Source organism: Pithys albifrons, chromosome 9 (genome assembly GCF_047495875.1).
Source record: "Pithys albifrons albifrons isolate INPA30051 chromosome 9, PitAlb_v1, whole genome shotgun sequence".
NCBI classification, from domain to species: Eukaryota; Metazoa; Chordata; class Aves; order Passeriformes; family Thamnophilidae; genus Pithys; species Pithys albifrons.
In genome coordinates, this window is record NC_092466.1 from 4,903,908 (window position 1) to 5,024,641 (window position 120,734).

At 43.8% G+C, this 120,734-nt stretch overlaps 1 protein-coding gene across 1 annotated transcript; it reads right to left on the minus strand.

Moving 5' to 3' along the window:
- Positions 1–7,242: 7,242 nt before the first annotated feature.
- Positions 7,243–108,317, minus strand: DMBT1 (deleted in malignant brain tumors 1). The gene is made up of 48 exons (XM_071564067.1): positions 107,918–108,317; positions 107,527–107,556; positions 107,073–107,117; positions 106,198–106,351; positions 105,793–106,100; positions 104,346–104,430; positions 102,600–102,811; positions 102,153–102,325; positions 101,117–101,241; positions 100,172–100,380; positions 86,493–86,528; positions 85,946–86,257; positions 85,648–85,686; positions 84,661–85,002; positions 84,355–84,402; positions 83,377–83,727; positions 82,093–82,458; positions 69,707–70,036; positions 68,040–68,555; positions 67,723–67,905; positions 67,318–67,629; positions 66,880–66,921; positions 66,124–66,435; positions 64,834–65,145; positions 63,602–63,781; positions 62,882–63,193; positions 61,717–62,028; positions 60,453–60,764; positions 59,151–59,172; positions 58,791–59,095; positions 57,540–57,851; positions 57,470–57,481; positions 55,914–56,227; positions 54,324–54,514; positions 53,800–54,011; positions 53,392–53,564; positions 52,478–52,866; positions 51,594–51,853; positions 29,560–29,880; positions 22,542–22,688; positions 16,250–16,342; positions 15,715–16,035; positions 15,238–15,267; positions 14,352–14,459; positions 13,232–13,321; positions 12,144–12,233; positions 11,983–12,027; positions 7,243–7,586 (listed from the first exon to the last, which is right to left on the minus strand). The coding sequence occupies exons 1-48, from the start codon at positions 108,315–108,317 to the stop codon at positions 7,243–7,245; spliced, it is 10,137 nt and encodes a 3,378-aa protein (XP_071420168.1).
- Positions 108,318–120,734: the final 12,417 nt, after the last annotated feature.

Consider the following 120,734-nt stretch of genomic DNA (forward strand, 5'->3'; position numbering starts at 1 on the left):
TATCTATCTCTGTGAGCTCAGAAAGCAGAACTGGCACATGTTAATCTTCCTTAAATGCCCAATATTTGAATTATTTGGTACAACGGGGAAAACCAGGAGAACTTTGAGAGGGAAAAAAAATCATGATGAGAAAAAAACAACAGCCGACCCAATTATTCTTTGAGAGTATTTACTGAAGCTTAGGGTTTTACAGATCTGCAATACAGATCCAGAAGATCTGAACTTAAGGAAGAGAAGGACAGTTATGATTAAATACCTGCAGATTTACACCCCCCACTATGTTGCAATTTTAGAAATCAGTAGCGGATCCTGCAGTGCAGTCATCACATAGAGAAGTGATCAGTGTGCTGTGGTCAGAAGGAGCACTATTGGGGATGTTGTTACTGGGGGACAATGACAACATCAACGCTGTCACTTGTGCTTCTTTTGCTTCTTGTCTGATAGACTAGGAAGCCTGGAGGGGGATGAGGGAATCCATTGCCTGGGAAAGGGTGGGGAGGGTAAGGAGGTCTGTTGCCTGGGAAGGGCCCGTGAGGGTAATGGGGTCTGTTGCCTGGGAAGGGCCTGGGGTGATGAGGGAACCCTGGTGGGTGATGGGGTCGACCAGTGTGTACGTTGCACCCTGACACTTTGCACCGCAGGCAAAATTCTGGGGACACAGGATCTCTGAAGTGGAACGGGATGCGCCTCTGGGCTGGTGAACTGCCACAGGTTGGGTCCCTCACGCACCTGAGAAAGGGAAAAAGAAAATACAAATTGTCATATAGAAGTTGTGGCGTGCTCACTAAGCCCGTGTGTTTGTTTGTTCACAATAAACATTCCTTCAAAACTTCTGCTTGTGATATTATTCACAGTTCACAGCACAGAACTCCTGACTGCAGGTGCAACTGTATGGAATTTAAATGCCTGTTGGTTTAATATGTACCACAGCATATAGAAATACCACACATGTAAATGTCTAAATGTAAAGCACCTGATGGAATTTTAAATAGGTAAGAAAGTATTACTGTATAGGCCTGTTTTCTTTCCAAAGTTATTCTTTCTTTTAACCTCAGAATTTCTGAAGAGCTATGCAGAAACAATTCCATATCCCAAATCCACCAAAACTCCTTTAATCAGATGCTTCATTTTTCTCTACATTTTTATATAAATACCTTCTGAGAATTTATATCCATTCTTCTTCCCTAGCAGAACATTATGGTGAATTAAACATAAAAAGCCAATGAAAGAACCATAATAGCTGGTTCATTTAAAATCCTGCTGCTTCTTGCATGTGTTGTGTTTCAGGGCTGTGTGTCTTTGGTGTATATACTTGTTGTCTATGTACCTTTTCATAGATAGTTGTGATAACATCTTAGCATGTGACAATTTCAAACCCATGTGTTCTTAAGAGCCTTCTTGTGGCACAGTCTTTGTACGACATGTGAAACATGGCACAGGAATCAATCCCAGGCCTGCACTGAGGATTACTCAGCTGTCTGTCCCTGTACAGGAGCCTCTGGCACTGGTGAAGGGTCTTCTGGTGGTCTCTGTTATGCAAATTCCCTTCCCAACTCTTATCCCAATCAATCCTCAGAGGGTGAAAGCTTATCAACTTCTTTAATATATTTTAGTTCACTTTATAAACTGTGACATAACAAGGTAATGGTGTTTTACTGGACACTCTGCTACTGTTCATGCTTAATTAAAACAAATTAGACAGGCCAGCCCTGGAAAGGACTTTGCTTTGTGGAAGCTTAGAGCAGTCCATGAGGGATTCCTCTGGACAGCCAAGATAAGCAGCATCCCAGGCACTCTAACATGCCTTTGAAATCCTGACAGCATCATCTGGTCGTAGATCAGCAAGTACAGCAAAACTGTCTCCAGGGTTATCTGGATTAACAAACAAGCAGCAAGAAGGCTGCAGGAATAGTGTTGTTTTTAGTATAATCAGCAAGGGGTAGTGTGGGTATGACTGACTAGTCAAATTGAGTTGTATCTGAATGTTTGAAGTGTATAAAATCATGGTGTAAAACTGCATTTGAGGTACCAGAGCTTGGCTGGGACATCTCATGTGCATGAATAAATATTTACCCTTCCAGTTTTATGCTTGGCATCCCAGGTCTCCTTGGCTGGCACACACTGCTCAAGTATCTCAATAAATACACCTTCATGTAGTTGGGCAGGGGAATGAGTTTTGCTGGAAAGGAAGAAATGTAAAGTTAATGTTAGTAAATCACATGTAAGCATAGAGCAGAGTGCAGCATGTATGAAACACTGGCATGGCTTAAAAATGTAAATGTGAGCCTTGCTGCTATGCCTGGAAACAGCAGCTGAGTGGAGAGGAAATGGATTTCTCTCTCTTTGATGATGCACCATTAAAAGCTCGTTACTTCCTTCTACAACTATCCCCAAGGTTACTCATTAGTGTTGTTCTCTCCTGGGAGCAGGATGAGCTATTTCTTTGCCTGTGAGCCCTCCAGAACACATGGGCACTGGCAGGGCAGCAGCCTGGCAGCGTGTGGGGGGCATATTTCAAATGTGTTTTATCCATGAGTGGTGCAGACATCGGCCAGATCACCCCCTTGGCATGTGCCACCCAGGATGGTTGGCTGCCAGCCCTTGTATCAGCAGTCCCTGGATAAGCCATGGCATCCCAAGCTCCCTGCCTTCCCAATTTCCCTGCACTCAGGCTCCCTCTGCCATTAAACCTCCAGCCTTTCCCAGCTGACACTTCTTATCCAGTATATCCAGCCCTTAGGAAAAGAAGTAATTAAAAAGAAGAATCAAAATACCCTACCTGAGCTTGTGGTTTGTGCATTTGTGTTTGCATGGGCTTTTAATAAAAAGAAAAGACAATAAGTGAGCTGATTGAGAAAAATATTTGTTTTATGCAATCACAATTGCTATACATTATAATCATCTGAATGCATTAGTAGCAGGAAATGTTGTTAGCAACAGTTCTGAGGAACAGAGTTGTCATGGACAAAGGGCTCATATTAAGGAAAGTGTAGGGGCTTTAGTACTAGAGATGACACATTAATAGCATTAATAGGAAGATTTAATGCAGATTATTCCTCTGTGTAGGGAGATAGCCCCATGCTCAAATGTATGCCTTGCATCTGAAGTTGATATTGTTTCCTTGATATTGTCAATTACAAGAAAACCTTAGTCTGCTCTCTAAGCATCCGAAGCAGAATGTTACCAATTATTGAGAGGAATTTGCAAATCAAGTTTTTTTTTTCAAAACGTAAGGCCCATTGTAGAAAATGAAGGTTCAACCCAAATACTACTGAGTATATCAGAATGATTTCCACTGACTCAACTTTGATGCAACTTTGCAGGGAGGATGACTTTGTAGGAGTGAGATGATCTAGAGCAAATCTCAATTTATATTGGTGTAGTGTGTCTGCCCCAGAGAATTCCACTTCCTCAGTACTGATGTTACTCCCATATCATTACCAACAGCATTTTTGATCCCTTGATTTGTATGGAAACCAAAAGAATTACTCCCAAAATTAATTATTAAATCCATGAGTTATGCAGAGTGGAGACAGGGAGCCATGCCAGGACACCATCAGATCACAATCTTGACAGAGAACTAGGGATGTAAATCAGAGTAAATATGCATTACTTACTGGTGGCAATGGCTGTTGTTGGTTCAAGAGCAGGAGAGACTGACGGAGCAGCTGAGCTTGTTACTGTGAGAAATAAAAATAGGAAGTTAAACATTGTCCATGATCTAAATACATTGATGACTCACATGAAAAATAGTAAACTGCTCAGCACAGTTGAAGAAGTGACAGAAATAAATACCTGGTTTTTCAGCTGTTGTGGCCTTAGTTGTGACTGTCAAAGAGAAAACAAAAACCACACTCAGTAACTGCCCCACTGTCGTGTGGGCAAAGCAAGGACTGTCAGTGGGCAGGGAAGCAGGAGTTTACTCCCAGGATTGTGATTGATCCTGCAATTCTGACCAATATACTAGAGTCAGACATACCTGCTGCTCCAGGTGTCGTGTTTTCTGCAGGGGCTGGTTAGAAACGTGAGAGAAAACAAAACTGAAGGTTAAAAACTCTTTTCCCAGCACTGGAAAGGTGAGAGAGATCCAAACCACAGGACTCCTGCTGGTCTCACTCAAGTGGCTGGATAATGGTGCTGCTGCCCATGGCAAGAATTAGCAAAGTGCCTGGAGCAAGAGCAGCCTCAGAGGGAGGAAAACATATCCCATGGAGGCTGCCTCTGCCATGGCCTCTGCCAGGGTCTGACATGCCACGTGAAAGGCCCTGGAAACCTGGGCATGTTTGCTAACCAGCAGTTTGGGGGTTAATGAGATGGTTTGTAACCTACAGTGCCCCAGAAGTGCCAGGCGATGGCGAGGTCTGTGCTGACACCTGCCCGTTCCCATGGGAAGCAGATCCCGGTTTGTGCAGAGATGGGGATGCAGCTCTGGAAAGTGCACCAAGGCTGTCTTGGAGTGGGACGATCAAGTGCAAATCTGAGTTTATATTGGTGTAGCGTGTCTGCCCTGGTGGTTTCCCCTTTCCTAACACTTCCATCAGTTCCAGTATTTCTCCTTTTCCTTTCCCTCCTTTATTGTGTATGGAAGCCAAGAGAGAGACAATTGAGATTATCTCTGATTCTAACAGTTAAACCCATGAGATTATACACAGGGAGCCTGTCAATATGTGATCAGAGAATGGGTAGACAACTAAATATGTAAGCCAAAGTAACACTGAATTACTTACAAGTGGTAGTGTCTGCTGGTGCAGCAGTAGGAGACACTGCTACTGGGAGAAAGAAAAGATGAAATTATACAGTCTGCATATTGAATGTATATTTTCCTTCCAACACCCACAGCATGTAAGCCATAGTAATGCAATATTACTTACCAGGGGTAGTGTCTGCTGGTCCAGCAGTAGGAGACACTGCTACTGGGAGAAAGAAAAGATGAAATTATACAGTCTGCATATTGAATGTATATTTTCCTTCCAACACCCACAGCATGTAAGCCATAGTAATGCAATATTACTTACCAGGGGTAGTGTCTGCTGGTCCAGCAGTAGGAGACACTGTTGCTGTGAAAAAGAAAAGATGAAATTAAATGTTTTTTACAAAAAAAAAAAGCATTTTTTCCACCAAGACCCATACTATATAAGCCAGAGTAATGTTGTTTTAGTTAAAACAGAATGAAAAGGTGTATTCAAATTTTGGCTGCATTTATAATGTGTATTTTTGATCTGAGGCTTGTAGTGAGCAAGCCAGAGAAACATGATATTACTTACAAGCAGTGGTAGTGTCTGCTGGTGCAGTGGTGGGAGAGACTGTTGCTGTGAGAAGCAAAAGATGAAATTAAATATTGTATGCATTTTAAATGTATATTTTTCTTCACCAAGACCAGAGTATATATAAGCCAGAGTTATATTTTATTACTTAATAGAGGAAGAAAAGGTGAAATTAAATCTTGTCTGCATTTTTAATATATACTTTTGGTCTGAGACCTGTAGCACATAAACCAGAGAAACACTGTATTACTTACAAGCAGTGGTAGTGTCTGCTGGTGCAGTACTAGGAGAGACTGTTGCTGTGAGAAAATAAAAAGGTGGAATTAAATTTTATGTTCATATTAAATGTATTTTTTCCCGAGACTCACAGCATGTAAGCCACAGTAATGTTATTTTACTTACAAGTGGTAGTGTCTGCTGGTACAGCAGTAGTAGAGACTATTGCTGTGGGAAAGAAAAGATGACATTAAATATTGTCTGCATTTTAAGTGTCTATTTTTAGCCTGAGATGTTTAGCATGTAAAAGAGAATAGTACTGCAGTACTTACCGGCAGTGATGTCTGCTGGTGCAGCACTAGGAGAGACTGTTGCTGTGAGAAAGAAAAAGTGAAATTCAATATTTGAATGCATGTGCCCAGTCCCCTGTGAGAGCACTGCTCCAGGAAGGACTCATCTCCTCTCACACCACACTGACCTGTGCTTAAGTTATTTTATAAAATATATCAGCTGTGAAAGCTTTGCCAGACCCATACAAGAAGAACTCACCAGCTGGAGTAGGTTTTGTTGTGGCCAGAGGAGGAGGAACTGGGTCGAGGAAAGGAAAGAGAAAAGTTAATTTCTAGTATTACTACAGTGGATGTTTAGGAGCAACTTTCAGTTACTATGTGAAAGCCAAGAAAGCAGCAGGTATAAAGAGCCACCCATTCATCTCTGGAAGCATCATCACCAAAAAGGAGAAGGCTACAAACCCTGTTTCAAATGTCAGGTGTTTATGGTTGCAGTTACCTTGCAGGTGTGATCATTAATCGGTTTAGGAGTGGGATATACTCACCAAGGAGACGTCTCCTCAGGTCATCTGTTTGACTTCACTTGAGGCCTTTACTAGGAAACTTAACTCTATTCTAAAAAATTGCTTTGCTTTTTGCCCAGGATAAGCTGCAAAGCAGCATTTTTTGGGCCACTTCTCATCCACAACCTGTTTCAGCCAGTTGTGTTACACCTTGGTCATCCCAGGCTCAGAGAGTGCCCTCCACATGGATGAGCTTAGTCCATGGACCATCACTTGCCTTGACTGACCACACACAGGCTCTGGTGACTCAGATTCTCCAACTGCATGTGAGTTTCCAGTCAACAGAATTGCTGGAAAACTGGGAATTGAATCAGAAAAATCCTAAAGGAAGTCACTAAACCCAATTTCCACTAACTACAAGAAAAGGGAATTTGGTTGACTACTCACAGTTTATAATTTATGGGAAACTAGAGGGAGGAGGACTGAGATATAACAGCGATGATGTAAAATTATGAATCAAATAGCAATGCAGAAAGCAGCCAGGTAACAGAGTAGGATTTACAACTATATTCCAGGTAGCCAAAGAATTGAAGAATTAAAATAAAAAATTAAAACACAATGCTGTGTGAATAAACTGCATCAGTCAACAAAACTCCCAGCAATTCTCACAGGTCTTGGTTTCATACCTGAAGTGATTCCACTGATGGAAACAAGCTGTGCATAAAAATCTTAGCAGTAAGCACACTTGAATTGCTTAGTGGGTAAAAGCTTATGAGAGATCATAGAATACTCTGAGTTGAAAAGAACCCACAAGGATCACTGACATCCTACTCCTGGCACTGCAGGCACCCCAACAATCCCACCCTGTCCCTGAGAGCTTTGTCCAAAATCTTCTTGAACTCTGCCTACTGCCCCGGGAAGCCTGTTCAGTGCCCATCACCCTCTGGGGGAAGAACTTTTTCCCAGTATCTAACGTAGAAGTGCCAGTGTACCTGAACAGATGACACCAGCATCCTCTTTGTGCTGGCATTTATGGACACCGATGCCCGGGTGGGAGCACCCCAACAGGTTCTCCTCATGCCCTTTGCACTGCACATCATCGAGGAGGATGCTCCCAGAGCCTGAGCCAAACAGAGCTTCAGGCACAGCCAGCAGGGCTTCTCCACACCCCAGGCTCCTGCACACCACCTGGGCATCTTCCAGGTCCCAGGAATCATCGCAGACGGTCCCCCAGCTTCCGTTGTAGTAGAGTTCCACACGGCCGGCGCACTGGTCACCACCAGCCAGTCGTGTGGGCAGAGCAGTGGGGGGTGCTGTGAAGAAAGAGGCCGTGCCACGTGTCAGTGGTGTGTGCCCAAGGTGCTGGTACAGCTGGTCTCATCTCAGGCCAAGGGTCACCCCAGTGGAGTCAGGAGCAGCCCACACTGTGGTTCGTCCCTGGAATTGCAGTGCTACTCTAGGACAGTTATTATCAATTCTCAAACCCAGCTTTATACACGTAATCCCCCATGGGCACAGACGTGGTCCTCTCCCAGCATGCTGATCTCTGGGGAAAATGCTCCTCTCCTGTGCAGCCAGTGGCCTTTCCCCCTGTGTGTGTCAAAGAAAAGCTTTCCTACCTCTTCATTACCATCATCTGTACCACAGTGCTACACAAAGGACTAACACAAACACCCAGAGCCGACCTTTTCCTGGGATACTGTGCAATCCAAAGAATATGGTTTGGGTTTGGTTTTTTCCATGCTTTAAATAATTCCTAGTTCAGCCTCTTTCCCCATCCTTGCTGACCCACTGGCATAACAGATGGTTGGCACAGCACCATTTCCCCAGAACACTGGCAGAGCTATTTCCTCAGGCCAGGCTCATTGCTGAGAGCTGGGTACTTAGCGAATATTTTTCTTTCAGAGAAAGAAATCAGAGACACCACCAACAGCATAATTGAGTTGCTCCTAGTTCGTAGCCACCATAAACTGCACCAAGTACACACACCTGTCTTAGTCCTTGGTGGGTCAGTAATTACAAGGTTTTCATTTGGGGATGTTTTTCTGTCACCTGGCAGCCATTTGTAACCAATTAATGCACATCCATTCTGGATGAGGGTCATGTTTCCTGGGGCTCTTTGTCCTTAATTCCTTTTTGCTGGCCATGATCAAAGCTCCTTCCATCTCAGTACCATGCAAAGCATTTACTTCTGTAAAAGTTGACTGTGGAGCAGTGCCAGCAGCAACGTGCCTGACTCACTTCCCAAGATCTAGGTCCAAACTTCCACAAGAGTGCCAAATACAAATTCAGGGAGAAAAATAGATAATTGAAACAAATGCTAATTAACCTCTTGATCCAGGCACTGAGTATGTGCCAAAGATGGTGAAAGGTGTTAGATACAAAGTTAAGACTACTTTAAGACTAAATTAACTATCTAAATTCAGGTGGGAATATGGAGGAAGAGGCAGATCCAAATTTCCCAGTTCAGATCCAGACCTGGATTTATAGGCAGAAATGAATTTATTGTTTTTCACTTGCTATTTAAAATGGCTTTATGGGCATGAGGCACATTTTCTGCTAAATTTTATAAATAAATATTTCATTAATATGAAATATGATCATCAGTCTGAAATTTTCGTGGGCACTTTTTCAGAAAATAAAGGACTGATTAAGTAGCAGTCTTAAGAATCTTTGATGTATGTGATGTCTACAGACAGCTGAATAGCACTTTTCAATTTCAGTAAATACGTAAAGGAAAATGATTGATATTTGTATTTTTCAAAGTCAATTCTTTGTGCTTAGTTAAGAGTAGAACTTAATTGAAGGAATCAATGACCACTTGATTTTTGTGAGACTTTACAACAGTTTACCTGCAATGTGTACAAGGGAAAGTAATGACTTTATTAATTAGAGCTAGAGGGGAACCTTTTTCCCTTTAGCCATTGAACAGCAACCCTGTTACACACAGGATGCAGAAGTGAGATTAAACTGTCTGCTCAAATACTTGGTTAAGTAGATGTAGGCAAAAAATAGTTACAAGCACATAGTTCCATAGTAATTCTTATGAAACCACATATACACTGTGCATTATGTTCCTCAAGCCTCAATAATGGTCAGCAGATCACTCCTTTTAGAAATGCACTTTTCACTTTTGAAAACCAAGCAAATAAAAGTAAATCTTGAGGGACCACATTCATTCCTCAGTTTCACTTGTGTGTGCAAAGAATTGCAAACTTCTTTCATGCAGCTGAAGTAAACTCCAGTCTGAATAAGTAAGTCAAGTCAAGCAGCAAAATCTGATCAATGCCTGGTAAAATAGTCTTTGAGTAGGAAAGTTTTTGTTTCTATCCTTTTGAAAGGGAAATGACTGGCAGGAAAAAGGTAATAAAAAGTGACTGGTACTTCTTCACTGAGCTGAAGATTTGCCTGTTAATTAGTAAGATAATATTTGCAGAAATTAGGGTGGGTAGATCCTACATCTTGGACATGAAAATATTGTTTGGCAAAAGGGTAATGGATGGAACAGTAATTAAATCTGTATCATACTTTCTAATTACTGGCACTGAGTCTCAGCTCGGAACTTCAGACAGCAGAGGTAAGGCTGCAGAAGAAAAAGTGTTAAAAAAAGGGTTTAACAAGAAAAACTATCAGTTGCCTTAGTAATTGTTTATTATGTTATGCAGCACCTTGGACTAGCAGATGGTTTGGGTGTCAAACAGGAGGTCACAGCTCCCAGACTGTAAGGAACTACTCAGCCCGTGCCACTGAAACTGGAAAAGTACAGAGAGTGGCAGAAGGAAAAGTGAGATCTGTGCACTCTCTGGAGGACAAGATGAGAATTCCAAGTGACCTTCATAAACTGAATAAATGTCAAAAATTAGCAAGATAGAAGTCAATAAAGACAGGTGGAACAGGCAGCTGTTTGGAAGGAGAAAACTGATGCACAATGGCAGAGTCACCCTTTCAGCTGGCACAGAAGGGCCATGGAAAAGCTGGAAGTCGGGAATGTTACTTTACAGTCAGCCAGTGCAGTCTCAGTCTTGCTCTCAGAGGGATACATGGACCTGCTTGTTGTCCTTGCTGCTAAAGAGACTTCAGCTGCTCTATCAGGGATTGTGTGTTTAAGAAAGATAGAGATGATGGGGACAGCTTGGATGAATGATTCAAAAATATATAAGACTTGGGGGGAAAAGGGAAGTTTTAAAGAGCTGAATTTAGTTTATGTGGAAAGTGTCTGTCACTGTTCTCTGAAGGGCAAGGCCACCAGTTTCTTGGCTTTCTAGAGAGCCAAAAGAGCAAGTGTAGGCACTGCAGAAAATGTCCATCAATAAAAGAATATTGAATATAATGTACAATGCAAATTTTTGTGTGTGTTTTAAAAGTACCTGTCAAGTTCAGAGGCACAGTACAGTCACCTCCCCAGGAGAGGTTTGCAGAGTGGTTTACTAGTGCTATCATCAGAACAGTATGTGGTGCATAGGAAGGTCACAGCTCATCTAATGGATGATGCAAAATGGCCCTGTCTGGTCAAAATTCTGGTTTGAAGATTTTTTAATACCGAAGAAATGATTTCACAAATTTGTTATAGCAGCTCATTCCTTAAAAACTTGCAAAGTGTATTACAAAACAGATGTCAGAGTAAGAGTTTCCCCAGTGAAGAGAATGGGGAAAGGTGGGACATTGCAGCACCATGAGCACTGAGGAAGGGCTGGGTCCAAGCTCTGAGTTTTCCCAACGCAAGTTGATTTTACCCCCATTGGGGACCACTAAGAGGTGCTGAAGAGGAGTATGTGGATGGAATAACCATGCAAGGTATGCCCAGGATTGTGTCTTTGGCACCTGTTGGCAGGTCAGGGACATTCTGAGCCCCAGGTGGTGCCTTGCACAGTGATGCAGGACAGGGATATTTTTGCCCCTGAAGAACACAGGTTGGGCCTGGCTGTTTCCTACCTTCTGTCACTGTAGTTGGTGGTGCTGGAGTTGTTGGTGGCTCAGTAGTGGCCCGAGCTCGGGCAGCTGCAATCAAATCCTGTATCCCTGTGACAGAATAACCTCTTGAAATTTTGAAGCAAAAAACCAGTAGGAACAATGTAAAACAATGAGCAGCACAGATATGAACACAGATTAGTTTGATTATAGTACCTGGATTTGTCATTTTACTAGACAAAAGTGGGAAGTCTCTGTGAACACACCACCACAATAAGTAAATATTTGAAAGTTGGATATTAAAGCTTCTTATCTACTGGATAATAAAGCTTACTTTGGTTCGAAGCAGCTCTTGCAACTCTAGTTCTGCCTCCAGAAGTTGTGCTTGGGACTCCTGGTGTAGATGCTGCCTCAGTCTCTTCAACTACTGCAGTGGAGCCTGTGAAAGTATTGAGGAAATACATTACTGAGAAAACCATCAATCAGTGATAGAAAGTGGAGCTGAAGATTGCTGATATGACTCTGATGATATCCTTGAAGGAAAAGTGACTCAGATTGTAGCCTCTAAAATCTGGTCATTTGAGCTAAAACCTCTGGTAAATATTTACTCAGGTGAGGAGATGTTTCATTAATATTGAATATAAGTTCAGTTTTTCTTCACTGAGAAAATGAATTAGACAGATCTTAAGCTGACAGATCTTAAGCTTTATACAGTTATTTTAATCCTACCAATGTAACATATTTTGAACAAACTCAGGCACTATTTTTATTAGATTTTATGGCATAGTGTCTGTATCTTACCGTGAGCAACTGTGGTTGGGATTTCTGGAGCTGAGGTACTGCCACCTGTAAGGGGAGAAAGTGAAAAGCTTGATTCTAGAGTATTTTCAGAAGTCCCCTCCTAACCAAAACTTATAACCACATTTTTCTAACATGTTGCATGTTGCACAAATGCCCTTTACCTGTCTGCAGTGTAGTTGGGATTTCTGATGTCTTGCTTTTCTCTGTGATGGCAGTGGAAGGGAGGGAGGCAGCTGTGCTGGCAGGGAAGGCTGGAAGGGTGAGAAAGGAGTAGCAATTAAAAGCATAAGAGTGATTTGAAGAGCTTGGGACTTGTTTTAGTTCTCAGACCTGATAAAAAACCTGCTCTAGTGGGTGGTATCCCTGTCCATGGCTGAGGGTTGGAACTAAATGATCTTTAAGGTCCATTCCAACCCAAACCATTCCATGATTATCAGTCTGCCAAATAACTCATCTCCCAGCTGAGGGACATGAAAGCAAATGCCTGCCTGTGCAACTTAATATTTCTGAAGTTTACATGAATCTTGGGCACACAAAATGACAATTTTTTTGCAAATTTCTAATTGTATTATATATAGCTTCAATCTCAAGGGTATTATTTAATAAGTGCATATATTCCTGTTATGTCCTGACAGGCTGGTATTTTTCAAGTGTAGACATTGCAAGTTGTTCCTTCACAAAGATATTTTATTTGTAATTGTCTGCTATGAAGATTTACAGATTTATGTGGTTACATCTTAGTTCAACTGAAAAACCCAAATTAAGAGAATATTTGTTTTAAATGGCACTTGTAAAATGGCTGTTCTTACCTTCAGCAACTGTAGCTGGCATTTCTGGAGCTGTGGTGCTGCCATCTGTAAGGAGGGAAGATGAATAGTTCAATTCTGGAATATTTTCAGAAGTTGTGAGAAAAAGGAGGAGATATGGAAACAAGAGGGATAGAGCATTTAGGTTGGGCTGAATGAGTGAAATCAGCTCTTGAGGAATTTAATTGCCTTCAGGCTTTCTGGACACGGGAGCCTGTGTATTGGTTGTCTTCCACATCCACTGACATGGCTCAGAAATGGATGTTCATGTTAAGCTTTGCAATACAAGCATAAAAAATATTTCAGACTTCTTTTACTGAGAGTGAGGAAAGCAAAAAGAAAGTCAGAAGCAAAAATAGAAATTAATGTTTTAACTTAGTGATAACACTGGTATATGGTATGCCAGCACTGCTAATGGGGCATGTTGCACAAATGCCCTTTACCTGTCTGCAGTGTAGTTGGGATTTCTGATGTCTTGCTTTCCTCTATGATGGCAGTGGAAGGGAGGGAGGCAGCTGTGCTGGCAGGGGAGGCTGGAAGGGTGAGAAAGGAGTAGCAATTAAAAGCATAAGAGTGATTTGAAGAGCTTGGGACTTGCTTTAGTTCTCAGACCTGATAAAAAACCTGCTCTAGTGGGTGGTATCCCTGTCCATGGCTGAGGGTTGGAACTAAATGATCTTTAAGGTCCATTCCAACCCAAACCATTCCATGATTATCAGTCTGCCAAATAACTCATCTCCCAGCTGAGGGACATGAAAGCAAATGCCTGCCTGTGTAACTTAATATTTCTGAAGTTTATATGAATCTTGGGCACACAAAATGACAGATTTTTGCCAATTTATAAATATATTATTTATGGCGACAATCTCAAGGGTATTATTTAATAAGTGCATATATTCCTGTTATGTCCTGACAGGCTGGTATTTTTCAAGTGAAGATGTTTCAAGGGAGTTGTTCCTTCACAAAGATATTTTATTTGTAATTGTCTGCTATGAATATTTATAGATTTACTTGGTCACACCTTAGTTCAACTGAAAAACCCAAATTAAGAGAATATTTGTTTTAAATGGCACTTGTAAAGTGGCTGTGGTTGGGATTTTGGGGAACTGATATTGCAGTTTCCTCTGTGACAGCAGTGGGTGCAGAAGACACAGCTGAGGCAGGTTGAGGAAATATAAAGAGAAGAGATTGGCAGAAATGAGGAATGATCTTTTGAATGGAAGTCTTGAAAGTAACTAGATACAGGCTTTGCCAGACAGTGAGTCATTGCACAGGCTTTCTTTTTCATGGAAAAAAAGACTTTCACCTTCATTTAATATTTAATAATAAAGGTAGTCAATACCTGTGTTGTTTCTGACTGCATTGTTTCACTACTAGAGATGCAATACTCATTTGGAAAGATGCAAAGATGGTGTTGACCATTGGCTCTTCCAAGGCTAGTTACACACAGTGTTATTCAATATGTTTTCTGCATTCCCAGTGTTCCTCCTCTCTGCTCTAAACATTGCATATATTGCTCAAAATTCCCTTACAGGACATTTGCAGTTTGTCTTTTAACCTTACCTTTTTCTGTAGAAGTTGGGGCTTCTGTGGTGGATGTTACAACAGGGCTCTCTGTGGCAGGTGTTGACGTAGCTTTGGAAGTTTGGGCCTTCGTTGAGGATGCTGGAACTGAGAGGAAACATATTGTTAGAGAGCTAAAAGAATGGTCATGAGAATGGAGACATTGGTGAAATAATCTAAACAGCAGGTTTTGTGCAGCAGTGGGTTAATGCACCAGACCTTCCCTTCTGGCAAATTGAGATTTCTGTCAATTAATGGCAGTTCTAAATGAGTTTGAGATATTTGCCAGTGGTACCATCAGTGCAGAAAAAGCTGTGGAAAATATGCAGCAACAGCTCAGCATTACTACAATGGACTTTAGTGGGTTAAAGCCTTAAGGATAAAGGATTTTGGGAACCAGTATTTAATTTCTATGTTACATATAACATAATAAACCATATAATCATAATTCTATTATCCTATATGATAGAAAAATGCATTTTAACACCCGTTGCTCTGTGCCTGTGTATTATGAAGAGGATAATTAATACTTTAAAAAAACAGAAAACATGAGTAGAGTCTGCACTTTAAGATTTCCAGGGTGTTATGATTATTTCAGGAACAATAGGAAAAAAGGAGTCAGACTTGAAGTGTTAAGACTTGCCTTGTGTTTTCCCTAATTATTGGTAGATAACGGGCAAATACAACTTGTATTAACTAATGCAAAGAACAGAAATTATATCGCAGTAGATGAATAAATAGTAATTTGGAGCAATAATTACTAATGCAGAGAATATGCCTTTCTAGGAAACTGTCTGCTAAGGAGCTGTAATCACATGAATTTTTGAGTTAAAAATTAGTCTCTGTGAAGAGCTAATGGACTGATGTCTCAAAAGGCTTCCCTTACCTGAGGGTGCAGCTGTGGAGTGTATTGCACCTGTGAACACAAAAAAGAGCAAAAGTTTACTATATTGTGCAGGTATTTATAGTGCTTCAAAATAGGCTGCTTCTAATGATGCAATCTTTGATTTCCATTATGTTTATGACAATAGTTTTTATTTCCAATCAGACATGCCTGGTTCACACCTGAATGTGCCTCTACCTTCTCTTATCTGTTTGTCTTTCTTCTCTTGAGAACGAGATGTATTCAGATGTGGACTGAAGTGGTCCTGAACTAGCGGTTTTCCACAGTTTTCATACTCAGTGCTTGCTGCTCAAAGTATTTTGTCCAGGACACCCTTTTTTCCCCTCACTCACACAAGGAGGAGGAGCCTCCACACACACACATTCCAGTCTTGGTGTGAATTCCAAGCTCTGCTCTTGCATTTCTGGTCAACAAGAAAGTCCAAAGAGGTTTGTAAGAGCACATAACTTTTGTATTTACCTGAGCAGATGACACCAACATCCTCATTGTGTCCACAGTTGTGTCTGCCCCAGCCGGCGTGCCGGCAGTCCCACAGGTGGGATTCCGACCCTCTGCACCGCACGTCATCCAGCTGGATATCCTTCCCACTGGGGCCAAAGTAAGACAGTCCCAAGACAGAGACAGCCTGACCACACTTAAGTTGTCTGCACACAACATTGGCACTTCTCAAGTTGAAATAATCGTCACAGACTGTGCCCCATTTGCCGTCGTGGAAAACTTCCACTCTCCCGGCGCATCGGTGCCATCCGGATTCCAGTCGCAGCTGTGGTGGTTGTGGAACTGAAGAAAAAATTGACAGGTAAATCTCAATTTGCTCATTTATATCTGCTTATTCTTATGTCTAAAGTTGCACCCCCATGGCTCTGCTGAGTGCAGAGACTGATCTACCCCGCTGGGTTATCGATGGCTGTGCTGCTGAGGGAACCAGCTCACCCAGGTAACCCTACAGATCTGCCCAGCAGGTTCTCACTCAGAGCCCATCTCACCCTCTTACCTAGGGGTTTAAGTTTGTCTTTAATCCAGTCTGAAAATTTGTCCCATGGTGATTTGTGATCTGGAGGTGGTTGGTTCCACCACGTAGCGGTTGCTGTGGCAGAGGAGAAAACACATTAGCATGACAATTCTGGCTGTGTTTTATGTTTTGCTGTGAGAAGGTGCCTGTTATGCGTTGATATAGAGTTACAGACTTATTTAAAATGCAAAAGTTCTCCAAGATCACCAAGTCCAACCTTTCACTGATCACCACCTTGTCTACCAGATGAGAGCAGTAAGGGCCACATCCAGTTGTTCCTTGAACACCTTTAGGGATGGGGACTCCACCACCATTTTGGGCAGCCCCTTTCAGGGCTTAACAAACCTTTCTGTGAAGAAATTCCTCCTGTTCCATACAGTAAGTGTTGGCTTGTGGTGCTTTTGAAAGCAATCCTGTGGTTGAATGAGATACTTTGAGCTTGAGTAACATGAAAAAAGTGTTGTCAATCCCTTATGAAAAGAGGTGGGAGAGGGGAGATGAGGTTGTTCCCTCATCTTCTCTTGGCTCAGTGGAAGATGACTGCAGACAACGTTATTTCAGGGCAGGACAAAGAGCAAAGGGATGTGCCTCCAGAAATCCTCATGTATCTTTACCCCAGTGAAGGCAGGGCTTGTGGGAGCTGAACTCTGCCAAATTTCACTGGGGCAGCAGGAAAAGTTCCTCACCTTTGCCATATGTCTTTGGCAGAGCAGCAGTGGAGGCTGTGGACCCCTGTCTGTGCAGAATGTGACAGCTGTTTTGGCTGACAGAACATTATGGCTTAAATCTCTGCAAGTGCCTGCTCAGGTCTGCTTGTGAAACCCAGATTTGTCTAACCATGCAGGAATGAATATACTATATAATATAGTATATTATACAGCAAAGTGTTTGATCATGGTTCAGATATCAGGGGAAGAAATGATCTTCAGACCTGTGGCCTGATTGTGTCAAATTGATAATCTGTAGTTTTAGTCACATAAATACTTAAGAAAATCTACTAATATCCATGAAAGGAAACAGGATATAGGCTGCCAGGGCTCAGAGCAATGTTTTCAAATAGCAGCATTTCAAAGTAATGTACTGGTTCTTTCAGCATTGGCATGCTCTGAAAATCAGGGGAAATTTCACCTGGGGATTTTCTAACTTCCTTTTCAAATTGCCATTTAGTCTTCAGACACTTTTACAGAATTTCATTTTCGTGATACCAAAGTCTTTGGTGTGCAAGACAGGATTCTAAGGGGTTTTTCCAGTCAAAATTAATCCAGTCTATGTTAGGTCAAATCAAGACAAAAGTGAACCCACGGAGTAAGGACCAAGATTATGTTCTGCTGAAGTGCTGGGATTTGATCACATTCTTGAAATGCAGTTTAGTACTCCCTGATGCTGAACTTCCCTCTGGGCTCTCTTTGCTCTTGTTTTTTATATAATTCAATATGGCCAATCCTTAATCTGCACTCTGTGAAATTACCTCTTTTGTAAAGGATTGGCAAAATTTTTTTCCTGATGCTCATGCTGATATTTAAAGCTCAAAGTATCTCATTTAAACTGGGAAGTTTATAAGTAAGGTTTGGGTTTGCTGTCTGAAGTTTGAAGGAAGGTGTCACTGCAGTAGAGTATGTTTTCACCTGAGTCTGGCAGATTGCTCTGTGTTTCTTTTTCTCTCTTTCTCTACATTTGAAAATGTACAGTATAGAAGAATTTTAATTAAGACTGCAATATTAGAAGATGAATGATTAAGGAATAGTTTCCACATACTATTCTCATCACAGAAGAGAAACAAAGAAATATTATGCATCCTTCTTCAGTCCATAACATTCATAGGTTATATCTATTTTGATATATAATATCTTCATATAATACATATAATATATATAATATTTGTAATATACATATAATATTCTGCAATTTGGAATACACATATTTTGAAATGCAACCTATGGATTTGAACTGAATTTTTTAATTAGATGTCAAACTAAACCATCACATCAATGGATCGAAACTCATCAGCAATATTTTAGGACAACCTTTGCCACACTTTGCAGCAAGGCAGTCTGTTAGTAACCAATTCTATCTGTAACATTCCCCTGCAAGCATGAAAAAGTTGTGGAGGCAGTACCTGGTTCAGAGAGGAGAGTGGTGCTTAGCAGGAGCAGCCAGGTGAGACGCACCTGCAGGTCCATTGTCCTCGTGGTGGTGTGCTCTAACCCAGCACAGCCTCAGAATTTATATTAAATGGGGTCTGCTCTGCATCAAAGGTATGTGTTGTGCAACTTGATCTTCCTTCCTGAACTTCCAGATCAATGCCAAGGAAGTGATTTACTGAGTATTTTCATTTCACAGGGTACATCCAGACACCCGGATGAGGGGATCCACATCATGGAGCTGTTCCAGACTGCCTGCTGAGATCTTCCCAAACACTCCCCAGGCACCTCTGGGGCCCTGTGTTGAAGATGTGGTTGTTCCAGGAAGCTGTGATTTACTTTTGGAGATTAGGCTGTTTGGTAAGGACTCTCATGCTACCCATTAAGACAGTTTCCAATTTACAACCATCCTAAACCAGATTAAATTGGTGTAAGAGTTGTGCCAAAAGATTAACATCCTAAAAACGCCAGGAAAGTCTCAAACAAATTCTCTTTGTCCTCCACAAATTACTGCTGTACGAAGCAGTTTTTATGTTTTTTCTTACTTTTCTGAATTCTCTTTATGCTGGAGTGGATCCCTCCAGGCTATTTCAGATCTGTAGTTCTCTCTCTCTCTCACTTGCAGCCCCAAAATCAATAAATCAGCTGTAAGACATATTGGCCAAGGTCAGATTGGGTAAGAAAAACTACAGCACCAAGGAAATGGAGAAAAATAGGGCCAGAAGGTGCTACCAACATATTTGTAAACTGAAGGGTAGGAACAAGTAACAGAATATTATGCTACTCTCAAGGGACATGTGATCAAAGGATGAGAGGCAGAAGATACTGTAGTGCCATTATAAATACTAATTAATAATGGACTAGGAGAATACATGAAATAAAGTCATCAGGGAGAGGAAATACACAAGTCACGTTGGATATACTTTGCCACCTGTTTGCATGGTATTTTTTCAGATTAGGTGATTTGCATGGAAAAAGGGAATCCCAGCTAGAAAGGGCCTCCAATTTAGCTGGATAAGATTGGCCTCTGTCAAAGCCCTGGATCCAGCCACACAATCTTCTCCTTGGCATGAGGTGATGGCATCAACACCACCATGGCCCCTGATACCAGAGAAAATGCCTCCAGTTCTGCTCCCTTTGTCAGGGAGAAGATGGGACTCAGCTGCAAAGAGTAAAAAACCAAAGCTAAGTTTTCTTAGCTGAATTAAAAGTGAACATAAATTCTTTCTTTTCACAAATGCTTTTCTATTTTCAGAGCACACTGTGATATGTCATACCTATCTAGATAGCCATGTTCTTACCTTCACATGACACTGAGCAAACCCAGTCATGCCAAGAATCTAAACTCTCAGTTCTCTGTGTGTTTTACTTGAATTCAGCATCGTCTCCTGAAGTGACTCAGTGACTCTATGGTAGATCTTTATCAATATATTTCTCTCCATGTGGGAACAGTGTGGTGGGTACTAATTTTCTTTCAATAATGTTCTCTCTAGGAAGTGTAGACTCCTGTGGAATAGCTGTGTCTCTCTGGTGACTCAGCCAACCAGTGTGCTCAGCAGTGAAGTTACTTGTCCAAGAAATCCCATGCAATAGGATCAGGGGTGTTAATGGAAAGTGAGGACATAATTCACATTGTCTATTTGTAGGCAACCAACCTATTAATAAACTAAGCTCTTAATTAGTGACATTTCGGTGCAGCTCTAGTTGAAGCCTTAATATAGGAAGAGAAGGTATGGGGAACAGGGCTAAATGCAAGTATCTTCAGTATGAATGTGCATCAAGACTTGATTTTTCAGCATTGCTCATTCTCTTTTGTGAAACAGGTCCCAAAGAAGTTATTGTGCCAGGGAACATGCAGAAGGCTGAGGACTCCACCACCCAGCTCTTGTGTGATGTGGCTGCATCTCCCCTCAGGCTGTTTTCCACCCTATTAAGCAGTAATGGTGGCAGGCGCTGGTGGTGGCTCAAGGTCTGTCCAACAAATCTATAGGGACAGGTGTCACAGGATGACCTCTCTCCAGCATCAAAAGCAGCGTGGTCAGTTGAGGAAGGTGATTCTCCCCAGTCTCTCTGCTCTGGTGAGACCTCACCTGCAGCACTGCATCCAGCTCTGGGTCCTCCAATATTAGAAGGATGTGGAGCTTCTTGAGAGAGTCCAGAGGAGATGTCCAGAAGGCTGGAGCACCTCTGCCCTGGAGGCAGGCTGGGAGAGCTGGGGTTGGTCAGCTTGGAGAAGAGAAAGCTCCTAGGAGACCTTGGAGCCCTTTCCTGTGACTGAAGGGGCTCCAAGAGAGCTGGAGAGGGACTTTGGATAAGGACCTGGAATGACAGGGCAAGAGGGAATGGCTTCATGGTGAGAGAGGGAAGGATTAAATGGGATTTTGGGGAGAAATTGTTGCCTGTAAGTGTGGTGAGGCCGTGGCACAGGTTGCCTAGAGAAGCTGTGGCTGCCCCATCCCTGGAAGAGTTCAAATCTACTTTGGATGGAGCTCTAAGAAACCTGGTCTAGTGGAAGGTGTCCCCACCCATGGCAGGGGATTGGAACTACAGGAGCTTCATGAATGCTTTCAAACCCAAACCCTTCTATAATTCTGTGATTAGAAAGGAAGTGATAAGATTTCAGGCCAAAGCTGAGCAAGCAGACTAATCCTGTGTGGCAGGAACCAACAGTGATGACAGTAAGGGTGACCTTTGTGGTCTTGAAAGAGCAAAGCTGTTTCCCAGAACATCTTCTTACAGGAATCTATCAAAATCTGCTCATCGAGAACAAGCAGCATTTGTCTGACATGAAATGGCTTTATAGTGGATCTGGAGTATTAACCTGTCTTTGTGGAATGAAGTTTTGCTGCACTGGCAACATAAAACTACCCCTCCCTGGAAATATGGGGTTTTTTCAGCTTTTTCTGACTGTGTGTGAATTCCAGTGTGTATTTTGTATTGTGAAATCCAACATCTGACCATCAGGGAAATAGCATGGATATAGTGTGGAATATATGTGTGCACAGACAGACAGAGGTACATGGGACATGTTCTTCATGGGACACCTCCTGCTAAGGAGCCAGTTCTCTACAAAGTCATCCTGCTCTGCAGCTCTGATAAGGAAACTCCTCCAACATTTGCAAACAAAAGTGAGGTCACCAAAGGCATCTAAAAGTCTGATTTTCATAGAAAATCAGTGTTAAAATTTCCACAGGGACCTGGGTCTAAAGGGACTAAAACCAAAGGGAAAATGCGACTGTTCTGGAGGCTGCTGCCACTGGAGGGCAGCGAGACACTGTCCTTGGGAAGTGTGCACGGATCTGGAAAAGATGCTCCAACACCACCGTGCAATTGTGGAGCCTGTAAAGAGGCCTGTAAAGTAAGCAGAGATGAAAATAAACGTATGCAAGAGACAGCTACAAACAGCAGTACAGTTGTTTCCATTCCTTATCTCTCCTGTCAAGGTCAGAGGATGTGTCTCTGTTCAGGTGGAGATTGGGATAAATTCTGACTCATCTGAGATATCCACCTGTTTCATCTTCCCTTGCAGCTCTTCCCTCATTATCCCTTACAGGGACTATAAACCTTGACACCTGGTAGCTACCACATCTAATATTTGTAAGAAACTTCACTGAAGTAGTTTTGAAGGAATATATCTTATGAAGTAAATCCTGATTTTTCTTAAAGCCATTACATGTCCTGCAGTTTGGTGCTGGCCAGTGCCCTGCCACAGTGGAGATTTTCACAGTGCCACACAGAAGCAGCCCCAGCAGCTCTCAGCCAGTGGGACTGAGGGACCTGTGTGCCAAAACCTGGATCTCCACACAAGTGAGCTCAGCTGTAGAGAGCAAGGAGGTCCCTCCTGAGCCCACTTTTCTCCAGATTAAACCCCCCACCCCTGCTCCCTCAGCTGCTTTCCTCAGCTCCTTCACTGGACATGCTCCAGACCCTCAATAGCTATTCATGAGAGACACAAAAACCGACCTCAGGATATGAGGTGCAGCCTCAGCAGTGCCCAGCACAGGAGGATGGTCCCTGCCCTGGTCCTGCTGCCACACTATTGCTGATCCAAGCCATGTTCTGTCTCTGCCAGCCATTCTACTAAATCCAAATCCAGTAAGTTCTGAAGTGAAAGGCATTTTTGCATGCTGAACCATCATCATCATCATCATCATCATCATCATCATCATCATCATCATCATCATCATCATCATCATCGTCATGATGGCTAAGCTTTGTGAACGACAATTTGGGAAGGGCATTACCCACACTTGCTGCAAGTTTGCTGCTGGCTAAAAAGGCTGGTGCGGGATATAGGGGATAATGATTAGAGAAAAGGGCAAATCACATCTGTGATAACACAACCTGCAAACAGGCTGCCCATATTTATAGTGAATTTACTGCTAAAGTGGGAACTTTCCATGTGAAGCCACCTTCTTTGGACAAAACTGAGTACTGAGTGTTGGGTCTGGCTTCCCAGTCCCAGAGGAGAGTTGCCTCGGGATCAGGATGTGACCATCCAACCTCTGGAATCCCCTGTGAGGGAAAATCTTTGTCAGAGGTGAAAGCTGTGCCAAAGTTGATGGGTATTGGTGACCTTGGCTCCACACTTGGTAGGACAGGTCATTTCATCCTGTTACCCAGCTAAGCTTTGTGTCAACACACTGCTTACCTTGGCATGTGCTGCATTCTTGCAGCTTTTCCTGCTTTCACTTCCATGTGGACAATGGTCTTAATGAAGAGATTTTCTCAGCTTCTTGCAAATCCTTTTGACCTCAGCAGGCTCCATGGGTAGAGGTCACAAAGAGTACCACCAGCACTCATGACATTCTCCAGCACCTTTTAAACATTTGTCATTACAAACCTGTTATTGACCTTTTAGTGCATTGAGGGTCCCAGGGATTGAGGTGTCACTAATACTGCCTTTAAATTTAAGTAGTTTTTGATAGTAAAATCAATGCAATAGGACACGTAGACTGAAGTGCACAGTTTAACATGCCCCTCACATTAAAATTAGTAGAGGCAGAATCAAGATTCAACTCAGCAAGACAAAGATGGCCAAGAAATGAGGTTAATCAAGTCAAGGTGACACAGTGTGGCCATGACTTTCTTACAACTAAATTTGCTTTCCTGCTTGCATTTCAATATCATTTAAGGGCCTTTGAATTTCACTAGGAAATGAAAAAAAATTATTTTTTCTCTGTGTGAGATAACTCCATCCAACAGATAAAATTAAAATGGTGCTTAATGCAGCTCCTTTTTTAAAGACATGGGACTTTTTAGCAACCTGATCTGGTTATGAAATTTTTCACAGACAAGAAGTCCCATCCTTTCCATACTGTGGCAAACCAAATATACATTTCAGTTTCATTTCTTAATTCTCCTTAAAGTTTAAAAGTCTGTGGTTAACCTCATGAAAACTCTTCAAATCAGTATTACTGCCTTCATTCTGATCAAAGGAAACCATATTTTAAGAGGGTTTTCTTATGCCTAAACTACCAAAGAAATTCAAGAGGTAAATCGGTAATAACTCAATGAGGAAGTTGCTTTTGCTAGAGGAAATTATTTCAAGGTAGAAATGTCTGAATAATTATGAAATTGAAATTTTCAGGCATTTCAGTTCCCATAGAAGCTGCGAGAGGAGGAAATAGAGAAAATACACATCTTAGCAATCGCAGTTTCTGTAAAATTAATGATATTTTTAGAAGAGGTTCTTCAGTGAAAGGGTGTTTGGGCACTGGAACAGGCTCCCCAGGGAAGTGGTCACAGCACCAAGTCTGGCAGAGCTCAAGGAGCACCTGGACAATGTCCTTAGTCACAAGGTTTAGATGTAGGTAGTTCTGTGAGGAGCAGGCAGTTTGACTCAATCCCTGTGGTTCACTTCCAGCTCCAAATATTCCATGTTTCTATGATAATACTTCACCTTTCTTTACAAACCCTGTTTTGTTTCAGGGAATGCCCAACAACTGCATAATTAAGCTCTGTGCAATCCCTGCGTTCTGAAGGTGACGAGAATGAGGACACATGGAAGGATGAGCTGTCTTTCCTTGCTAACAACTTGAAAAATCAATGGAGAACAGGACAAGGCTTTGGAACTTTTCTGCCATCTGACAGACAATTAAAAGAAGTTGCCAGGGTTAAATTTGGGTAAGGACCCAGAATGGCCAGAAGATCATGGCATATCCCTCTTCAGAGGAATCTCACACAGTCCTGGTTCCTTCATGTTGCTTCCTGCCCCTGGGCTGCAAAAGAGTCATGACTCTAAACCTTTGGATTTGGTTTATCCTGATTATCTCACTCAAATAAATGATCTTCAGGCATTCAATAGGAACTTTGTCAAGGTGAGTTATGTGGAATTAGGGTCTTAAATTCATGAAGGGTCTCCTGTGTGAAAGCTTGTTGGTTCTGTAAGGGCAGAATGTGCCTCGGGACTGCTTTTGGGTGCTCCCCCCTAGTCTTGTTAGTAAGAAAACAGAATTGGCTTACAGAGATTAGAGGTGATTAAAAGATTGTGACAGTATTATAACAGTGTTGGAGGGACTCTGAGTGACACTGGCTAGAATGCTCTAAAGGGTTTTGAATCTTTGTTGGATGGAACTTTGCCATGTCAAATATTGATTAAACACAGAGAGGGAAATGCTCTGTGTAGGACAGAGGTTTGGCAACAATATGGCTCTGAAGAGAGGTAAAATGCTGTTGAGAAATGCATTTTCTAGTTCAGGGAAGCATTTTTCAATTTGACAAAATTACAAATTCATTCTTGGTCAAGTAAAGATATTGAGGTGTACACGAGCCAATGGCACTGGAGTCATGGGGGTTGTCACAATTCTCTCTGTATCACCCCATGTGAGAACACTCACACAGACAGATCTCCTTCTCCTTTCACTACACATCATCCATGACAGTATTTCTTGGGATGTGAGTAAAGTTGACATCTCCTGGAGATAATGCAAAATATCCACAAAGCTCCTGTTTGCAGACAACTTCTGTATCATTATATCCCAGAAATTATCACAACTCATCCCCCAGGTTCCTTTGTGACATCTTCCAAGAAGCCTTTCACGCTGGTTCCATCCATTCACCAGCCTCACTGGCATTTATTTGAAGGAAAACAGAGAAGTTCCCTGAATCTGGACACTTCATGGAAAGACAGAATCAGAGATTGATACAGGTGGGAAGGGACTCCCACAGGTTTCTGGGATTGCCCCTGCTTGAAGCAGGTTCAGAATGGGTTGTTCTGGGTCACGTCTACAAGAGCATTGAGTTCCTCCAAGAATGGAGGTTCCATAGCTTCCTGGGGTCCCTCTGTCAGGGCTTGACTGCCTCACAGTAAAAAAAAATTATTTTTCTTTATATTTAGGTCCTGCCTTGTGTCTTTTGCCTCTTGACCAGTTGCTGTGCACCTCTGGGAAGAAACTGGCTCCATCTTCTCCGTACCCTCCAAATGGGTGACTGTAGAAGTTCCCTTCATGCCCTTGAGACTGCCCAAGCCCAAGCCTACCAACATCTCCTTGTACACCTTGGACTCCAGCCCTCTGAGTGTCTTGATGGCCCTTTGCTGGTGTTGCTCCAGGATGATCTTAACTCTCCTGTGCAGGGAACTCACACTCTTGTGTTGGACATGGTGCTGCAGATCTGCAGTGCTGAGCAGAGGGGAAGGGTCACCTCTTTTGACCTTCCAGCAACACTCAAAGGGCACCTAGCTGGCTTTTGGCAAACATGTTGTCCACCAGGAACCCCAGATATCAGGTATCAGGTGATGCTGAAATTATTAACAGCCCACTTGGAATTTCATCTCCCACCTCAAAAGAAAATGGCCATCAAGTTCTCATGAAAGTCATTAAGGTGAGAAGGAAATGAGTGTAGGGAAGGTTGTTTATAACAGCAGCTCCTCAGAAGAAATTAGGGTGCATTTTAGTTCAAAGGAACAAACAATCATCTGTTGTGACACTTGGAGGCACTTTTACTCACTGCCTGCACCCAGGAATGCAACAGCAGGGAAAATGTGACTTTAAATCATTATGTGTGAGAAGCAGAGCAGCAGGGCTAGGAGTGTGATGGAGTTTTGTGTGATTAGGAAACACTCTGGCTCAGGACAAGCATCCTGCAGGATGAGGACTTTGGCTAGGAACCTGCTCAGCTGATGCCAAGGCTCAACCACCAGGTAAGGTAGAGCTGGAGCTTTCACAGGAGACCTATGGGATTGGGTATTTGAGAACTGGCCAAGTTATTAATGGAGAAGGCGAGTTTCAGAATTACTCTAGTCCCTTTATTGAAGGGATGAAGCATAAAAAGAAAAGATGCTTTAAAAAGTGAACTTTCTTTCTCTTTTATGGCACAGCCTCTGGACTCCAGGCACACTTATTCAGCACACGGCAGCTCATGATATTCCTCTTATGGTCACAGAGCACTGGCCTTAAATATGCTTTTCACAGTCAGGCCAAATTCACCAGATTATCAAAATTTAACCCATCTCTTTCCCTGGGATGACTGTTGTGCTCCCTGACAATTCTGCAATCAACAAGGTATTTTTCCCTATTAGGAACTGAAAATCATCGATTTTCACTTCCCCCCCCCCCCCCCCCCCCCATCAAATCATTCCAATTAGGACAATTTAACATTAAAGTGAAGAAACACTTTCTTGTCTCAAAGTGATGTAATCTGAATACATGTCAAAAGGATGAAGCCAATGCTTATAATGAAGGGAATTGATGTACAATTTTTTTTAGTTCTAGCCTTCACTAATAAAATCTGACCTGTGGAAAGTTTATAATAGCTTATATGTGTTGCAGAGATTATACCTCAGTACATGTACAATATTTTTGCCAAATATTTTCAAGTTCCTGTTTTAGGGAAGTGCTCAGGCATTACTGGTTACAAGTGTTGCTTATCCTTTGGTTTATCTATCTCTGTGAGCTCAGAAAGCAGAACTGGCACATGTTAATCTTCCTTAAATGCCCAATATTTGAATTATTTGGTACAACGGGGAAAACCAGGAGAACTTTGAGAGGGAAACAAAATCATGATGAGAAAAAACAACAGCTGACCCAATTATTCTTTGAGAGGATTTACTGAAGCTTAGAGTTTTACAGATCTGCAATACAGATCCAGAAGATCTGAAATTAAGGAAGAGAAGGACAGTTATGATTAAATACCTGCAGATTTACACCCCCCACTATGTTGTAATTTTAGAAATCAGTAGCGGATCCTGCAGTGCAGTCATCACATAGAGAAGTGATCAGTGTGCTGTGGTCAGAAGGAGCACTATTGGGGATGTTGTTACTGGGGGACAATGACAACATCAACGCTGTCACTTGTGCTTCTTTTGCTTCTTGTCTGATAGACTAGGAAGCCTGGAGGGGGATGAGGGAATCCATTGCCTGGGAAAGGGCGGGGAGGGTAAGGAGGTCTGTTGCCTGGGAAGGGCCCGGGAGGGTAAGGGGGTCGGTTGCCTGGGAAGGGCCTGGGAGGGTAAGGGGGTCTGTTGCCTGGGAAGGGCCAGGGGGGATGAGGGAACCCTGGTGGGTGATGGGGTCGACCAGTGTGTACGTTGCACTCTGACACTTTGCACTGCAGGAAAATTCCTGGGGACACAAGATCTCTGAAGTGGAACTGGACGGGCCTCTGGGCTGGTGAACTGCCACAGGTTGGGTCCCTCAGTCACCTGAGAAAGGGAAAAAGAAAATACAAATTGTCATATAGAAGTTGTGGTGTGTTTGTTTGTTCACAATAAACATTCCTTCAAAACTTCTTCTGCTTGTGATATTATTCACAGTTCACAGCACAGAACTCCTGACTGCAGGTGCAACTGTATGGAATTTAAATGTCTGTTGGTTTAATATGTACCACAGCATATAGAAATACCACACATGTAAATGTCTAAATGTAAAGCACCTGATGGAATTTTAAATAGGCAAGAAAGTATTACTGTATAGGCCTGTTTTCTTTCCAAAGTTATTCTTTCTTTTAACCTCAGAATTTCTGAAGAGCTATGCAGAAACAATTCCATATCCCATATCCACCAAAACTCCTTTAATCAGATGCTTCATTTTTCTCTACATTTTTATATAAATACCTTCTGAGAATTTATATCCATTCTTCTTCCCTAGCAGAACATTATGGTGAATTAAACATAAAAAGCCAATGAAAGAACCATAATAGCTGGTTCATTTAAAATCCTGCTGCTTCTTGCATGTGTTGTGTTTCAGGGCTGTGTGTCTTTGGTGTATATACTTGTTGTCTATGTACCTTTTCATAGATAGTTGTGATAACATCTTAGCATGTGACAATTTCAAACCCATGTGTTCTTAAGAGCCTTCTTGTGGCACAGTCTTTGTACGACATGTGAAACATGGCACAGGAATCAATCCCAGGCCTGCACTGAGGATTACTCAGCTGTCTGTCCCTGTACAGGAGCCTCTGGCACTGGTGAAGGGTCTTCTGGTGGTCTCTGTTATGCAAATTCCCTTCCCAACTCTTATCCCAATCAATCCTCAGAGGGTGAAAGCGTATTAACTTTTCTAATATATTTTAGTTCACTTTATAAACTGTAACATAACAAGGTAATGGTGTTTTACTGGACACTCTGCTACTGTTCATGCTTAATTAAAACAAATTAGACAGGCCAGCCCTGAAAGGACTTTGCTTTGTGGAAGCTTAGAGCAGTCCATGAGGGATTCCTCTGGACAGCCAAGATAAGCAGCATCCCAGGCACTCTAACATGCCTTTGAAATCCTGACAGCATCATCTGGTCGTAGATCAGCAAGTACAGCAAAACTGTCTCCAGGGTTATCTGGATTAACAAACAAGCAGCAAGAATGCTGCAGGAATAGTGTTGTTTTTAGTATAATCAGCAATGGGTAGTGTGGGTATGACTGCTGTGCATAAAAATCTTAGCAGTAAGTACACTTGCATTGCTTAGTGGGTAAAAGCTTATGAGAGATCATAGAATATTCTGAGTTGGAAAGGACCCACAAGGATCATTGACATTCTACTCCTGCCTCTGCAGACACCCCAACAATCCCACCCTGTCCCTGAGAGCTTTGCCCAAAATCTTCTTGAGCTCTGTCAGCCTTGGGGCCATGCCCACTGCCCCGGGGAGCCTGTTCAGTGCCCATCACCCTCTGGGGGAAGAACTTTTTCCCAATATCTAACTTAGACGTGCCAGTGTACCTTCACAGATGACAGCAGCATCCTCGTGGGGCTGGCAATTAAGGACACTGATGCCCTGGTGGGAGCACGCCAACAGGTTTTCCTCATCCCCTTTGCACTGCACATCATCGAGGAAGATTCTCCCAGAGGCTGTGCCAAGCACAGGTTCAGACACAGCCAGCAGGGCTTCTCCACACCCCACGCTCCTGCACACCACCTGGGCATCGTCCAGGTCCCAGGAATTGTCGCAGACAGCCCTCCAGCTCCCGTTGTAGTAGAGTTCCACACGGCCGGCACACAGGTCACCACCAGCCAGTCGTGTGGGCAGAGCAGTGGGGGGTGCTGTGAAGAAAGAGGCCGTGCCACATGTCAGTGGTGTGTGCCCAAGGTGCTGGTACAGCTGGTCTCATCTCAGGCCAAGCATCACCTCAGTGGAGGCAGGAGCAGCCCTTGCCATGGTTCCTCGCCAGAATTGCAGTGCTACTCTAAGACAGTTATTATCAATTCCTTGGACCAAGGGTTGGACTTGATGCTCTCGGAGGTCTTTTCTAACCCAGTTGATTCTATGATTCTATGAATTCTCAAACCCAGCTTTATACACGTAAATCCCCGTGGGCACGGACGTGGTCCTCTCCCAGCATGCTGATCTCTGGGGAAAATGCTCCTCTCCTGTGCAGCCAGTGGCCTTTCCCCCTGTGTGTGTCAAAGAAAATGTTTCCTACCTCTTCATTACTATCATCTGTACCACAGTGCTGCCCAAAGGACTAACACAAACACCCAGAGCCGACCTTTTCCTGGGATACTGTGCAATCCAAGGAATATGGTTTGGGTTTGTTTTTGCCATGTTTAAATAATTCCTGGTTCAGCCTCTTTCCCCGTCCTTGCTGACCCACTGGCATAACAGATTGTTGGCACAGCACCATTTCCCCAGAACACTGGCAGAGCTATTTCCTCAGGCCAGGCTCATTGCTGAGAGCTGGGTACTTAGCGAATACTCCACACATTTATCTCCCTTTCAGAGGGAAAGGCTTTTAGAAATCTGAAGTTCCAAATTAGTTTTATGGTCCTGGAGTGTATTTTTCTTTCAGAGAAAGAAATCAGAGACACCGCCAACAGCACAATTGAGCTCCTCCTAGTTTGTGGCCACCATAAACTGCACCAAGTACACACACCTGTCTTAGTCCTTGGTGGGTCAGTAATTATGAGGTTTTCAGTTGGGGATGTTTTTCTGTCACCTGGCAGTCATTTGTAACCAATTAATGCACATCAATTCTGGATGAGGGTCATGTTTCCTGGGACTTTTTGTCCTTAATTCCTTTTTGCTGGCCATGATCAAAGCTCCTTCCATCTCAGTACCATGCAAAGCATTTACTTCTGTAAAAGTTGACTGTGGAGCAGTGCCAGCAGCAACGTGCCTGACTCACTTCCCAAGATCTAGGTCCAAACTTCCACAAGAGTGCCAAATACAAATTCAGGGAGAAAAATAGATAATTGAAACAAATGCTAATTAACCTCTTGATCCAGGCACTGAGCATGTGCCAAAGATGGTGAAAGGTGTTAGATACAAAGTTAAGACTACTTTAAGACTAAATTAACTATCTAAATTCAGGTGGGAATATGGAGGAAGAGGCAGATCCAAATTTCCCAGTTCAGATCCAGACCTGGATTTATAGGCAGAAATGAATTTATTGTTTTTCACTTGCTATTTAAAATGGCTTTATGGGCATGAGGCACATTTTCTGCTAAATTTTATAAATAAATATTTCATTAATATGAAATATGATCATCAGTCTGAAATTTTCATGGGCACTTTTTCAGAAAATAAAGGACTGATTAAGTAGCAGTCTTAAGAATCTTTGATGTATGTGATGTCTACAGACAGCTGAACAACACTTTTCAATTTCAGTAAATAAATAAAAGAAAATGATTGATATCTGTATTTTTCAAAGTCAATTCTTTGTGCTTAGTTAAGAGTAGAACTTAATTGAAGGAATCAGTGACCACTTGATTTTTGTGAGACTTTACAACAGTTTACCTGCAATGTGTACAAGGGAAAGTAATGAGTTTATTAATTAGAGCTAGAGAGGAACCTTTTTCCCTTTAGCCATTGAACAGCAACCCTGTTACACACAGGATGCAGAAGTGAGATTAAACTGTCTGCTCAAATACTTGGTTAAGTAGATGTAGGCAAAAAATAGTTACAAGCACATAGTTCCATAGTAATTCTTATGAAACCACATATACACTGTGCATTATGTTCCTCAAGCCTCAATAATGGTCAGCAGATCACTCCTTTTAGAAATGCACTTTTCACTTTTGAAAACCAAGCAAATAAAAGTAAATCTTGAGGGACCACATTCATTCCTCAGTTTCACTTGTGTGTGCAAAGAATTGCAAACTTCTTTCATGCAGCTGAAGTAAACTCCAGTCTGAATAAGCAAGTCAAGTCAAGCAGCAAAATCTGATCAATGCCTGGTAAAATAGTCTTTGAGTAGGAAAGTTTTTGTTTCTATCCTTTTGAAAGGGAAATGACTGGCAGGAAAAAGGTAATAAAAAGTGACTGGTACTTCTTCACTGAGCTGAAGATTTGCCTGTTAATTAGTAAGATAATATTTGCAGAAATTAGGGTGGGTAGATCCTACATCTTGGACATGAAAATATTATTTGGCAAAAGGGTAATGGATGGAACAGTAATTAAATCTGTATCATACTTTCTAATTACTGGCACTGAGTCTCAGCTCGGAACTTCAGACAGCAGAGGTAAGGCTGCAGAAGAAAAAGTGTTAAAAAAAGGGTTTAACAAGAAAAACTCTCAGTTGCCTTAGTAATTATTTATTATGTTATGCAGCACCTTGGACTAGCAGATGGTTTGGGTGTCAAACAGGAGGTCACAGCTCCCAGACTGTAAGGAACTACTCAGCCCGTGCCACTGAAACTGGAAAAGTACAGAGAGTGGCAGAAGGAAAAGTGAGATCTGTGCACTCTCTGGAGGACAAGATGAGAATTCCAAGTGACCTTCATAAACTGAATAAATGTCAAAAATTAGCAAGATAGAAGTCAATAAAGACAGGTGGAACAGGCAGCTCTTTGGAAGGAGAAAACTGATGCACAATGGCAGAGTCACCCTTTCAGCTGGCACAGAAGGGCCATGGAAAAGCTGGAAGTCGGGAATGTTACTTTACAGTCAGCCAGTGCAGTCTCAGTCTTGCTCTCAGAGGGATACATGGACCTGCTTGTTGTCCTTGCTGCTAAAGAGACCTCAGCTGCTCTATCAGGGATTGTGTGTTTAAGAAAGATAGAGATGATGGGGACAGCTTGGATGAATGATTCAAAAATATATAAGACTTGGGGGGAAAAGGGAAGTTTTAAAGAGCTGAATTTAGTTTATGTGGAAAGTGTCTGTCACTGTTCTCTGAAGGGCAAGGCCACCAGTTTCTTGGCTTTCTAGAGAGCCAAAAGAGCAAGTGTAGGCACTGCAGAAAATGTCCATCAATAAAAGAATATTGAATATAATGTACAATGCAAATTTTTGTGTGTGTTTTAAAAGTACCTGTCAAGTTCAGAGGCACAGTACAGTCACCTCCCCAGGAGAGGTTTGCAGAGTGGTTTACTAGTGCTATCATCAGAACAGTATGTGGTGCATAGGAAGGTCACAGCTCATCTAATGGATGATGCAAAATGGCCCTGTCTGGTCAAAATTCTGGTTTGAAGATTTTTTAATACCGAAGAAATGATTTCACAAATTTGTTATAGCAGCTCATTCCTTAAAAACTTGCAAAGTGTATTACAAAACAGATGTCAGAGTAAGAGTTTCCCCAGTGAAGAGAATGGGGAAAGGTGGGACATTGCAGCACCATGAGCACTGAGGAAGGGCTGGGTCCAAGCTCTGAGTTTTCCCAACGCAAGTTGATTTTACCCCCATTGGGGACCACTAAGAGGTGCTGAAGAGGAGTATGTGGATGGAATAACCATGCAAGGTATGCCCAGGATTGTGTCTTTGGCACCTGTTGGCAGGTCAGGGACATTCTGAGCCCCAGGTGGTGCCTTGCACAGTGATGCAGGACAGGGACATTTTTGCCCCTGAAGAACACAGGTTGGGCCTGGCTGTTTCCAACCTTCTGTCACTGTAGTTGGTGGTGCTGGAGTTGTTGGTGGCTCAGTAGTGGCCCGAGCTCGGGCAGCTGCAATCAAATCCTGTATCCCTGTGACAGAATAACCTCTTGAAATTTTGAAGGAAAAAACCAGTGGGAACAATGTAAAATAATGAGCAGCACAGATATGAACACGGATTAGTTTGATTATAGTACCTGGATTTGTCATTTTACTAGACAAAAGTGGGAAGTCTCTGTGAACACACCACCACAAGAAGTAAATATTTGAAAGTTGGATATTAAAGCTTCTTATCTACTGGATAATAAAGCTTACTTTGGTTCGAAGCAGCTCTTGCAACTCTAGTTCTGCCTCCAGAAGTTGTGCTTGGGACTCCTGGTGTAGATGCTGCCTCAGTCTCTTCAACTACTGCAGTGGAGCCTGTGAAAGTATTGAGGAAATACATTACTGGAGAAAACCATCAATCAGTGATAGAAAGTGGAGCTGAAGATTGCTGATATGACTCTGATGATATCCTTGAAGGAAAAGTGACTCAGATTGTAGCCTCTAAAATCTGGTCATTTGAGCCAAAACCTCTGGTAAATATTTACTCAGGTGAGGTGATGTTTCATTAATATTGAATATAAGCTGAATTTTTCTTCACTGAGAAAATGAATTAGAGAGATCTTAATCTTTATACAGTTATTTTAATCTTACCAATGTAATATATTTTGAACAAACTCAGGCACTATTGTTATTAGATTTTATGGCATAGTGTGTATCTTACCTTCAGCAACTGTGGTTGTGATTTCAGGGGCTGATGTTGCAGTTTCCTCTGTGACAGCAGTGGGTGCAGAAGACACAGTTGAGGCAGGTGGAGGAAATATAAAGAGAAGAGATTGGCAGAAATGAGGAATGATCTTTTGAATGGAAGTCTTGAAAGTAACTAGATACAGGCTTTGCCAGACAGTGAGTCATTGCACAGGCTCACCCAGGTAACCCTACAGATCTGCCCAGCAGGTTCTCACTCAGAGCCCATCTCACCCTCTTACCTGGGGGTTTAAGTTTGTCTTTAATCCAGTCTGAAAATTTGTCCCATGGTGATTTGTGATCTGGAGGTGGTTGGTTCCACCACGTAGCGGTTGCTGTGGCAGAGGAGAAAACACATTAGCATGACAATTCTGGCTGTGTTTTATGTTTTGCTGTGAGAAGGTGCCTGTTATGCGTTGATATAGAGTTACAGACTTATTTAAAATACAAAAGTTCTCCAAGATCACCAAGTCCAACCTTTCACTGATCACCACCTTGTCTACCGGATGAGAGCAGTAAGGGCCACATCCAGTTGTTCCTTGAACACCTTTAGGGATGGGGACTCCACCACCATTTTGGGCAGCCCCTTTCAGGGCTTAACAAATCTTTCTGTGAAGAAATTCCTCCTGCTCCATACAGTAAGTGTTGGCTTGTGGTGTTTTTTGAAAGCAATCCTGTGGTTGAATGAGATACTTTGAGCTTGAGTAACATGAAAAAAGTGTTGTCAATCCCTTATGAAAAGAGGTGGGAGAGGGGAGATGAGGTTGTTCCCTCATCTTCTCTTGGCTCAGTGGAAGATGACTGCAGACAACGTTATTTCAGGGCAGGACAAAGAGCAAAGGGATGTGCCTCCAGAAATCCTCATGTATCTTTACCCCAGTGAAGGCAGGGCTTGTGGGAGCTGAACTCTGCCAAATTTCACTGGGGCAGCAGGAAAAGTTCCTCACCTTTGCCATATGTCTTTGGCAGAGCAGCAGTGGAGGCTGTGGACCCCTGTCTGTGCAGAATGTGACAGCTGTTTTGGCTGACAGAACATTATGGCTTAAATCTCTGCAAGTGCCTGCTCAGGTCTGCTTGTGAAACCCAGATTTGTCTAACCATGCAGGGAAGAATATACTATATAATATAGTATATTATACAGCAAAGTGTTTGATCATGGTTCAGATATCAGGGAAAGAAATGATCTTCAGACCTGTGGCCTGATTGTGTCAAATTGATAATCTGTAGTTTTAGTCACATAAATACTTAAGAAAATCTACTAATATCCATGAAAGGAAACAGGATTTAGGCTGCCAGGGCTCAGAGCAATGTTTTCAAATAGCAGCATTTCAAAGTAATGTACTGGTTCTTTCAGCATTGGCATGCTCTGAAAATCAGGGGAAATTTCACCTGGGGATTTTTTAACCTTCTTTTCAAATTGCCATTTAGTCTTCAGACACTTTTACAGAATTTCATTTTCGTGATACCAAAGTCTTTGGTGTGCAAGACAGGATTCTAAGGGGTTTTTCCAGTCAAAATTAATCCAGTCTATGTTAGGTCAAATCAAGACAAAAGTGAACCCACGGAGTAAGGACCAAGATTATGTTCTGCTGAAGTGCTGGGATTTGATCACATTCTTGAAATGCAGTTTAGTACTCCCTGATGCTGAACTTCCCTCTGGGCTCTCTTTGCTCTTGTTTTTTATATGATTCAATATGGCCAATCCTTAATCTGCACTCTGTGAAATTACCTCTTTTTGTAAAGCATTGGCAATTTTTTTTCCTGATGCTTATGCTGATATTTAAAGCTCAAAGTATCTCATTTAAACTGGGAAGTTTATAAGTAAGATTTGGGTTTGCTGTCTGAAGTTTGAAGGAAGGTGTCACTGCAGTAGAGTATGTTTTCACCTGAGTCTGGCAGATTGCTCTGTGTTTCTTTTTCTCTCTTTCTCTACATTTGAAAATGTACAGTATAGAAGAATTTTAATTAAGACTGCAATATTAGAAGATGAATGATTAAGGAATAGTTTCCACATACTATTCTCATCACAGAAGAGAAACAAAGAAATATTATGCATCCTTCTTCAGTCCATAACATTCATAGGTTATATCTATTTTGATATATAATATCTTCATATAATACATATAATATATATAATATTTGTAATATACATATAATATTCTGCAATTTGGAATACACATATTTTGAAATGCAACCTATGGATTTGAACTGAATTTTTTAATTAGATGTCAAACTAAACCATCACATCAATGGATCGAAACTCATCAGCAATATTTTAGGACAACCTTTGCCACACTTCGCAGCAAGGCAGTCTGTTAGTAACCAATTCTATCTGTAACATTCCCCTGCAAGCATGAAAAAGTTGTGGAGGCAGTACCTGGTTCAGAGAGGAGAGTGGTGCTTAGCAGGAGCAGCCAGGTGAGACGCACCTGCAGGTCCATTGTCCTCGTGGTGGTGTGCTCTAACCCAGCACAGCCTCAGAATTTATACTAAATGGGCTCTGCTCTGCATCAAAGGTATGTGTTGTGCAACTTGATCTTCCTTCCTGAACTTCCAGATCAATGCCAAGGAAGTGATTTACTGAGTATTTTCATTTCACAGGGTACATCCAGACACCCGGATGAGGGGATCCACATCATGGAGCTGTTCCAGACTGCCTGCTGAGATCTTCCCAAACACTCCCCAGGCACCTCTGGGGCCCTGTGTTGAAGATGTGGTTGTTCCAGGAAGCTGTGATTTACTTTTGGAGATTAGGCTGTTTGGTAAGGACTCTCATGCTACCCATTAAGACAGTTTCCAATTTACAACCATCCTAAACCAGATTAAATTGGTGTAAGAGTTGTGCCAAAAGATTAACATCCTAAAAACGCCAGGAAAGTCTCAAACAAATTCTCTTTGTCCTCCACAAATTACTGCTGTAAGAAGCAGTTTTTATGTTTTTTCTTACTTTTCTGAATTCTCTTTATGTTGGAGTGGATCCCTCCAGGCTATTTCAGATCTGTAGTTCTCTCCCTCTCACTTGCAGCCCCAAAATCAATAAATCAGCTGTAAGATGTATTGGCCAAGGTCATATTGGGTAAGAAAAACTACAGCACCAAGGAAATGGAGAAAAATAGGGCCAGAAGGTGCTACCAACATATTTGTAAACTGAAGGGTAGGAACAAGTAACAGAATATTATGCTACTCTCAAGGGACATGTGATCAAAGGATGAGAGGCAGAAGATACTGTAGTGCCATTATAAATACTAATTAATAATGGACTAGGAGAATACATGAAATAAAGTCATCAGGGAGAGGAAATACACAAGTCACGTTGGATATACTTTGCCACCTGTTTGCATGGTATTTTTTCAGATTAGGTGATTTGCATGGAAAAAGGGAATCCCAGCTAGAAAGGGCCTCCAATTTAGCTGGATAAGATTGGCCTCTGTCAAAGCCCTGGATCCAGCCACACAATCTTCTCCTTGGCATGAGGTGATGGCATCAACACCACCATGGCCCCTGATACCAGAGAAAATGCCTCCAGTTCTGCTCCCTTTGTCAGGGAGAAGATGGGACTCAGCTGCAAAGAGCTAAGTTTTCTTAGCTGAATTAAAAGTGAACATAAATTCTTTCTTTTCACAAATGCTTTTCTATTTTCAGAGCACACTGTGATATGTCATACCTATCTAGATAGCCATGTTCTTACCTTCACATGACACTGAGCAAACCCAGTCATGCCAAGAATCTAAACTCTCAGTTCTCTGTGTGTTTTACTTGAATTCAGCATCGTCTCCTGAAGTGACTCAGTGACTCTATGGTAGATCTTTATCAATATATTTATCTCCATGTGGGAACAGTGTGGTGGGTACTAATTTTCTTACAATAATGTTCTCTCTAGGAAGTGTAGACTCCTGTGGAATAGCTGTGTCTCTCTGGTGACTCAGCCAACCAGTGTGCTCAGCAGTGAAGTTACTTGTCCAAGAAATCCCATGCAATAGGAGCAGGGGTGTTAATGGAAAGTGAGGACATAATTCACATTGTCTATTTGTAGGCAACCAACCTATTAATAAACTAAGCTTTTAATTAGTGACATTTCGGTGCAGCTCTATTTGAAGCCTTAATATAGGAAAAGAAGGTATGGGGAACAGGGCTAAATGCAAGTATCTTCAATATGAATGTGCATCAAGATTTGATTTTTCAGCATTGCTCATTCTCTTTTGTGAAACAGGTCCCAAAGAAGTTATTGTGCCAGGGAACATGCAGAAGGCTGAGGACTCCACCACCCAGCTCTTGTGTGATGTGGCTGCATCTCCCCTCAGGCTGTTTTCCACCCTATTAAGCAGTAATGGTGGCAGGCGCTGGTGGTGGCTCAAGGTCTGTCTAACAAATCTATAGGGACAGGTGTCACAGGATGACCTCTCTCCAGCATCAAAAGCAGCGTGGTCAGTTGAGGAAGGTGATTCTCCCCATTCTCTCTGCTCTGGTGAGACCTCACCTGCAGCACTGCATCCAGCTCTGGGCCCTCCAATATTAGAAGGGTGTGGGGCTTCTTGAGGGAGTCCAGAGGAGATGTCCAGGAGGCTGGAGCACCTCTGCCCTGGAGGCAGGCTGGGAGAGCTGGGGTTGGTCAGCTTGGAGAAGAGAAAGCTCCTAGGAGACCTTGGAGCCCTTTCCTGTGACTGAAGGGGCTCCAAGAGAGCTGGAGAGGGACTTTGGATAAGGACCTGGAATGACAGGGCAAGAGGGAATGGCTTCATGGTGAGAGAGGGAAGGATTAGATGGGATTTTGGGGAGAAATTGTTGCCTGTAAGTGTGGTGAGGCCGTGGCACAGGTTGCCTAGAGAAGCTGTGGCTGCCCCATCCCTGGAAGAGTTCAAATCTACTTTGGATGGAGCTCTAAGAAACCTGGTCTAGTGGAAGGTGTCCCCACCCATGGCAGGGGATTGGAACTACAGGAGCTTCATGAATGCTTTCAAACCCAAACCCTTCTATAATTCTGTGATTAGAAAGGAAGTGATAAGATTTCAGGCCAAAGCTGAGCAAGCAGACTAATCCTGTGTGGCAGGAACCAATAGTGATGACAGTAAGGGTGACCTTTGTGGTCTTGAAAGAGCAAAGCTGTTTCCCAGAACATCTTCTTACAGGAATCTATCAAAATCTGCTCATCGAGAACAAGCAGCATTTGTCTGACATGAAATGGCTTTATAGTGGATCTGGAGTATTAACCTGTCTTTGTGGAATGAAGTTTTGCTGCACTGGCAACATAAAACTACCCCTCCCTGGAAATATGGGGTTTTTTCAGCTTTTTCTGACTGTGTGTGAATTCCAGTGTGTATTTTGTATTGTGAAATCCAACATCTGACCATCAGGGAAATAGCATGGATATAGTGTGGAATATATGTGTGCACAGACAGACAGAGGTACATGAGACATGTTCTTCATGGGACACCTCCTGCTAAGGAGCCAGTTCTCTACAAAGTCATCCTGCTCTGCAGCTCTGATAAGGAAACTCCTCCAGCATTTGCAAACAAAAGTGAGGTCACCAAAGGCATTTAAACGTCTGATTTTCATAGAAAATCAGTGTTAAAATTTCCACAAGGACCTGGGTCTAAAGGGACTAAAACGAAAGGGAAAATGCGACTGTTCTGGAGGCTGCTGCCACTGGAGGGCAGCGAGACACTGTCCTTGGGAAGTGTGCACGGATCTGGAAAAGATGCTCCAACACCACCGTGCAATTGTGGAGCCTGTAAAGAGGCCTGTAAAGTAAGCAGAGATGAAAATAAACGTATGCAAGAGACAGCTACAAACAGCAGGACAGTTGTTTCCATTCCTTATCTCTCCTGTCAAAGTCAGAGGATGTGTCTCTGTCCAGGTGGAGATTGGGATAAATTCTGACTCATCTGAGATATCCACCTGTTTCATCTTCCCTTGCAGCTCTTCCCTCATTATCCCTTACAGGGACTATAAACCTTGACACCTGGTAGCTACCACATCTAATATTTGTAAGAAACTTCACTGAAGTAGTTTTGAAGGAATATATCTTATGAAGTAAATCCTGTTTTTTCTTAAAGCCATTACATTTCCTGCAGTTTGGTGCTGGCCAGTGCCCTGCCACAGTGGAGATTTTCACAGTGCCACACAGAAGCAGCCCCAGCAGCTCTCAGCCAGTGGGACTGAGGGACCTGTGTGCCAAAACCTGGATCTCCACACAAGTGAGCTCAGCTGTAGAGAGCAAGGAGGTCCCTCCTGAGCCCACTTTTCTCCAGATTAAACCCCCCACCCCTGCTCCCTCAGCTGCTTTCCTCAGCTCCTTCACTGGACATGCTCCAGACCCTCAATACCTTGTCATGAGAGACACAAAACTGACCTCAGGATTTGAGGTGCAGCATCAGCAGTGCCCAGCACAGGAGGATGGTCCCTGCCCTGGTCCTGCTGCCACACTATTGCTGATCCAAGCCATGTTCTGTCTCTGCCAGCCATTCTACTAAATCCAAATCCAGTAAGTTCTGAAGTGAAAGGCATTTTTGCATGCTGAACCATCATCATCATCATCATCATCATCATAGCTAAGCTTTGTGAACGACAATTTGGGAAGGGCATTACCCACACTTGCTGCAAGTTTGCTGCTGGCTAAAAGGGCTGGTGCGGGATATAGGGGATAATGATTAGAGAAAAGGGCAAATCACATCTGTGATAACACAACCTGCAAACAGGCTCCCCATATTTATAGTGAATTTACTGCTAAAGTGGGAACTTTCCATGTGAAGCCACCTTCTTTGGACAAAACTGACTACTGAGTGTTGGGTCTGGCTTCCCAGTCCCAGAGGAGAGTTGCCTCGGGATCAGGATGTGACCATCCAACCTCTGGAATCCCCTGTGAGGGAAAATCTTTGTCAGAGGTGAAAGCTGTGCCAAAGTTGATGGGTATTGGTGACCTTGGCTCCACACTTGGTAGGACAGGTCATTTCATCCTGTTACCCAGCTAAGCTTTGTGTCAACACACTGCTTACCTTGGCATGTGCTGCATTCTTGCAGCTTTTCCTGCTTTCACTTCCATGTGGACAATGGTCTTAATGAAGAGGTTTTCTCAGCTTCTTGCAAATCCTTTTGACCTCAGCAGGCTCCATGGGTAGAGGTCACAAAGAGTACCACCAGCACTCATGACATTCTCCAGCACCTTTTAAACATTTGTCATTACAAACCTGTTATTGACCTTTTAGTGCATTGAGGGTCCCAGGGATTGAGGTGTCACTAATACTGCCTTTAAATTTAAGTAGTTTTTGATAGTAAAATCAATGCAATAGGACACGTAGACTGAAGTGCACAGTTTAACATGCCCCTCACATTAAAATTAGTAGAGGCAGAATCAAGATTCAACTCAGCATGACAAAGATGGCCAAGAAATGAGGTTAATCAAGTCAAGGTGACACAGTGTGGCCATGACTTTCTTACAACTAAATTTGCTTTCCTGCTTGCATTTCAATATCATTTAAGGGCCTTTGAATTTCACTAGGAAATGAAAAAAAATTATTTTTTTCTCTGTGTGAGATAACTCTATCCAACAGATAAAATTTAAAATGGTGCTTAATGCAGCTCCTTTTTTAAAGACATGGGACTTTTTAGCAACCTGATCTGGTTATGAAATTTTTCACAGACAAGAAGTCCCATCCTTTCCATACTGTGGCAAACCAAATATACATTTCAGTTTCATTTCTTAATTCTCCTTAAAGTTTAAAAGTCTGTGGTTAACCTCATGAAAACTCTTCAAATCAGTATTACTGCCTTCATTCTGATCAAAGGAAACCATATTTTAAGAGGGTTTTCTTATGCCTAAACTACCAAAGAAATTCAAGAGGTAAATCGGTAATAACTCAATGAGGAAGTTGCTTTTGCTAGAGGAAATTATTTCAAGGTAGAAATGTCTGAATAATTATGAAATTGAAATTTTCAGGCATTTCAGTTCCCATAGAAGCTGCGAGAGGAGGAAATAGAGAAAATACACATCTTAGCAATCGCAGTTTCTGTAAAATTAATGATATTTTTAGAAGAGGTTCTTCAGTGAAAGGGTGTTTGGGCACTGGAACAGGCTCCCCAGGGAAGTGGTCACAGCACCAAGCCTGGCAGAGCTCAAGGAGCACCTGGACAATGTCCTTAGTCACAAGGTTTAGATGTAGGTAGTTCTGTGAGGAGCAGGCAGTTTGACTCAATCCCTGTGGTTCACTTCCAGCTCCATATTCCATGATTCTATGATAATACTTCACCTTTCTTTACAAACCCTGTTTTGTTTCAGGGAATGCCCAACAACTGCATAATTAAGCTCTGTGCAATCCCTGTGTTCTGAAGGTGACGAGAATGAGGACACATGGAAGGATGAGCTGTCTTTCCTTGCTAACAACTTGAAAAATCAATGGAGAACAGGACAAGGCTTTGGAACTTTTCTGCCATCTGAGAGACAATTAAAAGATGTTGCCAGGGTTAAATTTGGGTAAGGACCCAGAATGGCCAGAAGATCATGGCATATCCCTCTTCAGAGGAATCTCACACGGTCCTGGTTCCTTCATGTTGCTTCCTGCCCCTGGGCTGCAAAAGAGTCATGACTCTAAACCTTTGGATTTGGTTTATCCTGATTATCTCACTCAAATAGATTATCTTCAGGCATTCAATAGGAGATTTGTCAAGGTGAGTTATGTGGAATTAGGGTCTTAAATTCATGAAGGGTCTCTTGTGTGAAAGCTTGTTGGTTCTGTAAGGGCAGAATGTGCCTTGGGACTGCTTTTGGGTGCTCCCCCCTAGTCTTGTTAGTAAGAAAATAGAATTGGCTTACAGAGATTAGAGGTGATTAAAAGATTGCGACAGTATTATAACAGTGTTGGAGGGACTCTGAGTGACACTGGCTAGAATGCTCTAAAGGGTTTTGAATCTTTGTTGGATGGAACTTTGCCATGTCAAATATTGATTAAACACAGAGAGGGAAATGCTCTGTGTAGGACAGAGGTTTGGCAACAATATGGCTCTGAAGAGAGGTAAAATGCTGTTGAGAAATGCATTTTCTAGTTCAGGGAAGCATTTTTCAATTTGACAAAATTACAAATTCATTCTTGGTCAAGCAAAGATATTGAGGTGTACACGAGCCAATGGCACTGCAGTCATGGGGGTTGTCACAATTCTCTCTGTATCACCCCATGTGAGAACACTCACACAGACAGATCTCCTTCTCCTTGCACTACACATCATCCATGACAGTATTTCTTGGGATGTGAGTAAAGTTGACATCTCCTGGAGATAATGCAAAATATCCACAAAGCTCCTGTTTGCAAACAACTTCTGTATCATTATATCCCAGAAATTATCACAACTCATCCCCCAGGTTCCTTTGTGACATCTTCCAAGAAGCCTTTCACGCTGGTTCCATCCATTCACCAGCCTCACTGGCATTTATTTGAAGGAAAACAGAGAAGTTCCCTGAATCTGGACACTTCATGGAAAGACAGAATCAGAGATTGATACAGGTGGGAAGGGACTCCCACAGGTTTCTGGGATTGCCCCTGCTTGAAGCAGGTTCAGAATGGGTTGTTCTGGGTCACGTCTACAAGAGCATTGTTCCTCCAAGAATGGAGGTTCCATAGCTTCCTGGGGTCCCTCTGTCAGGGCTTGACTGCCTCACAGTAAAAAAAAAAATATTTTGCTTTATATTTAGGTGGAATTTCCTGAGTTCTGCCTTGTGTCTTTTGCCTCTTGACCAGTTGCTGTGCACCTCTGGGAAGAAACTGGCTCCATCTTCTCCGTACCCTCCCAATGGGTGACTGTAGAAGTTCCCTTCATGCCCTTGAGACTGCCCAAGCCCAAGCCTACCAACATCTCCTTGTACACCTTGGACTCCAGCCCTCTGAGTGTCTTGATGGCCCTTTGCTGGTGTTGCTCCAGGATGATCTTGACTCTCCTGTGCGGGGAACTCACACTCTTGTATTGGACATGGTGCTGCAGATCTGCAGTGCTGAGCAGAGGGGAAGGGTCACCTCTTTTGACCTTCCAGCAACACTCAAAGGGCACTTTGTTTGCTCTTGGCAAGCTTGTTGTCCACCAAGAACCCCAGATGCTCTCCTGCAGGGCTATTGTTTGTCCAGCTGGCTCGCTGCCTGTGCTCCTGCACTCCATCCTCTTTGCCAAGACTTACTGCCAAAGGTATTTTTGCTAAGGAGAAAATGTGGTGATACAAAACAGGTTGGAAGAGAGACTTCTACACCATTCTCCTTTCACTAGTAATGTATGAATATGCATTTTCAACTTGTTTAAGTGCTCCTGCTTTTCAGGGTCCTTGGGGCAAGGACATGCTCCTAAAGCACCTGCCTACAGGGCAGGGATATTTCTGAATAATTCACTGTCTGCAGCACAGAACCAACAGTGCTGCTCTGAGTAAATGTCAGGTGTGAACTTTTGTGTGACTCTGTATGTACAAAGTCAAGCCTAATTTATCCTGACAACATTTAGATGGATGCAATTTGGGGTAGTTACAATCATAGAATGGTTTGGTTAAGAAGGGACCTTAAAGTTTATTTAGCTCTAAGCCCCTTCCATGGGCAGGGACACCTTCCACTAGCCCAGGTTTGCTCCAAGCCCCATCCAATCTGGCCTTGGACACTCCCAGGGATGAGGCAGACACAGCTTCTCTGGCCTCACCATTCACAAAAATTCTTGACTTTATTCTGTAAAGCACCAGCAGAATAACAAAGCTGGTCACCTGTCTGGTACCCAGGGAAGGCACATCCAATACAAAGACAGCAATGTCCAGACTTATTGGTTAAAATCTGTGTCTTTAACTGTACAAATCCAGTTCTAAAACATCAGAACACAAATGTGAGAAGTTTCTCTGTTGCTTCAGATCTCGTGTCAACTGTGAACATAAAGAAGTCAGTCATTTCTAGGTGAAGTTTACAGTCACTGGTAGATCAAGGAAATGGGGTGCTGCACTTCGTGCTGAAAATATTAAAACAGTAAGAAGCAGATCAATGCACCTTGTTTCAAGACTATTGCACATGTCTATGGCAGAAGTCAGACCAGTCTTGAAATACCTCAATTTCTGACTGTAAGGGAAAATGTGAAGTTTTAAGGTGTTAGTGATAAGAAAGTTGTATAAATGAGACAATATAGTCATTGCAATAAAGATCTAAGGTAAATCAAAATAAAATCAAGGGCTGTTTGATAACTACAGAGAAAATGTTACTGAAAGGCAAGAAACAAAAAGAGCAACAATGACCAATGTAATTTCATACAATGGAGATATTTTTAACTGCTAAAAGCATTCTAGTATTTTTTTTCTTGAGAGTTTGTTTCTAATACCTTTTTTTCCTAGCAATCATTGTTTGAAGCTCTTTCCATCTGTGGAACTGTTAAACTCTCCCCCTGGCATATCCAAAGGCAGCCACTGGCCCAGAGGCACCAGCCAGGGAGAAAACATTTCCAGGGCAATGGGCTGCCTTATCTACTGGGAAAAAAAATGCTGTTTTTTCAAAGTGCAATGCCAGAAACCTCTCAAGACTGTAAAAACTCTAGCCTGTATTTCCAAGAGTTAACTTTCAGCTTGATCTGTGAGTGTCACCCAGTTGTCAGACTTCACTGCCTTCGGGGAGTGTCTTGTGATGCCCAGATGAATCCTTGCAGTGTTGGCAGAGAGCACTCCACTTGTCTTCCTCAACAATGCATTCCTTGCCGAAATCCAGTGAACTTCTGAAACAAAGAAGGCTTGTGTCACACTGGCAAGGCTCACATCAAGTGTTTACTCTACATGCTGAGTGTACAGCTCTCAAATGAGTGCTGCCCTCGCTGCCTGAGAGCTCGAAAACAAACTGAAGCAACAGGTTTTGGCCTCCCTTCTGCCACTGGAACTACACAGGTGGCTCTCTGAGCCTGAGACTGGGGATGGCAGGATCCAGCATTTGGGAAAGAAGGCCTTGCTTTGCCACAGAGAAGAATTTAGGTTGGAAAACCTCTGTAAGACCATCGAGTCCAACTGTTAACACAGCACTGCCAAGACCACCACTAACCCATGTCCCCAAGTGCCACATCCACATATCTTTTAAACCCTTCCAGGAATGGGAACTCCACCACTGCTCTGGGCAGCCTATTCTAGATTGATCACCCTTTCTATGAATAAATATTTCCTAATATCCAACCTAAAACTCCCTTGGCACAACTTTAGGCTGCTTCCTCTTGTCCTGTTTCTTGATTCTTAAAAGAGATCAACCCCAACCTGGTTATACCTTCTTCCAAGTAGTCATATTAAGATTAAGTCATGCTCCCTGACACCTCTTTCCTGGGAGGATGGAGCCCTCACACAGACTTAATTCAATTTTCATTATATCTCATGTAACAGAGCCCTGTTTGAATCCAGATTTAGCAGTGGTAACTAATGCCAAATGCTTCAGAAACACCTCAACATCTGATCTCTAGAAGAGAAAACTCAGAAACTTTAGTTCCTCAGAACTGAGAAAAAAATTACAAGGAGGAAGATAACAGTTATTCAGACACGTCTCTCCAGAACAGCAGCAATACAATTAATTTCTACATTACACACCGTGACTAATCCACTTATTTCAGAAAGAAGTAAAAAATCTGCTTGGATGGGTACCAGGTGGTTCGGGGCAAAAGAGGTGATCCAAGTGTTATTCTAGGAAATGAAAACAAATCGCACTCCCAGTGACACAGTTGGGCACTGATGATTTCCTCAGCCAGGAGAGATGTCTTTAAAATAGACCATTTCTGCCATGGTGTTTGAGTCTGAGAGAGAAAATCTAAGGTACACAACTGCAATGAGAACTTTAATATCTCCTTAGTTTTTCCCATTTAGATAAAAACTGCCAAACAAATAAAAAAATAAACTTAAAACCCCCATGAAAATAAAATGCTAGAATGGTTTGGGTTGGAAGGGACTCTCAGGATCATCTCATTCCACCCCCTGCCATGGGCAGGGACACCTTCCACCAGCCCAGGTTGCTCCAAGCCCTGTCCAACCTGGCTCTGGACACTTCCAGGGCTGAAACATTCACAACTTCTCCAGGTAAAGTGTTCCAGGTTAATAAATAATAAATAAAACAATAATCATAAACAAAACCCCACAAATAAATAGTAACATAAATAAATACATGATACATAAAGCTACTAAAATAAAGAAAGGCAAATAACATAAGGAAAATATATTCTCCTTGTAACGTAAGACATCTAACAGAAAGTGTGAAAAAAAATGTGCTTGGCTTTGGGGATTTGTGGGAAAGGATGGGGGAAAGTAATGAAAGCAGGAAAAATTGTGCTTCTTACCCATACCCTGCAAACCCTAATTAGCTTTTTAAAATCTCAATATATTTGTTATTAACAACTGGAAGATTAATCTACTTGCCATCTATGAGATGCAGAAACAAAACCATGTTTATTTATACCCAATTATAAATATTTTTATAGTGGGTTCCTGGGAAGAAGGACTACAGAGTTGAATTATCTGCTTCATAATCCCAAATTAGAATAGAAAGATAAACAGGACAGCAAAGCACAGGAAATTCAGCAGACAAACAAGCAAACAAGAACTTTGTTTCTGAGCTTTGCTTCAACCCCATTGCTGGCCTGGTAACACTGGGAACAGCATAATATCAGGAACCTACAGACCCTGTGCAATTATTTGCTAAAAATATATATATGTATTTGAAATGAATTTGCTGTGGAGTCAGAGCCAGCACTGTACCAGCTACTAGGAATAAAATTAACTCTATCCCAGCCAAAACCAGGGCAGTGGTGTAATTCAGTCATTATTCTCTCCCAGGACATGTTGACACTTGCAAGGAATTTTCTCATGATGCTGTAGATGTGTTTAGTTGGTGCTGAGATGGTTAGTTGAGTAAACACTACTGAGTGAACAAGTACATACTACATGTTTCAGTCATGATAGGCACACTGGGAAGAAATCAAATAATGTAATGCCAAAATATCTCAAAGTAAAAAGCTGGCAAGTGACAACTGATTGTCTTCTCTAAGGGCAGAGGAGGTGCCAACATTGAGAATCCCCCAGAAACCTCACTAAAAAAGAGCAAAGGAAGTTTTCTCCATGTGCTCCTGGTTCTTGACATCCTTGTGTTTACAGACACAAGGCTTCACTATAAGGTTGGCATAACACTTATCCCCTGCAAAATAAGCAAAAAACCAAAGCAAAACGCCAAATAAACAATTTTAGTTTACATTTTGGCTTGAATTCTCTGTATTTTTAGCTAAGACATGAAAGGCAAAAATTCCAAGTCTTGCTTTTCATGTTTTCATGCACCAATGATAAATGTTTATGTTGGATTTGGTTGTTTGCATTTCCAGCATATTTCAGTCTGATTTATGAACACACACAAGACATTCTGAAAGGCTGGGTAAGTCCTGAGAAGCCAAACTCCTCACAACCACAAAGCATACAGCCATGGAGGGGATAAAATGAAAGAATTTCGTGATCAGCAACCAAAAGGAATAATAATTGAACTAAACCTTTTCCTTCTGGAAAATAGGTAGGAAATGTCTTTCAAATTTTAAAAGACATTTGGTGAGAGGTGAAATGTCTGCTGACTAAGAACTGATCTCTTGGATGAAATTTATGGTTTTAGCTGATTTAAGATGTGTGGGAAGATTTCCAACTGATTTGAAAGCCTTTAGATCACATTGTGTGATTCAGCCTTAAATATTGCAGAAAAAAGTGATCTTTAACAGCTCAGTGTCTTTTGAATTGGGATTTATTCTAATGTAGAGATGTGAAAACTTAATGGAAATATACTAATTTTCAACTAAAAAATAAACCCAAAGAGAAAGTAGAGAAAATTGAAAATTGCCCCCCATGTCCAGGAGGAACAGGACAAGAACTGATGGTCTTGGTCAACAACAGTGAAAATTGAGGACAGACATTGTGAAAAGCCTTTTATATTGTAATGCTGATTTCAATAGCGAGTCTTGTTAAGCACAAGAAGAGATTGCCTGGGCAGGGTGGGGATATGCCTGTTGGGAGGATGTTGGGCTGAGTGTGCAGAGGGAATATCCATCATTTTGTTTCCCTTGCTACCCTGGTGGAGCAGCAGCCCTTTGAGGGAGGAGGAGGAGGCACAGGGGTGGCTGGCATGAGGATGGAGGCAGCCGCAGGGGCTGAGCAGCTCAATAGGATGCAGGTGTGGGATTCATGGGAACAGGTGCTGCAGGGTGGAGCCAGAGGGAGGCCAAGGCTGTATCAGGGGTCTCAGGAACATGAGATGTGTGTCATGGGGAGATAACAGGAATGGCAGGAGAGAAAAGAGCAACAGTATTTAAACTAAAGTGTTTGGGGAGTTTTTTTCCAGGACCTTCAGGGCATGATGACTTCTGTGCTGTTGCTTCTTAGCTTTGCAAATGCTTCTGTCATCCCTGGGGAACCAGGGAGTATTTCAAGGCCTTCCCTGTGAAGTTTGGACATTTTTTTTTCTTTTTCTGATGAATGTTGGTTACTTTTTTTACCTACCCTTTACAGTTTAACGCCATTAAAATTCCTTGCTGTAGCCTCACACAGAGAGCTGTGTCAAACACTTAACACAGAGGCACCTCACACCTCTTCAAAATATCATGCAGAAGTGTTTCAAAACACAACTGATGGGCAGAAAGTCAAACACTTGACATTTTTAATCCAACAGACCACATCCTTCAATGCAAGAAAACATTTGTTTGTACTTTAAGCACAGAGACATTAATTTATAAGACAAAATAGATTTATTCATTTGTAAACCTTCCTTCCTTTGATTATATCCAGTGCTCACATAATAGATTGCTTTTAGCTGAGAAATCTCTGCATTTTATAAATAAGCACAGTCCCATTATTGTTTTGGCAAGAAATTTAGCATTAAAAGCAGTGCTCAAAATAATTAGAATATTGCATAGCCACATTTCCAGTTGCCACAGTAAGATCAAATTTTACATTTCCTTTCCAGACATGACTCATTCTTCCTAAATTAAATCTTTCTTCTTTTTAATAAACCCTGAAATATTTATCGGTACCTCATTCACATTTTCAGTCCAGCTCACTAAATTTTGAGGCATTAGATAGATGGTTTTAGATTGATGTGATAAGAAAACTAGAGAGGAGAAAAATGATAAAATGATTGTACTAAACAACATGTGGCATGAATATTGAAATTACTTCTTAATCCTTTAAGAGAAGTTAGGATTACAAAGCTATTTTAAAGCATTGTAGCAGTTTAGAATTTGTTGTAAAGATATGATGGCTTCCTTCAAATGGGACGTGTATGACTGTCATCAGTGAAGCATTTTGGCAGCTTGTGGTATGTGATGTTTGCCCTGTAATCATTTAGTGTGTGATGCTGACCTTTGATCTGACTTTATCTCATTTGAAAGTAGTTTCTTTGGTGCTGGTCTTGCAGTAAAACCATCAATAACAAAAAAACAAGCACCTGGACAGTGACAGCACCAAAGCCCAGTGTGAGGGAGTTGTCAGCAGCAGTGGAACCTCCTGGGGAGGAAGCACAGAAGAGTCCAGCTGGTAGCAGTGAAGGTTGGTGGGGTCTGATCTCAGTATATTAAAGATCAGGGCACAAATTGTTCCTGCATTGAAGGGATAGTTCCAAGATCAAAGTCAGAAATAAGGGAATTCTTTGCTTTCAACTATTCAGACAGGCTTTGTATTGGCAGGAATGACAACTCAGTAAACTTCACAAGCAGAAGGCAACTGAGGGAATGAAATGTTCTCAGGAAGGCTGGGAGGTTTATCCCAGCTGGTAATCATGGAATCATGGGATCATTAAGGTTAGAGAAGACCTTTAAGAACATTGAGTCCAAATGTTAAACTAGCACTGACACGTCCACCACCAAACCATGTCCCCAAGCGCCATCAGGTTACATAACAGCCTGGAGCTAATTAGGTCTATTCAAGGAGTTATAGCACTGAAATAGTTTACAGGCAATCTCTCCCTTTGGACAGCCAAAGCAGTGATACATTTTAAATATGCAGGTGATAAAAAGAGGCTTGCAAGGAGCTGATCCCTTCCTTTTTACGGCAAAGTTATCAAGAGCAGATTTCAGTGACAGATGTCAGAAACGCGGAGCTATGACTTTTCTTGAAGCCTGAAGTCACCTGAGAGCAAATATGAGAGAAATTTATTTGGCTGTAGTAACATTCCCACTCTGAGCAGGCCCTTCTCGGAGCTGAATTGGTCCGACAACCACGTCCACTCTTTCCTCGGCAGAGCTGGTGTCTCTCTTGGACCTGCTGGAGCAGCCACGGTAGCAGCGGGAGGAATAATCCCCGAGCCTGCAGACCACCAGCTCACACCTCAGGTACACTGAGGGGTGGCGGCTCATGAACTCAAAGGCATTGAATTTGAACCGAGCAAAGTAGTTGTAGGGGGAGTAGAACGTGGCATAGGAAGAATCTCTGGGGCATCTGGAAGGGAAGGGAAAACCTAATTAGTCCTCATGGATGCACACATGCACATACTTGCAAAATTATGATAGATTAAAGCTAAATTATATCATAGTCAGGTACTAAGAACAATGGGGAAAATACAACATTCATAGCATATAGACTTTAACAATAGAATTATTTAAGTTCTATGAAACAGTTAGAGCATGACAACTCTTTTTTTTTTCTCTTTTTTTTTTTTTTTTTTCCCAAGAGAAGGGCACTATGAGAAGAGAGAACAGACTCTCACTAATATCTGTGCTATACAGAGCATAAAAAAGTTAGTCTAATGCTTGGCCTGGCTTTACTAAAATAAACTCCTAGGATTACAGGTTCCTGCTACCAGTTTTCACTATGTCATTTATGTCACTCCCAATACTTTGAATTTTGCTTATAGCACAAATAGGACGTAATTGAAATGAAATCTTAGTAAGGTCTAAGTGCAATTTCTTATTTCCAGGTTCATACTGTTAAAATAAAAGGAAACCAAAGACCCCTTTTAACAGCCTGTTGATAATGAGTTCTAACCCAACTCAGACTGGTGCTATTCTTTTAAATAAATGCAGATCACAGATACAGTTCTAACAACTTGAAGGAAGCTCTTACCCATTCCTGACTATGTCATAGGCCAGCGTGTTAAAATCACGTGGATCAGGTGATGCCACACATGTGTCCACAAACACCTTCAGATTTGGGTCTGAGCTGTGGAGACAAGCTTGCAGGTACAGATTTTGGTTCAAGTCGATCAAGTAGGGAGAGCTGCGCACTTGCCGCGAGAACGCTGAGGAATCATAAAAGGTGATGTTCATGTCATATCTTCCAAACTGGTATTCATTCACATCTATGGTGTCCTCAGCAGCATACATTACTTGCTTCCATGTCTTCTGCAGCATTTTGCAACTGATATGTAAGTTGATATTCTTTTTCCTCTTGATTATGTACCCAGAAGATGTGATTTTGATTGTGTTGGAATAGTCAATTGTGTCATTGTTCTCCTGTTCAATGTGCAATTAAAACAAAGAATTGCATTTTTGTCACATTCCATGTAAGTTATAAGTTATGGTAATCTCAAATATGCATTTTAAAAATGTGGGTTCATCTTAAGCACTTTAAACCAAGGAGCTTGATGTTGACCTTTTCTGCTCATGCATTCTAAATTGTGTGCAATTAAACAGGATTCAGTGGAGAAAAACTCTGTTAAATCCAAGGCAGAGCCACCGCATTGAACATCTGTACAAACACCAGTTGCACAGTGCACAGGCATCTCAACCCTGCATGGCACTCACAGGGCATTCACAGGCATTCCTCTACTTTAAACCACAGAGAATTCATGAAGCTTTCTCTCACGCTTCCCCCCATGCCTTCCCCCCTAGAAGCTCTTTCCTGTTAATCACAGATATTCCCTAAGCCTTAGAAAGCTGAAACACAAAAACCCTCCAGGCCTCGTTAGCCACAATGGCCCTTGCATGACTCTTCTCCCAGTGGGTCCTGCAATTCAGAGCCCCCAGTAGTGAATGTACCTCTCGTATTGTCCCGCAGCCATCGTAGGGAATGTTGAACACAACCTCCTGTGATGTGACTGTTGGTCTACAGCGATTGTCATTCAGGGTGACCATCTGGGCTGAGTAGCCTTGAGACTGGAGGTAGTCTCTGCTCAACACTGCATGCATGTAGTCTGGCAAACACAGAAGGGCTGGCAGAAGAAGAAGAAATGACATATTAGTGACTGCAGGAATTTGATAAAGGTTACAATTGAGACAAATGTTGTTTTCTTAATTTAGGAGTCAGGCAGTTCACAACCCAACCCATTGTATTCCACACACATCATTCATTTTCCATAAATATCTTTAAGATTACACAAATACTTATTTTGCAAACAAAAGGAATAACTAAGTTTGCCTGTTCAGAAACACCAACTGAGGACTTACTGGTGTTGTGATCTGCTGGGATGGAGGAGTAGTGAGCCTGAAAGCCTCTGTAGGAGTATCTAGAATCACTATGAAAGCGAACAGTCATCATGTTTGAAGAAGACACGTATGTGGGAAAGGAACCAGAACAAAGTCTTCCAAGAAGTGGGGCAGAATGTCGAGGCCCATCATAGATTTCAATGTAGTCATGCTGGCACGTGCTGCTTTGCATCCTGGTGAACAAACATCAGCACCTTGTCAAATCCATTTCAGAAACTCTGACTTCACTGCCTAACGTGTGATAAAGTCTTTCAGCATTTGAAGTTTTCACAGCAGAGGTTTTATTTGGTTTGTATGTGGCTGTAGCAGAAAACTGTGAGCAAAAATTACCACAGTAATCCAGATTTTGATCTGGTCTTCCAACTGCCAGATGTTATTGAAAGTATCTTTAAAATTGGAAAGTTTGCCTGTTTCAGATAAGTTTTCAAACCTCTCAGGTAGGTTCTGACTTTGTTGTTTGCCCAGAGAATCAATGTTTTACTTACACAATATCTCTAAATGTGAGTGTAACACGGAAATTGCTCTCTACTTGTATTTGCCACTCGCAGTCAGCGTTGTTTGGATAACTTCCAGGGTAGTAGGGACTCTGCAGCATCCCAGAGGAATCTGAGATTGAGCCACCACAAAAATACGGTGCTGCAGAAAGAAATGGAAGAGAATTTACTGACAGTAACCTCTGCAAAAGTGCACTTGAGCTGTACATATCTCATCCACAGCTGTGGAAAAGCAGGTCCCCTGCTGACTGTAGGTGATGTTCTGTATGAGCCAAATCAAAACAAATATTTGTTTTTTACTTTAGCTTTACTTTCATGTTGAATTTGTAAATTCTTGACACATCTGTGGTGTCAGACTACCCCCTTCAGGCTGGGCTGGAAACACTTTAATGCTTTTTGCTCTGGTTTCTTCTCCTTTTTATAGCTGAGGTTTGATTCTGGGAGGTGTCATGACAGTCTAAATGGAACTACTTTCTTCAACAAGCACCCTCCCCATAACCACTCTGTTGCTTCTAAGGACTTTGGAGGGTAAATAACTTGCAAGTCTTCTCGGAAACTGCAATTTTATGGACTCAGACTGAAATAGGATGCCCAGGCTGTTGGGAAAATCTTAAATATAACTTATTTCTCCTACAAACACAGCTGCAAAAAGCTTCTGTGTTCCTGTCAGCATGAACAGCATAATTCTTGTTAAACATACAGATAATCCTTGAAGTTTTTCTGTAGGGAGATGAATACAAGCTCTGGACTTAAATCCTACAAGAAGTGACATGTAAAGCTCACAACCCATTTTATAGTCCTGAACAGGAACACCCACCAGCACAATCTATGCCTCCCTGCCTCAGGATTTTGGGATTCACAGGCTATTCCAAGCTTAGGATGATCAGCTGTACCCAGACACTGACTCTTCCTCTGATCAACTGGACAGGCTCTAGCAAAATTCACTTTCATACTATTTTCATCTGTGAATGGTCAAGTTCTAAATCTAAAATTTGCTTTCTAAGGCTAAAAGGTAAAATACCTAATTAACAGCTCTAGCAAACAGAAGTTCCTAAGATTACACATTGCCATACTTGAACACCATTCTCCCAATACTGATGAATGCAGATAGAAATTAGAGATTTAGACAATATTTCCTAGGCCTTGAAGGAGCTGAGGAACCCAGCAAGGAAATGGCTTGGCACAGCCAACCAGCATAACTTCAAACTAGGCATCACAAATGCAAGGGGACATCAAAGCCTGTCTAGGAATGATCACACAAGTTTAAAGTGATATCGTCAGAGAGACAAAAAGAAACTTTAAAGAAGTACAAAAGGGAGACAGCCCACAAATTAGGAAGGGGAGAAGAGCCACAAAAGAGCATTACCTGATGAAGATGTTATGGTGGCCGCAGGAGCTGTAGGTGTGTAGGAAAAAGAGACAAAAATAGAGGTGTTGAACACAGGAAAGGTATTGAAGCACAGACATGGCCCCACCCTGGGGCATAGGATATCAGGGAGGGGACCACAGGGAGGAGGGGATGGGGACACAGAGGGTCAGGCCATGAGCTCCACAAGAGACACAGTTGCCTTCACTGTTCACACCTGCACAGATGACACCGGCATCCTCCACATGTCTGCAGTTGTGCACACCCCAGCCATTGTGCCTGCACATCTGGAGGGAGGGCTCATCCCCATGGCACTGCACGTCGTCCAGGAAGATGTGCCCGGAGCCGACGCCAAAGCGAGCTGTGTCAGGGGCAGCCACGGCTTCTCCACAGCCCAGCTGCCGACACACCACCTGGGCATCTTGCAGGTCCCACCGGTCATCACACACCGTTCCCCACGTGCTGCCATCGTATAGCTCCACGCGGCCCTCGCAGCTGTTCCTCCCGCCCGACAGACGCAGGCTGGCACCTGGCACAGGGCACGAGGCAGAGGCTAAAAGTCACACCCCAGCCCAGCACCCCAATGTCCCCAGATGGGATCCTGCAACAGGCAGTCTGCCTGGTTGTTACAAGGCCAGGGATGGGTTTGGTGGGCAAGAATTACTCATGGAATATGGCCTGTCTGTGGTGAGGGATGGAGGTAGAGATAGAAGAAATTGGTGCCAATGAAAATGTCTCCAGGCAAGGTCAGCACATATCCTGCACCCAAATTATTCCCTTTCCAAGGAGCCCGTCGTATGACTTCTATGATATACTATGAACATCATTCATTCATCTGAAATGACCATTGTGACTTGGCTGTTTCACTCGTCCATCTCCTCCCTTGGCAGGAGTCCCAGGTCCATGGGGACCTATCCTGAATTTGATGAAGCAGCCTTCTTTTCTCCAGACACATCCTCAATCCCAGAGCATGTCCACAAAACAGTTCTGGTACTACTCATGCAGAAACCAAAGCAGAGAAGGCAAAATGATTCTTGAGAGCCATGTCACTGGTTGCACTGAGAGGAAATCTCTCTATAGACAGTTTCCTTCACCAGTTGGCTACCGACTTCCTGCCCTCAGTCCTAAGCCCCCCTATTTGCCAGATCTTCTCCATGTTTTGTTTGTATCCTCCCTATAACCTGGGGTGCCAGAAATACCCTAACTGGAGTGGCTCGTGGCTGGGTGACTCCCTGTGGTGCAATCAGGTCTGAGAAAGAATATCAAAGACTCTAAGGACACCAGTGAGTGACAGTGGCCAGTGTTACCTGGTGTGCTTTGCTCTGCTCTGGCAGCCGTTGCCACTGTGGAGGACACCTCTCCTGGGGTGAACACATCTGGTATGGCAGTGGATGGCACTGTGGTGGTGATCTCCAGTGGGGTTGCCGTCTCTGTGAGGGAAGTCATTATTGCAATGGCAATGGACATGGCAATGGACATGGCAAGCAGAGCAGGAGGACTAATGACACAAAAGAGTGTGGAGCTCTGTCCTGCTATCATTCTTTCCAGACATCAGCCTGACGTATCTCTAGTCTTGCCCCAACCTTCCAACACAAGGATCCCACAATCCTGCTCTTGGTCACACCACCAGGAAATATGGAGAGCCTACTGTCCATTTTGTCTGCTAAAATGGGGCTTTTGCATGACACGGGCTTCAATCCCAGGCAGCAGAAGACTCCAGCCTTGACTCTATGCCCTGGTTCTGCTGAGGTGGATCAGCATGGCTGCTCACCACCAGGCAGATCTGGAACCCACTGAGGATGACATGCATAAAAGTTGCTTCTCTCTGCTAGCCCACACACCTGCACAGATGACACCGGCATCCTCCACATGTCTGCAGTTGTGCACACCCCAGCCTCTGTGCCTGCACATCTGGAGGGAGGGCTCATCCCCACGGCACTGCACGTCGTCCAGGAAGATGCGCCCGGAGCCAGTTCCGAAGCGAGCTGTGCCAGGGGCAGCCACGGCTTCTCCACAGCCCAGCTGCCGACACAGCACCTGGGCATCCTGCAGGTCCCACTGGTCATCACACACCGTCCCCCACGTGCTGCCATCGTACAGCTCCACGCGGCCCTCGCAGCTGTTCCTCCCGCCCGACAGACGCAGGCTGGCACCTGGCACAGAGTACAAGGCATGGGTGAGGGTCACTCCACAGCCCACACCTTCCCAATATTTTGGAGATTTTGCTGTGGTGACTTGAGCTACACTGGTGCAGATCCAAAGGGACTAGGGGAGGACAGGGATGGAGCAAAGACCCTGGACATGCAGGAGGCAGATTTGTCCCATCCAGGGACATGTAGCTATGAGCCTATGGGATGTGATTGTGGGCCGAGGTCATCAAGGCATCAGGCGATTTGCAAAAAAAGCCCTTTGCAACCCTTCAATGTGATCCCCCTGAAGGGGACAACTCCTGCAGCCTGGAGATGGCATGGGCATAGGAGACAAGTAGTCACAAACTGAGCAGGATCAGACCAGCTGGTCACCTCTCTTCTCTTCTCATGCCAGGCTGGATCTTGTTGTGAAACTGGGCATAAATGGGGTGAGCAGGAATTACCTGTTGTGGATGGCCGTTGAGCAGGAGGGGTTGGACGGGCAGCTGTAAAAAACAAGAGGCAGTGAATAAAAGGGCAGCAAAGGAAGCAGGGTTGTGGGAAAGGATTGACATGGTCATGGTCATGGACATAGAAAGCTAGGCTGGAGGACAATGGAGGAATAGATTGTGGAGCTCTGTCCTGCATTTTCCTTATCTGAGAATCAACCTGACTTGTCCCCAGTCCTGTCCCATTGTCCCAGTGATCAATCCCTTATTCCTGCATTTCCATTGTCACAGAGCGCCTACACCAGGATGTGTGGAGAGCCTGCTGTGCCCTGTCTGTGCAAAAGTGGGGCTTTTGCATGACATGTGCTTTAGCACAAAGCAGCGCATGATGCCAACCCCACCTCTCTGCCCTGGCTCTCCCAATGAAGCTCAGCATGGCTGCTTTCGGTGGACAGATCTGAAACCCACTTGGAATGACCTGCATAAAAGCCAGTGGTCTCTGCTGCCCACACACCTGCACAGATGACACCGGCATCCTCCACATGTCTGCAGTTGTGCACACCCCAGCCCCTGTGCCTGCACATCTGGAGGGAGGGCTCATTCCCACGGCACTGCACGTCGTCCAGGAAGATGCGCCCGGATCCGGCGCCAAAGCGAGCTGTGCCAGGGGCAGCCACGGCTTCCCCACAGCCCAGCTGCCGACACACCACCTGAGCATCCCGCAGGTCCCACCGGTCATCACACACCGTTCCCCACGTGCTGCCATCGTATAGCTCCACGCGGCCCTCGCAGCTGTTCCTCCCACCGGACAGGCGCAGGCTGGCACCTGGCACAGGGCACAGAACACAGGGTCAAAGTCCCACCAGCCCAGTACTCTGCTGTCTCCAGGTGAGATCCTGCAACAGGCAGCCTACAGAGTGTTACAAGGGCAGGGACGGGTTTGGTGGGCAAGTCTGACCTGTGGAATATGGTGTCTGTGGTGGGAGATGTTGCTACGGGTACATGTAAGTTTTGGACCCCAATGAAAAAGGCTCCAAGCAGGATCAGCACATGCCATGCAGCCCAAATAGACCACCATCAAGGAGTCCCTGTCATATGACTTCTGCCATATCCTGTAGTGGTCTTCATTCAGCTGAAATCACCATCATACTTTTGCTGTTTCACACAACCACCTGCTCTGGGGTCAGAAGCCCCATGGCTACAGTGACCTATCTTGCATTGCAAAATATTTAAGGGAGTAGCTTGCTTTTTGCAGTCATATCCCAAAGCCCAGAATATGTCTGGGAAATGGCTCTGGTAGTACCCATGCAGGAGCTGGAGGGGCAAAGCAGAATGATTCCTCTTGTACATTTCCCTTGGTTGTACTGAGATGGTATCCATCCTTGGACAATTTCCTACACCAGCAATGGCTTCAGAGTTGCTGGAATCAAGCCTCTGTGCTCCTACCACCCCAACCATTTTCTAGCTCTCCACTGTGCTCTGCTGGCACCCACACCCATGGTCTTGGATGCCAGGAATGGCCTGACTGGAGTGGACCAGGACTGGGAGACTCCCTGCAGTGCATTCAAGTCTGGGAAAGAATATCAGGGGCACTAAGGAGACCAGTGAATGAGAGTAAAGAGTGTTACCTGGTGTGCTCTGCTCTGCTCTGGCAGCTATTGTTGCTGTAGGGGTCACCTCTGCAGGGGTGGACACGTCTGGCAGGGCAGTGGATGGCACAATGGTGGTCATCTCCAGTGGGATTGATGTCCCTGTTAGGGAGATCATTATTGCAATGGCAATGGACATGGCAGCGAACAAGACAAGAAGAGCTGGAACACTAGTGTGTGAAGAAAGCATGGAGCTCTGACTTGCCATTGTCCCATCCAGATATCAGTCTGATGTGTCTTCAGTCCTGCCCCATCTGACCCAAAGAATGAACCCACAACAAGTGTTCTTTGCCTCCACAATAAGTTCCTACACCAGGATGTATGGAGAGGCTGTTATGCCCTGGCTGTGTGCAGCAACAGGGCTTTTGCAGAACACCAGCTTCAGTCCCAGGAAGCAGAAGACTCCAACCTCTGCTCTTTGCCCTGGCTCTCCCAATGAATCACAGCACGGCTGCTCCCAACAGACAAATCTGGAACCCACTTGGAATGACATGCAAAAAAGCTGGTGGTCCTTGCTGCCCACACACCTGCACAGATGACACCAGCATCCTCCACGTGTCTGCAGTTGTGCACACCCCAGCCTCTGTGCCTGCACATCTGGAGGGAGGGCTCATCCCCACTGCACTGCACGTCGTCCAGGAAGATGCGCCCGGAGCCAGTTCCGAAGCGAGCTGTGCCAGGGGCAGCCATAGCTGGCCCACAGCCCAGCTGCCGACACACCACCTGAGCATCCTGCAGGTCCCACTGGTCATCACACACCGTTCCCCATGTGCTGCCATCGTACAGCTCCACGCGGCCCTCGCAACTGTTCCTCCCGCCCGACAGACGCAGGCTGGCACCTGGCACAGGGCACAAGGCATGGGTGAGGGTCACTCCACAGTCCCCACTTCCCCAGTTTTTTGGAGATTTTGCTGTGGTGACCTTGATCTATGGTGGTGCAGACCCAAAGGGACTAGGGGAGGACAGGGATGGAGCAAAGACCCTGGACATGCAGGAGGCAGATTTGTCCCATCCAGGGACATGCAGCTATGAGCCTATGGGAGGTGATTGTGGGCCGAGGTCATCAAGGCATCAGGCGATTTGCCGAAAAAGCCCTTTGCAACCCTTCAATGTGATCCCCCTGAAGGGGACAACTCCTGCAGCCTGGAGATGCCATGGGCAGAGGAGACAAGTAGTCATCAACTGAGCAGGATCAGACCAGCTGGTCACCTCTCTTCTCTTCTCATGCCAGGCTGGATCTTGTTGTGAAACTGGGCATAAATGGGGTGAGCAGGAATTACCTGTTGTGGATGGCCGTTGAGCAGGAGGGGTTGGACGGGCAGCTGTAAAAAACAAGAGGCAGTGAATAAAAGGGCAGCAAAGGAAGCAGGGTTGTGGGAAAGGATTGACATGGTCATGGACATGGTCATGGTCATGGACATAGAAAGCTAGGCTGGAGGACAATGGAGGAATAGATTGTGGAGCTCTGTCCTGCATTTTCCTTATCTGAGAATCAACCTGACTTGTCCCCAGTCCTGTCCCATTGTCCCAGTGATCAATCCCTTATTCCTGCATTTCCACTGTCACAGAGCGCCTACACCAGGATGTGTGGAGAGCCTGCTGTGCCCTGTCTGTGCAAAAGTGGGGCTTTTGCATGACATGTGCTTTAGCACAAAGCAGCGCATGATGCCAACCCCACCTCTCTGCCCTGGCTCTCCCAATGAAGCTCAGCATGGCTGCTTTCGGTGGACAGATCTGAAACCCACTTGGAATGACCTGCATAAAAGCCAGTGGTCTCTGCTGCCCACACACCTGCACAGATGACACCGGCATCCTCCACATGTCTGCAGTTGTGCACACCCCAGCCCCTGTGCCTGCACATCTGGAGGGAGGGCTCATTCCCACGGCACTGCACGTCGTCCAGGAAGATGCGCCCAGAGCCGGCGCCAAAGCGAGCTGTGCCAGGGGCAGCCACGGCTTCCCCACAGCCCAGCTGCCGACACACCACCTGAGCATCCCGCAGGTCCCACTGGTCATCACACACCGTTCCCCACGTGCTGCCATCGTACAGCTCCACGCGGCCCTCGCAGCCGTTCCTCCCACCGGACAGACGCAGGCTGGCACCTGGCACAGGGCACAAGGCATGGGTGAGCATCACTCCAGCCCGGCTCATGCAGCCCCCACCTTCCAAGTTGTATTGGTGATTTTGCTGCCGTGACCATGAGCTATAGTGGTGCAGACCCAAAGGGACCAGGGGAGGACAGGGATGCAGCAAAGATCCTGGGCATGCAGGAGGCAGATTTGTCTTCTCCAGGGACATGCAACTGGGAGCCTGTGGGAGCTGATTGTGACCAGGCGTCATCAAGGCACCATATCATTTGCAAGAAAGCCTTTTGGAACCTTTGATGGCGACCTGTCCCCTGAGGGGACAACTCATGCACCCTGGATAAGGGATGAGCAGAGGGGACCAGCAGTCACGCTGTGAGCAGGATCTGACCAGCAGTTCCCCTCTCTTCCCTTCTTCCAGGCTAAGGCATGCTGAAAACGTGGACACAAGCTGAGTGAGTATGAATTACCTGTTGTGTATGGCCATTGAGTTGGAGGGGTTGGATGGGCGGCTGCAAAAAACAGGAGGCAGTGAATGAAAGGCAGTGAATGCCGCAGGCTTATGGGAATGGACTTACGCAGTCACGGACATGGTCATGGACATGAACATGACAATCAGGATAGAGGACTAATGGGAGAAGAAAGTGTGGAGCTCTGTCCTGCATTTTCACCCATCCAGGCAGGAGCCTGCCTTGTCCCTAGCTCTGCAACATGTTTTCCATTGTACACTCCCTCAGTCCTGTTCTTTGCCACCTCACTGCTGTGCCCTGCCTCTGCCAGTGGAGTTCAACATGGCTACTCCTGAAGGATGACACCAAAACCCATCTGGTGTGACCTTCTTGAGTGTCAGTGGTCCCTGCTGCCCACAAACCTGCACAGATGACACCGGCATCCTCCACGTGCCCACAGTTGTGCACACCCCAGCCATTGTGCCTGCACATCTGAAGGGAGGGCTCGTCCCCACGGCACTGCATGTCATCCAGGAAGATGCGCCCGGTGCCGACACCAAAACGAGCTCTGCCAGGGGCAGACACGGCTTCCCCACAGCCCAGTTGCCGACACACCACCTGGGCATCCTGCAGGTCCCACTGATCATCACACACTGTCCCCCACGTGCTACCATCGTACAGCTCCACGCGACCCTCGCAGCTGTTTCTCCCGCCTGAGAGGCGCAGGCTGGCACCTGGCACAGGGCACAAGGCATGGGTGAGGGTCACTCTTGGGAAAGAGATCAGGATCACTAAGGAGACCATTGAGTGGGAGTGGAGAAGGTTACCTGGTGTGCTGTGCTCTGCTCTGGTACCCGTTGCCACTGTGGGGGTCACCTCTGCTGGGGTGGACACACCTGGCACAGCAGTGGATGGCACTGTGATGGTGATCTCCAGTGGGGTGGATGTCCCTGTGAGGGAGGTCATTATTGCAATGGCAATGACATGGCAATGCAGAAGACAAGAAGAGCTGGGACACTAGTGTGTGAAGAGAGCATGGAGCTCTGACTTGTCATTCTGTGAGACTCCCTGCAGTGCATTCAGGTCTGAAAGGGAGATCTGAAGCATACAGTAGAATGGTGAGTGACAGTGGACAGGATTACCTGGTGTGCTCCTCTCTGCTGTGACAGGCGACAGTGCTGTGGGGATCATCTCCTCTATGTGGGTCCTCTGCTCTGTGTCATTCTTTTCCACTGCTGTGGACAGCTCTGTTAGGGAGGTCATTAGTACAATGGCAGTGGCCTTGGCATTTGACATGGAATGCCAGGATCGATCACTAAGTTCTGTAGAGAGCATGGAGCCCTGTCCTGTCCCACCCCATACAGACACCATCCCAAAATGACCCCGGTCCTGCCCCATCCTCCCCTCCCTGTGGTCCCACAGTCCTGCTCTTTGCCACCTCACTGAGCACCTGTGAGTCTGGAGAGTCTGCTGTGTCATCTCTGTACAAAGGGGCTTTTGCATGACACATGCTCATCTCATAGGCAGGAGAAAACCTCAGAGTTACTGCTTCACCCTAGCACTACTGAAGTCAGCATGGCAGCTTTCCAAGGAGGGCTCCAAAACCCACCCAGTGAACCTCCTTAAGAGCTGGTGATCTCTGCTGCCCACATACAAGACCTCTACAGTAAAGTTAGACAGTAAGCTAACAAAAAATTATTTAAACAAGAAAGGAAATTATTTAATGACAAGCAAATTATAATAGGAAACTGGGGCGGGGGGGGGGGGGGGCAGGGGGGAGAAAATGAACTTCAGTCTTTGAATGAAAGATAGCTGTATGAAGAAAACTGATGTCAAAATGGATTATGCTCCAGAACAAGGAGACGTAATTTGCATTGGATCCTGCTGGAATTTGGGATGCAGAGCAGAGATTTCCTGCCTTCAACCTGGGTTGGACCAGCAGCATGTATGTGTAGCCCTTCAATGTGATGGAAAAAGCCTCTGCTGACCTGAGTGCAGGAGCAAAGCAGAGCAATGGCTTGAACAGATCACCAAGACTTCAGGGACACAGCAAGATGCTGCTTGGAAAGCCAAGACCGTGTCTTTTCCCTAAACTGATGTCCACAGGGCTGCAATAGTGCTGCCATATGAAAACTGCCAGGCATATGAATTGCAACTCATAAGATATTGTGCCCTACTGAAAGATGAGAAGCAGTGCACTATTTTGCTTAAAATGATGCCAGAATTAGACACAACGAATCCTTCAATAAAACTAGAGAATTTTGGAGAAAACAATATTCATTTTGTATTTTCTCCATGATTTAAATAATTTAACTAGAATTTCTCTTTTTCCTCTAAAACTTTTAGGAGAATTTTAAGGATCCAGAGTCCACACCTGCACAGATGACACCGGCATCCTCCACGTGCCCACAGTTGTGCACACCCCAGCCATTGTGCCTACACATCTGGAGGGAGGGCTCGTCCCCACTGCACTGCACGTCGTCCAGGAAGATGCGCCCGGAGCCGACACCAAAGTGGGCAGTGCGTGGGGCGTCCACGGCTTCCCCACAGCCCAGCTGCCGACACACCACCTGGGCATCCTGCAGGTCCCACTGATCATCACACACCGTCCCCCACGTGCTGCCATCGTACAGCTCCACACGGCCCTCGCAGCCGTTCCTCCCGCCCGACAGACGCAGGCTGGTACCTGGCACAGGGCACAAGGCATGGGTGAGGAGTGCTCCAACCCTGCACACGCAGCCCTCACCTCCCAGGCTGTCTTAGACTTCTTGCCCAGTTAACATGAGCTGGGGTGGTGCAGATCCAATGGAGCAGGCGAGGACAGTAACTGGGCAAAGACTGCTGGCATGGAGATGGCAGATTTACCCTGTCCTGGGATATGAAGCCTGGAGCTTCTGGGAGCTCCCTCAGGGCAGAACTGTTTGAGGCACTGGGTCATCTGCAGAAAAACTGTTTGAAGCCTTTGAGGGTGATCCATGCCCTGAGCGGGACAACTCATGTATCTTGGAGATTTCAAAGGCAGAGGGGACTAACAGTCATGCACTGAGCGGGATCAGCCAAGGAGGAACACCCTAATATCCTATTTTGCCAGACTGGGCCCACTGCAAAGCTGAAACTATGCTGGGTGAGCAGGAATTACCTATTGTGTATGGCCACTCAGCAGGAGGGGTTGGATGGGCAGCTGCAAGAAAGAAGAGACAGTGAATGAAACGGCAGTGAATGCAGTAGGCTCATGGCAGTGAATGCAGTAGGCTCGTGGCAGTGGAAGGACAAGGAAGTGCACATGGTCATGGGCATGGACATGAAAAGCCAGGCTGGGGGACTAAAGGGGGAAGAAAGAATTGGTGCTGTCTTCCCCCATCCATACACCAACCTGACATGCCCCTGGCCCTACCCCATCCTCAAAAAGAATAATTTTGAAATCCTGCTTTTGCCCAACACCAAGCCTACACCAGGAATTGTGAAGAGCCTACTTTGTGCTCTCCATGCTGAAATGAGGTTTTTGCATGACATGGGATTCAGTCCAAGGAAGCAGAAGACTCCAACCCTGGCTGTCTGCCCTGGCTCTCCCAATGAAGCTCGGCATGGCTACTCCCAACAGACAGATCTGGAACCCACTTGGAATGACATGCAAAAGAGCTGGTGGTCCCTGCTGTCCACACACCTGCACAGATGACACCGGCGTCCTCCACATGTCTGCAGTTGTGCACACCCCAGCCATTGTGCCTGCACATCTGGAGGGAGGGCTCATCCCCACGGCACTGCACGTCGTCCAGGAAGATGTGTCCGGAGCCAATACCGAAGCTCTCGCTGTCAGGGGTGTCCACGGCTTCCCCACAGCCCAGCTGCCGACACACCACCTGAGCATCCTGCAGGTCCCACTGATCATCACACACCGTTCCCCATGTGCTGCCATCGTACAGTTCCACGCGGCCCTCGCAGCTGTTCCTCCCGCCGGACAGGCGCAGGCTGGCACCTGGCACAGAGTACAAGCCATGGGTGAGGGTCACTCCAGCCCGGCACACACAGCCCCCACCTCCCAAGCTGTTTTGGACATTGTGTCCCAGTGACCTTGATCTGGGGTGTTGCAAACCCAGGGGGACCAGGGGAGGACAGGGACTGAGCAAAGACCTCAGCCGTGCAGGTGGCAGATTTGCCCCATCCAAGAACCTGCTGCTGAGGGCCTGTGGGAGCTGCCTGGGGACAGAGTTGCTCGAAGCACTAGATCACTTGCAGAAAAGTGCCCCTTGAGGGTGACCCATGCCCTGAAGGAGCCAACTCATGCACCCTGGAGGTGGCATAGGCACAGAGGACCAGCAGTCATGCCCTGAGCAGGATCAGAACAGTAGGTCCTCTCTCTTCTTGTGCCAGGCTGGATCTGACTGCAAGGCTGAACCTAAGATGGGAGGGCAGGAATTACCTGTTGTGTATGACCAGTCCGCAGGAGGGGTTGGATGGGCAGCTGCAAAAAAGAAGAGGCAGTGAACGAAACAGCAGTGAATGCAGCAGGCTTGTGGGACTGGATTGACGTGGACGTGCACATGGTCATGGACATGGATAGGGATATGGACATGGACATAGAGATGGAGATGGACATGAAAAGCCAGGCTGGAAGACTAATGGGGAAATAGAGTGTGGAGTTCTATCCTTTCTTTCCTTCATCCAGACAGCAGCCTGACATGCAAACCAACCTGCCCCATCTTTCCAACTCTGCAATCTCTGAGTCCTGCTCTTTGCCACCTCACTGCTCTTTCCTTGCTCTGCTGAGGGAGATCTGCATGGCTACTCCTGAAGGATGACACCAAAACCCATCTGGTGTGACCTTCTTGAGTGCCAGTGGTCCCTGCTGCCCACAAACCTGCACAGATGACACCGGCATCCTCCACATGTCTGCAGTTGTGCACACCCCAGCCATTGTGCCTGCACATCTGAAGGGAGGGCTCGTCCCCACTGCACTGCACGTCGTCCAGGAAGATGTGCCCAGAGCCGACACCAAAGTGGGCAATCTCCAGGGCAGCCACAGCTTGCCCACAGCCCAGCTGCCGACACACCACCTGGGCATCCTGCAGGTCCCACTGATCATCACACACCGTCCCCCACGTGCTGCCATTGTACAGCTCCACACGGCCCTCGCAGCCATTCCTCCCGCCAGACAGACGCAGGTTGGCATCTGGCACAGGGCACAAGGCATGGGTGAGGGTCACTCTTGGGAAAGAGATCAGGATCACTAAGGAGACCATTGAGTGGGAGTGGAGCAGGTTACCTGGTGTGCTGTGCTCTGTTCTGGCATCTGCTGTCACTGTGTTGGTCACTTCTGTTGAAGTGGGCATCACTGCTATGGAGCTTAGTGGGGCTCTGCTGTTCATCTCCAGTTTGGTGGACATCTCTGTTAGGGAGGTCATTAGTTCAGTGGCAATGGACATGGCAATGGACATGACAAGCAGAGCTGGCGCACCAGTGTGTGAAGAGAGCATGAAGCTCTGTCCTGCTTTTCTGGTAGTCTTCCTGCAGTAAAATCTGATCTGGGAAGGAAGTTCAGGGACACTAAATAGAACAGTGAGTGACAGTGGGCAAGGTTACCTGCTGTGCTCTCCTCTACTGTGGTAGCCATTGTTGCTGTGGTGGTCATATCAGGTTGGGAGGTTATCCAGGGTAAGGTGGTCGATGGCACTGTGGTGGTCATCTCTGGTGAAGTGGACATCTCTTCTGTGGAGGTCATTAGTGGTTTGATGCTTGTCACCTCTAGGGTTGACATTGGCGCTGTGGTGGTGGTCTCTAGGAAGGATAGCTCTGCACTGGAGGCTGATGGCACCATGGTGGTCGTCTCCCCTGGAGGTGTCGCCTCCATTGTGCTGGCTATTAATGCTGATGTGGTTCTCTCTCCTGGGGATGTCACGTCCATTGTGCTGGCTATTAATGCTGATGTGGTTGCCTCCCCTGGGGATATCATCATCTCTGTGAGCACTGTTGATGCTGAAGTTGTTGTCTCTGTTGGAGATGTCATTGTTTCTGTGCGTAGTGTCTGTTCTGTGGATGTCACCTCCAGTGCTGAGTCTGCTGGCACTGCAGAGGGTGTTGGTATTGCATCAGCCTCCTCTGTGAACACGAAAGAAAACCACCCCACACATGAAAACTGTGCTTGTGCAATGGGTACAGCTCTGTGTTAGCTACAAGCCCAGCTCTTCAAGAAAGAAGTGAAATCAAGACAAATTACTCTGATGGCATACTCTGTCTTGACTGGGGTCAATGGATAGAATGGAGATGGGTAAAAGCCAGTTGAAAATTTTTCCTGCAAGTGGCATTTCTAGATGGTGACAGAAGGGTAAAGTACTGGCGTGCAAACAGATGGTACTTAAAGAGATTTAAAAAGTGCTGGTGTAGGTAGCGCTTTCTAGCATGGATTCAGCGCACCAGGCTCTTGCTCTCTGAAAAAATGTGGAAAACTGCAATATAGATATAAAACACCTAAACAAGCTGTTGTCATCAGCCATGTCTCGGTTCATGATCTTCTGTTGTTAATATAGGAGAAAATAAGATAAAAATTAACCACATTATCTTAAAAAATAATGGGAAAGTAGAATGAGTAACAAGGTGACAGACTACTCAAAATAGATGGATAGGGAAATGTAAAGGGAATAGATATTAATGGATATAAGCTTGAAGGAAAACTTGAAAAATATGGGAACAATGCAAAGTGAATTGTCACCTATGACAGATTGGGTTGTTACTTTGAAATTATAATGAGCCTATTAAGAGTTCACCTAACCCCATTCCTCCCTGATGAACTTTGCTTATTAGACATAACTTTGATTTTAATTTCTACGTGTTTCCTTATTGCCACTGCTGGGTGATTAGACAGCATAAATACTCTGCATATTGTAATGTATATCTGGTCCTTGGGGTTTAAAATTGCTTTACATTGGTGAGTAAGCAGTTTGTATGTCACCATAGTGAAAACACCTGAGTCCATGCTGGCTCTGCAGGGTCAGCAGAAAGAAAAGACAGGGTTGTTGGAACATCAGACTTTGCTTCCCAAGAACAGGCCTTTTCAAAGGCAGTGTGCCCCTCCACAGATAGAGAATTCTTCATAACAAAGGAGAAAGAAAGATATGACATATGTCTGGTATAGCTTTTAGTCTTGAATGAATGAAATGTTGTAGAGTAGGAGAAAGTACCCTCAAGCTGACACATACAGATCGAGTGCAATTTATAGCAAAAGTGCTTAGAAAAGAAAAACGTGACAGCACCTGAACAGACAACACCAGCGTCTTCATAGTGGGCACAGTTGTGTATCCTCCATCCAGAGTGATTGCACCGCAACAAGGACATCTCATTTCCATTGCACCTCACGTTGTCCAGCAGGATGCTGCCAGAGCCTTGCCCAAAGTATGCACTTCCCAGAGCTGCAATGGCCCTGCCACATCCCAGCTGCCTGCACACAACCTGGGCATTGGCAAGGTCCCAGAAATCATCACAAACTGTCCCCGACTGTCCTCTGTAATAGATCTCAACGCGGCCTTCACATCGGTGCCTTCCATTCACCAGCTGGACATAGGGTGCTTTGGGAGAGAGGGATTGAGCACAAAACAGTCAGAGAAACAATCTGGAGGTGACTGTAAGGAGTATCTGTTCTGTCCTCTTGTCCCATCATCCCTAGAAGGTGCCCAATATTAAGCACCCATGAGGACAGAGGTTTATTAACACCATTTTTCTTTCCACCTTCCAGATCTCAAAATTGGCTGCATTTATTTCATGAAAGATTTCTACAGTAAAGTCAGTCAGCAGACCAAGCAAAAGCTATTTAAGCAAAAAAGGAAATTCTTTGCTAATAAACAAATTACAGTAGGAAAACAAAGAAGAAAAAATTTCTGAATGAAAGCTAAGTAAAACTGTATGAAGAAAATAGCACAAAATTTTGTTCATTCTGTTAATTGGAAGGAAATACCATGTTTTAAGGACACATTTCATATTTATTTATTGCTTTTATTCATTTCTATCAAAAAAGTTTATGCTAAAGAACAAGGAGACATCCAGGCAGATGAATTGCAGTCCATAAGATATTGTGCCCTGCTGAAAGATGAGAAGCAGTGCACTACTTTGCTTAAAATGGTGACAGAATTAAGCCCAATGAATCCTTCAGAAAAACTAGGGAATTTTTGAGAAATAAATATTCATTCTGTATTTTCTCCATGGTGTAGATAATTTAACTAGAATTTCTCTTCTTCCTTTGGAACTTGAAGTAGAATTTTAAGGACTTGGGGTCCACACATCACAACCAAATCCTATTGATTTTAAGAGTGATTTTACTGGAAGAGTTCCTCCAAATATTCTACAGAATGGACAAAGATTTCAACATGATTATAAAGATTTCAGTAGGAATTCAGTGGCTTTATTTATTATAGCTAAGTAAAGTGTTATTAGATTTTTGAAATAAAAAAAAATCTATCATATGAACTTCTGATTACTGCATTCATTCAGGCAAAACACATCTGGTTTTCACTTTGAGTTATCTTGTTTAGACATTTTGGTGTGAGCAACATGAAAATTCTGATTCTAGAGGTCTATTTTTGATGAAGACATTTATTAAAGGCTTTATCACCAAGTGTAAGTGAGCAAATAAATGTAGTAACGTAAGATTTGCAGTATTTGCTCTTTGGAAATCAAAACATGCAAGCTGCACTTGTTATCCTTTGCTTTTCTGCCAAATACATATTTACCTTGTTATTAAACAATAAGTCATCCAAAGCAAAACAAATCTCAGGAATTAACAGCTCAAGGACTTCTTCACTGCATCTAATTCTTTGTTATTGGACTAGAAGTACAGTCAAGACGGTGACTAATCTTAATTTTGTCCTGATTTGTATGCATTTCAAAGGGAAAAGCTACAAAAGTGCCCCTTGACTTGTTTCTTCAAATAGCTCCTTGAACATGCACATTTTTGAACCCTGCTTGTGGGGGTTTTGAGAGGTGACATGGCAAACCTGGCAAAAAGTCGGTGCAGGATTAGGAAATTAAAGCTGACCTAAACCAGTTTTATTTGCTTTCATTCAAGGTCTGTCATCACTGTGAGAGCACAGCCATCAGCTGGGGATGCAATTAGATAGACTGAGTCCTGCCTCACACTTCAAAGGTATCAAAAAGACAAAAGCTTGTGAAAGGAGACGGGCAGAGAGAAGTGGAGCAGCGAAAGAGAGATAGATGGTTTATCAGCAGGCAAGCAGAGGAGGGATGAAGAAAATTGGATGACATGGATGATGGCAATACCAGTTCTCATCATGATGCTTCAAACACTCATTAGTAAAATCACCAGTAATTATTCTAAGGTATACATAGAATTATTTAGCTAAAAAAAGTCACCTAAGTCACTTAGGAGGTAGAAAATAAGCATGTAAGGAATAATTAAATGACCATAGAAAAGTTGAACTGAAAGCATTTCCTCTCTTTCATTACTTTCAGATGTCCATCATTTGTCTCCAGTATTAGGGTAAGGAAACTTCACTTCTTGTTATATTTTGTTAAATTGTACATGCAACCAAGAAGAACCAAATAGTACAATCAGTATTAAATACATAGCATATGTAAACACACTTATACTCTGGAGTAAGTATACAATACAAATAAATAGTATAAATAATTAATCCTGTCCATGATTCTTAGATCAGATTTCTGGAACTGGAAGAATAATTGGTTCATAACATACTCATAGATACAATTCTTAAAATGATACAAGGCACTGAGAAGGGAACGACCCTGTGGCAGCAAAATGAACTCCACTAAATGGTTCAAAACATTCTTACCATTCTCTCTGAAGATTAGTTCACAATTCTGTGCTATCTTTTTAATCTAATTCTCCTTTTTGTGTTTTTCCCAAACCCATATCAGTGTGAATCTAATTTCTGTTCGTGGAATCGACAGAAACTCCAAGCATTAAATTTTTTATGCTCCCTGGAACAAGTCTAAGTGTTTTACCTGTTTTGGCCTCCATAAGTGCTGGACCCAACAGGAGTAGCCATGTCAAAATCATGGTGGTACCCATCTCATCAAGTGTTGTTGATAGGAGGAACCTCACAATATATAGTCTCTATTTCTGAAGGGGAGTGGCTCTACAGGTTTCTTTCTCTACAGGAGAACAATGAAACAACCACAGTCCTCTGATCTGAAGCAAACATATGTTTGATTTGTTATTTAATATTTTGAAACTTCCTGGGATTTGCAAAAAGACAATATCTCAAGAGTAACATTTTCCATTGCCTGGAAGGAAATACTTATGCTGCCATAGGTTTCGCAATCATCTCATTGTACAAAAAAAAAAAAAAGATCTCCTTTCAATTCTGGCTGATGGATCTCAGTATTTTTCTTTCATGGGGAGATTCCTTAGCAAGTATCAGGTGGTAGTGAAATCTGGAAACTTAAATGGGCTTCTTCCAGTCAAATAGTAAAAAGAGACTTGGCAACTAGCATGGTAAGTCTCCCTGTGGAGTCATGAGTGTCCTAAAACTTCAACATACTTTAAATAAAATAAGATTGGAGCTGGTGGTCCTATTCAAGTACAGCTGGGGAGTCTCTGAAGAACCTTGCAGATGAAGTCAACACCTTCAGTCCCAGCATGAACCCATTCCTTTTTGGCACATTTAAGTTCAAGCCAAAACTCAAGTCAAAATGCAGTGAGAGACTGTTACTTTGGAGAAAAGTGTCAGAGAATCAAGGTCAGCTGATACTTTGTGCTGCAACACTGCAGAAAAATCAGCAAATTTTATGCAGGGTTAAGGAAATTACATTGCTTGCGACTTAATTTTATTCTAAAATTTCCTTTGATTCTTTGAACCAACAAATGAGGGGAAAAATATTCAGATTCCTATTAAGAAAATTTCTTAATATATTGCTTGTTTAATTTTGCATAGAGACAGTTACAGCTGTGTCATTCTTTGAAGAATGAATCCAAACCTTTTCCACAACATGAAATAATGCTTAATTCTTTTTCACCACTCTCTTGCCGGAGTGGTTACTTTCCTCTCCTGTGTTTTAACAATTTAACGACAAAAAGCCAAAGAGCATCCTTACACTGAAGAGCCAGAATATTGTTCTTCATTTCATTCCTACCTCTACAGCCATCACATCTTGGATGGAATTACCCTAAGTTAAAATTGCTGCCATATACAAAATTATTGCCTCCAGGGACGGTCATCAAGGATGAAGACTGAAATTCAAAGGAAAATGAGAATGGCCTAGAAGGCCTTTCCATAAAGGCCAAAATTATTGGAATGGAAGAAGGAAGTGTAAAATACAAGAGGCCAAAGATAAGGTTGGAAACCTTAAAAGTGAAGATTGAAAAGGGTAAATATGTTTCTTCTTTATCCAAACAACCACATTCGCACATGAATGAGGATATGTACACAACGCCTGGTATTCACTATTCATATTCTTCTGGTTTTGACACCTTGACAAGAAAAAAAACCAGTATATTTGACTGGCCAATCAAACAATCAGTGAAGCGAGAGTAAGTGATGGATGCAATTCTTCTCTAAACTCCAGTAATAACTGAAAGGGGTGAGGAGGAAGGGGAACACAAAAGGGATTCCCAGGTGGTTCAAGTGTAAAAAAACATCTTAAACTGTCCAGCTAAAAGAGCAATATTGATTAACTAACTTGTCACTACACTTGTCACTAATAAATTCTTAATTTAAAAAGTCTAGATATTTTTAGAGATCTTGATCACCAGACAACCTCTGCACATAGAAATAAATAAATAGCAAGTTCCAATTAATCTTAATTAATTGATGCAAATACCATACAGTACATTTTCACCCTTTCACTTGACTAGGTAAGCCTCTTGCAGTAACATATTTTTGTTCTCAAGTAGTTCTGGCAGCTTGAGATATTTCCCAGCACATCACTCTGTGAAAGAAGCTACACTGAGCTTTGAAAAAACTTTCTCTTCTACTGACTGTTGTGAGGACTCTTTGCAGACATACTGGTTTTTGTGAGGTCAAAATGAAAACCATTGAAAGAACAAAGAAGATTAATCCTCTTTCATTCGTGACTACAAGAGGGTGTCTGCGTTGCAATACGGGTATCCAGAGACTTCTGCTCAAAGGAATGACAGTCTGAATCCAGGGGTTACGATGCAGTGAGGCAGCTCAGCCTAATTTATTGAGTTCCTTGATGGCTTCTTGGGCTCTGTTGCCTGTGTAATGTGAAGCATGTCATTGCAAACTGATCTGCATTTGGTCAGTGGGGAGGATGCAAGTGGATCAGAACTGTCCACCACTGGATTTACCAGTAGATTTCCTTAACGGGGAGGGGGGACAGGAGATGGGAAGGAAGGTCTGTGGCAGAGAGATCATTCACCAGGCACATGTACTTTACAGCATGACCCTTTCCCCATCATCAAATCCAGTCCTAGCTGTGCTGAGCAGATCACTGGATTCCTGCGAGACTGGTCAATCTTTGAACTGCACAACAGGATTAGATAAAAGGCAGGTCACCCTCCTGGATTGCTCTGCCCTTCAAAGGTGGCTGTAGGCAAAAGGGAGAGAAGGACCTTTAGTCCTTGATCCTTCTGCGTGGGAAGCAAAACTCACTTACACTTTCTCTGTGCAGTGTCAGTCCCTACTTGTATGATCCCTTCCCCACAACATGGAGAGGTGAGGAGAGGCCTGTGTGAAATCATGAGGAGAAATCAGCTTGAAGGAAGAAATGGTACAGGCTGTAATGATGATTTCTGCCAGAGGTGCCCATATCCTCCTTGTCAGGTCAGGATGTCACCCTGGAGTACAGCTCACCTTCCTTGCGCGTCACTACTTTGACTCTGGCTCACCTCACACTTGGTACATTATGCTGTTCCAAATGAACTTACCTCTTTCACACCTGGCTGGAAAACAGGAAAGTCTGAAGAAGGGCATTTCTCAATCAACACCAATGACCTTTCCACCTGTATTAAGTAGTTTCTTCCAAAGAAATTCTTCCTTTTTTACTTTGTTTTCGCATGAGGATAGGAGACAGGTCACACTTCCTCATGGCAACTTATGTACATTCTCTCCCTCCCCTCCCTTACAAGTGTAGAAATACGTGAGAGCAGAGCAGGAATCATTGCTTGGAAAAGCCTCTTTGTCAGAAGCCACATTTTCCAACCTGATAAAGTGTTAGCCATGAGTTCAGACACAGAAGTGGTATGTTTGCAAGTACACAAAAAGAAAGTATGGCTCAAAAAAACCCATTTTATTTCCTCCTTTTATTACACATTTACATAACAGATTTGATTGCATCTATCCTCCAAATAAAATCTTATAAATGGCCTACATTTACTCAGAGAAACATCTACTTGGGGAGAAACATCTACTTGGGAAGAAACATAACCCCCAAAGTAAGGAATGTTCTACAGGAAGAATTCCTTATGTGCATTTTTGCTTATGGCTCATTACTGAGATTTTTTCTGCAAAGAAACATTTTTGTTGGACTATTTCCCAGAGTATCTTATGGTGCCACCCAGGTGTTTTAACTGCGTATCAACAAACTCCAAAAAAGTCAGTTTTTTCTCAAGTCACCTAAATCAGACAGACATTCAACCAAGAGTTCAACTGAGATTCCCTGAAATGTCCAGCTTATTTGAATGCTGGGGTGGAAGATTCAACCCTTCTTTATACCTTAGGTTTATTTGGACTATATTTTGAAATCAGACTGCTTTATAAGTTCAGTTCATGGCAACTGAATGTTGTAATGTTGATACAATACGTCCTTCAGAGAAGAAGATGGAGGGATAGTCAAGTAAGGGTTGCCCTTCACACTGATTGCAAAACCAAATAACGAGGCAGATGGCTGGTGAAAACGTCCTTCCTGCTGCATGCCTGGGTTGCATCTCACATTATCTGGTACGGGATGGGTTGGCGCAGTTTACGCTTCAGAAGAAATGCTCCCACTGTGAGAAGAGCAGCAGCTCCCAGCACCAGGGCGGTGACAGCCAGAGGGACAGAGGAGCTGGCAGCAGGCTCTGAGCTCGGAGAGTCCCCTTTGCCCTTGATGTCAAAGGCCAGATCTGTGCACAAAAGCGAAAGAGAGAGACTTACTTAGCTCTCCTGAGCTAGTTAATCTCAAAGGTAATTAGGCTGAGAGAACTCTATTTAAAATGCTGTAATCTGAGTCTGACCAGAAACCAAACAGTTCTACTGCACATTGGTTCACAAATTGCTCTGTGGCCAAACAAAATGAGTAAGAATTTTGTCAAGAAGTTAAAGAGCAACTGAGAGTCTGTAATGATTACCCTCAAAGACCACAAGATGCCATTTTCTGATCATGGAAACAGCAGATACAGGGCATTGGGAAGCAACATATAAAAGGGGACCTAGAGACTGTTTGTTAATAAATAAGAGACAAGCCAATCAGGCACAGATAACTTTGGAATATTAATATAGATCCAGCAGGAGATGAGTTATATCTCATCCCTCTGCCTGCAGAAATGAATCAATTGCTATTTGACATGTCCAGAGCAAATAATGAATCTAAACTATGATAGAAAGGAAATGGCTTGGAAACCTAATATAAATATTCTGTTAAAAATGGTAATCCCACATAAGAATTATAGCAGAATTGCAAATAAACCAGCAAGGGTGTATTTCAGAGCTGTGTTTCATGTCTGAGCTGCAAAGATAACACACAGTAACTCACAGAGTCTTATGTCATTTAAGATATTTAAACTTACCAGTGTTCCTGTCCTCAGCATGAGCTTCCCGAAGCTTCACAGGTCCAATCACAACATTCACCCGTTTCTGGAAAGAACCTGAATTCCTCTTTAACCTGGTAACACAGCCCTGATAGCAGCGGGAGGAGTAGTCGCCATACCTGCACACCACCAGCTCACACTGCAGGTAAACTGATGGGTATTGCTTAGCAAAGGAAAACGCCTTAAATGAAAACCGAGCAACGCTGCTGCGTGGGGAGTAGTAGGAAGAGTAGGTAGGGTCCTTAACACACCTGGAGAGATGTAAAACCAACAGATTAGCTACTAATTATTAGCTTCTCTTGAACAGAAGCACTGTTCCATTATCTCTCTGTAGTTCATTTCAGAATTAAATATAAAATTATAAATATAAAGGATAAAGAAAAGCATGGGCTTTTAGCAAGAAGAGAGATTATTAAATATACACAGCACAGAAATTTCATATCTCAATGAAGTTTGTGTAAATGTATAGCTGAAAAATGACTAGTGGTTCTGCTGGTTTCTGTATTTCATGTGGGAACCTCTTTTGCATTTGCAAATGGGATTGTCTGTGTGTAAAGAGGCCCTTGAAAGTTGTTGAAGAAAGTGTCCTTTTCTACTCTGGAAGCACAAAACTAATTCTAATACACTTTTTTCTCTTTTTTTTTTTTTAATAAATATGCTCATTAGTCCTTCAATGTGCCTTGGTATAAAATTAGGCAATATGTTTTAGGTTTCTAGAATAACATGAAAAGACTAAGGAATTTCTTTTGGTTTTGACTGGGCAGTTTTGTATTCTAGTTATGATGCTGTAAAACTCTGACTGTGATGCATGGAAATGTAGAGCCATTGGCATCCCTGCATTTCATGCATGTATTTCAGAAACAAAACCAGACTCCAATTTCTGCACTTGAAAAGAAATCTCAGTGCAGATCCCTGAGCAAAATGTCAGTGTTTGACTGCAATTTTTGAACGGCATTACTTTGTCATACTGTATTTTATTCAGGCTTTGCCAAAAGGTTGTGGTTAGAAGTATCTTTGTACAGAGATTTGTAGCCAATGTACGCTGGCTCTAAGTCACCTCTTTCACAAATTAAGCTCTTTTAGAACTAACCATAGAGATAATTCTAAAGTAATTCTTTTGACATTTCTTACCCCCTTCTGATCAATTCATAGCTCATTTTCCTGAAATCACTCGGATCCGGTGATGCCACGCACGTGTCCACAAACACTATCAGATTTTGGTCAGAGCTGTGAAGAGAAGCTTGGAGGAACAAATTCTGATTCACGTCAACATAGTATGGAAAGTCCTGCACTGGCCACAGGAAAGATGAGGAATTGTAGAGTGCCAGGTTCACGTCGTATCTGCCATATTGGGTTTCATTGACATCAGCAATGTCATTGGTAGTGTACACTACTTGCACCCAGGTGTTCTGGATCATTTTGCAGTTGACATGCAGGTGAAGGTCTTTTTGCCTCTTGATGGTGTCAGCAGAAGCAGGCACTTTTATCACATTGGAGTAGGTGATTGTTTCATTGTCGCCCTATTTGACACATTCAATGAGTATAAAATTACCACATGTGTTCATGTACAGTGTGTGTACCATGTGTGTACTATGAGTTTCTGTATGTGCCAGGCCCTAGTATTAGTCAGAAAGAACATGTCATACTCCAAGATACCTCAGCATCCACATGGGATCACTCATTAAACTCTCCCCTGTACTATTGTTCCCTGAAAATCACTCTGAAATAGATACAGGGATTTCCATAACCCTGGGAAGGATAAGCAGGAATATTTAACAAACTTATCCTCCAGAAATACAGGATTCTTTTCTGTGTTTGGAATACCTGTGGCCTATGACACCCTTTGCAATTCAAGACAATTTCCTAAATGTCTATTAAATTTCCATGCCCAGAGGTCTCCCAGATGTGTTGACACCAACCTGTCTTTGTGTACCACAGCCACGGTATGGAATGTTGAATATGACCACAGTTGATGTAATTGCTGGTCTACAGCTGGGGTCAGCCAAGCTGATGTTCCTCACTGAGTAGCCCTGTGACTGGAGATAGAGTCTGTCTACAACTGCACGCATGTAGGTTGGGAGGCATTCAAGGGCTAGGGAAGAAAACATGAATTATTAGTGATCCCAGGCACTCAGTAAGACTTGCATATTGCAACTTCAGCAAAAGCAATCATTGCTACCTTTTAGAGATAAGCCAAACCACGTATTTTTACACTTTAGACTTAGATATGAGTAAGCAATGATCTCTGACAAACGTCAGCTGAACTTCAGTTACTCTTCTGGCAAAAATATGGAGCTTACAATTCTTTTTTGCTGATACCTTGTGCCTGAATAACCACTGACACAAGAAAGCTAAGAAGTGGGAGTTTTTTCTCCAATAAGAATCCAAAATATGTAGTAGAAGGTGTGGAGCTAAAATTTCAGACTGGCTTGAAGAAACAAAGCTTTTCTGAGAGGCGATCCTGAAACCACCCCTATGATGGTTCACTGAGTCCATGACAAGAGAAGCAAAGATTCCAGGGAGAGTTTGGCCTTTGGTGGTCTGAGATGTCTGATGACAGGGACCTACTGGCAACACACAGCCTCTTGAAAGGCAGTTAAAAAGACAAGAGAGCCAAATATTTGTGCTGGGGGGTTGTGAGTGTGTGTTAGATACACTTTACTCTTGGGACTGCAGGACAGTACTGGTACAGGTCACACAGAGAAGTAGTTTTCAATATTTCATCCTTTGAATGTCTCTAGAGATACAGTTAGTCAATCTCTGCAATAGCTCTGCTTTGAATAGTTGGATGAAGAAACCTCCAGAAGTCCTTTCTAACCAATGTTTCTATGACTCTATGAAAATTTGTCCAGAAAGGAACAAAATTATATATGAATTATGGTGGGATACAAAGAAATATTAATTTAGAAAACATCATAGGAAACATTTAAGGCAATTAAATTGATACCTGAAGATTTTTTAAGAAGAAAACGTGATTATTGTCCAAAAGTGACTGGTCATTCAGTTACAAAATTCAAGTAGGAAATGTCATCTCTGTGGGATTTCTTCAACCAAAATAACCCATACTTATTTGGTAAATAAAGTCAGTGTATAAAAGCTTGGCAGAAAAGGAAATATTACAAACAGAATGGAATTACAAATAGAATGGAAACTTACTGGTGTTATCATCTGCTAGAAAAGACTGATACTGAGCCTGAAACCTTGCACTGGAATATCTGGAGTCACTGTAAAACTTGACAGTCATGAAGTTGGAGGATGACATGTATGTGAATTCAGAACCAGAACAAATTCTTCCAAGTAGAGGAGAAGTATTGGGTGGCCCATCATAGATCTCAATATAGTCATATAGGCAGCTACCTAGCAACCTGAGGAAGAAATGTGAGTATATAATGAAATGGATTTGGGAAACTGCTTTTTAAATGATGAACAATCAAAAGAATAAGATTCTGCATTCACAAAATTCCCATGTATATGTATATTCCCTCTTGACTTAAAGGATGGGAAATGTGCCCAGCAACTGTGGATGCACTTGAGATTTGGAACCTGTTTACTGCCCAGCAGAAAGTGGTTCACTTACTGAATACGTTCAAATGTGATCTTAATTTGGAAATTATTTGCTACTTGTATTTCCCACAAACAATCTGCTTTTGCTGAATAATTCAGAGGATAAGGACTCTCAAATGTTCCAGAGGGAGTCAGAAGGAGGCTACCACAAACAAATCTTTCTCCTGAAAAGAAAAAAAGAAAATACAGAGAATGTAGATATGATTCACTTACAAGTAATTCTGATTAAAAAAAATAAATGCATTGTATAGAACCAACCCAAAACAAGAGGTGGTTAAATCTCAAAAGAAACTGAATGGTTATGCTCTTCTCAGTTAGAATACAGGAGTGATGATTACATCAGAGAATTCTGACTGACCATTGCAGTTAAGCTTCAGTCAGACATTAGTCAGGGGCAGTCATATCATGGCCCAAATACCATGAAATTAAAAAGGAAGCAAATCTCCCACAGAACCAACAGACTTTGGAATCCACACCTAGTAACAGAATCACTCAAACAGAGGACTTCAGAGTGTAGGATTTAAACACAACCAATAAGGATTCTTTGCCAAAGCAATACAATGTACAAATGTTACAATTCAAACCTATTAAACAGCAACTAATACACCATAAAAGTAACACATTGGAGAAATGGGAAAAAAAGCACACAAACCTGTAGCAGCCTTGGTCCGGGGGAAGAGTGGTTGACACATGTTTGTGTCATTTATAGTGGAAAAGGAGAAAGAAACACATAAAAAAGTCCCTGGAGAAAGGAGTATGGGCAAAGGAGAGCATGGGAGTCTGAGCAAAAGGCCTTGGCCGAAATACCATAAAATCAGAGGAGAAAAAAAAGAAAGTCTCCCACACAATCAACATATTCTCAAATCCATTCCCAGCAATGGAATCACTCCAACAGAGAAGTCCAGATTGTAAGATTTAAAAAGAAACACAATCAAATTTTTCCCAAAGAATCCCACTATGCAAATTATACAACTCACACCTATAAAATAGTCACTAATACACCATAAAAGTAACACACTGGAGAAACGAAAACAAGGCACCCAAACCTGGAGTAGTGGTTGGCCAAGGGGAAGGGGTGGTTGTGTTTATGGCATCTGGAATGGAAGAAGAGAAAGAATCACATGAAGTCTCTGTGGATGAAGGAGCATGGCCAGGTTTTCTCCCAGTGCTGGCAATGTTGCTGCCACCTTGTCCCATGAGCAATGGAGAGCTTAGGGACCGGAGCAGGGTGGTCTTGTTTGGTGGGAACATTCAAAACCACATTGAACATGTCTCCAGCACACAGCTCACTGTGGCCAACAAGGGCCAATTTCTTAGAGAGTGCATCTGGTTGGGAAGGAAAAGCCAAGGTACCTGAGCACACAACACTGGCATCTTCACTATGGCCACAGTTGTGGACACCCCAGCCAGGGTGGCTGCACTGGAAGAGGGAGGACTCCCAGCCTGTACAGTTCACATCATCCAGGTAGATCATGCCACTGCCTTGGCCAAAGTAGGCATTTGATGGTGCAGAAACAGCAAAGCCACATCCCAGCTGCCTGCACACGACCTGGGCATCGTGCAGGTCCCAGCCGTCGTCACAGACGGTGCCACGGCCCCTGTAGTCGACAATCTCTACGCGACCCTCGCACCGGTTCATGCCGTTCACCAGCGTGACGTAGGCACCTTGGGAAGGGGGAGAAATGGAAGACTGAGGAAGAGCCTCCAGCACAGAGACGCCTTCTCTTGCCAGGGCCTTGGCAACGCTCTGCAAGTTCCTTGACTGCCACTGTCGACTTCATTAGGCTGCGCTTTTCCAGGACTCTGCTCTCCCATGCAGAAGACCAAACCCCAACCTCTGACTCACTTATTGATTCCAAAATAGCAGTGGCCAGAAAAATGTGGAGAAGTTCACACTCACCTGGAGGAACGGTGCTTGGGTCCATGGTTGTGGTTTCTGCAGGAGAGGAAAAGAAAAAAAGAAAGAAGTGAGAGCCTGATGGACAAAGGAGCATGGCCAGGTTTTCTCCCACGCCTGGATATGCTGGAGACACCCTGTCACATAGGCAATGGAGAGCTTGGGGGTCTGAGTAAAAGACCTCGGCCCAAATACCATAAAATCAGAGGAGAAAAAAAAGAAAATGTTCCACACAATCAACGTATTCTCGAATCCATCCCTAGCAATGGAATCACCCCAGCAAAGATGTCCAGAGTGTAGGATTTAAACAGAATCAAAAATGATTTTTTCCAAAAGACTCCCACTATGCAAATTATACAACTCACACCTATGAAACAGCCACTAATACACCATAAAAGTAACACACTGGAGAAATGAAAACAAGGCACACAAACCTGGAGTAGTGGTTGGCCAAGGGGAAGGGGTGGTTGTGTTTATGGCATCTGGAATGGAAGAAGAGAAAGAAACACATGAAGTCTCTGTGGATGAAGGAGCATGGCCAGGTTTTCTCCCAGTGCTGACAATGTTGCTGCCACCCTGTCCCATGAGCGATGGAGAGCTTAGGGACCGGAGCAGGGTGGTTTGTTTGGTGGGAACATTCAAAACCACATTGAACATGTCTCCAGCACACAGCTCACTGTGGCCAACAAGGGCCAATTTCTTAGAGAGTGCATCTGGTTGGGAAGGAAAAGCCAAGGTACCTGAGCACACAACACTGGCATCTTCACTATGGCCACAGTTGTGGACACCCCAGCCAGGGTGGCTGCACTGGAAGAGGGAGGACTCCCAGCCTGCACAGTTCACATCGTCCAGGTAGATCATGCCACTGCCTTGGCCAAAGTAGGCATTTGATGGTGCAGAAACAGCAAAGCCACATCCCAGCTGCCTGCACACGACCTGGGCATCGTGCAGGTCCCAGCCGTCGTCACAGACGGTGCCACGGCCCCTGTAGTCGACAATCTCTACGCGACCCTCGCACCGGTTCATGCCGTTCACCAGCGTGACGTAGGCACCTTGGGAAGAGGGAGAAATGGAAGACTGAGGAAGAGACTCTAGAACAGAGACGCCTTCTCTTGCCAGGGTCTTGGCAACGCTCTGCAAGTTCCTTGACTGCTACCGTTGACTTCATTAGGCTGCGCTTTTCCAGGACTCTGCTCTCCCATGCAGAAGACCAAACCCCAACCTCTGACTCACTTATTGATTCCAAAATAGCAGTGGCCAGAAAAATGTGGAGAAGTTCACACTCACCTGGAGGAACGGTGCTTGGGTCCATGGTTGTGGTTTCTGCAGGAGAGGAAAAGAAAAAAAGAAAGAAGTGAGAGCCTGATGGACAAAGGAGCATGGCCAGGTTTTCTCCCACGCCTGGATATGCTGGAGACACTCTGTCACATAGGCAATGGAGAGCTTGGGGGTCTGAGTAAAAGACCTCGGCCCAAATACCATAAAATCAGAGGAGAAAAAAAAGAAAATGTTCCACACAATCAACGTATTCTCGAATCCATCCCTAGCAATGGAATCACTCCAACAGAGAAGTCCAGAATGTAAGATTTAAAAAGAATCACAATCAAATTTTTCCCAAAGAATCCCACTATGCAAATTATACAACTCACACCTACAAAATAGTCACTAATACACCGTAAAAGTAACACACTGGAGAAACGAAAACAAGGCACCCAAACCTGGAGTAGTGGTTGGCCATGGGGAAGGGGTGGTCGTGCTTATGGCAGCTGGAATGGAAGAAGAGAAAGAATCATATGAAGTCTCTGTGGATGAAGGAGCATGGCCAGGTTTTCTCCCAGTGCTGGCAATATTGGTGCCACCCTGTCCCATGAGCGATGGAGAGCTTAGGGACCGGAGCAGGGTGGTTTGTTTGGTGGGAACGTTCAAAACCACATTGAACATGTCTCCAGCACACAGCTCACTGTGGCCAACAAGGGCCAATTTCTTAGAGAGTGCATCTGGTTGGGAAGGAAAAGCCAAGGTACCTGAGCACACAACACTGGCATCTTCACTATGGCCACAGTTGTGGACACCCCAGCCAGGGTGGCTGCACTGGAAGAGGGAGGACTCCCAGCCTGTACAGTTCACATCATCCAGGTAGATCATGCCACTGCCTTGGCCAAAGTAGGCATTTGATGGTGCAGAAACAGCAAAGCCACATCCCAGCTGCCTGCACACGACCTGGGCATCGTGCAGGTCCCAGCCGTCGTCACAGACGGTGCCACGGCCCCTGTAGTCGACAATCTCTACGCGACCCTCGCACCGGTTCATGCCGTTCACCAGCGTGACGTAGGCACCTTGGGAAGGGGGAGAAATGGAAGACTGAGGAAGAGCCTCCAGCACAGAGACGCCTTCTCTTGCCAGGGCCTTGGCAACGCTCTGCAAGTTCCTTGACTGCCACTGTCGACTTCATTAGGCTGCGCTTTTCCAGGACTCTGCTCTCCCATGCAGAAGACCAAACCCCAACCTCTGACTCACTTATTGATTCCAAAATAGCAGTGGCCAGAAAAATGTGGAGAAGTTCACACTCACCTGGAGGAACGGTGCTTGGGTCCATGGTTGTGGTTTCTGCAGGAGAGGAAAAGAAAAAAAGAAAGAAGTGAGAGCCTGATGGACAAAGGAGCATGGCCAGGTTTTCTCCCACGCCTGGATATGCTGGAGACACCCTGTCACATAGGCAATGGAGAGCTTGGGGGTCTGAACAAGAGGCCTTGGCCCAAATACTATAAAATCAGAGGAGAAAAAAAAGAAAATTTCCCACACAATCAACATATTCTCAAATCCACCCCCAGCAATGGAATCACCCCAGCAAAGAATTCCAGAGTGTAGGATTTAAACAGAACTCAGAAGGATTTTTTCCCAAAGAATCCCACTATGCAAATTATACAACTCACACCTATAAAATAGCCACTAATACACCATAAAAGTAACGCACTGGAGAAACGAAAACAAGGCACCCAAACCTGGAGTAGTGGTTGGCCATGGGGAAGGGGTGGTCGTGCTTATGGCAGCTGGAATGGAAGAAGAGAAAGAAACACATGAAGTCTCTGTGGATGAAGGAGCATGGCCAGGTTTTCTCCCGGTGCTGGCAATGTTGCTGCCACCTTGTCCCATGAGCGATGGAGAGCTTAGGGACCGGAGCAGGGTGGTCTTGTTTGGTGGGAACGTTCAAAATCACATTGAACATGTCTCCAGCACACAGCTCACTGTGGCCAACAAGGGCCAATTTCTTAGAGAGTGTATCTGGTTGGGAAGGAAAAGCCAAGGTACCTGAGCACACAACACTGGCATCTTCACTATGGCCACAGTTGTGGACACCCCAGCCAGGGTGGCTGCACTGGAAGAGGGAGGACTCCCAGCCTGCACAGTTCACATCATCCAGGTAGATCATGCCACTGCCTTGGCCAAAGTAGGCATTTGATGGTGCAGAAACAGCAAAGCCACATCCCAGCTGCCTGCACACGACCTGGGCATCGTGCAGGTCCCAGCCGTCGTCACAGACGGTGCCACGGCCCCTGTAGTCGACAATCTCTACGCGACCCTCGCACCGGTTCATGCCGTTCACCAGCGTGACGTAGGCACCTTGGGAAGGGGGAGAAATGGAAGACTGAGGAAGAGCCTCTAGCACAGACACACCTTCTCTTGCCAGGGCCTTGGCAATTCTCTCTGGTTTCCTTGACTGCCACTGTTGACTTCATTAGGCTGCGCTTTTCCAGGACTCTGCTCTCCCATGCAGAAGACCAAACGCCAACCTCTAACTCACTTATTGATTCCAAAATAGCAGTGGCCAGAAAAATGTGGAGAAGTTCACACTCACCTGTAGGAACAGTGCCTGCGTCCGTGGTTGTGGTTTCTGCAGGAGAGGAAAAGAAAGGAACAAGTGAGGGCCTAATGGATGAAGGAGCATGGCCAGGTTTTCTCCCAGGGCTGGAGATGGTAGTGACACTCTGTCACATGGGCAATGGAGAGCTTGGGGGTCTGAGCAAAAGGCCTTGGCCGAAATACCATAAAATCAGAGGAGAAGAAAAAGAAAATCTCCCACAATCAACATATTCTCAAATCCATTCCTAGCAATGGAATCACTCCAACAGAAAATCCAGAGTGTAGGATTTAAACAGAACTCAGAAGGATTTTTTCCCACAGAATTCCATTATGCAAAATGTACAACTCACACCTACAAAATAGCCACTAATACACCATAAAAGTAAAACCCTGGAGCAACGAAAACAAGGCAGACAAACCTGGAGTAGTGGTTGGCCAAGTGGTGCTCATGGTTATGACATCTGGAATTGAAGAAGAGAAAGAAACACATGAATTCTCTGTGGATGAAGGAGCATGGCCAGGTTTTCTCCCAGTTCTGGGGATGTTGGTGTCACCCTGTCACGTGGGCAATGGAGAGCTTGGGGGTCTGAACAAAAAGTGTGCCCAAATAACATAAAATCAGAAGAAAAAAAAAGGAAATCTCCCACTCAATCAACATATTCTCAAATTGTCATCACAGATCATGCTCTGGCCCCTGCAGTGGAAAATCTCTACACAGCCCCATACACCATGCCCTTCACCAGCCTCATGGAGGCACCTTGGGAAGGGGAAGGAAGTGAAAAATTGGGATAAGCCTCTAATATAGGGACACTGTCTCTTGCCGTGGCCTTTGCAATGCTCTGAGAGTTCCGTGACTCCCACCATCGGCGTCATTAGGCTGTGCTCTTCCCGTGTTCTGCTCTCCCATGCAGAAGATCAAATTCCAACCTCTGAACTGTATTCTGGATCCAAAAAAGTAGTGACCGGAAAAATGAGGAGAAATTCAAACGCACCTCCTTGAGTGTTGCACAAGTAACCCGTTGTGGTTGTGGGTAAGGTTGTGGTTTCTGCAGGAAAGGAAGAGAAAGGAGGAAGTGAGATCATTGAGAATGAAGGAGCATGGCCAAGTTTTCTCCCAGTGCTGTAAATGTTGGTGGCACCCCCTCATATGGAGAGCTTGGAGGTCTGTGAGAAAGGTCTTGGCCCAAATTCCGTAAAATCAGAGAAGAAACAAAAGAACATCTCACATAATTTACATATTCTGAAATCCATCCCCAGCAACGGAATCACTCAAACAGAGAAGACCAGAGCGTAGGATTTAAAGAGAACCGAGAAGGATTTTTTGGAAAAAGTGTTTCAATATGCAAATAATACAGCTCACACCTACAAAATAGTAAGTAATAAACCTCCAAAGTACTGCCTCAGAGGAATAGAAAAAAACACACAAACCTGGTGTGGTTGTTGGAGGGGGAGTGGTGGTGGTCCTGATTCTGGCATCTGTAAGGGAGGAAGAGAAGCAAGTGAGGCTCTTGTGAATGAAGGAGCATGGGCAGGTTTCTCCCCAGTGCTGAGGGTGTTGTTCCCAGCCTGTCACATGGGCAGTGCTGGTGGTCTTGCCTGGTGGGACCCATTGGAAACATAGTCCTGAACACTTATTCACCACATGTTCTCTGTGGTGCTAGTAAGGAAAACCAGAATTTTTGGATACATCTCGAGAACATTTTCTTTTCAGTCAGATGCGTCCTAATTTTTTTCTGTGCTCTGAGATGTTCTGTATGTCCCATCACTGGAAACATTCAAAGCCAGGTTGGACATGTCTCTGAACATCCCCTGTTTGAAGTTGTCACTGCTTATTTTTGGATGTTTGGATTGCATGATTTTTAAAGCTCCCTTCCAACCCAAGTCATTCCATAATTCTATGATTCTCAGAATCTACTGTTTTGGGGTTCTTGTAGCTGGCTGCTTTCAGTGACTTAATTTTCAATACATATGATAAACAAATTCAGCTGAGGTATGTTTTCCCTGGATAGCTGCATATTTAGGGATGCATGGCAAAGCTGTGTTGTAATGTGTCTGGGAAATAAGAAGCAACTAGTAATGTTGTATTCCACAAAGGCTTGAAAGGCCCACAAATTTATCTTTTCAATTAATAAAATGCTGTAAGCAGAGGTAAACAAGGGCAAATCTGCCATTTAGCAAACCTGTATTTCATACATGCATGTTTGGATTAATGCTTGTTCAGACTAAAGAGAATAGTTTGGATTTTTGACTAATATTTGAATTTTCAGTAGCAATTCTTTGTATTATATACACTATTCTTAGTGTGTTTGCTAGGATTGGACAGAAAGTGGTGGGAGTTCAATAAACCAAACATTGCACTCTGTCAACCTAATAAAAAGAAACTCAAAGTTTATAGAAAGATGTGGCTGGGTGTGGGAAACACAGAATATTTGTGGAACTTCCTTAAACCCATGCTTCTAATTTGAAATACTCACAGTAATTTTAGTTATTGAACATGTTTATCTGCAGTTGTGGTTTTGTTCTGTAAACTTAAATATGTAGTAAAAAAAATTACAAAATAACTTGCATTTTATGTCTAATAGGCAAAATGTATTCAAGATTTGCATGTAAAAATAAATCAGTAATGTGCTCAGTCATGGTCCATGATCTGACACAGCATTTTAGAAGTGTTGTGTAATTCTCAAGCCTTTTTTATCTTGAGTAGCACACACAAAGTACTTGGTAATTCCCACACATTCAAAAAGTGACTTTATACAGTGAGACAGATATCAGAGGTTAATGTAAATGACCAGCAAACAACAATCACTATATAAACTCCTCCTTCATGTCTAGGTTGGGTGAGGTAATCTATATGGGGCTGCATTATTACAATACATATTCTTGTAGTAAGAAACTATTTTGGAAAGGCAGAGTAACACTCATATATAGTGGTTCATGCATTCTTCAAAATTGATTTAAAACGAACAATCCCAGTGGTCTCCCTAATCCTTCCCAAATTAAGTGACTTTCTTTAAGAAGTGATGTGCAAAGCCATGGGTTTGAGTCACACTGTAATGTTTATAAAACATCTGGCTTATTCAAATCATCCCTCATCTGAATAATACTCAGTAATTCCTTGTGGATGTGAGTTGGGCTGATTACAAAAAAATTGGCTTCTCTGTTCTATGATTTCATTGTATTAAATGTCTCTTATTCTGATTTCCTTGGGTTAGTTTCTTCCTCTATTTTCTGTTTTTATAATTCAAGCATTTTTAACGGTTTTTATGAAAGCAGTGAGCAAAATTAGCAACACACACTGTATCACCAATATTCCCAAGGATACAATGAATGTTGTTTTCTTATGCATAGCTGCAAAGAACAGTGAGCAGACAGGTGCTCAGATTAGGAGAAATTCCTAGAAGGAGCATAACATAGTGCACACATCCAGGACCTCCTGACACCATACAGGATAGCAACTGTGTTTTTATAGTCTACTTCCATTATATTATATAAAGCTAATAAGTATTTGGTAGTTCCATGTGCGTTTGCAAGCTTGAATTTGAAGCATTTTAAAACAAACAATACATTGCAGCCAAAGAAACCATATTCCTTCTTAATTCAATACTGTAAACCACAGCTATATAGGAACAAAGTCTTTCAGTGGTATTTTCATGGTAGTATTCTTTTTTAAATTTGGCTTAAACTATGCTGCAAGACACTATTGCAAAACAGTTAGAGCAATAATATTTCATCACACTAAATTCACTTCAAGACAAATAATACTTATACTGACTGATTTGTAGTTTTAACAAGACAACATGATGTTATGTAGTTGTAATCTATCTTACTTCTAATCTTTGCAAAAAGCTGATTAAACTGGCATGTGAGTTCCATCTATGGAACCAGTGTAGACAAGTGACATACCCTTTTTCCTACCTTCTTGGGAAGAATGTGGATTAGCTGGGGTGGCACCCAGGAGTGCTGCATTTAAGAGGAATAATGCCAGCACGGCCTTGGTGGTTCCCATCTTGCCAAGACATCCCAGTAAAATTGAGTGTTAGAATTTATACCCTGCACTTGTAAAAGGCTTGGGCTCCAAAGGTCAATCTGGTCCATGCTGTCTGATTGGGCAATATTTTTTATGACTACCTGATCTTTACAGAATTATTACACAGGAGCAGTAAAAATTCCATTTGCTAGATAATTTGTGCTGCTCAGGAAGTAGCACTGGAGCGAAAAGGAACTCCAACCCAAGCAAAACCAGCATATGGCCTTATTATAAATAATCTTAATTGCATGTGCAGGCCCAGTGTTACCTTTGGAACCAGAATGGTGAATATACATGTTTCCTTGCCTCAACAATCCCAATTTTATTTTCTTACTGTTTATAAATAATTGCTTGCTTAAGCAGACTGTAACACATTGCAAGGTGAGGCAGCAGACTTTCTTTAGCTGAAGACTCCTGGTCTCATAAATGTTTATATTTCTGTTCTCCATTTGAAACTGTAGGTTTGTTTCCCTGCTGTTTGTACATAAGCAACCTCTTAAGAGGGATTATGTCAGGTATCAAAAGTAAATGAATGCCAACTATTTGTAACATACCCTCATCTGGGGTCCTCTGTTGAGGTTGCTTTGCTTTGCCAATGTCTTCCCTCAATCTACCACTGTGGTCCTCAGCTGCATCTGCCAACAAAACTCCCTTCCACCCTTTGAGTCATGCAGTTTATATAAAAGAAAAGGAGCATGGCTTCAATTAAAATAAAAAGTCCTGTTGGGTTGGGTTCCTTGGTTGGTCTATGGAAGTCTTAATGGATTTATAGATCACTTGGGGCACAACAGACCATAATCCTGTCTGCTGGAGTCACTGTATCACACTTCTGCAGCTGTTCCTCATTTGATGAGGAGAAATAGAGGTCAGCTAGAAACAAGTCCATTGTTGGTCTAATATTTTTTTCACTACACTCCATCCAGGCCTCACCTCTCTGTTCAATTTGGTTATGATAGAAGCTGCAACCTAAGCAGAATAGTTGACATAATTCAATACTGGTGGTATATCCCAATCTTCCTTCTGTAGAGAAGCACAACTTGGGTCTAGAGACAAAGGGAATAAAGAGTCCTCTTTCTGCAAAGGTTCACAGAGCTAGAATAGAGGAAACAAAGACAAAAGGCAAGAGTCCAGAAACAGAATCAGAAGCTGTCAAAGCTGTAGCTGAGAAGAGCAAACAAACTGGAGGACAATGGTAAATACAACTGATTGTACTCCAATGTTAATAAAGAAGTGTGAACATTGCTTTTCACAGCTCTACTGTTCCTGACTTCCTGACAGAAGCAAAAACAATGCTATGTGCTCAGTGCAGTGGTCACACACTGTCATTGGGAAGGGGCTATGGGATCATAATCCTGACTCTAAAGTCTTTAAAAATAAGACTTTTGAACCATCTGGAAAGCAGTTTTGCAGAGAAGGTCCTGGGGGTTCTGGTGAATTGTCTGTGAGGCAGCAACATGTCCTTGCTGCAATGACAGCCAGTGGCATCCTGGAGCCACCTTCAGAGGAGTGTTGTCTGAAGATCAGGGAAGGGGATCCTCCCCCTCCAGTCAACATTGGGGGGACACACCTGGGGTGCAGGTTCCAGTTCCTGGGCTCCTCAGTACAAAAGACAAGGATGGACATACTGGAGCAAGTCTAGCAGAGAGTCACTATGATTAAAGGTCTGGAGCATCCCTTGTATGAGGAGAGGCCTGGAGAAGAGAAAGCTCTGGGAGATCTCATCAATGTGTATAGATACCTGATGTGATGGAGTAAAGACAAACTCCTCTAAGTGGTGCCTGGTGGCAGAATGATAAACTCCATTTAAATGTAAGAAAACAGAATTTCATTGTGAGCATGGACAAGCAGTGGAATAGGTAGGTTCCTCAATTCTTCAAGATATTCAGACCAACTGGACACAGTCCTGAGCAACTTCTTTTCTCTGACCCTGCTGTGAATAAGGGGATGGACTTGAGGATCTCTAGATCATCCATCCAGAGCTGCTTTGTGACATTGTGAACAACTGATGATATCAATTGAGGTTCAAGAATTGAGGAGGACTAAATGCACTGGGGTTAAATTTATCCACAATAATTACATCTTCTAGGCATGATTCTTGGACACAGTCTTGGCTGACAGGCTTCTTTCCAGGCCTCACCAGTTTCAGCTTACTGGTGCATTTCTGGCATTTCCAGTAAAGGTTCTTTAACTTATATGATAACCTATGCCTTGACAACAGGCACCTTTGATTTGCAGCTGCTAAAATGACGACACTCTCTGTACTAAACATGCCTTAGGTTATCTGTCTATTCTATTGCGCACGGTGAGATCAGAGCAGCAGGAAGTTTTCTGCAAAATTATGTACCATAGAGTCTGCAAATAATGTGAGTTATTAGGCTGCATTCCTGGCAGCATATCAGCAATACATTGCTGTTCTCACATCAGTAATAAATGGAAACTTTTGCCTTGGCTTGTGACCACCCATCACTGAGATAGAACGCATGGGATCAAATTTGTCTTACTGTAATCAACAGATAACAGGCATGAGAAAATCTGCCTCAATTGGCTCATGGTAACTTCTATCAGAGGTCAGCTGCTTGCTGGAATAAGTGTTCAATAAGTCATTCTGTTATACTTGGATTAAAGAAACAGGTGTTAGCTTTTTCTATACAACTTCAATAAAAATTGTGATTTCATACTACCAAAGCTTGAATTTTTCCACCACAGTTGTAATTTTTAGTGGTACTTATAGCTGTTAGAGACTATAGAATGCTCTGCTGTCTCAATTGATCAATCATTTTCTTTCAGTTTAAGAAATAAATAGATAAGATTTACTTACTATGATGCTCTGTGTTATAGATCCATGGACTTGTTTTCTGTCATGTACTACTTGCAGGAGGGAGCTTGAATATATCAGTCTTCACACTGATCCTTTGAATTTGCCCACGAAGGTTCTGCAAGTCTTCAGTTCTTAAATATGTTCCTATTCATTTTGTGTTGTACACAGAAGAGTAATACCCCATCAAGGGAGCACTCAGTACTGCTCAGACTTTTACTCTTAGTCTGCTTTGCTTCATCCCTACAAGAGGAAAAATGCTTGGTTTTAAGTCTAAGAAAGTGGCAAAAATAAATATAAAAAGTTTTAAAAAGAGCCATATACAGGTGAAATCAATCTGCACAGCACCTATACCTACATCTAACATTTGGGTGGTGTCCTGGCTGGGCAGGGTCTCATATCCTCAAAACCCATCTCTTCCTTCATGACATGACACATGTTCATTTTGGTCACATGATGAAAGAAGGTTCTCAACAGCCCTACATTTGAAGGGTTTGTGGGAAAGAATGTGAGAAGAATCTCTTACTTCTTATAGGCCTGCCATACTCTCATACTTCTTCTGCTCCTGCCTTGCATGACCCTGCAGCTGCCTTCTTTATGTCTGCTGCAGCTTTATGGCTGATGCTCAAGCCTGGCTTTTGTCTTCCAGCCCCTTTTCATACTCCTCTATTCAAATCACCATTAGTTCTTTGAAGTGTCTTTAGTTGAGTGATCATCAGTCTTTTATGCCAGTCTCCTTTCTGAGCATTACTGAGATAAAATACACCTGGCAGCAGTAGCTGGCTACTGAAAGAGTCTGTGGGAACAGAGAAGGCAATTTGGCTCCAAGACTTCCAACTCTTCAGTGTTACCATCTGTTCACCTTCATGCCCTGACCTTGCCTTCAAACCAGAAGGACCAGCAGGACAGAAATTATGCTGCTGGTTGCCAAAAGGAGTTGCTCAAGGAAAGTCATCTCTTCACATGCAAACATTCCAGAGAGCATGAAAAGCCACTGGTGCTCAAAACTGAAAGTCCATCAGAGGTGTTGTACTGCTGGTGTGTGCTCTGTGGTGTACATATAAACCCAAGGAAAGTATAGGGGGAAGTAATATGCAATTTTTTCAGTGTGAAAAATTACTTCAGCCTAAGGCACATAAAAAAATTCAGTCATTTTGCAGTTTTACAATTTTGCTTCTGTGCACCAATCCATTAATAATGTGTTGCTCAACTTTTATGGTACTTTAAAGCTGATACAGACAGATAAACAGCAAAGTCCTTCTAAGGAAAGCTAAAAGTGGCCTACATATACCATTTTATCTAAATGCTTTTACCCATTCCAGCTCCTTTCAAGAATCTGTTTCTATGTTTGGTTTTAGCCAGACTCTGTATTTCTTCCTTTGTTCTCACAACAATACCATATTTATGAAGCCTTTTAATGATCCCATGAGCTTTGAAAATGTATTTGAAGCTAACTCTCTGACCACAATATCATAACTTTGTCAAGGGTTTTTCTTCATCCTATATACCTCCCAGAACTTCTCATAATAAAAAAAAAAATCTTAAAGCAAGTTTCCTTCTGGCTAAACATAGAAATGCAGAGAAAAAGCTGAATTAAGCTACTTCAAAATGAATAACCTCTATTTACTTGCAATGTCAGTAGATGAAAAAAAATCTGCTGTATTTTTATATGTATGGTGTTCAAGGAAATTCGAAAGCTAATAGAATAAGAATTCCTTTTTGTGATGTAACTGTGGTACTGTGTTTATGTGCAGAAAAACATATGAGGTTTTAAGGGAGAGGAAAAAACAGGTTAAAGTTGCTTAATATTTTTAATCCCAAAGAAGCCACCTGAACTAAAGACATTGATTCTCAAAGATATAAGTCTACATTTCTAGCCAGGGGATGATTTTGATGATTTCCCCACTCAGCCCAGCTCATACCAGGTCTTCCCAAAGATTCCCTGGACACCAGATGTCTACATTTTGCTGCTCCATGCTGTGTCTCTTTTAGGAATTTTATATTCTTTCAGAGGTTAAAAACCAGAAAAAAAATGAAGCGCCATAATGGAACAGTCAAGGATTACTGGATTTAGATTTTTCCCTGCTCAAGACCCCAAGCATTCAAACCTTTCATACAAAAATTGTGTGCCTCGATTTGTTATTTAAAATATAATTAGGTTGTTGTTTGTATTCTATCATATTTCCTAACAATTCTTAATACTTCTTACTGCATTTCTTCCTTGCACTAATCAAAGATCTGAAAGCATCAAACAGCTTGACTTAGGAATGTGTAGTTTTAGTAACTAAATTCTGCACTAAAGAAAAAATTATCAATAAAAAAATCAGCTCATCTCCAGTCTAATATTCAGTGAAACATAATCTAGTTTTCTGAGCTGTATATTTGACTTTCTCTGGACCACAAATGCAGCAGAATGTAAAGTGTAGTATGTTCCATTTCCTTTCATGTTCTTTTTTCCCCTCACCTAACTGGGCAGACAATTTCTACCAGTGTGGTTTTTATGATGAAGGGGGTGCTCTACATATGACCATCTGAGGTAACAGGAGCTTTGCATTTACTGAGTGGGTGGGTAATGACAAACATAAATACACCTGACCTGTTTCTCCCCTACCCCCATTACCAGGCATTATATAAAAATTTGTAGACAGGAAAGAAAAGTTATGAATTCTGCTACAGTAAATTATATCAGTTTTACACATACATGTTGCTGTATTAGATATTGCATGATGGCAACTCTGTATTGACATTTAACTCTGAGCCAAGAGAAATCATTAAAATTAAATATTTGCATTAGCAAGTGTTTAAATAAGTTATGTGCATAACTTTTCTGCTCTGACTAGTCTCCCAAATTCTTTGAAAATGACTGGGACAGTTAAGTGTTTGCCTTCACCTCTGCAAGACCAGGCCTCCAATCCACTTTTCAAAGCCCATTTTGAAGATATTTGCTGAAATGCTTACTGCTCCAGTGATGCAACTCAGCTTATAAATGTCACAATGAGGGTGCATATTGAGAGCAAACATACCCCAACCTCCACAAAGGCCAAGCCAAGCTGGGCTGCGCCTTTCTACAGAGCCTCGCACAACTGGGGGATGACCATGCCAATGCCAGGCAGCAGGTTTTGTTCTTTAGCATGAACAGACAGAGATGCTTTCAGGTGGTCTGAGGGACTGATAAAATCTGCCCAGTGGGCTCCAGGCTATGTTTGCTGTTGTATAAATAACTAAGAATTAGTATAATGAAGAGAGCCTAGAAGTTGGCTATACAATAATTCATGGACAGGCACTGGCCACAGTAACTGACTGCCCCAGTGCTCACAGCCTGCTGGAAAGGGTTGGCAAGGCTTACCTGCCTAACCCAGGCACATCAGCAAACATATCTTTGTTCAATAACATGAATTTTGTATTGGTTTATTTGTCTAAAAATAATAGAAAGAAAAAATGGGAAAAGGTGATGAAGACAACTTAAAGTGAATGTAGATAAAATACTTATTTTTTACTTTTATTGACTTTCAGATTTATTAGATTGATGGTAAGCTCAACAAATATGGTCCAAGAACAGCTCAGATCAATAGAAATATTCAAAGTACTCTCAAAAGATTCTGCATTGTGTTTGCAAGTTCTCTGTTGTAACAGTCTCATACATCTCATCCCCTGCATGACCTATATTCTTTCCTTGAGGATTTCACTGTGCTGCAACTGCTTTGCCTTTGGTGTTCCCTTTTCACGTGAGTACAATAACACAATGATTCGACTTTGTCTTGTCATAAGGATGCATGAGTCACCCCTTGAAAAAAGAAAAGACAATAGCCATTGACTTATTCCATTGTTCTCTTCGTAGCTGCCACCCTACAGTGTGGGAAGATTGGTGTCACTTTGAACCAAGAACTTGAGCAAAGAATAGTAATAATATGGGCTTTTACAGAGTTGACCAGCAGCCTTGAAAGAGAAATAAATGCTACCACAAGCCTTTTTCAATAAGATTTGGTGGAGCACTTAAGGAAAGAGTGGTTAAAAAAAGGAAATAGTTAAAAAAACCCATATAATGAGAGTTGATGTCAGTTACTACCAATTATTATTTGTATTTACTAAGAGCACTACAATGACTACACCATTCAACCTAAAATTTAAGGTTTATATATAGCTGGAGGAGACTCATCACACATAGCCAAGGAATAGCGAGGAAAACCTCAGGCCTAAATGCAAAGATGACAGTGTAAATACAACTATAAGGGCAGTGATATATTTTCTATTCATTCACTAGTATTTAATAGAGTGGGAAATTATAGAGACACTTGGAGTTTTGTTGCAATCATGTAGGTTGTAGTTGCACATAACAGAAATTTATTAGAAAACAAATATTAGCTACTTGTGAATCAGTAAATTTTCATTCTCAATCTCTGTTATCTCTTAGCCCTCCTCCCCTTCAGGACATTCCACAGAAACATCTCCTCCAGCTGTATGCAATTACTTTGTCACAGTGGCACATTATAAGTCAAAGGCATTGAAGTCTGATCTAAGGCTTTTCCCCTGGGAAGTTGTGACCATGTTCCCAGCACTCTCAGCTGCTCTTCATCAGACTTGTGCTTCAAATGCTTTCCCAGCTCTGGACACACTCCAGCACCTCAATGACTTTTCTGCAGTGAGGGGCCCAAAACTGAACTGAGGATTTGAGGTGCCTCACCAGTGCTGACCTCTGGTTGTCCTGGATATGCCACACCATGGCACTCAGAACGGTCTGCTCCATAACCTTCCCTGGCACCAAGGTCAACCTGCCAGGCCTGGAATTCCCCAGATCCTCCTTCCAGTCCTTGAAGTAGATGGGCATCATATTTGCTCACTTCCAGTCAGCTGGGACCAACCCAGCCAGCCAGGACTGCTGATAAATAATGGAAAGTGTCTCAGTGAGCACTTCCACCAGCTCCCCCAGTACCCTGGGATGAATCCCATCTGGCTCCATAGACTTGTGGGTGTCTGAGTGGTGTAGCAGGTCACTGAGCATTCCCCCCTGAATTATTTGGGCTTAACTCTGCTCCTTGTCCCTGTCTTCCAGCTCAGGGGACTGGGCACCCTCAGGACGACTGGTCATACTTTTGAAGATTGAGGCAAACAGTGCTTTAAGTACCTCACCCTCTGTCACCATGTTTTCCCCCGCATCCAGTAAAGGATGGAGATTCTCCCTAGCTCTCCTTTTGTTGTAATACATTTATAGAAACATTTTGTATTCTCTTTGATGGCATCAGCCAAAGTAAGTTCTAGTTTGGCTCTGGTCTTTCTAATTTTCTCCCTGCAAACCTCATGGCATACTTCTAGTCCTCCTGACCTTCCTGCCCCTTCTTCCAAAGGTCATAAATGTTGCAATAAAGGTGACAGTCTGGTAACTTAAGTGGAGCTGACCTGAGAGCAGACACTGAAGTTCATTTTCACCTGCCTTGGCCACAGTCCAGGGCCAACCTTATCACACACAGCCCAGGCTAAGGATGAAAATTCTCTTTCCAGTGACATTAAAGCAAGGCCTACTCTGATGGCCCAACAGATGAGGATCTCAGCCCAGTATCCAAAAAAGTGCATTGCTGTTTGGGGAAACAGGAGGAACAGTCTTGCAGCTGGCTGATGACCGTGATGGAGTTTGGCTTCTGGCACTGACTCAGCAGAGCTCTGTACGTGCTCTGGGAGGAGTCAGGGGCGTTGCAGTCTGGAGCAGACAGGTTCAAGCCAGCCATTCTTGGAGCCCTTTTGTCACCCTGCAATTGCCAAGATATTCGTGCCAAACTGCTCTCCAGGAAGGCATTACCAACCCTGATAATGTTCATTTATTGCTAGTAGTTATCTTTTCCCTGCAGAAATGAAAAGAGATAAATTGGCACCTTTGCCTGACAGACCTCATTGAAGTCTGCACCTTCCTCCTGAGTGGAAGCAAAAGGACAGGCACTGATCTCTCCAGTGGACCAGCGACAGGACTCAGAGAATGGCCTGAAGTTATGCCAGGGGAGGTTTAGGTTGGATATCAGGGAAAGGTTCTTCCCCTAGAAGGTGGTGTACTCTGACCAGGCTCCCCAGGGCACTGGGCACAGCCCCAAGGCTGCCAGAGCTCCAGGAGTGTTTGGACAACACTCTGGGGGATAGGGTGGGATTGTTGGTGTGTCTGTGCAGGGACAGGGGTTGGACTGGATGATGCCTGTGGGTCCCTTTCAACTCAGAGTATTTTACTATTCTACAAACTGCCGAGGGACTGACAGCAATACTAAATGGTGTGTGAGAAATGTGAGATAGAACAGGAGCTGAATTCATGTTCTCCTGAATGACAAATGAGTCCAACTCTTGGAAAGATGATAGGACCCAGTTATACTTCATCCCTAATCTTGTTATCTCCAGAACATAAAAAAATGGAGAAATGGCATTCTAGAACAGATTTAAAGATTGACCAATTTCTGGCACTCTGATACATCCTGGCTCAGGAGTATATTAATAGAACTTGTTTATAGAACTTAAACTGTGACATAAACATTTCAGTTTTACCATTAAGAAAGCAAACAAGAAACAAGAAGCTTAGAGATCACAAAACTGACTCCCCACAAAACGGCTGAAACAGAATTTTTGTTATACAGAGATGGAGATGACTGATGTGAAATGGAATTAACAGGCATGAGTCAGTAAGCATATTCCTAATATTTATTCTAGAGATTCTGGTAATCCAGCAGCATAGTTTCTTTCAGAATTCAATTGGCATTTAAAGATGCCCTCTGTTAAAGACAATTTTATTGAGATTCAGGCTCATTCCTATTCTCAGAAGCAGGTTTCCAAAGCTGTATTGGGCCAGCAATAGCAATCACACTTTCCTGGTCAGAGCTTGCCTCTCTCTTGGGCCTATTGATACAGCCTTGGAAGCATCTGGCAGAATAGTCATAGGCCCTGCACACCACTAGCTCGCACCGCAGGTAAACCAAAGGACTGCTCCGAATAAACTGGAAGGCCCTGAATTTAAACCGGATTCTGTTTCTTTGGGGTGAATAATATGTAGAGTAGGTAGAATCTCGAACACACCTGAAAAGAATAAAAAAATATCTCATGAATACACACTGCAGTCAGTCATTTACACGCAATAAAACACATAATGTGAGAAGTGATTTTTAAATGTAATAAAACCAGTTCAGAAACCTGCAAGCAGGAAAAACAAAACACTCTTCTTTGGCAGAATTGGACCATATTCCCTCCCCCTCAGCCTGTTGCGTGTCCCCAACCTGTTGTGTTGATATGTTTTTCTGAAGGTAAATTAACCTTATCTGAGATATGTCACTGTTACCTCTTCAGTATTAGCAGTCCATGGTTAACTGGCCATAGCCACTTAGTCTACTTGTCATTTTAAGCTGTGGGGTGTGTTTGCTGCATTTTGGGTCAATCCATCCCCTTTTCCCCAGTAAATCCCAAGTGCCCATGTTTAAAAATTAGAAGCTGACATTACTGCATGCTCTATTCACACTATTCCACTAAATAAATAAAAGGAGAGGAGAGGAGAGGAGAGGAGAGGAGAGGAGAGGAGAGGAGAGGAGAGGAGAGGAGAGGAGAGGAGAGGAGAGGAGAGGAGAGGAGAGGAGAGGAGAGGAGAGGAGAGGAGAGGAGAGGAGAGGAGAGGAGAGGAGAGGAGAGGAGAGGAGAGGAGAGGAGAGGAGAGGAGAGGAGAGGAGAGGAGAGGAGAGGAGAGGAGAGGAGAGGAGAGGAGAGGAGACATATAGGAGTTCAAAGGCAGTTCTATCTGCAATTGCAATGGAAAAGAGCTCACCCATTCCTGATTATGTCATAGGTTTCTGCTGCAAAATTGTGGGGAGTGGGAGATGCCACACATGTGTCCAGAAATAGCACCAGGTTTGGATCAGAGCTGTGCAGGTAAGCTTCAAGGAACAAATTCTGGTTGATACGGACACGGTATGGTGAGTTGCGCACTGGCCGTGAGAAGTATGAAGAGTCATAAAATGTGAGGTTTACATCATATCTTCTGTACTGAGTTTCATTGACTTCAAAATTGTCATCTGCAATATACATTGTTTGTGCCCATGTGTTCTGGAGCATCTTGCAGTTCACATGCAAGTGAAGATTTCTGTTTCTTGTGATTGTAGTACCAGAAGAGGATCCTCTGATGACATTGGAATAGCTGATTGTATCATTGTTTCCCTGGTTGGCACATAAAATAAGATTCAAAATTAATTCATATAGTCAGGTACTTTATTGCACATTTTAAATTTTGCTGTATCCTTACAGCAATGTGCATAGTAAGAATAATATTTCCCAGAAAGTCTGCCATGGAAAAGTCTGAACCCAGTAATTTCTGTCCTCAGGATAAGAATCTGTAATTTCTATGTGTTATTCAGTGCCTACAATGTTGGTTTAGAAAACTACTCACATTAAATCCAGACATAACTGAATAAAATGCAATCTGTACAATGCTTTAAACATTAAAAACATGAAGGTTCTGGTCCAGCACAGTATTTAAGCTAAAATCTGGCACATGATTGGTCATATTTACTGCAAGCTTTGAGACCTTTTTAACCATCACACTCAGACAGGGAACTTGAAAATTTCAAGTATTTGCTTCCTTCCACAACTTATTCCTTAGGAGATGGATAACAGGCTATTAGGGAGTGCCCCGGCAGCAGATGCAGGAAATATAAGTGCTAACAAACCTTATCCCTAAGGAAAGAGACAGTACATTTCCAGTCCATGCAGTTTTCAATTTGTGCAGGTTTTCAAAGCGAATCCTTCAGTTTAAGTTTTTACATCCTCTCAATATTTGCCCATTTTGTTGAAATGTTTATTCCTACCTCTCGGACGGTGCCGCAGCGAGTGTAAGGAATGTCGAATGCAACAGACTCTGATGTAATGTTGGGTGTGCAAAAGGGGTCGTTCAAGGTGAGATTCCAGACAGAGTAGCCATGGGACTGAAGGAAGTATCTGCTCACAACCACGTGCATGTAGTCTGCCAAGCACAGCAGTGCTAATGGATGGCAAAAAACCATGTTACAAACTCAGTGAAGTGTCCAAAAAAGGTTGTAAGTTGTGAATTAAATTAACGATATCTTTTGCAGAATCGGTGGATTTATCGGGAGTTCAGAATCCAAACAGTATACTTGATGTTCATGGAAATGCTACAAATTTAATTTAAAATGACAAGAACCAGGTGATTTGTTAAATTGGTACAAGATTAACAATCGGTGAATTAGTAAGTAACTGAGAAGCATTTTTTAATTGTGCTTTATGTATGAACTTACTAGTGCTCTGATCTGCTGGAGTGGAGTAATAGTTGGCCTGAAAGCCTCTGTATGTGTATCGAGAGTTGCTGTGAAATCGGACAGTCATCAGGTTTGAGGTGGACGTGTATGTGCGATAATAACCAGAACAAAATTTGCCCAAGAGAGGAGAGCTATGGAGGGGCCCGTCATAGACTTCCACATAGTCAGAGAGGCATCTGCCACCTTCCATCCTGGGGATCAAACATGAATATTCAATCAAATGCTTCCTTATTAATTTCTTATTTATTTTTCCTTTTTTTAACTCAAAGTAAATGTTTATAGTGAAAGAGTACATTTTACAGATATAACTATGAAATAATTGAGACTAAAATTACTTCAATTTCTGTCTCATTAGATGTCAGCAACATTTTTGACTAAATAAATAAAAATTAGCATATTTCTCATCTCAGATATACTAAAACCTTTGAAAAAGTTCCTTGAAATCAAATAGACCTTTGCTTAGTAAGTCCAAGTTGTCCGTCCCATACATTTATCTTCCCAAGTAATAAATTCTTACTTACTGAATATCTCCAAATCTAAGTGTGACAAGGAAGTTGCTCTTTACTTCTATTTCCCACACACAGTTGGCATTGTTTGGATAATTTCTGGGGTACAAGGGACTCTGTAAGGTACCAGATGAAGAGGAAAGCAAGCCACCACAAGAATAATCTTCTGCTGAGAAAAATATGAGCACAAAAAGATACATATACACCATTTAAGGTTGCTTTTGAATATGTCTATGTAGAGTTTATGCCTAAAATTCAGAGGCAATGACTTCTATCAGCTTCAGTGATCTTTTTGTTATGTTCATATGCATCTGAATGCAGGTTAGGAGACGCTAAATGCATTGAGTGGCTTTTAGAATACTGATCAGTGTCTGCACCAGCAGGATATGAGCATTTGACTTAGAACTACACAATTATTGGGGTTGGACTGCTAGAGGTCCTTAAAAAATTCCCAGCTGAGCCTAATTCTCCCCTGAAATCATTGCTAAAGACCAAAGGGAAGGGGAAAAAAGATCAAATTGTTTTGTTTCAAAATAAGAATGAGGACAAATATACAAATCATAAACACGAAGAATTTATGCCACAGTCAAAATATTGCATCAGATTTATATGCAGCTTAGCTGCAGCTTCATCAAATATCAGAGGAGTCAAGATTTTAAAAAAATATAGAAGTAAAATAAACCCAAGTATTTCTAGGATACTTTCAAGTACAAGCTCAAATGACTCAAAGAAAAGGAATGTGTAAATGGATACTTTTAAATTATATTCTAGATTAGAAAAAACCCCACACTTACTGCTTTCAACCTTAAAAATGAACAAGACATCACAGACTGCTAAGAGATTTTCAATTTTTTTTCAGTTCCTAGCAAACATTAAAGACTCTTCTCTGGCTGACCAAACATTTACGATGTAAATGTGAGCCTTTCCATCTGAGGGTCCCAAATCAGATAATCCTTGTAAGTTCTGCCTAAAGATCAGGAAACTGTTATGCTGTGGGGTTGACTGAGTTTAAGCCCAGGTTGTCCATCGAGGCAGCAGACTCTCCAGGCCTATGACTCTCCATACTCACTGGCAGCAAGCCTTGGGTGGCCTGGCTTTAGTAGCAGAACTGGACCAGATGACCTCCAGAAGTTCCTTCCAACATTAATCATCCTGTGATTTATGTGACCCATAACCAGAGGGATCTGACTGACTCCTGCCCCAAGTCCTCCCAGCCTACCTGTGGTCGATGACATGGTGGTCGTCCTGCTGGAAGTACTTGGTGCTGTGGGGAGAGAGCAGCAGGTGAACACTCAGCCTTTGGCCTGAGAGAAACAGCCCGTTGGGACTCAGCCGTCTCCTAAAGGAATCCTGAGGCACTCAACCACAAGAACCTCAATCACCACCTGGATACGCTGCAGGTCCCCATGTGGCTGCATCTCAAAGCTTTCCCTCTCTATCCCACCAGCCCAGAGTGCATCTCGTATTCTACATGTGCAATGGCTCCCACCAGCAGGGCCTCAATTCTCTTTGTTCATTGTCAGGTTGATAGGACAGAATGGACACTCAGCAAGTTTATTCCTGACACCAAACTGGGACGAGTAGCTGGTCAAGCAGAGGGTCCTGCTGCTGTGCAGAGGGACCTCAATACACTGGAGAAATAGGCCAACAGGAACATCATGCAGGACAACAAGGACAGGTGCCAAATCCTGTTTTTGGGAAAGAACACCCCCATGCACCAGCAGGCACCGTGGGCCACCTGTCAGGGAAGCAGCTCTCCAGAAGAGGTCCTGGTGAGCACCAGGTTCAGACTTTGCCAGCAATGGTTTAGCAGGAAGTGTTGGACTAGATGACCACCAGAGGTCCCTTCCAATCTCAGCCAATCTGTGGTTCTGTGATTCAGAGCATGAGTCACAGATAAACAGACACCTCAATCCCTCCAGACTTACTGCTGCCCCCTGACGTGGTGGGAGTCCAGCTGGAGCTGCTGGAGGAGAGCAGCAAAGTGAGAGCACAGCATTTTATCCAAGACCAGGAGCCTTGTGGGGGTCACTCCTCCCCAAAGCAAATCCAGGGATACATAAACCCAAACCTCACGGTTGGTGCTGTAACCTGGTGGGAACCTGCAAAAGCAACATCAGCCATCCTGGGACTCTGTCACCCGACCAGGGGCAGGAGGTAACCAGACCTCTTGTGCCCTGCAGCTCCAACTGAGCTCAGCAACACAGGGGGAGTGGAGCTGGAGCCGCCAGTGCTGCAGACAGAGAGCACCAGCCACACTTGCTCCTCCACACTTTCACAGCTGCCCAAAAGAGTTCCCTGCACTGCAGTAGCCCTCTGATTAGGAGAAAACAAACAGTAACCATTAGCAGGAGCACTGGTCTGCAGCAGTGAGAGTGCCTGACTCAAGCAACTCCTCTGCCTGCAGCATGGGCCAGAAAAATTGGTGATAGTTCAGTGGCAGCACAGAGGTGGAGAAAGCAACATCTCTGCCCGCCAGGCAAAGAAACAGCCTCTGCCAGCAGCCTCATGGCTGTGCTGTCCAAAAAGATGCCCCACAGCAAGGATGCCTGTCAGTGAGGCTGAAGGGTCTGGATTCCCATGGGTGTCAGGAACCATCAGAAGCCCTCTAAGGTAGAGTTTGGTCTTCTGCCCTGGCAAGAAGTAAACAACAGCTCAGGGCTTACCTGTGGTGCTGCTGAAGGCAGGAAATGAGGAGTAGTAGGCCTGGAACCCTCTATTGGTGATGCTGAAGTCACTGCGGAACAGGATGGTCAGCTGGTGCCCAGAGGATGTGAAGACACGATGGTCATTTCTGCAAACTTTGCCAAGAAGTCGCTCCCCAGGGTTCCCACTGTCGTACACCTCGATGGCATCGTAGGAGCAGCTGCTGCCTTCCAGCCTGGCAGGGACAGGGGATCCGTGGGCACCGCTGGCTGTGCCACCTCCCAGCAGGAGGCCCAGCTCTGCAGGGCTCTGCAGCCACACCCCACACCTGCCTCACCCCAGGGCTTGGGCATAGACAGCTGAGGGCCCCTCTGGTGGGCACAAAGCCACCCCTGAACCCACAGCCAGCCCCGCACAGGACTCACTGCACATCCTGAAACCGGAGGTCAATTCTGCGAGCCGTGTCCCACAGCTGAATGCGCCACACACAGCGGGCATTGTTGGGGTAGGAGCTGGGGTAGCCAGGGCTCTGGATGTAGCCCCACAGATCCTGGAGTAAGCCACCACAGGAGCCTGTCCCTGCGGAAAGGAGAGCAGAGTCCAGGAATGGGCAGAGTCCTCTTGACATCCCATGGCCAGGAGCTGTCAGAGAAGGGCATGGCCCCACCAAGGGGGCTCTAACACAGCTCCACTGTCACCCTCCCTCCCGGACACATCGCACCACCCCAAAGCACCACCCTTGCATTCTCCCAGCCCAGCGCATGGGCTGTGCCCATCCAACAGAACACCTGGAGCAGAAGATAACCAGACCTCTTAAACCCTCCAGACCTAAATGTGGTCAGTAACACTGGGGGAGATTGAGCTGGAGCTACATGATGTTACAGACAGAATTCAGCAGGTGTGAGAGCAGCATTTTGCCTGTGAAGTACAACCTGCTGAGAGCCAGCCCCTAACAAAAGCCAGGCTCTTTGCAGTGCTGCCCCCAGAGAAGGGACAAGAGGCCACAGGCACAAAGTGAAACAGGGTGTTCCCTGTGAATATAAGGAAACACTTTTTCACTGTGAGGGTGACTGAGTACAGGCATAGGTGGATGACAGCAGCAGTGGGGTTTTCATCCTAGGACATAGTCAAGATCCCCCTTGTCCTGATCTCAAACAGCCAGCTCTAGGTGACTCTGCTTTAGGTAGGGGATTGGAGCAGATTACTCCCGAGGTCCCTTCCAGCCTCACCCATCCTGTAATCCTGTGATCCATAACTGAGGACAGAAGCTAGTCAGACCCCACACCTTCTCTGGACATACCTGTGGTCCATGACACAGGGGTCATCGTGGTGGAGGGAGCTGTCACTGCACAGAGAGAGCAACAAGTGAGACTGCAGCCCTTTGCCTATGAGGATCACCCTGCTGGGTGATTCCCCTCTCCAAGGGGAACCCCAGGACAATGAAACCCCAAACCCACAGCTGGCACTGTAACGGGACAGGACTGAGTAGCTGCAGTGCCAACTGCCCCAGCACTTGCTCAAGGGCATCCACACTGCAGCACCATGAAGATCAGTGCCAATCCTCTGCCTCAGAAGTGGGAGGGCTCCGTTCCAAAGGACCCCAAGTAATCCCACATCAACCTGAGTGTCAGGGATGTTACCCAGGGTCTGGAAGTGTAGCCTACATTTGCGTCTTCTGCTCTGAAGAACACAGAGCATCCCAGAGGCAGAACACCCCATGGCAAGGGAGCATATAAATAGAAATCTCTGGTTACCTGTTGGTGGAGACACTGTTAGTCCTGAATCTGCAAAGAGAAAACCAGAGGGTGTGAGGCACTCAGACTCCTTGTCTCCTCTTGGAGCACATACTATAATCTCCTGGAGAGCTAGGTAGGGACCCATGGGGTGGTTGGCCTGGCTCAAAACTATCCCCCTCCTCACTCTACACAAGATCATTCTCCCAAATCCCAGATCTCCTGACCACAGTCTGCAAGTGCAGGAAGGGCGTTCCCTCTGAAACAGGGGCCCCTGTGCCAGAGAGATGGACCCAGGACCTGCTCCTGCCCTGCAGAGCACAGAGCAAGGGCTGGACAATCCTCACCCAACCTCACACAAACTGCATAAGGGTTTTCTTTGGGAAAATGCCACCAAAACACAAAAGCCCACCTGAGCATATGACAGAAGCATCTCCATGATGACATTCATAGTCATAGTTGTAGGGGCACTCCCACAAGAAGTTTTCATGCCCTGCACAATTCACCTCCGTGAACACATATCCGTATGAACCGCTTGAAGGGAAGTAGTGCATCACTCCAAGAGGTGATCCACAGCCAAGCTGCCTGCACACAACCTCAGCATCTTCCATGTCCCACAGGTATCCACACACCTTCTCCCACTCTCCGAAGTACAGAATTTCCACGTTGCCGGCACAGTGGTTCGGGCCACCGTACAGCCTCAGGTCCACCTCTTGGAGAGACACAAACCTCTGAGTCAGGCCACCGGTGCTCTGGGCTCGGGCAATGACAATTGACAGGAGAGCATGGTCTTCCATGTCCTCTCCAGGCATGGCTGCCCCTGGCACCCATCTGTGCCCACCCACAGCACAGCTCAGCATTGGCAGCCCCTTCTCAGGCTCCCACACTGTGGGCTGGGCAGGCTGGAGCAGCAACAGGTCCCATCCCTGTGCCCACGGCAGTGACAAGGGTCTTGGCAGACAGACTCACCATCAACTATGATTGGAACTGTTGAGAACAAGCAGAGGAAAAAAAATACATAGAGCAAGCAAATTAGGACAAATTCTTTGGGAGATGTGTTTGTTCTCTACCCTTTCCCCAGTTAGACAAGTTCCCAGTGAAGAGCACAATTGACAGATTTTCTTTCTAGCAAGGAGGCTGGTTGCTGGAGGGCAGAGCCATCCCTGAGTTCCTGACTCCCAGATCCTTCACTTCTTGCATACATCCCTGGTCCCACTCATTAGAAAACATGAGCTTTTTCATAATAAGAGTTTTTTCCTAAGAATAAATACTATGCTAAAAATACAAAGCTATCACTATGATGTAAAGTAAGGATCTGGTAAATTCTACTTACAAGTCGTGGGCGTGGGGTTAACTGTTGTTGTGGTATGAGTTTCTTCTAGAGGAGAAAAAAACACAGATGATACCATATGTGAAGGTCAACAAGGCCAATATAACAGGAAACTTCCTCAAACCCTGTTTCAGTCTCCAGCAATTTATAGCCGATCCAGGAGATTTCTTTCTATTTTAATTTTTCCTTCCGTTGGTCAGCAAATCTCTTTGTGAACCCATCAAAACCTGCAACTGGCCCAGACAGGGCCAAGAGCCTTTGAAGCGAGACCAGTTTTCTCAGGGTACCCAACCCCCTGAGCAGGAAGACAGGGATGGGGAGCAGAATGAAGTCCCCCTAATCCAAGGGGGCTGGTGGGATCCACCCAAGGATGTTGTGGGGGCTCAGCCTAGAGAAGAGAAGGCTCAGGATGGGGACCTTATTGCTCTCTGCAACTACCTGAAAGGTGGTTGTAGCCCTGTGGGGGTCAGTCTGTTCTCCCATTCCCCAAAATAAGAAGTGACAAAACAAGAGGAGAAGCCTCAAGTTGGACCAGAGGAGGTTAAGATTGGAGATCAGGAAAATTTCATCATGGAAAATGTTGTCAAGCCCTAGAACAGACTGCTCAGTGCAGCCTGAAGGGATTTAAAAGACATGTAAATGTGCCACACGTATATGTGTAAGTTTGTGGGCCATTGATTAGTGGTGGGCTTGGCAGAGCTGAGTTAATTGTTGGACTCATTCAAACTTAAACAATTCTTTAATTCTATCTGCTGGCTCCCCCTGATCTGATGAGAAATTGAGGGCTCTGCTACTTGCATGACAATAGACTGTGAAAAACTGTCTCTCCCTTCCTTTCTCTAAATCAAGAATAAAAATCCTACCAGAAATGATGATGACATAAAATATCTGAGGAGATAGACAGAGCAAAGCCAGTACAAGGGAGGCTGCACATCCCCAAGCTCCCTGTCACAGGTTTTGCTTACTTTTCCATCACAACTAAGTTACTCTCAGTCCCTTCCACTTCCAACACCACTGATTTCATCGATAACACCCTGCTTATCACAGTTGGAGTCAGTAACTGGGTCAAAGAAGGGGTTTCCCTGCTAAGGCTCCTGTATAGCTGATGGAAAGCCTCCAGGTGGCACTAAGAGATCGAGCGTGTCCCACAGGACTGGGCTCTGGCACCCGGAGGCGATCTCCTTCCTAGTGTTCCTGTGACAAGGTGACAGCACTAAACCTATAATCAAAATTAATAAGGGCATTTCATGTGAATCCTGCTCTGTCTATGTGTATGGCAATGGAAAACAGGCTACAAACCAGTATTGAGCCAAAATTCGGCTGTGCAGATTATGGATAAATGTGCTCTGGGCTTTCGTAAACCTCTGCATTTATACAGACTCTGTTTTTAACACAGCATTGCCAACGCAAGGTTTTAGCCCAAAAACTGACTTAATCAGGCCCTTAATTGCAGCGATGACTCTCATTCTTTCTGTGAGAGTGACATATATTCAGTTATGTGCTGCATTTTAGGGTCATGTATATGAGACCATACAGATTCCATTTGTGTGGATTCAGAGCTGGGAGCCCAGTCTGAAGGACACTGAGCCCCTGATACCTGTAGGTTGGCTACATTGACTAAAACCGGATTAGGGGAATTTCCAAATGCAAGCATCAGCCTGGAGAGAATATTTAGCAATGCCAGCTCTATAAACAATGTACATTTTCATATAACTTTGGAGTTACCTGTTGTTAGAGGCCTTTCTGTTACAGCATATCCTGTTGTCCAAGCTGCAGACCATGTCAAAACAAGCAACAATAACAACACACACAAAAAAAAATTTGAAGGAACATTACATGAATTAAGTAATGAAGATGGGAAGTTGGCATTCACAGGATCCCCTGGTGGCACTGGCAAAGGGGTGTCAGCTGATGTGCAAGGGAGTGGGTTAGTTCCAGCTGCTGGTGGTGATAAAAATCCTGCTCTGTGGACAACCTGTCATAAAACCTATGGCATTTACTCTCAAACTCACAGTTTATGTGTTTAAAGTGATTTCTGGATGCAGAAGATCCTAACAGGGGCATCTGTCATTTATTCAGTTATTAGGGTACCTTCTGACACATCCCCCCACACTATTCCTCACGCATGCAAGGCTTTCCATTTAAATTAATTAGATGGTAATGAAAGGATAAAACAGTAACTCAGTAATTTCCAGCTGAATATCAACATTCCAGCTCAGTTTTCAGTATTACTAATTGCACCTCAAATATTTATTGAGGTAGTCAACAATGAGGGCATTAAAAACCTGAGCCTGGAAACAGCCGTGAATGGTTATTTCTTTCCACTGTGTACATGGGAGCATGGAAAGGGAAAGTAGTTTTTTGCTTTTGGTTCAGTAGTTCAAGTAAATTTCATTCCAGAACTTTACACCTGTAAGAGGAGAGATGGAAAGACAGCAGCTGTGGCAACACTTTTGATCTTTTCCCATCCTACCCTCCTGCATAAAGAATGCAACAGCAACTGCTGAAAAAGAAGTGCCTTGTCTCTCCCAGCACCATGCTGGCACTCTGCTCAGCCAGGGAAGCCTCACCTGAAAAACGAGAAAGTGCTTTTTGAACACAAAAAGACTATTTTACCCTGTTGGAGGCACCTTTCCTTCCATCAGACCCCCACCCCACCCCAATATTTGTATTGGTCCCCAAAGGGATCAAAGTGGCTGAGCAAAGAATTTCCTCTGCAACCAAATCAAATCACACTTGTAACAGGAATTAGCCTGTGGGAAATTAGAATAATACAAAGTTTACAGTAATTCCTGTTACATTTTCATAATTACAATAATAATAGGAGCAGGGTTATGTGCCATAGTTGTTATTAAATTCCAGTGCACCAGTCATAACAATGTACCTAATCAAATACAAACCCCATGTTTCAAAGTGCACCTCTTTAAACCAAACACATCTTTAGTCCAGAAAATACTTATTGTTCTTTAAATCCATCGCCCCAATATAAAGACTTGGAAAATTATATCATTGACTTTACAATATATTAATTTTATTTTATTCTACTAGGTTCTTTACAAAAAAATGGTGAGAAAAAAAATAAATTCATTAAGTAGTTTCAATAAAATTGATTTACTCAGCTCATAGGTTTGACCTGCTCAGGGTGTTCAAAAGAACTATGCTGTGCTGGTAAATCCTCTTTTACCCTTAAATCTCAGCGTTATCCTGAGGTGAAATGTAGCCATAGAGGGGAGCAAAAGTGAGACCCTTTACCTGCATCCACCTGAATTTGAAGACTTATCACCACCATCCAAGACAAGATCATGGTGACAGCCATCTCCTTGGAGCTGCTGTTAGAGGAAGGCACCGGAATTTATAGGCAGGGACGCCAAAGGGTGTAACTCAGCAGCCCAATCTCTTGCTTCAGTAGGTTAATACAACATTCCCCACTGCTCTCACTTCCCTAACTTCCACAGCCATATGTTTGATTTGTTAACCAAGACTTACAACTTCCTGGTTCGACAAGAAGACACCGCCTGACATCTGATTCAGAGAAAGCAGAGATCAAAAGTGGTTACTATTTTTCCATCCCATCCCTCTTTGGCTGTGAAGTTCTTTTGCTGTCACTTATGTAATACATCCCTTTCTTGGGTTTGAGCTGTACCTGAGCCAAAGCTGCTTTTTAAGTCGGTGTAGAAGAGCTTTACTTTCTGTGACTGTTCATGTGGAAGGGTAAAACCATGGTGGAAAAAAATTGAGGGGCTTATGGAGACCCTTCCTACTGGCCTGGACTCCGACATACCCACCAGCTGCTGGGAGGGCAGCAGCCAGAGACAACCATCATGCCTCCAGTCCCTTAATGTTGTTGTGAAGGGACCTTTTCAGGGACTGAGTCAAATCATTAAGGCTGGAAGAGGCCTCCAAGATCATGGAGTCCAACTATCAACACCTACATTGTATCCCCCCCAGTGCCACACCCACACAACTTCTGAACACTTCCAGAGATGATGATTCCACCAGTTCCCTGGGCATCCTGTTCCAATGCTTGACAACACTTTTGTGAAGGAATTTTAACTAGTGTCCAATCTAAACATCATCCCCTGGCACTATCTAAGGCCATTCCCTTTCGTTCTGCTATCACATGGAACTTATCCTCACATACTTCTCAAATGTCAGTTACTTATGACATTTCTGGAGTCAGAAGAGTTTGGCACTGGAATGCTGAGCTTCCTTGAATTCCTCCAGACTGCATTTATTTGTATCTCTGTCCTTAGAGATGCCACAAACACATGTAGCAGAAGTATCTCCATTTTTTTCTGTTCTCCCCCTGTTCCTCCTTCAACATGCTCTCTCATCACCAGGACAGCAAGACTCAGTATGTTTGAGTTGTACAAGCTGTCTACTGCAGATCTGAAACCCCCAAAGTAAGACTTCTGTCACAAGTTCAAGCCAAAATTCAGTAATCATACACTGATCTTTGTTAAACTATCCAAACCTTCCCAGAGAACAAGGAGTGTAAGTCCAGGGACAGGGACAAGTATGGAAAATAGAGGAAAATTCATCCCAAATCCTCTGTTTCTGTAGTCCTTAAGAGCTTTACAGATCCCTTGACACAGTCCTTCCACTGAGATTTACCACATATTTAAGATAACAGGTAAATAATGGCATCCAGTGGAACTCTACAGTGGATTTTTACAAAGAGAAACTATCTCAGGTCATGGTCAGGTTTCAGTGGATCCAAGTGCCCACCAACAAACCCACATTTGGACATCATTGCTAAATTTGGTAATGTTTGAGCAGTATATAAAACCACAGAATCACAGAAATATTTGACTTCTAGAGTCTGTCTCTCCAACCCCTGATTCAAAGGAGGGTTATTTTCAATCAGTCAATCTTCAAAATTCTCAGGGTTTACTTAATTCTCTGACACAGAATTCTGTATTTTCTTTTCTAGAAAAAATGTGCAAAAACTTCTGGTAGATAAAAACTTGACATGGTGGTTGTTCTTGCTGTTATTTTGGATGGGTTTGGATTTATTACTGATTGGTAAATATATTACTTCTCAGCAACCCTGAAAAAGGTTTCTTGTGCCTCATGAAACATGCAACACAACTGTCCTGGATGGCCAGCACCCTCACACCACAGAGCAGAGCCAAAAGAAGATCAAAAGGAGAAAGGAAGCACAAACTCCACTGTGAGGAGGGAAAAAATGAAAGGATTAGTCTGTTAGACATGCAAACAATTCATTGACTTTGTAAACATGGGTAGGCTTCTCTTCTCATGGTTTTGCAAGGCAAATGGAGGAAGTGGCCACTCGGAGGGACTGAAGGAAGTAAGGGATGTAGCTTGGTAAACAAATTGGGGCAGCTCTTGCATACCCAGAGAGATGAAAGAGAAGCAAAGCTAGTTTAAAAACACTGAAAATGCAACAAAAACTGTGAATATTTGAAAGCAGAAAGTGAATGAGAGAGACAGAAAGGCTGAGATAAGCTCACAGTGCTGGTCCACACAGACCCCAGTGGCCAGGATCACTGCTTGGCCATCCCACTCCAGCACTGGCATCCTCTGCATGGAGCCCAGCATCCCAGTGCCTCTGTCCCTGGATAAAAAGGAAGTGTGGTGGATTGACCTTTACTAGATGCAAGACATTAACCCAGCCCCTCTCTCATTCCTTCTCCTCAAGAAGGCACAGGAGGAGAAAATAAATTGAAAAAGTTCATGGGTTGAGATAAGGACAGGGAAATCTTTTATATTCACACAGAAACCAGAATCAACTTAGAGAAACATAGTTTAACTGTCAATTAAAATAGACTTTGATAGCAAGAAACACTGACACCTTAAACAACACATCCCCCACTACCTGTTTTCCCAGGCTCTCTTTCACTTCTTCATTCCACTCTGGTACCTCTTCCCTCCCTGAACTAGCATGGGGTGACTACGGGGAATGGGGCACTGCAGTCAGTCCATAGCAGTTTGTCATTCCTGCTCTGTCCTCCTCACTCTTCCCATGCTCCATTGTGAGTCCTTCCCACAGGCTGCAGTCCTTCAGGATAAAGTAACAGGATATTATTCAGGATAATTCAATATGATCTCTCCACGGCTCAGGAAATGTCCTCTTGCTCTGGGACAGGGCCCTCTATGAACTGTGAGGCCATCTCAGGTCTGACACATGGAGCACCTCTTCCTCCTCCTCCCTCTTCTCTAATCCTGATGTTCACAGGGCTATTCCTCATGTTTTCTCCCCTAAATCCTCATTCTCTTTGTGACATTTTGTACTTTCTTCAGTATATTTTCCCAGAGGCACCATCAGCATAGCTCAGCTATGCCCTGAGGTGGGACTGTTGCAGGGCTGACTGGAACACACCAAAGCACCAGAGGTGCTGGGTCAGTGACCAAGACACCACTTGGCACACGATGAGGCCACTCCTTCCACTTAACATACGGGGTTGCATTTGCTTTGTTTGCAGTGGTCCCTGATACTGCAGAACAAAAGTGAACTGCCAGTAGCAAAATAGTACTCTGATTTTTGCATCCAAAATTGTTTCTTCCCACCAGGTACAATGGCTGGTGGGGTGGGGGGTTTTGTTGACTGTTGGCTCGTTTCACCAGAGCTGGAACATGATGAGAATATGTGCAAACATTAGCTTCAGTTTGGATCCATACTTGCTTTAAAAGTCAGCTGTGTAATGAAAAGCCTATTCTTTGGATGGGAGAAAGGATGCAGTGTGTTTATACTTTTTTAGTATTAGTATTATTAGCATGCAGTTCTCACTAACTTCCTTAAATTTAACTGTTACTATAATTTTTAGTGCAGCATTAATGATGCTTCCCTACCATAGGACACAGCAAGGGCCAGAAAGCAGGAACCCATCACTCTCCCCGAGCTGAGTCAGCCTCCATGGTACAGCCCTTCCTGGTCCCTGACCACTCTCTGTTTCTCACTTTGCTTGCACCTCTGCCCAAAGCTTTGTTTGCACAAGTTTTACAACAGCAAACTGCGAGGCATGAATAGTTTCATTGCATAAGGAAATCAATATTTAGGATTAAACCATGTTTGCTTGGATCAGTGAAGATTAAATGATTTAGTCAAACACTGGAAACAGCCATGCTTCCTGGCCATGGGACTACCAGCTTCCCTCCTCACAGAGGTCTCCTGCCATTCCTCTCCTGCACTTGCTTTGGCCATTTCTCAATGGCCATTAAGTTGCAAATGTGTTCCTTGAGCACATCTGGCAATATGTAAACAAGAGAAAGCAGTGTCAAATTGACTTTCCCTGTAGAAGACTTGTTGGCACTTCTCAGTCCTTGTCCTCTCTGGCTGCTTTGCTCAGCCACACAGCCCTTCCTCTACAGATTCCTCCACATCCTCTACAGATTCCTCCACATCCTCTACAGATTCCATCAGCATCACTCTAAATTTTCTTCAGTCCACCCACTGTTTTCCTTGTTATACAGCTGTGGCTGTATTCACTAGGGATGCCTGAGAGCCCATGCACAGCTGGAATAGAACCAGTTAAGGATGTTACTTGGTTGCAATGTTTCAACAACAGAGAAGTCACAGCTGTGGACAACCACACAGACACTGCAGTCCCCATCACATGGCTACAGGGGGATCTCCTCTCTTCATTCCTCTTCTACACCCTCTTGGCTTGCTGTTCTTTTCCCATCCCTCTCCTCTCTGCTCCATTGCTGGCTCCTTCTTCCCCAAGAGGAATGGCATTCACACCTACACTGGCAGCTCACAGGAGGGCTCTGTGCAGGAGAGCAGAGTGTTTGTCCAAGACCTGTGCCTGTGTGTTAGGGGTGAGAGCACCCAGGTGAGCATGTGGGGACAGCTCTTCATGAGAGCCAGGAGCTCTATAAGGAAATATTTTTATTGATCTTATGTACTCAGAATCTATGACATTCCTCAACAGTAACTGTACTCCAGCCAGAAGAACGGGGAGAAAAAAGGCTCAACACAAATTCAGGCTGAATTCAGCAAACAATTTCATTTTAACAAAGTGCTAAAGTCTAAAAAGATTTCTGTTCTGTACCTACCATAACAAAATGATTCAAATAAAATTGTTGGACATTGACCCAATAAATTCTTTGAAACTTGAAGAACCTGAGAACCTAATGACACAGCTCCTTTAGGGCAGTGCATGATTGCACCTGAAAAATTAATTATTCACCAGTTCTGCCGTTATTGAACCATTATTGAGCTTTTGCATGCCTGGAAGAGACATTGTGCTGTTGAGGAAGAGAAGAAAAGGTGCTAGGCAGAGAGGGATAACAGGCAACTTGTGCCTAGTCTCATTTTTTGCTTTTGGTTGCACCTCATCTGCTTTCAGCTCCCCTCCCTCTCCAGGACCTTCACTGACTCCAACCCATCCCAGCTAAGGAACACCAATCTCTTTGAATTCAACAAGATTTGTTTACCAAATGTCAGTATGAGATAGCATAAATGAAGCATTTTACCTTACAGTGAGGGGACATTGTAAAGACCAAGAACAGTTTGATCTCTGTTTACTTTCTGGTAGCAAACACCCCGATAATTAACACAACGCATCAGAGCACAAGATATGCCTTTATATGAACATACACTCGTCACTCCTTAAATCAACACAGTCAGACCTGCAGTTGGTAAAGACAAATGAAGAGGCAACGGCAAAGTCTCAATGGCAAAGGAAAGATAAATGAGAATTATAATCTCCAGGAATATACTCATGATTATGAAGTTTCAATACCTAAGATTTACATAAGCAGTTACTGCAACAGAGACAATAATGAGGCCTAGGGCAGAAACTAGGTCTGAGGCTTCCACACTTTGAAACAATCTTTAGCCACTGCTAAAAGCTGCTCCTTAACCTGCAATTCTTTGTGCCTGGCACCGCACAGGTCAAAGCAGAAAGACCTCTCCTACCCTGGCCAAATCAAGTGTTTAGATTGGTTTTATGGGATGACAGAAATGAATTTGACCAATTCCCAACTTGGGCTTTCCTTTGCTGAACACACTATCTCTTAAACATCTTAAGATGGGAACCATCCATGCTCAGAAAGAAAACAGATTCTGTTTTCTCATCTGTAAGTGCCCTTATCCAGGCACTGGCTTGTATCATCCACCATTTCAGATCTTTTAGGCAGTTGCTAAATATCTGAGTCACAATAAAAAAAAATCAGTAGCTCCAAAGTACTGATCCTCCAAGGCAAGTAATGTCAGTAAGAGATAGGAAGGGCAGTTCAGCTTCCATCCGTTCCAGATCTCCCTTGGATCTTCCCTTATGCTTGTTGTACAAACCTGATCTATTACCCTCAAAGGCAGGGAGGAAACCTCAACAAATCAGAACAGTGGGCAATCCCCAACCACAGGAAGTCTAAAAAGGGAAAGTGCTGCTTCTCACCCTGGGATTGGGCAACCCGGGACGTATGGACCAACTGGGGAATGAGATGCTGGAAAGCAGTGCCAGGAAAGGGCCCTGGGGGTCCTGGTCCATGGCCAGTTGGCCACGAATCAGCAGTGCTGTGGAGCCAGGGGGGATATCCCTGTGCTGGGGGGCATCAGGCACAGCATCAAATCGGGGAGAGGATTGTCCCACTCTGCTCTGCACTGGAGTGGCTTCACCTGCTCTGTTGGGGTAGTTTTGGGCACCACAATTTAAGAAATATCTAAAGAGAATGTCCAAAGGAGGGCAATGAGGATGGGGAAGGGCCTTGAGGGGAAGTGTATGAGAACACTGAGGGCACTTGGTGTGTTCAGCTGGAGAGCAGGAGACTGAGGGGAGACCTCACTGCAGGTACAACTTCCCTGGGAGGGGCAGAGGAGGGGCAGGCACTGATCACTACTATGTGGGACCAGGGACAGCACCCAGGGAATGGCTGGAACTGTGCCAGGGCAGGGTTAGGTTGGATCTCAGGGAAAGGTTCTTCCCTCAGAGGGTGGTGGGCACTGAACAGGCTCCCCAGGGCAGTGGACATGGTCCCAAGGCTGCCAGAGCTCCAGGAGCATTTGGATGATACTCTCAGGCACAGGGTGTGACTCCTTGGGATGGTCCTGTGCCAGGCCAGGAGTTGGACTGGATGGTCCTTGTAGGTCCCTTCAAACAGCACATTCTGTGATTCTGTGGAACAACAGAGGCTGGAAAAGGCAAGCAGTGGTTTGCAAGGGGCTGGGCCAAACATTTTACTGTTTGCTAAAGACAAATGAAAACAATTAGTGGAATGATCCATTAAACCACAATCCATAAAATTTCTTTGAAAAGTAAAAATGTTTCCATAAGCTGAAGAATAATCAGAAGCATTTGACTGATATCACAGCTGAAAATTTACATTTTATTATAATTAAGGACTCTAGGTCCAAAGTTGTTGCTAATGTTCACAACCTGTCATGAATTCCTTCATCCATGAAAATGACCAATCATACTGATTTGTCATTAAATAAAGTTTAACACTGCTATCAAACAAATATTGACAATCTTCCCACGTAGTTTCTCTCCCATCATATAAAGAAACAGTTCTATGTATTATTAACACATACTTTTACTTATCCAGTTTGGCCAACTTCCTAAACAATCCATCCCACCTAGTTCTGTATTTGGGACAGTAGTTTAATTAAATGACCAGGAATGATTGCTGGGAGTTATAAATTTGGCAAGTCTACCTCTCTTTCCCAACATGGTCTGTAATTACATCAAACAATTCTGCCACCCTAACTAAATAAGACCACAGTCAAGACAAAAAAAAAGAAAAAAAAAGCAGTCAAAGTCAAGGGCAATTGTATTAAAAAGGAGAGAGTGTATCCATAAAGGCATTTAAAAGACAAAAAGGAAAACACAAAAATAAACAGCTGTTTGAGCAGCACAGACACATGACTGAGTTCTGCAGTTGCAGTCAGAACCAAGACTGACTTCCAACCAAATGGCAGAAATTCAGACATTAAAGTTTGTGCCCTGGGAGCCTCCCAGTCATAGAGACTCGAGTGCTCACCAAAGCTGTGACTGACCAGCCACACCTGAGTGCAGGTCCCTGCTGTGAGGGACCAGCCTCAGCTCCAGCCTGACACTGATGCTCTCAGCAGTCCCAGCCCTCCTCACTCCTGCATTGGCCTCCCACAGGAGGTTTGACCTCAGTTCAAGGCACTTTTCTCTGCCTTAAGTTTCTGTGCCACTTCCCATTCTTTACTTTTCAGAGTCACTGCCCAATATCTGGAAATAATTTTCTGTGGCCATTGTTTTAAATAAAACAATTACATTTCTTTGCTGAAACAGATTCTCCTGGAAGCACAATTTCCCTACTGTGGCTGAGGGTTGGCAAGGGACTGATTCAGAAACAGAAAATCCCCTAAAGCAGATCCCAACCAGATTGCATGACTGAGAATTGCAACCCCTATTTTATAAAAAACACAGGCAGATAAAGCAAATAATGAAGTGCCAGGCAACACTTAGAGGCGAAACTCCCTCAGAAAACCATGTTTCTTGCCAACTCAGCCCTGCCTACCCCCCAGATAGGACTGTGAGTGCCAGTGGGGCTGCAGGGTAGTGCCACCACCATCATTGCACCACCGTCTGCCCAGCATGGTGCTGAACTACTTCACTTTCCATGACACCTGACATACCATGGCACCTTCTTCAAGTTCCTATTCAAGATCCCTCACAGAATGGCTCAAACAACATAAAAAGAACCCCAGTCATAATGTGGTATGGTTTTGTAAGCAGAATGCTGCCTGACTCCTGCAAGCTCATCTCACACTGTATATTTTGTAGCCTTACTGAGCAGTGCCCAATTCCATAGAATAACATAATATGCTTGACTTGGACATGGGTTTACCTCAGAAATCCTGTGTTAACCCTTCTGAATCCTTGTGGCCTGGGAGAAATGTAGGCAAAGAAAACAGACTTAAGGAAATGAATTGCCATAAATCAGATTTTAATGCGGGCATCCC

Coding starts and splice junctions, on each gene's coding strand:
- DMBT1 (XM_071564067.1), bottom strand. CDS start 108,317: ATGCCTGGAGAGGACATGGAAGACCATGCTCTCCTGTCAATTGTCATT. Junction 83,728..84,354: donor ATGGCCAACCACTACTCCAG/GTTTGGGTGCCT, acceptor TCTCTGTTCTAG/AGTCTCTTCCTCAGTCTTCC. Junction 60,765..61,716: donor TGCCGGTGTCATCTGTGCAG/GTGTGTGGGCAG, acceptor GCCCTGTGCCAG/GTGCCAGCCTGCGTCTGTCG.